The 131,289-nt window shown below is 39.6% G+C and overlaps 3 protein-coding genes across 3 annotated transcripts; all 3 read right to left on the bottom strand.

The window, feature by feature from the left end:
• Positions 1-1,595: 1,595 nt before the first annotated feature.
• On the bottom strand, positions 1,596-6,925 carry COX20 (cytochrome c oxidase assembly factor COX20). The gene is made up of 4 exons (XM_083358920.1): positions 6,728-6,925; positions 4,420-4,531; positions 3,722-3,785; positions 1,596-3,055 (listed from the first exon to the last, which is right to left on the bottom strand). The coding sequence occupies exons 1-4, from the start codon at positions 6,761-6,763 to the stop codon at positions 2,914-2,916; spliced, it is 354 nt and encodes a 117-aa protein (XP_083215046.1). The 5' UTR covers positions 6,764-6,925; the 3' UTR covers positions 1,596-2,913.
• Positions 6,926-14,076: 7,151 nt separating this feature from the next.
• Positions 14,077-37,138, bottom strand: DESI2 (desumoylating isopeptidase 2). Its single transcript, XM_083368735.1, has 5 exons — positions 36,691-37,138; positions 20,125-20,197; positions 18,405-18,498; positions 17,878-18,019; positions 14,077-17,093 (listed from the first exon to the last, which is right to left on the bottom strand). The coding sequence occupies exons 1-5, from the start codon at positions 36,727-36,729 to the stop codon at positions 16,860-16,862; spliced, it is 582 nt and encodes a 193-aa protein (XP_083224861.1). The 5' UTR covers positions 36,730-37,138; the 3' UTR covers positions 14,077-16,859.
• Positions 37,139-41,195: 4,057 nt separating this feature from the next.
• CATSPERE (catsper channel auxiliary subunit epsilon) lies at positions 41,196-125,219 on the bottom strand. The gene is made up of 19 exons (XM_083375728.1): positions 125,185-125,219; positions 123,154-123,227; positions 122,178-122,244; positions 119,738-119,817; positions 105,625-105,649; positions 104,751-104,828; positions 102,065-102,168; positions 100,531-101,017; positions 93,018-93,429; positions 91,410-91,849; positions 88,156-88,214; positions 85,474-85,549; positions 83,148-83,200; positions 69,186-69,227; positions 66,821-66,857; positions 66,652-66,731; positions 66,134-66,233; positions 55,440-55,541; positions 41,196-41,953 (listed from the first exon to the last, which is right to left on the bottom strand). Exons 1-19 carry the CDS (start codon positions 125,206-125,208, stop codon positions 41,837-41,839), a joined length of 2,457 nt encoding a protein of 818 aa, XP_083231854.1. The 5' UTR covers positions 125,209-125,219; the 3' UTR covers positions 41,196-41,836.
• Positions 125,220-131,289: the final 6,070 nt, after the last annotated feature.

The raw sequence follows: 131,289 nt of genomic DNA, 5'->3' as shown, positions 1-131,289 counted from the left end.
AGCAGGTGGCAACATGGCTAGTAGGATCTTTGCACACATCCCCTTTGCACCGTTGGTTCTATTCCCAGAACAATATATGTAATTCATGCCTTAGTTGCTTCCTAGTTGGATTACTACAATGCAGTCCCTAGGCATGCTCTTGAAAAACATTCAAAAATGGGGTAGTCCAGAAAGTAGCAATGCAGGCATTATGCTGCTGAAGTGAGCTGTATTTGTGTTCAATAAGTTTCTGAATGCAGTGGTGGTTGTCACCTTTAAACCCTGCACAGCACAAGGCCAAAATAATGGGTGGAGGGGGGGGGGGCAAAGAAACAACTGTCCTAAAACCAATGGTTTGCCAGTTCTTTCAGTGTACATTTATTTATTTATTTATTTATTTATTTATTTATTTATTAGTTTTTATAGACCGCCCTTCTCCCGAGGGACTCGGGGCGGTGTACAGAGGAAGGAAGGTCTACAGATGAACAATAAAAGTAATAAAAACAATATTGAAAACAAACTGGGACCCCAATTAACGCTATCATGCCAGGCCAGATCTCTTATATGAAACAGTATTTTCTTGTGGGACCTAAAAAAGACAACGCCTTTGTTGGAAGTCTTTCTTGTGAAAAAAGGCTCCTGATGAGTTTCAGGTAGTCCCTATTTTCTTGGCTTCCCGGAAGAGTTGAAAGCCTTGCTGCTTCTCGGGCTTTTAGAGCCAAGATGCTAGCGATTCCCTCTGTATTTTGTAGTGTTTTAGCACAGATAAATATTTTACAAATCTTTATTTTTATACATGTTAACTTTTATGCTTCATTAACTGCACAGTTACTTCAGATAGGCCATATAAATTCAGAATAAGTAACAAATGTGTTGTAGGCCAGCGATTCCCAACCTTTTTGACACCAGGGATCAGTGCGGAAGACAATTTTTCCAGATTGGGAGGGATGGTTTTGCTCGCTCAGCAGCTGCTCACTTCTAGTTGTGCAACCTGGTTCCTAATAGGTTATGGACTGAAATCCAAAATGTAGAACATAAAAGTACTATTATTCTATCAGCTTACAACTTGAAAATGGAATTAACAAGTTAGGTTCCCAAGAACTATATTTTTATAACAACAGAGCAGCCCCCTCAAAATATTCTGGAGTGTTTCATACCATGTTCCAGTGTGATATAAAAGTTAAGGTATTGGATTCGGGCTGGGAAGTTCCTGGTTCAAGTCCTATTCACTGCCAAAAGGCTTGCTGCATGACTTTGGGCCAATAACAGGCTAAACCACTTCTCAGGCTTGGGAAAATAATAAAGTAGAGTGCAAGCTGCTGCACAAAACCACCTATTAGTGATTATATTCCTTTTAATTTGGACTGAGTTTGGACATGCCTAGACTCTAGAGCAGGGGTAGGCAACCTTGGCTCTTTTATGACTCGTGAACTTCAACTCCCAGAATTCCTGAGCCAGCACATGAGTCGTGAGTCATAAAAGAGCCAAGGTTGCCAACCCCTGCTCTAGACTGATGGACATGAATACAAAAAAAAATTGCTATATTTCCAATTGACAGGTTATACAGTTGCCAACAGTCTTTCTTTACAATCCTTATCAAAAATCAGTTGAGCCTAAGATTTACCAATAAAGGAGAATATTTGCAGCTTGGTTGAAATGAGGGGTGTCCTTGGTGCTTGCTGAGCTTGTTTTCTTGCAGATCTGCTAGCACTGATGATGTTACCTAGTTTGGGTAATTAGATGCAAGAAAACAAGCTCAGAGCATCAAGGGCCGCTTAAAGATTTAATCATTACAGTTTGTGATGTAAAAAAAAGTGTTGCAACTTTATGGCTGCTAGGCAAAGAAACTCTGCAGCTTCTGTTAGATATTTACTACATGATTTCTTAGTGCACTTGAAAGCATTGGAAAAGTACTGAATTAAAAGCATACATTAATTTATTGTGTTTACAAATACTTTGCACACTAATATGCAATTAACTGAACATACCATTTTACTAGGTGTACATTTTTTCAATTAAAATTGAGACAATCATTGGCTTTTAGCAATAAGATATTCAACAAGATCAGTAGGTCATTAAGAGATCAGTAACATATATTCTAGTATACTTTGGTAAAATGTATTTTCAACTATTTGGATCCTTTATAACAAAGAATGCCAATTTTAAAAAAGTGATAGGTAGATACATGCTATACACGCATGCGTACACCTGCTTGATACAAAGCCTGCACTAATTATGACTGAAGAAATGACTGGCCCAATGTCATCTAGCTACATCTGGCGCTCATCAGTGGAAATGTTTCAAATAAAAAAATTCCACGTGCATTACTGTATATAAATCAAGCGACAATTAGAAATTAAAGGCCTCAGACACTGCACCCTTACAGATGGAAAAACACTGAAAAGGAAAAAAACTGAAATATAGTAATTTAGAAAGACAAATCTGCAGAACAGAGGTAAGGGTAACAGTAGAATCTGGTAAATATTTTGCACAATGATCAAAAATTCTAGCATCAAAATATATTTGTAGCATGAGTTCAAGCAAGCCGTGCTATTCCATTTCCCATTAAAATAGGTACAGAGAACAGGGAAATTGCGCACAGGCAGTAGCTGTGAGAAACTTAAAAAAGACTGCTGTACTTCATTAAGAGCAAAGTAACCACTACTGTCCTTTAGTTTTTGCTATTTTGTCCAATGGATAAAGCTTTCAATGTGCTCTTACTATATTTTTAATTCATCAGAAAAAAACATTGCTAGAATGCGTTGCTTTGAAAGATTTCTACCATCCTCTCAAGGCAGCATATTTACATACAGTGGTAAAATGAGAATAAAAAACTGAATTTCACAATGAAGAAACGTTTTATCAAATTACAGTAAAGTTCATACTGTAATTACACACAATCGGTACAAAATATTTTAATGGCACTGCCAAAACTTAACGGCTTTTTTCATGATTTTTTTCCCTCTTCATTGTAGGATCAAACTCAGTTCCTTCAAACAGTACCTTGTTTTTTATCGCTTCTTGAACCATGCGTCGCTGGAACCTTAGTTTCGCATTGCTGTATCTACAATAGAACCTTTAAAAAGCACATTATCACTTGCATTATATTTTGTTTCCTTTATTTCAGCAATTAAAAAAACAAGATAGAAGAAAAATAAAAGTTATGAATAAGAAAATAAGTAGCTGTTGTCAGACATACACTAAAACTTAAGAAACACATGCTACATAACATTTTTCCTCTATCCTATATGTAAAAATATTTTATGGTTATATATTTCCATTTCTGTGTTATTTCCAATGCTTTCCCCACTATTCCTACACAACAAAACAACAGATACGTCTACCCTTTTTTCATTGCAATAGCCTTTTTTAAAGTACAGCAACTAATTTGATATTTTAAGCTTGTTTACCTTGATTAAAAAAATTCTATGGTTGCCAATAAAAAAACAACAACTCTGGGTGGTTCATAACAACCAATTTCAGAATCACAATTTGATACCAATTATGAAATAAACCAACTTCTAAATGGAAATTATGTAAGAAAATTTGGTCATTGTTACCAATGAGAACTGGGTATAAATTCAGACTGATGCTTGGAAAGTACATCTGTTCCAGGTAATAAGGAAATCTTAAGTACCAAGTGTGATTATTAATAAAAGTAGAAAAAAACATGTTTGCATGATTAGAGCATGATCGATCTTAAAACAGTAAGCTTTCATAATTTTAGAATTATCATACCCACCAGCATCCCAATGTTGTCGCAAAGAAACCTCCTATTCCCAAGTTAGAGGATCGTCTCACTTTGCCTGATGATGAGAAAAGAATCTTATTCATAGTGAACATGATAAGGCAGCAATAACACAAAGAGGAAATCAACAGTAAAACATAATCCAAAATACAATTATTTCTGAAGTTTAAGGTAATAGATCACTGTTAGATCACTTATTTTAGTTGAATGGGATTTAGTGAAACTAGGCAATAAACCTGATATCATCAAGCAAAGCACTTATTTGGCAAGCATAAAGAGCATATTAAATTGATAAAGGAGGAACAAAGGAGAAACATGCAAACTCTTAAAATAAGACCGTCTAGTTAATGACTGCAACAGACTGGCTGATCACTGAATTATTCTTTTACTATTAATTTGATCACTGAATTATTCTTTTACTATTAATTTTAATTAATATTTAGAAGTTTAAAAGTTTACTGCCATATTCAGACCTTAGGGATTGTTGACAATATGTACTTTTTCTAGGAAGGAATGCAGAGTGACAGAAGGAAGCACTACTTTGAAAGATGCATCAACTATGGTTATTAAAATGGTGCATAGATGGCACATGGTAATTTGTGAGAAAGTATGATGGGAAAATGGAAAAATAAAACTTTATACACAATCTCATATAATTAATTATATGTTAACAGGTCTTTATTTTTACTTACTAGTTGCCAAAAAGTGTCCAAGCCCTATACCTAGACCACCCAATATTCCATAAAGAAATGATTGTCGAGCACAAGGAATTTTATGGATTTCCAGCATTTCCTGCAGAAAGGACTGAAAAAAAATATAATACATCATAGTTAAGATATTCTTGGGGATCAACGAATGTAGTTGAACAAGAATGAACAAGAACAATTTCTCTGAATAATAGTTTAAGATCCAATTTCAAAAAAGGCATCAACATCTGTTATAGTTAACCATAACAAAGAAATTTGGTAAAAACAGCTTTTCCACTGAGCCACAAAGACAGGGAAAAAAAACGTAAAGTCAAACAACTATTGCAACAAGTAAAACTCATTGATCTAATGTTACTTGTAGATTTTTCAGAGATTAAAACTTATACTGTTATTTTATATTTTTCTGATAGTATGGTACTTTGATAGTATTGCTTAGTTATTTATTTGTACTAATAGACCAAGAATAGTTGGATCATCTCAGTCATTTTATAAGCAATTAAAACAACCTCCACAAAGCAAAGGACTGTGAAAACCATTGCTATTCTGCAAAATGGAAACAAAGACAGAATGAACTATGCTTGAGTTTGGATACAGAAAAATATGCTTCCTTTGATTTTATTGATTTACAAGTGGTCTCTGATGTCATTAAATTGATCATGAGCTGGATAGCTCTTGTATTACTCTCCTAGTAGATAAGTTGCAGAAGGTGATGCTAGGACACCGGTGTCAAACTTGCAACATATCGTGACTTTTTCCCCATTGTCAGTAGTGGGGTGGGCATGGTTTTGGCGTGATGCATCTGGCCCAAGGGGCGGCAGTTTGACACCCCTGTGCTAGGAGATTGGTCATATTAACAGTCATATCAATATATTAAATGTATATACTTAATGTATAAATTATATACTTAATCTTATCAAGGAATATATACTTAATGTATAAATTATTCAAATGAATATATTTGGAGATTTGAGATGTAGTGTTATAAATTACTGGTAACATCAGATTTGCTAGTACTGTACAACTTAAAGAAACCCATCTGAATTAAGTTTCTGAGCAAAAGATCATGGACTTCACAGTTCTAGGAATGAATCGTAAGTGCTTTATAATCGAATTATATTCTTGTTAAGGTTTGGGAAAGGAGATTTAGAGCTTATTTCAGTTTTCATAAATTTACTACCTCAATATAGTCATAAACCACAATGCCAACTTTTGGCAATCTTATCATTGATATTCAGTGATAGTTATAGCAAGCCAAACAGTGGAGCCAAGAACTGTATTTTGGAATGTGTGAAATAAATGAAGGAAAATGGACAGAAGGAAAGAGGTTATGGAAACTGTTAGGAATACAAAAACTGCATTACAGATTGCCACAGAAGCATGGAAAGTTACACTAACAGGAAGTGTTTAAAAGAATGCTTGGTACAAGGATGAAGACAGAAGATGAATGTGTTTATTTCAAGGGAATGTTTATTAAAGGTTGAAAAATGGATGGAGAAAATTTTAAAATGCAAATGCTAGAATGGTAGCATTTGGTAGAAAATGGTAGAAAAATTAGTAGTATGAAATTTGCATTAAGGAATAAACATTTGAGTGCTTTAAGAGATCCTTTAAAAGTATAATACCATGTAACAGCTGCCAAAAATTTAAATTACCAGAATGCTGAGCATATTATATTTTATAAAAACTCTTCATAACAATTGTTTGTTCTTTGGAAAAATATCAAGTACATTTGGACATTTTTTTTAACATCATAACAGTAATTCGGATTATATCCTCCCCAAGATGTTGTTACTACTACACTTTGTATGTCTGTATCAACACATACAAATAATTCAGTTACGATTGACTATCGTTTGTTCATTTTTGCTTTTTCCTACTGCTAGCGAAAAACCCTTTAAAATAATGCTGAGTAGCAGGGATTATGACTATTATTTTGAAATAGGTTCGCCTGGGTGCAATGGCATTTCCAGAAGCAACTGTCACAAGCCCAACGTGGAAGGGGAAAAAATGGGTCTGGTGTTTTAAGGAGATTTGGCAGATTAAAATTAAATCCAGGTCTCCTACATTTAGCTTTTCAAAAGGAGGAGACGAGAGGTCACCGAAACCTTCGTGTTCAGAGCTATTGTGTATCTCTGCACTGAGAGAAGAAGATTCTCCTAGTCTTGACTCCTTAAGAAGGTGGCTATTCACAGTTGGGAAGGCGCTACGTTTCGACCAACCGAGCACCTTGGGGTGGTTTGAAGCAATCCGACGAAGAAGCAATTTTCTTTAAAGCAGCTTTCACCTCTATTACCTTCTTAGAAATCTTAGTCTCTTCTTCCGTCGCCATCACCAGATGAGCCCCGGGCTTTTCACCCTGTCCAGGCTCAGAACTACGACCAGCGAGTCAGAATGCCGCGATAGGCAAGAGAGGCCTTATGCTAAAAAAAAACAAAACAGCCGCTCTACCCACTCGCCCTTCCCGTCCGCCTTTTTTTCCTGACTCGGCCTCTCCTTTATCTCTATGGTGCTGGGAGAATGAACTGACGCCATTTTAGGTCTAGAGATTGCGAACAGGAATCCTTTGTTCAGTGAGATGGGTCACGGAGCAGCGCGCGCGCGTGGTATGCAGGCGCGCGCGCGCGTGCTTGTTGCCGCGCGCGGCTGTGTGGTATTCCCCTCTCTGAGCTGGGAGAGGGCGGGAAAACGGCATAATGGGAAATGGGAGAGAAGCGGGGAAGTTAAGCATGAGACATGCTTTTTGGGATGGGGTGGGGGGAGAGCTATATCCCCCCTAAATGCTCTTAAACGCATTGGGACGTACCGTATACTGAATGTTGTTCCCCAAGTCCTATGCATTTTCAGGAGAACGGTTTTCGCAGGATAGCGAGCGAATATATATATTTCGAAAGCTAAGCTGAGAAGAAATCTTAATAGTGCAAACGTTTGGCGACTGGTTTTTATCTTGGTTTAATCTTTTATGTACATCTTTTTAAAGTAAAAACACCTAGAACCCCCCCGTTGCGTACTCTTAATAAAATGACTAGAGTGACTTTCTGGCTTGCAAATTGGAGGTGTAGTGCAGGGAAGGCTGGATTAAAATATTGGACTAGGATGAGCCATATTCATAATTCTATAACTTGCAGTTTGGCCTACCGCAAAGAATAGTTGTGAAGACAAAATGGAGGAATACCCCATTTTGTATGGCACTTTAAAATCCTTGGGTAAAGGTTATGCTGCCTGAGAGTATAACAATATTTTTGTAAAAGTTATGTGGAGATAATTGAAGTCTTTTGCAAACCTTTTCAAAATTCATCTTCCCAAAACGTTCAGTGCTTTTCTATATCCAGTTTCCAGCTATCTATAAACGCATTACATTTTAGATTCCATAGTGTTGAAGGAAAAATTTTCACCAGAGTCCAGTCCATGCCGGGAGTAATCAAAATGGAGACTGCTTTAGAAAGACAATTGCAGTTTATTGAGGAGAAGCAGACAGAAAGATGGCTCTGGGAAAAACTGACCATGTGTAGTAAGGAGTGGTGGGTTTTTATACCTTCTTGAGCTTTTGTTTGGAAAGTTGTTCCTGTGGCGTGAAATTTGACCTGAGTCTGAATGTGCTTTTTTGGTATTCTGATGGTGGTGGGTTAATCCTATTATGTCCTAAAGGTCATATTCTGCTTCCCTGGGGTTCTGGCTGATGACTGTTGGATTTTTTTGGTGTGAGGGATTGTTGATTCTAGGGATCTTTATCTTTCTAATCCAAGCTTCCTGGCTCCAATCTTTCTGACAAGATTATCACATCTGTATTTCTGCAGACCCGTTTTCTGTTGGGCAGAGAGACTTGGGGGAAGGGGTTGGTTTCTGCCTTTAAAATCCTTTGGGGAAACATATTCTGCCTTTTTAATATTTCCTAAAATATTTCTTTCTCTGGATTCTTCCTTACAGTAGTAAGACCATTTTCATTGTGACTAACAAAAATGTCACAAAATAGCAAGTAAATGTTTGTACGTTCAAGGCACTGCAAGTAAGTTGAGAGAAGGTAAATGTTACATACCGATACTCAGAGTTAACCGGGGAATCCCTAAACGCGGCAGCCGTTGACAGTTGACAGCTGTCAAAAGGGCTGCCAGGAGCATTTACGCATGCGCCAGGACTGATCCAGCTGACAACCGGCGAGCTGTCAGAACGCCGGTTTCCAAACAGGTCCACCAGCCAGCCGGCCAGTCAGCTGGTGGATTCCCCAAACTAGCCGCGCAAGCGCAGCCACCCGGGAGCTGTCAAGCTGCCAGTAGGTCATTGGTCGCGGGAGAATACGGTTTCCTGATTGGTTAAAACATTTGACAGTTCTCTATATAAAGAGGGTTTTCTCCGCTTGTCAGCTGTCCAGAGCTGAAGCTAAATAAACCTCTGAAACCCAGCCTGCCGCCTCCCTCTCATCATTCGCCGAACAATCCAGTAGAGGAAAGAAAATGTCTTATGCTGGTAGTCCTTGACTTACAACCATTTCTTCGGTGACCATTTGAAGCTACAACAGTGCTAAAAAAATGGATTTATGGCCATTGCAGCATCCCTGTGGTCATGTGATCAAAATTTGGATCTTGGCAGCTTGCCCACACTTCCATCTGCAGGGCCATTCCAACACTCCTCACCTGCTTATCTCCTCCCATCTCCATCTTTGCCCTTTAGCTGCCTTGCACCCTACCCTGCCGGGTGGCAAGCAAGCTCTGGGGAAACTGCAGTTGCCCCAGCCCAGGCCCACCACAAATACTCTGACTACCCTGCACTCTGAGATCCCTGTCACCTGCGCTTCACTGCCCCACCTCGCCTTCACCCTTTTCTTGTTCTGTTGATGATGAGGCATGCCTGGCCTCGATGCTAGGAAGGGCTTGACTGGGCTTTGGCTGAGGGGGAAAAAAACCAAAAGCAATCTCTGAGTGGCAGTGCACCAAAATCTTGGCAAGGTTCAAGGTATGAAGAATTAAAATATGTATAGTATATTAAACATAAAGCATAAACCAAAGATCCCCTGCAAACTTGTTCTTTAGAGCAGTGCAAGCCCATCCAGAGATAACACTGGTGTTGGTAGACAAACACAATCTACATCTTGTGAGTTCAGCTTCAATCTGCCTCCAGCCTCCAAACACCAGGATAAGATGCTAAAAGCCACATCAGGAGGTGATTTGATATTGAATATAATTATTTAAAATATGTATATGATAAAATGTTATAGGCAGATACCTTAATGATAAGTTTATGCATAACTTGTACAAACTTACAGAAAATTAATGAAAATAGCTGTTTGATAAGAATTCCTGACATTTGTAGGTAGTGTGTATCATTCATTATAAGTTATAGGTCCATCTGCCATCTGGTGGTTATTGCCAGTTTATGTTACCATGATTGCAGTAGTATGAGTTCTTTTAATGCTTAAAAGTATATTTTGTATGGATAGAGCGGGGAAGGTGAAAGAGTATATAAAGCATGTTCATATTATTTGAAAAGCAAATTAAGGAAAATTTAACTCAGTGTAGTTTCACCCATCTCTTAGTTATAGTTAGTACTAGCTATATTTTAAATTAATGTACAGATAATCATTTGCAAAATAAAATATCCATAAACATAGTTTGCAAGAATGAGTAAGAAAATGTTCCTAAAATAATTCAAAGAAATAAAAAGTGCAGCAAAGTTAAAACATTTTAAAAGACATGATCCCATTAAGGGAAAAGTTCTGCAATCCTAAACAGCTTTAGTAGGGAGTAAGCCACACAGTGGAATTTACTTCTCAAAAGATTTGAATGCAGGTATACAATAGTTTCATAAAATAGCTTCAGATTTAATAAGAAGCAATTAATATAACTATAAAAGTGTTGATACTGTGTTCTTGTATTTGCGGAACCATATTCTGCATAGTGCAACCAAAAGTTTCAGTGCTTAATACTTGCTAGGGAGTATTACATTAGTACATGAATATTCAGGAATAGTACTATAAGTACATGAATGCAATGTAGATAATTCGTGCTATAAGAACTAATAAAATTATTACACATTGTGCATATGTGTGATGTATTATTTTCAAAATGTTATGTGCTGATGGATCAGTGTTATCACAATAAATTCATGGCAATTATCTAAAAGTTTATTGTTATGTTATAGGTGCTGTGTAATGATAAAGCAAGGAAGACAAATCCTGATTGTGAGCTTATAGACTTAATGAGAAAAGAGATGGAATATAAAAGGAGAAGGGAAAACAAGATTATACTGGTGTGAAGCATAGCTAGAGAACCCTTATTACAGATTTAGCCAAGTGACAATATTTTTAAAGAGAGTGGATGGCTGATTCAACTTTAAAATGTTTTGCTAGGTTAAGACTGACTAGTTCTTTCCCCAGCAATAGACACCCAATTATTTACCTTTGACAGCACACACACACACACACACACACACACACACACACACAAACAATATAGGACCCTAGTTGTATCTAATAGCTTGGTATTTAGAGATGAATGGCCTCAAATGAATACTGTACTTAAATATGATATCCGGATGGCCCCCGACCTCCGCACCTTCCGGCGCGACTTAAAAACCTTCCTGTTCCAGCAGTCCGGCCTGGCCTGATAGCTTTAATTGGGGTCCCAGTTTGTTTTTACTATTGTTTTTTATTGTTCAATCTGTATACCTTCCTTCCTCTGTACACCGCCCCGAGTCCCTCGGGAGAAGGGCGGTTTATAAAAACAAACAAATAAATAAATAAATAAATAAATAATATAAATGTACTGAATAAATTAAAGACATGCATTCAGATTAATATCTTTTTTTAAAAAAATCATTGTTTATAACATTAAATTAGAAAGAAAAACAGAATATCAGGTAATTTGTATTATCTCGTGAGAAATATCAAATAGATCTAGTGGAATCAGTTCCTGATCTTCATCAATTGTTTGTTTATGTCTGATCCTCCAGGAGCTCAGCTTCTTAAACAGTCCTAAGAAAGATGCAATTTTGCCTTTGCTTCTCTCTTTCTTAGCTTTATTGCAAGGTTTGTTTTTCACAGTATTGTATTTCCCATGCTGTTTTTTACTTCTAAATAATGTTTTCAAATTCCTGTAGCTGCAAGTATTGGTTAATTTTGTAGTTAATTTTGTAGTTTTTGCTCTTTGCATTTTTATTTCAATGTTTAGGAAAGCCATGAATCTGTTGTTCAGTTTTTTGATGTTTGCTGTTAATTGAGGTAGTTTTTCTGACAGCTCTAGTAGATTAACAAATTCAGTCATCCTTCAAAAGGCCCCTCGATGTTTATGGCATTCAAGTTCTAAGAGCAAGAAAATATTATTAATTTTAATCAATAAAAGCCTTAATATTTATACATTGTTAAAACTTACTAACCTTGTTTCTGTTAATGAGTTTGGCAGATATTCATGGATTAAAACATTGCATACACAGATACATACAGCGTGTGTGAAATTCTAAGAAGTGAGTAATATTCTGTTTCTATGGAAGCAGATGACATCACTATTGGTTGAGTTACTTCATATGTCAGCTCAGAAATACAGACTGTGCATTTCTGCAAGAAAAGAATATTAATTAAAGAGTATAGCTGAATAATTCCACATTCAATTGGATATTTGCTGGTAGGGATCCTAGCTGATGGCAGAGATATAACTTCAATAATCTTAGGTCTTTATTCTGGACATTTAACAGTTTGTTTAGCATTTCTCTTTAACTGAATAGGACAGCACCCTAAGATGTATAAAATCATGAAAATTTTGATTTCAGCAAAGTTATGAAAACTTCTGTGTCAAGTAAAAATCAAATCAAATTCATCACCTAAGCTGTTCTTTGCCATCATCTGTGAAGGCTAATTAGTATAATTTGTTTACAACATCTGTTCTTATAACAGATTTCCAAAATGTCTCTTTCTACATTGATGTTATGCATGTTATAACTATAAAAGTTGCTATACAAAAACATAGCGAATGAAATACTAATACAGACTGTCATCTGTACCTTTTATAGCAAATTTTACTCATATTGGAATGTAAAGCATGTAATGACATGTATCCTTTTTATATTTACAAAATTAAATTGTGTATTAGAGTAGGTGCCAATTCATTGCTTGATGAAATACCAAGTGCTGGTATTTAAAAAGTTTAGATATAGCCTAATCTACGCGGAGATAATGCCTTTCTGTGGGAGCCTCCATATCACTAAGACCATCTGAGGATTGCTTGTGGTTGCTCCAAACTTATGGTGATGATGGTGGATCGTGGGTGTGGAATCATTCCTTTGTGCTTTGGTTCTTTGGAATATGATCTCTTCCAAATTGAGGTATATATTGGCTATATCTCCCTTTAAAAGAGTTCATTGTTCTTTAACATATTTGGTTTTGTGTTATAAAGTACAAATAATTAGTATGGTAAACAACCTGAATACGGTAAATATACTGTCTCACAATGAGCACAAACCTATGTGTTGAAAATAAGGGAAGTTTTCTAGTCCAGCTCCCTGCTCAAGGAGAAGTCCCTATATCATTTCAGACAAATGGCTGTCCATTCAGTCTCTTCTTAAAAACCTTGAAGCACTGTCATTCGAGTCAGGGCAGTGTGGATCTGGGCTGGAGAAAATGCTATTATTCTGGGTAGGCAGAGCCACAGAGGAGATACAACTTTGGATTTCAGTGAGGGCTTTGTTGGAAGGAAGAGACCTAGTCTGCTAGATTTGGTGGCATGCGCAGAAACAATGGCGCAGGTGGTCCTGCAAATATCCTGATTGTAAACCACATAGGACTTTATAATGATAACCAGCACCTTGGACATAGGAGCCCCACAAAGCCATGCCCTTTGGTTCAACCTCTCCCCCCGCAAATGAAACCACCCCTCAAAAAACGAGTCACTGTAACATGGGGTGTTACAGTCCTAAACTAACAAGGGTACTACGATCAATGATACTGAATGCTGTGAGATCAAGGGGAGGCAGGATGGCTGCATTATTCCCATCCGGAGTCTGCCAAAGGTCATAGACAAGTGCAATCAATGCTGCCTCAGTACTATAATGAGGCTTGGAATATCAAAGGGAAGACTCACGCGTGGATGACAATGGTCCTTCTCTGTTGGATCATTGACTATATTAATTTAATAAGTTTTATTTTCTTTTTCCAGATGTTGAAAATGTCATCCACTTGAATGTAGTTTCACAGAGGTTCTTTAAGCCTCTATGCTGTCTTATTTTCATTTCTCATTGAAGCACAATAATGGCTAAAAATAACTTCTGGATTTCATGCTTTTTCCAGCTTAATGTGGGGCTCACTTGTTTCATTGATTTTCAAATGGAAGAGAAAGACCCTACATACTGAGATAGATATATGTATATGGAGAGTTTGTGTGCCTTCTTGAATGCCAAAGGATTTAATAGCATAGAATTTTTGTCATTTCTGTCAAGTCTCCATGAGATGTCTTACAACAGACCTAAGGATTCTTAATTCTATTTTCTCATTGTTTATCTGATTCAATTCTGCCACTACTGCTAAGGAAAATATTTATTTATTCTGGCATACCAATATTTTGACTTGTGTAAATGTAAAAATAAATTTAATACTACAATAGTGAAAAATGATTGAAAAGATACATTAAAATTGACAAGATCAAACCACATATTTTAATAAAAAACACCTTTTTAATAAATTAATGGATTCAAGTTTATAATAGTTAAACATGATAATGTAACAAAAGTCAACATCTTCTGCTATTTCATACAAATACTATGCATTACAGTAAACCTATCTTTAGTTTACAAAAATGTGTTGAAAACTAACCACCTAAAAGTGAACATCAGTTGTTAACAGAGTTGTATTGCATGTATTCAAGAAGAACCTCACCATATTTTTATTTTTATTAACTAGTGTGACATTTGTTGGCAATTAATTTTTGATCTTAAATATGAATGGTATCTTAAAAATGGCTTCAATAAGACAAAACACCAAACAGCTACAGTACTCTTTGATAAGAAACAAAATATAAATTGGGCAGATCAGAGAACCCAAAATGTATTTATTCTACCCGTTTTTCTTTTAAGGTTGAGATATCCAGTATTATAGGTAGAAGAGTTTTTAATGCACAGTATGGCTACTGGGAGAAGTGTATTCCCTGCTGAGAAGTAATGCTGGTGAAACATACCTTCATCTGTTGTTAGTTAGGAAAGCAGATTTTGGCAGGTTGATTTGTTCAAGGAATCAAGTGTAGAATTGATATAGCACACGTGATAAGTTGTAGAACTCCCATCATTCCCTAAGATATTATAGCAGCTTCAGAGTTCAGCTGTTAGTGGACATACAATCACTATAAAATGCCACCATATTTATAATAGAAAAGTTCAATAAAATCAGAATAAACATGTTATTAAAGAATTGCTTCTACTTAGTATGCCATGTATTTCCTTGCATTCCTTACATGATGTAGTTGTGGACAACCATAAAGACACAATGTCAGTTATGTAATTAATAATAAAGCCAGTTACTTTATAGAAATTTGATGGAGATAAAGCTAGTTCCAGCAGCTTTGGATGGGTAAAATTTCATGGCACTGGTAAATAATGTCAAGAAATATGTGTATCACCCTTCTTTGAAAGGAGTGGAAAAATTGGTACCCATCAGCATATGGATAATTAGGAGCAGAGTTTACTTTGTTAACATGTCAACTTCCTTAATGGATGGAGACCCATACTAGGAAATCTTTTTTCCATATTAGTTGAAAACCCAAATTATCCCATTGTCAATTTACAGAGAAACATTTTATGATTTTAAAAGTATATTCTCAGAAACCCAATATAGATTATTGGTTAAAGAACAGAGTGTGGGACTTAAACTTTAAATATATTTGAAATTAACCAGTAAAAGTTACTCTGGTTAACTCATAAACATAGTAAGACAATTTATTTGCTTATTAAAAGGACTGGCTACAATATGTAATATTTTAATACTCATTTTAGATGATTTTTTTTACTTCCACCAGGATGATGTTACATACCTGAGTATTGTTTGCAATAGTAAACATATCCACAAAGGAGCATAAAATGATGTTATTAGAAGAACAGCTAATAGCTTAATTGAGTTATTCTCAATTAAGACAAGTAATAATAACAAGCCTGTCAAAATAACAAACAATAATTCATGTTCTTCACTAATGCAAGCCTTGGAAAGACTTGGTCTAAACACAGCTTCCAGTTCATTCCTTTCCATACATTTGAAAAGTTCTTAGAAAAATCTGAACCCAATTTCATTTAGATGCCAGTACTATTGTTAATCTCTACCCCAGTGAAATCATGTCAACAACAGAACACATTGAATAGAAGATATTTTTGCAACTGATTTTTTTGTAGTTCACACAGTATATATTGCTATTTAATGGCACAAAAATGTAACTTAATCTAAAACACTCATTGATTCAGCAAAAACCACAGTGAGCTGGATAAAGCATTTGGTTTCTTTGAATCTGGCTGCTGAGAAAGGCAATTACAACTGTCACTTCTCTTGGAGTTTCTAAATTGGAATTCTATTTAACAATACTTTACATCTGTTAGATAATCCACATTTTTAATTTCCAAATGACCTATTATTTGCCATGTTCTAAATTAACTTGTCCACAAGTTTATATGGATCTGTAATTTATCTGTTTTACCTGCATTCATCTTATAAGTTCAGATTTTAAATTATATGTGAAACAGGCACTATTATCTGAAAATTTCAGAATGATTTTTTTATATCTACAAATCAGATAAAAGCATGAGGCAATTGAAATAAAATGACTGCAATTTATCACCCAAAAGAATGCACTTATATTTGTAATAAAATATAAATTTGTTCATTGTAAATTGAAAAAAAAATGACATAGAAGGTACATTTTAGGAACATTTCTGCTAAATAGTAAGACTCTTAGACAAAATTCTTTGTACTGATAATTCTGTACCCTGTTTACACATAGTATTCACTAGTTCCTTGTATACCAACAAGAGTTGGAAGAGGCATACTCTAACCTATTCCAAGTCAGTAGCAAGGAACGCCGACCATTACTGTACTTCCACTGATGTTGATGAAGTTATGCAGGCTGTACTGAATTTATTCATTTTCTTTTAATGGCTGATATCCCTCGGGGATTTGTAAACAGCAGCACACAATACTGTAAACAGTTTAACTTCTGCTCAATTAGTCCAAGTCATTTGATTAGATTAAAATGAAGATTGCATTTGAGTTCTTCTCGAGTTCTTTCCATTTCATCAAGACACTTTTTCTTTTTTCTTACAAATTTTTCCATTACATGTAAAATCCTGAGCAGAACACCATGGGTTTGAATTAGTTCATTAATTGCAAACCAAAGACACCATCAAATGTCTGTTTATATAAGGGAAGTCAGTTATTGAAAAAGCTTCCAAAATAACAGAACTTTGGATTAAACCTATATTTTAGCATGATGGCCAGTTCTCGCTCCTGATGCTGAACTTGGCAGAGAAGCTGATGTTGCAGCATCTTCTGCTTCTTCTAGGACTTCCTGAAGCTCTTGACTTACACTAGACTGAAGGGCAGCAGGTGTAAGCCATTCTTTTGGTAGACAACTCTGGAGAAAAGGAATACAGGAACTGAAATAGGCAAGACGATTGACCCAGCGAGGAATCTCTCTTCCACAGAGAATCTAAAAGTAATTAACAAGTTAATCGTTTTTTAAATTGTATATGGGCTCCTATCTGAAATCAATAATTTCTCTCTCTCTCTCAATTGAAATATTGAAGTATACAGCACAAGGTAAATTTCTACTAATATTGCCTGCCAGACTGATAATTTAAGTTACAAATCTAATTTTCAGACAGAAGTAACTGACAATTCTGAAATTGTATGTGTACATCCATTCCCCCCCCAAAAAAACAAATTAGAACATAAGTACAATGAAATTTCATTTATATGTATTGAGGGTAATGTGTATCATGTCATAATAATACCCCAAATGCCATAAATAGTCACTTTAGTCACTTTAACACCACTTTAGAGATATCTGGATTACATTAGGTGTGCCAGACTTTATTTTAAAGTGATGCCTAAATGGAAATTTGGTCTACTGCATCCAAATATCTGGGAAATGGAGGTCCATTAATAAAAGTTTCAGTAATACTGATAAAAAATAGTACAATAAACATATAGGTCACCAAGCTGTTTTGTTTCCATTATTATTTTCTCCTTATGCATTATTTTCAATATATAGAACAAATCCCACACTGTCCTCAGTAGTGTCTGAGAAAGCAAACTGATTATGTGTTCATGAAATAATTCTTTAATAGCTTAACTGATCTCCTCTCTAGAGATGCAAATTGAATATTTTGTCATTGCCAAGTGCAAACTGGAAACAGAGATAACTTAAGGAGTCTATAAGATATGCAAAAGTTACTTTTTAAAATAATGGCATCTATACAAACTAAACTTGCCTCTGATAAAGATGAAGAAAAGTGATTGCAATTTTTGTGCATTAAATGATAAGCATTTCCCTTAAATTCTTTTCCAAGTTCTTCTATAATTTTTTCTATATCTTCTTCCATAAAGTCAGTACTTCCAAGAACAACAGCTTCTCTGAAATAAAAGACTGAAAATTAAAGGATTCTTGCAATTCAGACAAGTGTTGTTTTATTTACATTCTCTTTTGAGAACACATACACTTCTGGAAACCAGCCTTCATTTAAAACATACTAACTTTTTGAACTTCATGTTCAATGAACATTTTACAATATTGCTTTTTTACAAGTATGCTTTTATATATAGGCACATCAGCTTACTTGTGTAGGCATATTTTTTATCTATAACAATTATGGGAACAGCTTTTTACAGGACAGCACAACAAATAGTATTTTTCTGTTCTAAACAAGGATTAAAATTGGCTCCTTTCATTAACAGGAGATAGGCAGCTACTTTTGTGTTTGATCATAAATTTGAGAACACACTAATGAAAATTGCTTACTTGAATTTAAATGTTTCTCCTAATTCAGATGCATTGCCTGGTAAAATTTCAAATATTCCAGAAAAAGGATATGGATGACCACCATAAGCAAATTCTGAAAGACAAATTCAAGATATTATCCTTAGTTATTAATAATGGTTGACTTCCCTATACCAGTGGTGGTGAACCTTTTAGAGACCGAGTGCCCAAACTGCAACCCAAAACACATTTATTGCTGGGGGCCAGGTGGGCATGGCCCACTGGGTGGGTGTGGCTGTGGTGGTCATGAAAGATTGGGTGAATGTGGCCAAGGTGGGTATGGTCACCTCCATGTTGCTCGTGTGGAGGGACACCTGTGGGGGGGTGGGCAGGGTTGGGGGAGCTCCAGGAGGTCTCTGGCAGGTGGGGCGGTAGGCAGGAGACTCATCCTGTGGGGTGAGGCGAGGCATAGGTTCTCCACTACTGCCCTATACAAATAATTTTCCAGTCATGCTTAAAACTGATGTATTATCATATACAAAATCTAGACAAACATTAAGACTTGGTAGTCATAATATGCAAGATTTATATTTTAGTTGGGAATATTAGGTTGAAAGATAGTAGGGCAAATGCTACCGTATTTATACCAAGTAAATCTCCCTCCTCCGAGGGAGACTGTTGGTTAAGAAAGATGAACTATAAACAAACAAAGTATCTTTATGTATAAACTATAAATATAAAAATCAGAATTATTACAGTTTTGGCTGTCGTAAATGTGCCATGCTCCCCTGGTCACATGAACATATTTCAGATGCTTGATCACCTGTTCACATTTTGCTAAAGCACCCTGTATCATTTGATCGCCATTTACAATCTTCTCTTCTAGCCTCTCCAGAAAATCAGTGAGGAAGCAGATAAGGAAATTGTAAACAGATGTGATGTTGGATTTGTCTGTTCTGCTCCACTGGAGGAGAAAATGCTAGCAAAAATCAGCATTCTGAGCCTTCCAGAAATATGGAATTTGTTAAGTTTTCACCAGACTTGAGGTCCATTCCTATAATGTGTCAAGGGATTTCTCCTCTGAACACCATTGTTCTCATGATCATTCAGAAGGTCCCTTCTCCAAATTGGGCTAAAAATGACGGGAATGGGGCCTGTTTGCAGGATGAATTGAGGTGGCCTCAGCTCACTAGCTGCAAAACAATGGAAAGCAATAGCAATTATACTTATAAACCACTTCATAGTACTTTACATCATTCTCTAAGTGGTTTACAGAGACAGCATATTGCCCCCAACAATCTGGGTCCTCATTTTACCAACCTTAGAAGGATGGAAGGCTGAGTCAATCTTTACTCGGTCACAATCGAACTCTTGGCAGTGGACAGCGTTAGCCTGCAATACTGAAGTCTAACCACTGTGCCACCATGGCATTTTTTCCTCTTCCATGGAAAGGTAAGTCAACCTGAGCATAGTGGAGCATGGTGTGAGCCCAAGCCTTCCAGACAGGGTGGGGAAAAGCCCAGGTCTCTTGGGTGTGGTGGAAAACCTAGGTTCCCTCCCTGCCCCACCATGCCCAGGAGGCCCAAGTCTTCTCCTGGCACTTCGCTTAACAAATCTAACTGGGAGAGCTAGATTGTGATAGATTCAAATTTAAAAATTGATGTGCTGCGCCTTCAAATCTCCCCACCAACCACACACTAGAAGTTCCATTTTTATTATTCCTTTTAGTAAAAAAAATATAAGGCTAAAGAAAGGTACATACCTCTGCCATATATCTCAATTCCTGAGTGAAATACTCCAATTCCAAGGGAGGAAGTGTATTCATTCATCCAGTACTAGAAAAGAACATGGAAGATTTAGCTAAATGTAAATAATTTTTATTTACATCCCACATGCCAAGGAAATTATCTCTGAAGGGGTACACAATTTTAATTAATTTTCCTGAAATTTTCAAAACATTGTTTGTTGAGCATTAAGATAGTCATAGATAGAGCACGGTCTAATTTAACCAGGTACTAGGAAGCTTAATAATCCAAAGCTTCTTTATTTCCTATATCAGGCATGTCGAACTGCCAGCCCACAGGCCAGATCCATCACTCCGAAACCGTGCCTACCCCCCATTGCTGGCAATGGGGAAAAAGTCATGACGTCATGAGTTTGACATGCCTGTGCTGCATCATAAAACAATCAGACAACTAAATCCAAGCAACTTTTCTAACCCATTAAAAAAACATCTTTTACAACTACAGAAAAGGAACAGCTTTTACTGCACAAAACAGACCAAAACTGATTTGAATATGGATCTGAAAGTGGACTTAAAAATGCTGACTACAAGGCTAATATGGAAAAAGATGCCATATTGGAAATACAAATGAAACTCATGAATGAAGGCAAATGAAACTGGCTATTGTTTTAATAATGAAAGGTGACATACAAATAATAAATCAGAAAAATGACTTGGATAGCTTTCTTATCTTGGATGTACAAAATAGACATGTTAAGCCAGTGAAGGAGTTTCTGAGAGGAGACAGAGAAAACGATAAGATATCAACTTGTGGGCCATTATTTGAAAAGATTAAAAATCAAGTTTTAAAATAGTAAACAGAAGGAATATAAAGTGGATTTATTTGATCAAGATTAAAATATATGTTGTAGTTTCTGATAGCTCTTAACAGACATAATTCAATAATCAAATCTCATCAGAATTAATTTCTCTTAGTTTGTTGCAAAGTCCAAATGTTAACTTCATTAACTCATTGCTGTCTCTTATAATACAAGATATTTTTTCATTCCATACCTCACTCCATTTTCTATAAACTCATTTTTAAATCTTTTGCTCTCCTTATAAATAAGCACAGATCCAATAAAATTAAAAATTAACAATAAAAATTAACAAAAATACCTAATAACACAGAGCCTCTTTTTCCATTAGCTTACATTCCTTTCACCCCTCACATTCCTGTAATGTCTAACAATTAGACATTACAAAAAAAGAAAATAAAAGCTATTAAATAATACCAAAGCACCCCTTATTTAGATGTCAAAAACTAATCTATTTCCTCATTAGATATTTTCAAAAAAATACTATCCAAGTAACCATTCAACACCACAGAAATAACTCATTATTTAACCATATTCACATAAACTTTTTTCCTTTTCCTTCCCAAGCATCCCTAACACCCATAAATAAAATTCTATTTTCTTCTTTCTTTTCCTCTTTTCTTGGAATTCAAGTCAACTTGTAGTTTCCATAAAATAACACCAATGCATCTCTTATATTTCAATTTGAAAGGGTAAGCTAAAATATCTTTTCTAAACTTTGAATCTTTCTAAATTTGCATTTTTAAAATCTAGTGAAATCATCTTAATCGTCTCCATACTGACTTTCGGTTTCAGGGAAAAGTTAAAAAATTCAAGCACTTCACAGGCCATTTTGTTCTTTGGTAATCAACCTTCAAGGTTTTGTTTTACAACTGATAAGTAAACAAGACACCTTTCCCATCCAAGAGGTTCTTTCTGTTCATTCTTTCAAAAAGAAAAGTTTCAAAACAGGAAATCCCTTGTTCATTGTTGTTGTTGTTAGTTGCGAAGTCGTGTCCGACCCATCGCGACCCTATGGACAATGTTCCTCCAGGCTTTCCTGTCCTCTACCATCTTCTGGAGTCCATTTAAGCTCACGCCTACTGCTTCAGTGACTCCATCCAGCCACCTCATTCTCTGTCGTCCCCTTCTTCTCTTGCCCTCAACCTTTCCCAGCATTAGGCTCTTCTCCAGTGAGTCCTTCCTTCTCATTAGGTGGCCAAAGTATTTGAGTTTTAGCTTCAGGATCTGGCCTTCTAAAGAGCAGTCAGGGTTGATCTCCTCTAGGACTGACCGGTTTGATCGCCTTGCAGTCCAAGGAACTCGCAGGAGTCTTCTCCAGCACCATAGTTCAAAGGCTTCAATTCTTTGGCGCTCAGCCTTTCTTATGGTCCAACTTTCACTGCCATACATTGCAACTGGGAAGACCATAGCCTTGACTATACGCACTTTTGTTGACAGGGTGATGTCTCTGCTTTTTAGTGTGCTGTCTAGATTTGCCATGGCTTTCCTCCCGAGGAGCAAGCGTCTTTTAATTTCTTGACTACAGTCCCCATCTGCAGTGATCTTGGAGCCCAGGAAAATAAAATCTGTCACTACCTCCATTTCTTCCCCATCTATTTGCCAGGAATTGAGAGGGCCAGATGCCATGATCTTGGTTTTCTTAATGTTTAGTTTCAACCCAACTTTTGCACTATCCTTCTTCACCCGCAACAAGAGGCTCTTTAGTTCTTCTTCACTTTCTGCCATTAGAGTGGTATCATCTGCATATCTTAGGTTGTTGATGTTGCTTCCGGCAATCTTAATTCCAATTTTTGATTCATCTAGCCCTGCCTTTCTCATGATGTGCTCTGCATATAAGTTAGATAGGCAAGGCGACAGTATACAGCCTTGCCGGACTCCTTTCCCAATTTTGAACCAATCAGTGGTTCCGTGTCCAGTTCTCACTGTTGCTTCTTGGCCCGCATATAGGTTTCTCAAGAGACAAATAAGATGGTCTGGTATGCCCATCTCTTTAAGAACTTGCCACAGTTTGTTATGATCCACACAATCAAAGGCTTTAGCATAGTCAATGAAGCAGAAGTAGATGTTTTTCTGGAACTCTCTAGCTTTCTCCATGATCCAGCGTATGTTAGCAATTTGATCTCTAGTTCCTCTGCCTCTTCGAAATCCTGCCTGTACTTCTGGTAGTTCTCGATCCACATACTGCTGGAGTCTAGCTTGTAGAATTTTAAGCATAACTTTACTAGCATGAGAAATGAGTGCAATGGTGCGATAGTTTGAACATTCTTTGGCACTGCCTTTCTTTGGAATTGGAATGTAAACTGATCTTTTCCAATCCTGTGGCCACTGTTGAGTTTTCCAAATTTGCTGGCAAATTGAGTGTAGCACTTTTACTGCATCGTCTTTTAAGATTTTGAATAGCTCAGCTGGAATACTGTCACCTCCACTAGCTTTGTTGTTGCTCAGCTTTTCTAAGGCCCACTTCACTTCACATTCTAGGATGTCTGGCTCGAGGTCAGTGACCACCTCATTGTGATTATCAGGGATGTTAAGCTCATTCTTGTATAGTTCTTCTGTGTAATTTTGCCACCTCTTCTTAATCTCTTCTGCCTCTGTTAGGTCCCTGCCATTTTGGTCCTTTATCATGCCCATTTTTGCATGAAACGTTCCTTTCATCTCCAATTTTCTTGAAAAGATCTCTGGTCCTCCCTATTCTATTGTTTTCTTCTATTTCTTTGCATTGTTCATTTAAGAAGGCATTCTTATCTCTTCTAGCTATTCTTTGGAATTCTGCATTTAATTGGGCATATCTTTCTTTTTCTCCCTTGCCTTTCGCTTTCCTCCTTTCCTCAGCTATTTGCAAAGCTTCCTCAGACAGCCATTTTGCTTTCTTGCATTTCTTTTTCTTTGGGATGGTTTTGGTTGCTACCTGTTGTACAATGTCGTGAACCTCTGTCCATAGTTCTTCAGGCACTCTGTCTATCAGATCTAATTCCTTAAATCTATTTGTCACCTCTACTGTATATTGAACAGGGATATGATTTAATTCATACCTGACTGGCCTAGCGCTTTTCCCTACTTTCTTTAATTTAAGCCTAAACTTTGCAACAAGAAGCTCATGGTCTGAGCCACAGTCAGCTCCTGGTCTTGTTTTTACTGACTGTATAGAGCTTCTCCATCTTTGGCTGCAGAGCATATAGTCAATCTGATTTCTGTGTTGACCGTCTGGTGATGTCCATGTGTAGAGCCGTCTCTTGGGTTGTTGGAAAAGAGTGTTTGCTATGACCATCGTATTCTCTTGACAAAATTCTATCAGCCTGTGCCCTGCTTCATTTTGTACTCCAAGGCCAAACTTGCCTGTTATTCCAGTTATCTTTTGGCTTCCTACTTTGGCATTCCAATCCCCCATGATGATAAGGACATCATTTCTGGGTGTTAGTTCTATAAGGTGCTGTAGGGCTTCATAGAACCGGTCAATTTCATCCTCTTCAGCACCGGTGGTTGGGGCATAGACTTGGACTACTGTGATATTGAATGGTTTGCCTTGGATTCGAACTGAGATCATTCTGTCATTTTGAGGATTGTATCCCAGTATTGTTTTTCCTACTCTTTTATTGACTATGAAGGCTACTCCATTTCTTCTGAGGGATTCTTGCCCGCAGTAGTATACCTGATGGTCATCTGAATTAAATTCACCCATTCCTGTCCATTTTAGTTCGCTGATACCTAAGATGTCAATGTTTAGTCTTGTCATCTCTTGTTTGACCACGTCCAGCTTTCCTTGATTCATGGATCTTACATTCCAGGTTCCTATGAAGAAAAAATCTTTACAGCATTGGACTTTCCTTTCACCACCAGACATATCCACAGCTGAGCGTCCTTTCGGCTTTGGCCCAGTCGCTTCATTCTTTCTGGCGCTACTAGTACTAGCCCTCTGCTCTTCCCCAGTAGCATATTGGACGCCTTCCTCCCTTGTTCATAAATCCAACCAATCTGTGGCAAAATAGATTAAAAAAACAACAACGCCAGTCTGAAATTTCAGGCTGTAATCACGCAACGCGGATTCATTAAAGAGTAAGTTTTCAATTTTTAATCTTTCGAAAATAAAAAAAATTAATCTCAATATTTTTAATATTTTTAATTTCCAACTTTTTGCCAGTCAGTAAAAATTTCTAATGTTTTAAGTTAAATATGGCTCCAGAAATAAAGCTACTAAAGAGAAGTATTTATCTGTTCTAAAGAAAGTCTCTCTTTAGTCGCAAAGATGACTAAATCCCCACAGTGATTTAGAAATGAGGAAGGTCAGTTCTAGTGTCCATAAATTTGGTTATGTTGCAGCCGTGAACTCAAATGAAAATCCCCATCCTTCTGTCACTCAATTCACAAGCTGATTGAGGAAACCTGTTTCTGCAATTTACTCATGAGGAGTAACAGTCCAGAGGACAGATGGGTCAATTCTTGATTTCCTCCACTGATTGGAAAAAAAAAGAAATGGCTGTGCAGAGAATAAATAAAGCACCCTATGATCTCGTCTCCGAGGGCATGAGTGAAGGCTAATCCATCGTTTTTCTGCACCGCACTACCAGTATCAGAACCCAGTGGTTTTAAACTGCTTAGGCTTGGAGCACCTAGGTATTTGAGAACTGTAAGGATCTAAAACTTTTTACTTTTTAGGCAAACTAGGTGATACAGGTATGATGAAGTACATGCATACAACTAGATTTTGGGATATCCAGTAAGAATAATTGGCAATAGTTTTAGGACCCTTATCAATGAGTTTACAAAAAACTGTAACGGGTGCTCAGAAACCTATAAATTCAATGACCTATCTCTGGGAATTTCTTAAGTTTTCAGCAAAGAGCTTCCTCCAGAATTCATCTGGTTCCAAATGAAGTTTATTCTAAACTTCCCCCAAATGGTAGAAAAGTTTAAATTTAGTTTTCTGCAATCTTTTATTTCTCAAAAGCAGAGACTGGAAATACTTGTTAAATCTGTATGTCTTGTTGTTGGTGCCCTGTTTTTCTTTGTCTAGTCTGTGTTTCCACAGAAAGCACAGTGAAGCTCTGCATATGTGTTACCTCAGCAGGTAAGGTGATGAGCATGGTGACTGAAATCACAAGAGGCTGCTGAGAGTGCAATCCAATGACTTTTCTCTAGGAAACAGACCGTCCTTCTGAAATTTCAGGTGGAATATAATTGGCACAAATCAGAATGCAGCTGCATAAGCAATACAACTCACATTTTGGGTTAACAATGAAGGCAAGAGGCCTTAGGCATATTTAAGACCAGTAAAGGAACTATGGAATTAGACATTTACTGTTCAATATCTTACAGGGTTTACACATGGACAGGTTTAAACAAGTTGTTTGCAATGTCAATTCAAAATGATTATTAACATAAAATGAATTCTAGTAATTTTATTATATATCTTATAAATCTGCTCGATTAGAATGTTCAATAATTGTACAAAGGTTTGAAGTCACTGACATTAGCAAGAACATCTTATGTTAATGAGCTGAAATTAAAGATAGGTAAGATACAAAGATCCAGACATCTTGTTTTTGTTGGTTTTGCACTTCCCCATTTCACCCCCAAAACACTTTCTAGCTTGGTATTCATAAATCTCATCCTATTCCCAGAATTATTGCAGTTAATATTTTGTCAATATAGCTGCTGCAATCTTAGCATCAACATTTAACAGAGATATGAGGTAATAACTTGGGTGAGATCCTTATCACCCCTCAAAATTATAGTGATAAAGATCTTTATAATAGGAAGCTGGCAGAGCTTTATTTTCATAAATGCCTGAAATAACATCAGAAGTATAAAAGCTACTTTCTTGTTCACTATTTTACGCACTCTCATCCAGACACCTTTCCAGATTTCATTTTATCAACATCATCATAGATATGCTGTAATGTTGAGGATGTAGCCAGCTCTTCTGGCTCTATATCTAAAACTTCTGAAAGATTTATTATATTGGAATAAGTATCAATCTGACTAGTATAGGTACATGTGTAGAATATATAGTTTCATAGAATTCAAAGCACTGAAAATTAGTCTCATTATAGCTAGTGTAATATGTTCGTGAAAAATTTCTTACTACAATTGTTACTTTACCTTCTTGTGTTTCAAATAAACTAATATTCCCAGTGTTTCCCTCCTCATCTCCAATATGTTCATTTCATTTGTTTTAAATCATATTCAGGTCATATACTGTAATTCAAGTTTTCTATTTTGTGATTCAAAATATTTTTGATCCAGAAGCATAGTTATTCTTATTATAAATAAATGCTTTAAAGTTATCTCAGACTATCCCCGTATTATTTGAACCACAATTGATTTGGGAAAAAAAATCTCTCTCTCTTTTGTTGTTCCATAAACTGCAATTCTTCCAACAAAGAATTCATAGAATCATAGGGCTGGAAGGACCTTGGAGGTCTTCTAGTACAAGCCCCTGCCCAAGGCAGGACTTGTTATACCATACTGGAAAAATGGTTGTCCAATCCTTTCTTTTTTATTTATTTTTATTACAAATTTTATTATTTAAAACTTTGGACAAGATGTTAACGGTCTGACATTCCTTCTTGTCTTACATCATTTTTGTGTTTTATATACATTTTATATACATATCATTTATATACAATTATACAATATTCAATCTTATCGACCACCTTATTCTAGTAATATGTGAAATCAGCATCTTGTATCTCTCTATTGAGACCTTCCTTTCTGTTCCCACCATAGGTAAAACTTATTCCAAATTTTGTAATAATCTGACTGATCTTTATTTTTTATTTCCATAGTTAACTTGTCCATTTCTGCGCATGCCCATATTTTATTTATCACTTCACTCTCATCAGGTATTTCACTATCTTTCCATTTCTGGGCGAATGTCATTCTCGCTGCTGTGATGATATGTATCATTATATATAACTCTTCTTTGGTATGTTTCTCTGTTGTTATGCCAAGCAGGAAAAATTCTGATCTATAATATACTCTCTGTCCTGGTATTTCTTCTAGCCATGTCCATATCCTTTGCCAAAACTTTTCCATCTTATTACAGGACCACCAAACATGAAAATAAGTGCCTAATTCTTCGGAACATTTCCAACAACTAGGGGATATTGTTTTGTACATTTTGGCTAATCGTGCCGGAGGGAGATGCCACCGGTAAAACATCTTATATAAATTTTCTTTGTAAGCTGAGGCCAGCATTATCTTTTTATTTCTGTCCCAAAGAGTTTGCCATATATCAAGATCGATACCATGTCCCAAATTTTTAGCCCATATCAACATTGTTTCTTTGACTTGTTCGTCAAACTTTTTATACTCCAATAATAATCTATACAATTTCCTTATTTGTTTCTCATCTGGCCCCAATAAGATTTTATCCAATGCAGTTTCTTGTATATTTATCCCCCCCTCTTTCTTATCTTTCCCATATCGTGTTTGTATCTGTAAGTAAGCCCACCATTCCAATTTTATTCCTTGTTGTTCTAGTTCCTGTCTGGATTTCAATTCTCCCACATCATTTCATAATATCTTTATACGTAGTGCTATTCTCCAAGTTGAACAAATTTGGGTAAACTATCGCCTCTAGGGTGGACAGCCAGACTGGTACTTTAATGTAATTTTGTTTTCTAATTTTATTCCAAATTTTGAGTAGCACTTATCTAATCCGATGGTTTTGAAAATGTTGATATAGCCCTTGTTTCTCATTCCATAGGAATGCGTGCCAGCCTAATTGCAAATCACGGCCTTCTAAAATTAATAATCTTTTATTCTTTAAAATTATCCATTCTCTAATCCAGGTTAGCACCGCTGCGTGGTAATGTTTCCCAGTCCGGTAGTCAAAAAAACCCATTTTCTTTAGCATCCTGCAAGTGTTTCATTTTAATCCTCGTTTTTTCCCCTTGCCATATAAAATTTAGTGTCAGTTTGTTCAGGTTCCCGAAAAAATTTTGATCTAGTTGTATAGGAATATTTTGGAACAGGAATAGGATAATAAAAAACTCCCCAGAAGCCAAAGCTGAGATCTGGTTGTGTTGCAGTAGAAGGGAGAGCCTGCTTCTTAAACTGGGGGCATTCTATCTTCCTAAATATAAAAGAAATTGCAAAAGCAATTTAATTAAATGTTCAGCTTACTAGCTCTCTTCAAGCAAAGTCTACAAACTTTAATTCTACACCTGTCAGGGAAAGAGAAATAAATGGCATCTTAGCACATTGCCATCTTAGTGCTCAGGAACCATTTTAAAAGGAGAAGGGAACATTAAAGATATAATATCAAGAGTATATTCAACTAATAAATGGAAACATACACATAATTAAAATTAATTCTCGGATGTACCTCTTTTTATTCGTATAGGTTTTGAATGGGGAATAAATAGAGAATAAGAATTGTATCTATATGATTGGAAACATTTGTATGACCTTTCTTTCACTGTATAGTTCAAAATTATGACACTGCTAAACGAAGGCACTTATGACACCTGGCCGAAGTTCATTCGTTGAAGTGCCCCTGTGGTCATGTGATCAAAACTTGAGCACTTTGCAGTGCACCTGCCCTTATCACTGTGAGATGGCTGCAACTCACCACCACTGCTACTGTGAGCCAGGCGGCCTTGACTAGGTAGGCCCACTGGCATCTGGAAATTTAGTACATACCGGAAGGCCTCTGCCAGTTAGGTCCAGTGACACACACACCTTCTCCCTCTCCACCCACCACTTTGCTGGCTGGCTTCATGTTCCTGGCCAGCTTTGAGAAAGATTGTCTCTCTCTGGGTCTGAGGAAAATTGTCTTCACTAGCTTTCTAGCCAAGCCTTACATTGGCTAGGTATGCCTTTCAGGCAGCTGCAGAGAAAGGAAAAGCAAAGTAGACTCAGGCATGATGGGGCTAAGTGAAGGCCAGTGGGGGTAGACGGACAAGATCTGGCATCTTGGGATGCTGGGAGTGGGAGAAGGCCAGACTTCTTGAGATGGGAGGGGGGAAGGAAACCTGTGTGCTGCTGGGCTTAGCAAATGGAGGCCATCTGGCCCATGGCACTTTTCCACGCCAGTGGGTGCTGGGCCTAATTCTTCAGGAACTAGAATACCTGGGAATTTTAGCCGAAGTTTTTTCAGGATCTCTGCTGAATGGCTGGAATGATATGCAAGGAAGAATCTAGCTTCCAATTTAATCATGATTTTGAATTTTTAAAGGTTCCCAGAATTCCTCACGATGTGATCAGTTGAAGCTGTTTTCTTTTGTTCTAGGTACCAGGACTTAAGTCTTGAAAGAACTGGGCTTTTTGTTCCTTGAATTTGAAATCTGCATTGTTTTAAAATATGTAAAGTTATTTCCTTTAGTAGGACAGTTTAAGATTATCATACCTCTGAATGATCTGTTGTTTGATTGGTTTTTTCTAAACAGCCAGAGAGTTCTTTAAATATCCTTTTTCAAAATTTTATTCAAATGGGGAAATATTGTCAAGCCCCACTGTAGAATAATTTGTACAATGTTACTTTACTGTTTAAATTCCGGAAACCTTTAAGACATAAGCTGCGGTGACACCTTTGTAATCTTCAACCTTGATCTGAGCAAAATCCTTTATTTCCTCTTTGTTAGAAAATGGTATAGCCATTTAGTTACATTTGTAATGGCTGACAATTCATGAAGTTTTGATTATCCTCTTACTTCTGTGTGAGAAAATAATCTCTCACTGGCTTTTCTCTCACATCATATTTCCTTATATTCCACTATTATGGCCAAATCCAACATAACTAGAAGAGGTGTTATCCAGCAGTTTTCTTCTGTTACTCCTTTTGGTTATTTTGATTTGCAGAGCAATTTTGTTTACACACTCAACTTCCATCTAAATCTTTGCACCGCCCTTTGGGCCATCCTTTTGCAGAAATCTGCTGCTGAACTCTTTTCTATGATTCTTCACCTTCCATCATCACGAACTGCCAGTTCAGCCACCAATCGCTTCCAGATCTTTTTCCAGCACGGCGTCTCAAAGGGAGTCATATTTGTCTGGAGTTTCATTCCCTTCAGTCACAAAACAACTTACCCAATAACAACATCTGTTCAGATAGCAAACCAGATTTATGGTTTAGTCAGATCCCTGGACATTCCTGTGTGCCAGAGAGAACTAATGAGCTATCACTCATTGGTAAAAGTAGTTTGCCATGTCACTATACACTATACTATACAAGGCACAATGGTTTTTTACACCTGGAACTACCTGACAAAGAAGTTATAAACAAACAGAAACCATCTGTGTTCCTATAATTAGTTCTATCTACTAGTTTCCATGTCATGCTAAATTATTTTTTTCAATTTTAGTTCAATGAGTTTATGGGAACCCAATGCTGTCATGTATAACCTATGGCTTACAGGTCCTCATTATGGGTGAATTCAGCTTGTGTTTCCTCATTAAGCAAGCCACTGAGTCAGCTGCTTGCCTTGAGGAATTTTTCTCTTCCCAATGATAGCAGAATATGAGTAGTTCATCCTGGCACAATCTATTCGTGTTTCTCAACCACAGCAACTTTTAAGACATGTAGACATCAATCCCCAGGATTCCCCACTGGGAGTTTAAGTCCAGACATCTTAAGGTTGCTGAGGTTGAGAAATACTATCTATTCAATCATTTGTTTAAAGTATAAAACATTATGGTGTACACTGACATACTAACATTATACCAGCTATACTTCACTTCTAATCAAAAGTCATTTACCAGGGAACAGCGTTTATCTATACTGCATTAGCTACTACGAAATACACAAGATTTGGATATTTTTACATATTTTAAATATACATTCTTTATGAAAATGATTTGATTTTTGGTTATTAATGTATTTATAGGCTATTGTAGATAATACATGTTGTTGTAAATAGACATCTGAGTATTATATTGCCTTTTTTCCTTAAACACTCATGGTGATTGACATAGTAAGCTATATCTCATGTAAAATATGGTTTAAACAGATACATTTAGAAAAAGAATTGTCACTATATATACTAAGAGAATCCTTATACATCAGTTTGGTAACTACAAATATTTTTCTGCTTACTTTACCTGTTCTAGTTTCCAATGAAGAAACATCACTGAAGTTTGTGTTTGAAACAGTCCCTTTCAGATCTCCCATTATTGTAAGAAGTCAAATATTTAAAAGCACAATACTATATATTGAGGAACAATTAAAATAATAAATTACATTTGTAAGGAAATTGAAGAACTATCCATAAAGAATATTTATAGTGCAGAAAAAATATCTTTTTTCTTCCTCATGCTCTCCCCGTTCTCTGTTCTTTTTTTTTTGTGGCTGATGCAAAAAAACTGAAGCAGGATCACAAGTGGTTAGTATTTGGATGACAGCCTCTCAGATACCTCCAGAGCTTTTGGCTAGAATGGGAAGTAGAAAAACATTCTGGAAGGATACAGTGGCAAAACCCTTCTATACTGTTGCTAAGAAAACAACATGGATGTGCCTGTGTAATAACTGGGAGCTGAGCTTGACTCAAGGGAGATTACCTTCTCCTCAGAAAGGGACTTGTTTTTATTACACTTAAAGTACCATGTTATAAATAAATAATAAGCAATGTAAACATGTTCTTGGACTGTCAGTTCCCATCATCAGTCACTCTATAATAATGATGTGCGTATCTCAGGTTTCAAGATCAAAGAATCATCAGGCCAGAATAATCGCACAAGCAACTGTACTGTACTGTACCATACCATACCATACCATACACCACACTCACTACACTATACCATACCTTCACTACACTCTACACATATATTGGACTTTAAAGAATGTACTGTTTCAGCTCTAAATCACTCTACTATTGTGGATAATAATTACAAAAATGAGTAAAAACTATTTACAAAAATGAGTAAAAATTATTTACAAAGAATCCTCCAGGAATTATTAGATTATGTTGTGGACAGTAGCATTCTTATTTCTATGTGCAAACTCCCATGAGTTTTGAATGAGCAAATATGTAATATTATGTGCTAAATAATTTTGGTAAACTATGAAAATTATTGTCTTCCTTCCAACAGACCCTTGAGGAATTAAATTCCTTTTAGATGCATAGCTATAGATAAAACACTGCATACCACCATGCACATACCTAGTACGAACTATGTGGTTGTGCTTCTGCAAGAAAGATGCTATGGAAAGAGCTTCCATAAGATTCAAGCTGCAACTACATTTGTGCACTTTCACTCTAAAAATGTATGTAGATCATAAGGTTGATATTCATCACAAGTACATGATTACATAGTTGTAGCAACAAGGCTGTTTCAGCAAACAGGTACTGGTATTCATACGTTGTGATGCAGAACAGTATTGGAAAGTGGAATAAATAGGAAAATCTGAAACTGCTTCACCACCTAATTCAGCAAAAAGCAAAGAGAAAAAAAATCCTGGTGTCAACCTGACAATCTCATAAGTATTAAAGGGACAGAAAATTACTGGAAAAAATATGTAGGCATTATTATGTTTCACACTCTACACTTTTAACTAGTATACAGAAACTCTTTCTGCTCTGCTTTCAAAATTGTGTAATTTATGTCACAACAGTTTCTGACATAAAATACTGAAACCATGTCCACAATTATAATTAAGAAGAGGAAAAGGAGAATCCATATCCATAGTTAGCATCATAGTAGTGGGAATCTAATTCCAATACTTTATTCTCTATATCAAAGATATCTTGCAGATGGTTGACAATTATCATTGTGACAATCAAATATAGAAAGATGACTGTTGAACCTGATCTGCAATTATAACATTACATTTGGCTTTGCACACACACACAAAACCCACCATTACATTAGAAAGCCATGTCCACAGCAGCTAATATAGCTGCTTTAATTTGCAGAACAAAGAAAATCTTGAAATAGTCCACCAAGTCCATAAAATGCTAATTTGATCTGACAATAGCAAACTAGAATATAACCTAATTTTATTACAACCCATCTCTGACATTGATATTTTTGTCCAGTTAAGTCTGGTTTCCTTCTGTTTATCAGGTTGGATTAATTTGCAAGTTAACCAACTCAAATAAATAAACAGGATTTGTTTTTGTTTTTTGCTGAAATGCTGTACTACAAGTCTAGGATTTACAGCTGTTCCATTATTAACTTGCTATATGAAGCAGTTAAAAGATACCAACTGTCCCCACGCTCACAATGTTGCAATCTCTTGATAACACTGCTAGACTATTGCCAAAGACATAGAATATTGTATAAAGACCAGATGTACATCCTTGTCAAGAAAATGTGTTGCTATTATTTCCCACCATTTTTTATTTTAATAATTCGTTCTACTGTATATCACTGTTTATTAACCTTGACAACTTGCAGATGTGTGGACTTCAACTTTCATGCTGCCTGGGAAATTTCTTCAAGCTGTCAAAGTTAAGAAACACTTATGTAGACTACAATGTTTTTGCAAACATTTGCAGGAAAAAAAAATGCATACAAGTATAGGTAATCCTTGACTTATGACCATTTGTATAGTGACCATTCAAAGTTACAATGGCACTGAAAGCCATGATTTATGACCGTTTTCCACACTTACAACTGTTGCAGAATCCCCATGGTCACGTCATCAAAATTTACACATTTGTCAACTGGATGTACTTATGAGTTGCAGTGTTCTTGGGTCATGTGATCACCTTTTGCAACCTTCTGACAAACAAAGTCAATGGGTAAGTTAGATTCACTTAACAACTGTGTTATTAACTGCAGTGATTCACTTAACAACTATGGCAAGAAAGGTTGAAAAATGGGGCAAAACTCACTTAACTGTGCTTAGCAATGGAAATTTTGGACTCAATTGTAATTGTAAGTTGAGGACTACCTATATACATTCATTTAAATCTTCTGTAAATTCTGTATGAATAGAACACATTAGTAACTCAAAAGGTGATGTAACTTTTATTAAAAGTACCTTAGAAGCATCAAAGTACCAAACATTTTAAAATTTTACATGTCAAAATAAATGGATGTTTACATTTTTGTTCTTCATGATTTATTTAGAACTATTTCTAAATGCAAGATGCTATATTTTTTCATCTTGTTCTATATTTTGTACATTTATATTACTCCCTATTTTCCAAGGAATTCAAGGTGATGTATACTGTTTTATTCCCATCCTATTTTTTTATTCCCATCCTATATTATACCCATGACATTTTAACAACGGAAGATTTTCTACTCCTAGCTCAACACTCTGACCCATTTGTAATGGCTTCATGCTTGTTAAGATTGGTTTTGATATTTGCTAAAACCTTGACTTTTTTCAAGCCCTATAACTAACTACCTACCACAACAAAATGCAACCAAACAGGTCAGGTGAGCAGACATGCATTAAGGATGTGATAAAGATATATTATGCTAAGGAGCATGATGGTTATAGAAGCAAACTTGTAAACCTGCTAAGCTTGTAAGCCGCCCTGAGTCTTCGGAGAAGGGCGGGATATAAATGGAATTTAAAAAAAAAACTCCAAGCCCTTTTACACACAATTGCAGCTAGATTTATCATAGCTCAAAATCTATGTTCATTCCACCTTTTATTGCTTTATATTGGTTTTTCCTGTTGGAAAACAGTGTGCAACACTAAGAAAAAATAAATGAGATTGAGATAAGTAACCTCTGACTTACTTATGGTCCACCAAATAAATTGCAAAACTTTAGCCTTAAGTAGACAAGAGTAAAATATCTCACAAATTTTCCCTGCATATATATGAAGCTAGAACCCTAATTTAAAAACACTAAAGTCATGTTATTAGACAAGAACTGACCTGCTCAAAAAGATATTTTCCAGCACGAAATATCATTTAATCTTTTTTGTTACTCTCCATCTTTTGATTCTTTCCAAGGGCAAAAAAAGGAGTGTGTGTGGGGGGGGGGAAGAGAACCAAGCCTGTAACGTTGTGATCTTTAAGGGTTTCCCACTGTGAACAATTTAAGGACTATTGTCCCAGATAACTCATTATGAAAACAATTATTCTTTAGATATATTGGGGTGGGTGGGTTTAAACAGAAATTAATTTAGTAAACTGCACGTACTGGTTGAGCATCTGATTGAATCCAGCACCTGGTAGGAGAGAAGTGAAATCATACACACCTGTTGCTAGGACTTTCGCGCTCCTGTTAATCCCACCGAACCCATTACTCGTTTCCAAACTATTACAGCATCTTTCAGTCAGGTAACCATCGGAAAATTGAGGGTGGGTCGGCGGGTTGGGGGGGGAGGGAGGGGAGAGAAGCAGGGAGGATATCTGTCCTGCATTGGCAAGAACTTCTGAAAGCGGAAGAAGCTTTCTCCGGTCCTTAACTTGAACCTCGAGAAGCTAAGCCAGGGATCTTCAAACTTGGCCCTTTTATGACTTGTGGACTTCAACTCCCAGAATTCCTCAGTCAGGCACACTGGCTGAGGAATTCTGGGAGTTGAAGTCCACAAGTCATAAAAGGGCCAAGTTTGAAGACCCCTGAGCTAAGCCGAAATTCGCCCAGGCTTGGATGGAGGGTGGGAAGGAAGGAAACAGGAAAACGCAAGAGTCGCTGTTTCGGACAGCTAAGACAAAGCCAGCTGTCCCCGGCGGAAGGTTAAAAAGAAAGGAAGGAAAGAAGGAAGGAAGGGGAAAAGGCCAGGAAGACGCGACCGGGTAGACCTTAAGGTGGGAAGTGTCTACCTAGCCGCCGCTCAGGCGGAGGAGCCCTCGCCTGTCGCCCGGTCACTCACCATGTCGTAGACGTTGAGGACTACCAGCTGGTTCGCCATCCTTTCTCCTTTCAAACGGGGGGGGGGTCCCTCTCAAGCCGAGGACGGCGGCCGCCTCAGGGCGCTCGCGGGCGGAGGCCGCCTTCTCGCCCTGCCTCTTGCGGAGGAGTGTGAGGAGGTGGAAGAGGCCGCCAGCCGCATGGAGCCGCCTCAGTGCCGGGAAGGGGAAACCGGGCCTGCACTGCCGGGAATCGCCCTCGCGCCAAGCCAGGCAGAGATGGAGAAGCCAGTCTCGAGCGGGGCCCGGCCGGCACGACTCCGCCTCTCCGCTCGCCTCTGGGACTTGGCTGGTCCGACCCGACCGGCCTGTCTTCAGGCGAGAGATCGCGGCAATACCCGAGGGTTCGCTGCGTGTTCCCCTCAACCTCGGTCCCAGCGTTGCAAGAGAAGCTCTCGAGCCAGCCGCACCTTCCACGGGGGCAAATGGACGCCGAACTACAATTCCCAGCATACACTGCGGCTGGAGCCCAAGCCCCGTTTGGAGTGCTCCTCGATAGGTGAAATACGAATTCTACTAGCCGCGTTCCACTTTGTCAGAGGAAAAGGCTTGGAACGTTTAAGGGTTCGCTGCAACTTGAACTGTTCTCATACGATGCTGCTTTGCAATCCCATATTGCCAAGATATGTAAGGATCACGACTGATAACTAGTTCAAGATTTCAAGCTTGCCTCCACTTGTTATGTCGATAACTAGGTAACGTGAGACTTGATAACTAGAGTTGCCAACTCTTTGAGAAACGAATATTTTGCCGGAACAGATTTCATTTTTTTCCATTGGCTGAGACTTCCGAGGACCAAATCGGGTACAATGGTTTAGAATTATGAAGAATACCGAGTCCAAAAACCTGAAGTGAATTCACAGTTCTTCTGCAAAATAAAGTCCTAAATGCCGAAAACTATTTTTTCTTTCAGCAGCACAATATATGAAGATAGAGGAGCCACTGCTGCAATAGCTATTGTTAATTTCAGATCAAAAGCCTTTGTCAATCTACCAATCATTCTGAAATTGATCAGTACCCATCTAGTAAACAACTGTTATTCATTCACAGACTCCTCATGCCCATTTGCTGTAGGTTGTTGTGGGGAAAATAGGAGGAAGATGTGTTAGATCAGACATGTCAAACACAAGGGGGGGGGGCGGATCCGGCCCGCGAAGCCATCCTGGAAACAGTGAGGGAACGGCCCCCACTGCCCTGGCCCAGAGACCCTCCTTCTGCCAGACACCCTCAGATCTGTCCCACTCCTGCCCGGGCCCCCATAGGCACCCTTGATGCGAATGATGTAGAGTTGGCCATGCCCACCCAGTAGGTCATATGCACTAGCCACGCCCACCCAGTAGGCCACGCCCACCCAGGCCATATCCACCTGGCCCCCTGAGGGCAACTGCAATGCTGATGCGGCCCTCAGTGAAATTGAGTTTGATACCCCTGTGTTAGATATTTTTGCCACCTTGAGTTATTTGTGAAAATAACAAAGGTGGGATATAAATAAATAAACTGTTCAAGTCCTAGTACCTAGAACAGTCAAGGTAGAAGATGCTGCTAAAAAAAGTTGCTGCCAATGTGCACTCCCACCAACTGCCTTCTCAATACTTTTTCCCTTTCTGCCTACAATTATCCCAAGCATAGATACATGGAAGAGCAAAGTCCCAATTATCAAAATAACTAGTGGAATTAATGCAGTACTCCTGCTGCTGCTGCTGCTACAAAAAAAAAACAAAACCCTTGTGTGCTTTTGAGTTTGGACATATTTGGGCTTTGCCCCCTGATTCAAAATGAAATTTTGTGTGATCATCAGCAAGTCCCTAGAATAGTGAAGATAGTCTGTAAATGAGTAAGGCTTGTTTAAATAAAATCTACACAGGTTGTGGGCTTTTGTAATAATATCATTGCCTATCTTTCATCACAGAAATAGTACCGTACAGTGGTACCTTGTGTACTCAGCTACTTTAAAACTCAACGCATTTTGACATGGAAATTTTGTCCTGATACTTATCAGTTGTTTGGTACTCAATGCATAAGATAGAACTTGTCGGTGTCAGCTGCTTTGTGATTCACTACATTATTTCTTCTGGAAAAATGTACTCATCTGTTTTTGTACTCATTTGCCTCCTGGAACCAATTACAATAAGTACTAAGGTTCCACTGTATTTCAAAGAACACTGGATGGTAAGCTCATAATCACCCAGAAATTAAAGAGAAAATATACAAAATATACAAATCTTTACTTTTATAGTGACTTTTACAAATTTCTTTAACATGCATGTCTCTCCTTAATTGCATGATTTATGACATAGATCCTTTTACCATTGATTATCTGAAGGCATGTTCTGACCTGAGGCATGATCTGACCTGGTACTCTCAGTTCTGAAGTAGAAATGTTGAATGTTTGTGTCTGAAATCCTATTTATTACTTTTTATTAAACAAATTTATATAGCCATCCAACTCACAAATAGGTAACTCCAGGTGGCCTACATTTAAAATCCACTGCATCATAAAACCCCATAAAAATCCCCACCCTATCCCTTATGGCAGCAACAACACAATCAAATCAAACACTTTATTAACTCCATCTCTACTTGTGGTCCCTGGCTTGCTGATGAAATCATGTTTTAGGGCCTTAAGTGAAAGCAACAGGGTGGAGGCTAACTGTATATCAGATGGAATATTCCACAAAGAAGGGGTCACCACTGAGAAGGCCCTTTTTGTGGTATGATGAAATACTTATAACTTTCATCCACTGAAGGACTAATAATGTGCTCTGGAGATTCTTGGTTACAAAATGTGTAATTTCTCTTTAATATTTCTATAGGCACAAGGGACCCATGTCCACCATCAATTTTGAAAGCTCCTAAAATGACTCTAGGTCAGTCATTCTCTCCCAGCCCATTCTCTCCTAGCTCATCCCACATCACAAGCTTGTTATTGGGACTAGAAGAATACTATTCTGTGTTATCTTGAAAAATATGGTACACATACCTCAAAGTAAATGCCCATTACTTGGCACATTGATTTATAATTGAAGCAGGCACAGCAGCGCCTGCATTTTTTGTGTCACATGAGAAAAGCACATCTTCCTTCCCCTGTCCTGACCACTTTCTACAGAGGGACGATCAAGAGCATCCTTTCATACAGCATCACAGTGTGATTTGGAAGCATCACTGCTTCAGACAAGAAGGTGCTGCAGAGTGTGGTGAGGATGGCTGAAAAGATTATTGGCAGTTCCCTCCCTCCCATCCAGGATATAGCACATAAGTGTTGCTTGAGCAGGGTCCGAAAGATTTCCTGGGACACCACATCTGCCTCACAACCTGTTTTCTTTTTTACCTTGTGGGAGGAGGTTTCGTGATATCCAAAGCAGAACATCCAGATTCAATCACAGCTTTGTTCTATAATATTAACCTTGTGAACTCTCAAGCTTTCTCCTGTTACGCATTCAAGATGGACAGTGATTAATATTTATATGTTACTTATATGTAAGGGTGTAGGTCTATACATAAGTGGTATATAGTATGTTGAAATGTGTGTTATGTATGTGTGCACTTTTGAGAGCAAGCAACTAATTTTCATTTTAATTATGTGCCATTGTGTCCACAGTAAAAAAAGAGGACAGATTATAATTTAAATTTCTAGGGTTGCCCAATTGTCAATACTTTCTATGTCTTTTTTTTTATTGAAAAGTTTTACAATGCATTTTATCTTTAACAATCCCTCCCCCCCTCCCTCCGCCCACCCCTTCCTAACCCTCCCTAACCCTCCCCCCCTTCCCCCCTCCCCCCCCCGACTTCCCAGAGCTAAATACAAGGTATAAAAGCAAAAAACAATCATAAACAACCATATGCTAACAAAAATAAACTATTAAGTCTATCGCACTCTAGCTCATATGAAATGACTACAAGCAATACTAATATCACATAAAAAAAGAAAAAAACTTATTCAAATGCTAAGTGAAACTTTTTAGTCCCAATACTCTCTATGTCTTGCAAAGATTAACAACTGAAAAATAATACATTAAAACCACAAATAGAGGATCATGCTGGGTGCAGGAGGGTGAATTTAGCATTTATACCATGTTCACCTTCTCAAGGAGGTATAACCCCATCGTAGCCCAGGGCTTGGCAAAGAGCCAGGTCTTCTAGAATCTTTTAAAGAACAGATCTACTGTATATAATATTCTAAATATGTATGCTTCTTTTAATTTAACATAGTGATAACTGTACAGACATGTTCATGTCATTTCCTTGGTAGCAGCAGAGAAATAGTTTTCCATTGCTTTGTAGGGAAACTTTTTCAATTTCGTAGTCTAGCATATAGCTCTGGGTTTTCCTGGCCTTCCATTCAAATACCACATGCTCTGGCTTAGATATATTACACTGCTAGTAAAATATATCTGTAAATCAATAAATGCTATGCACTTACGGTATATTTTATTTAAAATGTTGAAAACAAACAGCTGCAAATATTCAATCACTTAACTGAATTTTATTTTGACTTTTTTATGGATACTTACATATTGTAAGTGCAGACAATTTGACATATATTAAAATGAGATTAAATATTCCCTATTGCATTAAATTGGACTGCTTTTCTTATTTTAAATTGACTTGGAGCACTTCCTTTTGGCAACACGGAAAAGGTGCATAGATGTTATAACTTAATGACAATTATTTGCTGCATATAGTAATGTAATCTTTCAATTTATACTAGTTACCCTTTATGTTAGTACTTCTGTTAAAGAATGGAAAGGTATACTAAAACAAGTTAGAAAAAACGAACTATGATTGCCTTGTCCAACCTAAGTACTTTCCAAATGCATAGCCAACAATTTGGGAATTGAAACTGAAATTTTTGAAGGGTGGTCTGAAGGGTTAAAGATGACCTATGGCAGGCAAACATCATCTCAAAATAAAGTTTAAAATCCACAATAATAATGAAAGGTATTTTTAAGATTGTATTAACTCCTGGAAAAGTAAAAAATTGAACAACATTTTTCATAGTTTAACACAGTTTAACATAGAAATATTATTTCATCCAATGTGATAAATTAATCTTTCTTCTGATCATCTGGTTTTTCTGCAGTGACAACTGGCCTAAGTGACATCAGGGGATCAACAAAAGGGAATGCCCGAAATGTCTTCACATATCTGAAGTAGCTGAAGATGAGGAATCCCCAAAATAAAGTCACTACCAAGGTGGTCCAACCAGTAACATACATCCAACTTGGTCTGAAAAACAATATAATTTGTATTTTTTAAAAACTGTATATTCAACTAATTAAATTTAACAAAACTAGCATATAAATCACATAGTTTATTATTATAGTCAGAGCAATTAAAATATTAAAGTGAGAGGAGATAGCCACTTTTCTGTATATTCACAAAAGTTGTGCATTATTTACCATTTCCAGAGAGAGAACCTATTTTTTTCCAACAAGAACCGCTTGTCAAGGTAACGATTTAGAAGCTAGCCAACTTGTATAATGTGAGATGAATGACTCAGCAGCAGTCTATATCCCTTTAAGACAGGCATGTCAAACTGCCAGCCCACGGGCCGGATGTGTCATGCTGAAACCACGCGGTGCCACCCCATTGCTGGCAATGGGGAAAAAGTCGCCACAACGTCACATCACATCACGAGTTTGACATGCCTGCTTTAAGAGCTTGAGTATAAAAGGGAAGGCCTTTCTGGAGTCTTTCTCATCCGTTTTCTGCTGTAATTACTGCATATTGGAGTTTGCTGAATTATGACCATGTGTATGTATCTTGTTTCTAGCGTATATTTGTAGATAGTGTAATACAAACCACTGTTTACTGTATTTACTCCTGGGTTATCTCAGCACAATAAGACTGTGCATGCTCTGACACAGCTAGATTCTGCTTCACCTGTTACCAGCTAAACCCAGGGAAGAAAGAAGTAGCAAATCTCAGTTTAACTGGAAATGAAATATTAAACATACTTAATTGCAAGAACTTTTCAATCAATGACAATCCAACTAACTTCAAAGTACAAGTAGTCCTTCACAAACAACTGGTTGCTTAGCAATTTTTTAAGGTTACGATGGACCTTCCCAGGACTACTTACAACCTGGATTAAAAGTTCGAGTGGCTCCCCCCATCTCTGGTCAATCATATTTTGGGCTCTTGGAAACTGACCTGAATTTATAGCCATTTGAAGCGTCCTGCAGTTACACTACCATGATTTATGACTTTTTTGTGGAAACCAGCATTTACTTCCAGTTTCTGGCAAAAATCTCTGTAGTTTCTGTCTAAACTACACTAAGGCTACTTTTTGTATTATGCAATATTATATCAGAAAACTATTGACTGTACATATATGCTGCTAGATTTCACCCAGAATATTAAGAAAATATCTATAGCCAAGTTCTATAATAAAAAACATACAACATGAAAAAGTGATTATCTCCAGGCTATAATATTCAGATAAAAAAGGCCAGTTTAGTGGTTTACAGACATTGCAGAATATCACTTATCATTTCCAACTCATACCATCCCAGCATAATCCCATGTCCCTTTTAAAAGTTCTGGATTACAATCCTTTCTGGAGATATTCAGATCTAAAACACCTTCTCAACACCCCAACACAACACAAAACCTGCATATCTCCTAATATTAACTCTGTCATCATACCATACCAGGTCAGAAAATACTACTATAGGATTGAACAGAATTAACTATAACATTAAATATTCCTTGACATATCCATCTTCCAGTATTAAATAGGCAGTCATCTTCCTGCACTGCCTCTTGGATTCTACAAAAAGCAAAAAGTTGTTCTCTGCATAAAATAATAAATGATCATTAACCTGACATATGAAAAGCCAGTGTTATGAAATCAATGAGAACAATTCAGCCTTTTCAGCCATTTTGTGCCTGTCTTCAAAGAAAGACTATAAAAGGAAAATGAATTATAATTTATCAAGAAGTTCAATTTGATCTCTTGGAGCTTGAATTTGGATTTTTTAAGCCATTAAAAATGTACTACACTTAAATACTACACGTATTGTGTGAGCAAAACAGGTTGTTTCTGTTATCAAAGGGACACACTGCTTATTTTTCATGCACTTAAGTTTAATATAGTTGCTATAGTCTATGTTCTGGCAGTTTATTTGTTTCTGATATTTTTCTCATTTAAGTGAAAACTGAAGAATGAAATTTATTCTTAGAACCTGTAATATGGCATTAAAGGAGGTAGCTAAATGTCACTATCTGAAATACATTTCCCCACACCTGCTTGAAAAAGTATATATCATATATGTGTTTATTATGTATTGAATCATTAGATACTAACTCAGCTATTCTGTGTATTATATAATTTTTCAACATACAGCATATCAAAATGAGTTAATCTTACCAAACTTAATATAATACTAGTGATTTCTGTTTGTAAGTGGTGATAGTTACAACTTGAGGTGACTATTCTTATAAACTATGTAAGCTTTTGCTATACACCTAAGAAGGCATATTCATTAGTCAATGCATAAAACAACTTATTTAAGTTGTTTTATGTTTGCATACAAAGAAGTCTTATTAATTTCTTCTCATGTTTTCCACTGCAGCGGTGAAAAAATAACCAGTAAGGAGGTTTATATAAGCATGCATGCTGAAACTGCAGACGTAGATTCTATCCCAAAAGTTGTAGCTCTCGAATGTACAGAAAATTTATTGCAGGACCTCAGCTTTCCTATATCTGTACCTGTTTGGTGACAAGAGATCAAAGCTATTTCATTTTCTATTTAATTGGTAATAAAATTAGCTAAAGCTCATAGGCAATTACCTTTCAATGATGCCAACAGTCTGGACAGCAAAATATGTAGATAAATTACAAAAACTAAAACACAGAAAATAAATGTATTAATATTCTTATATTATTCTTGTGTTAAAATATAGTAAAAAATTAAAATAAATGGAGCTATAACATTTCTAAACTATGTATAACCCAGATGATAAAGAGTGTTAAAGTAAGGTTCTACAAAATTAACATCAATAAGGAATAAATTCTTGTCAATTCTCTTAAGAGATTCACTTTATATCTTATTTATTTGCTAACTCCTGTACTTCCCATATTATTGACCAATTTTCAGTTCAAATTATGTATTTAAATGTTTTTTTTAAAAAAATGTTAATTTTAAATGAAAATATGTTGCCTAATTGCATATGGAGAGAAAATACTTTACTTCAGATAGTCTCTGAAGTACTATCATACTTCAGATAGTATGTTTAGGAAGTGTTTGAAGTTAAAAGGCACTGACCGTTTTTCACACTCAAGACCGTTGCAGCATCCCCATGGTCACATAATCAACATTCGGACGTTTGGGAACTGACTCATATTTATGATGGTTGCTGTGTCCCAGGGTCATGTGACCACCTTTTGCAACTTTCTGACAAGCAAAGTCAATGGGGAAGCCAGATTCATTTAACAACTGTTACTATCTTAACTTCAGTATTTAACAACTGTGGCAAGAAAGGTTGTAAAATAGGGCACAACTCACTTAACTGTCTCACTCAGCAACAGAAATTTTGGCCTCAATTGTGGTTGTACATTGAGGACTATCTCTATACCGATATGTAGCCATTTCAAAACAAGTGTTTATGCAATAATTTGCAGTGTTTTCTCTGCAAATTAATGCAGAGATTGGATTGAGCAGCCATAATTAAATCCTGACTTAAAAATGAATTTAATTATTTCCCCTTACAGGCTGGGTAATTTTGGGAATTGAAGCCCATATATCTTAAAGTTCACAAGGTTGAGATCTAGACAGTTCACATACATTACAAAGTATGATTGGACCATAAAGTATAGTTAAAACATTGCTAAGTCTTGCAGAATAAAATATAAAATTGTATGCAAAGTATAAGAACAGTTGTCACAATATACCAAGAAGATTATGTCTAAAAAATAGAGAGCAGATAAAAAAGCTCTAAATATGGTTGTTTATTAGCATACTATTTGCTAGTATATGTTAATAATGTTGAAGGTCACCAAAATTTGATAATGGGCTGGAGGTGGGAGAACAAGCTGAAATCAAATCCAGGCAAGACAAAGTGCAATTGCAAAATAGGAACTAAATTAGCTTCGGGTTTGTGTGCGTGGTGCCGGTGGATGTTCAGGAAGAAGCCTCTCCCCGCCGTCCGGTCTTTCTTCGTCAGAGAACCCTGAAAAGGGTCAGAAGTCGCCCTGGAGGGACAACCACCGTGTGGAGGCTCTCCCTGTGATCACGGAAGGGCGGCAGTCCTCCATTTGATCCAGAGTAGCTCATCTGGCCCGAAGAAGAAGAGATCGGCCATCAACATGGCCAATCACTAAACCACTCCTTGCTGAAAGCCAAAATCACTATCAAGCACAACAAAGCAATCTGGAGGATTTGGGTGAGACCTTACCTTTCTTACTTCCCTAATTACTTTCCTGTGGGACTTTCCTGAAAATCTTCTCCCCCATTCTTGAAAGATCGGTGACTGCCTACTTGGGGAATTAAAACCTTAAAGCCTCAAAAGAAATCAAATAACTAAGCTAAATAACTAAGCAACCTTATCTGTACTTCTGGAATTTTTGGGCCACTAAAAAGTTTTTATTGCTTATTTCTGCAGAGACCTACTACCCTATTTACTGCTAAAAAATGCATTAATTGGATAAAAGCCTCATATTAGTCTGGAAAAGGATTTTACATGCTATTGAGGACATCTTGTGGTGAAACCTGGTATAACAAGTAAACCTTTTTTTTACTCTAAGATCTGGTTGTAACAGATTTGTCCTTGACATTATCTTTAAAGATAAGAATTGGGAACACCTGGCACTGAAAACAACTCCTAGGAATAGTGGAGGTGGACATTTACTGACTCTTATTAAAATAGCCTCCTCTAAAGACCTATCTGTAAATACTAAAGAAATGGAAGAATATATTCCACCACTTGACTATAAACTCATACTTGAAACAATTTTGGCAATGACTGAAGAAATGAAAGCCAGACTTAAAGACAAATCTGACAGCATAAACTCACCTAATGAGACTCTGACTTCAATTGATGAACTGACAACCCAAAAACTAACAGAGGATGAGGAAATCAACAAAATAGGGGACTCTAAAGAACAACAAGTACAATCTACTGAGAGCCTTGATACCCAAACTTTGATTTCAACTATAAAACCTACAATTCAACAAACAACAGAAGCTGAAGAAAGCAACACTAAGATGGAGGATGCCAAAGGCCTTCAAACACAGTACATTAAGACTTTAACCAACCAAACAATAACTACAACACCAGACATGACCTCTTACTTAAGCCAGATGGAACTGAAAGGAGAACAAGACCAGAATGAATTAATGACAACTATACTACGCCAAACATGGAGATTTGATTTATTAGAACGAAAATTTAATGACTATAAAGGGGTCACTCTCTTTGAAAAATTGATAACTGGATGGTCTCCCTGGATTCAAACAACATGTGTAGGAAGAAAGGGAGACACATTTGAGAAATTAAAAGCAATGATATGGAAGGCTGCCTGGCACAAGAAGAAACCTAGAGTTAGATTTAAAAAATGGGTTTGTTTTTTTAAATGTTGGGATTTGTAATAATAAAGCTTAAATTTTCTTTTAATGGGCCAAGGGGAAATGTTAAAAGATATAAACTGATTTTATATTTAGGATCTAGATTTTAAGGGAATGAAAATTAGCTATTACAGCATAACTTTGAATTATATTATAGAACTTGGAATGACACAATAAAACATGCATTGTTAATTATTGATGAATTGCAAAGGTGATAAATAGAATATATTTTTGAAATATAATAAGAATACACTTAAATGAACAATGTATGTATTTCAGATAAGCTAATTACTATATAATGAAATAGGGGAAATTGGGTTACCTGAAAATTAAGGTTTTTAGATACTACAGGCTAATTTGGAGCACTGTATTGAAATTAGATAAAACTTAAAAACAGGACATGAATACGTATGCATGAAAATGTATAGAAAATTGTTCAAATTGATTCTGCTATAACCAGAAATGTATTAATCTGATTTTGATATTGTGACTAAGGGAATTGGAGAGGGAATTTTTATTGATTTACCCAGACCTATGTACATTTTTTTTTGTTATTGGACTCTTGATTATCCAATCACCACATTGCTTCATAAATATTTGGATGTAAACTTAGAAAATTAATAAAACTTAGTTTTTAAAAAAGAAAAATAGGAACTAAATTGCAAGATCAATTAAAATAAATATCAAAATTTAGGAGTATCTTAACAAACTGGCATAATGAGTAGAAATCAACAAATTGCATATAAACTGAATAGCCTGAGCAGGGAAAATCAAAGGCATGAATATAAAACAAGGAAGATTATAGTGGGAAGTAGTCAGTGGTGGGATTCAGCCAGTTCGCACCACTTTGGCAGAACCGGTAGCTACTTTTTTGTTGCCCAGGCCCAGAATGTTCTTCTGGAGGCAGCATCCACACAGAGAACCAGTTGTTCACATATTTGAATCCCACCACTGGAAGCAGTGCCTGCAAATGTAAGCGTGTCTTGCATGCAGTATGAAAATTCTCATTTAAAAACTCAATGACAATCTTTGCTGTATCTGATATAAATGTGAATAACAAAATATTGAGTTTTGTGCAACAAGCTGAAATTTGAGCACTCTGATCTCTCTGTTCTGCATTGGTCAGACTGCACTGAAAATCCTGTGTTCAAATCTCATTAACATGTTTTAGTAAGGATATAGGCAGAGCAAACCAAGCAAGTTGCTGAACGACCAAGAAGGAATAACCCACAAGAAAAAATTGGAGACATTGGGTATGTTGGAGAAGACAAGACAACAAAGAGACACTAGCTTTCTCCAAATACTCAAAAGGCTTGTTATGTAGAATAGAGTTTTTCCAGCAGTGTTCTTTGCGAATGTGAGTGGGTTGTGCAGGATTAAGACTAGGAGAAGAAAAGAACGTTCTCTCAAATGAGTAGGTTTTTTTTCTTTAGACTCTAAGGCACGGGTGTCAAACTCGCCGCATCACATGACATGTCATGACATATCACTTTTTTCATATTGCTGGAGCAGGGGTGTGCGCGGTCTCTGCAGATGCAGCTGGTCCATGGACCAGCAGTTTGACACTCCTGCTCTAAGGGGATATTCTGTAAATGTCAGAGGATTTTTCTTCCTTCGTTTAGTGTGGAGAATGTATTTTTCTTTGCCTTTAGTGACTACAGGGGAAAAACACACCTCTTCACAGGAAAAATATGAAAACAAGGAAGAAATAAATGGCTTAAATATTTGAAAAAGAATTATAAAGAGCAGGATGAAAAGAAGGAATAAAGTTAGAGCAGGGATTTTCAACCAGTGGTACGGGTACCACCTGTGGTACATTGGCACCTGGCAGGTGGTATGCGACCATCCTAGAAAATTGGTAGCAGGAGAGGGGAATGAGCTGAATCGGTGGCAGCACCGCACAAGCCTGAGTGAGAGATGGCTGGAGCTGCAGGGCTTTCAGGACTCAGCAGAAGCACCAGGATCAGCACTTCTTCAGGGCTGTCAGGGCTCAGTGGAAGCACCAGGATCAGTGCCAGGCTCCAACTGAAGCTCGGCACTGATCCTGGCACTTCTGCTGATCCCAGAAGAAGCACCGATCAGCTAAAATGTTGCAGCATCTCCAGGGTCTTGAGACTTACATTCAGATGCTTGGCAACTGATTCATATTTATGATGGTCACAGTGTCCTAGGGTCATGTGAAGTGACCAAAACCTGCTGTAACCACCCAGCAGATGGGGGGGGAAATAAAAACCAAACTCTCCCACCCCACCCCAGTGCCAATCCTCAATAGATATGCTCACAAAAATCAAAACCTCGGACAGTAGGAAGAGCGCCGCCGGGCGGTCAGGCAGGTGTCTTGCTCAGCTGTAGCTTGGGGGGCACTTTTTTCAGTTCTATTGTAACTTCGAACAGTCACTAAGCAAACAGTTGTAAATCGAGGACTACCTCTACTTCATCACTTTTTTTCTTTTTCTTTTTTGGTCATCAAGTTTTTGACACTTTGCTAGGCGACTAGTGGTACTTGGATGTTGCCATATCCTAAAAGTGGTACAATGGGTGAAAAGGTTGAAAAGCCCTGAGTTAGAAAATAGCTTTGTATTGTGAATGAGTTTAAGTTTCCAGGACTAGATGAAGACGGTTTAAGTACAGTTTGAGAAAAGGTGGGAAAAGCACAAGGAAAGCAAATTTGATAACCGTTTGATGACAACATGTAGATACCCTGTAAAACAGACATGTCAAACACAAGGCCCGCAGGCCACAAACGGCCCGCCACATGATTGAATCCGGCCCGCACAACTCTCCCAGAAATTACAAAGGTCCGGCCCCCACCACCTTGGCGCCGGCCCGGCTGAGCACTTGCTCAGTAGGAGGCAAGTGCACGTGGGCTGGTGGAACCCAGCACCATTTGCATCTCATTAGTCTCCTGCGGCTCCAAAAAAAAAAGTGGAGGAGGAGGAGGTAGGAGGGAGTGAGGTGGGACGCGGGGGGGGGGAGGACGAACAACACCCAGCCGGTGAGGGGGAGAGATGCCCAGGCCAGCCCCAACCTCCGCAAGTGAAAGCAAGGGAGATTGCAATTGGCTCCTGCAATCTCCCTGCGGCCCGGCTTTCTCTTGCAGAAGGCAGGCTGAAGTGGAGCAAGGAATGCGAATCGGCCGATCTCGCGCTCCTAGGATCTCCTCTGCTCGGGTTCAGCTTCACTTGCTACAAGAGAAAGCAGGCTGAAACAAAGCAAGGGAGATTCCCTCGCTCCGTTTCAGCCTGCTTTGTCTTGTAGCAAAAGAAACTGAAACCGAGAAGAGGAGATCGCTGAAGCGCGAGATCGGGCGATTCGCATTCCTTGCTCCGTTTCAGTCTGCCTTCTGCAAGAGAAAGCCGGGCCGCAGGGCTGCCTCCGTAGGTACTGCTCTAACGCGGAGAGGGAAGGACAGAGAGGGAGGGAAGGAAGGAAGAAGGAAGGAAGGAAAGAAGGAAGGGACAATGGGAGAGGGAGGGAGGGAGGGAGAGAAAAATAGAGAGAGAGGGAGAGAGAGAGAAGGAGAAAGAAAGAGGGAGGGAAACAGAGGAAGAGGGAGAAATAGAGGGAAAGAGAAAAATAGAGAGGGAAAGAAAGAGGGAGAGAGAGAAGGAGAAAGGGAGGGAAATAGAGGGAGAGAGAAAGAGGGAGAGAAAGAAAGGGAGAGAGACAAGGAGAAAGAAAGAGGGAGGGAAACAGAGGAAGAGGGAGAAATAAAGGGAAAGAGAAAAATAGAGAGGGAGAGAAAGAGGGAGAGAGAGAAGAAGAAAGAAAGGGAGGGAAATAGAGGGAGAGAGGGAAAGAGGGAGAGGGAAAGAGGGAGAGAAAGAAAGGGAGAGAGAAAAGGAGAAAGAAAGGGAGGGAAATAGAGGAAGAGGGAGAAATAGAGGGAAAAAGAAAAATAGAGAGGGAAAGGGAGAGAGAGAAGCAGAAAGAAAGGGAGCGAAATAGAGGGAGAGAGAGAAAGAGGGAGAGAAAGAAAGGGAGAGAGAGACAAGGAGAAAGAAAGAGGGAGGGAAATAGAGGAAGAGGGAGAAATAGAGGGAAAGAGGGAGAGAGGGAGAGAGAGAAGGAGAAAGGGAGGGAAATAGAGGGAGAGAGAAAGAGGGAGAGAAAGAAAGAGAGAGAGACAAGGAGAAAGAAAGAGGGAGGGAAATAGAGGAAGAGGGAGAAATAGAGGGAAAGAGGGAGAGAGAGAAGGAGAAAGGGAGGGAAATAGAGGGAGAGAGAAAGAGGGAGAGAAAGAAAGGGAGAGAGAGACAAGGAGAAAGAAAGAGGGAGGGAAATAGAGGAAGAGGGAGAAATAGAGGGAAAGAGAAAAATAGAGAGGGAGAAGGAGAAAAAGGGAGGGAAACAGGGAGAGAGAGAAAGAGGGAGAAATAGAGGGAAAGAGAAAAATAGGGAAAGGAAAGGGAGAGAGAGAAAGAAGGAGAGGAGAAAGAAAGAGGGAGGGGGAGAGAGGGAGAGAAAGAGAAGGAGAGAGAGAAATTAAATTAGTAACATGATTGTTAGGTGAATCTGGTTTCCCCACTAACTTTGCTTCTCAGAAGGTTGCAAAAGGCGATCACATGACCCTGGAACAATATGACCATCATAAATATGAATCGATTGCCAAGCATCCGAATGTAAATCACATGACCCTGGGGATGCTGCAACGGTCATAAGTGTGAAAAATGGTCATAAATCACTTTTTCAGTGTCATAACTTTGAACGGTCACTAAGTGAATCATTGTAAGTCGAGGACTACCTGTACTTTATCTTTTTTTTTCCTTTTTCAGGGGGGGTTAAGTTTTTGACACGTTGCTGGGTGACACTGCCTTGTCCTAAAAGTGGTACAATGGATGAAAAGGTTGAAAAGCCCTGTTTTAGTATACTGGTACTATTTGGTTCAGAATAATTTTTTTCTTGTTTTCCTGCTCTAAAAACTGGGTGCGTCTTATGGTCAGGTGCGTCTTATGGTCCGAAAAATACGGTAGCTCGCACGCAAAACAAGCACGGCAGAGGAGCCCTTGTGTGAAAGAAGCCTGGCAGAGGAGCCGGAGCGGCTCCACTGCTGGGGGCACGTCTTGGCTGGGGCCTTCCAGGATCCAAGCCGGGCGCCTCTGCTCGCCACTCCGGCTCCTCTGCCGGGCTTGTTTCGCATGCGAGCTACTTTGCCGGGCGCTGCTGAGGGCGAGCAGAGGCGCCCAGCCCAGATCCTGCAAGGCCCGGCCAAGAGGCGCCCCCAGCAGTGGAGCCGCTCCAGCTCCTCTGCCGGGCTTCTTTCACGCATGGGCTCCTGTGCTGGGTGCTTGAAGTGCAAGGATTACATCCAGGCAAGAATGTTCAGCTCACAGAAAATGAGATTCTGGGCATATGCCTGAAGTCACGAGAGATCTTCCTGAGCCAGCCCATTTTGTTGGAACTAGAAGCCCCACTCAAGATTTGTGGTAAACAGCGGTATAACATAAAATTATGGAAGACCTTCACTGATTGCTTCAACTGCCTACCTATCACTGCCGAGGGCAGAATCCTTTAATTCCAGGCTGTGTTACGGGTAATTTTGCAGGTGCTGGGTTTCTGCTGCACAGGGTAAAGCTGTAAAATGGAAACTGAAGTGGGATCCCCTGCTGCCGGTGTGGTTTTGAAAAGCTGGCATGGGTACAGAAGTGTGATTATGTGTTGAATTGCTGTTCAAGTGTGTGTACTTCAGAGGCACTCCTAGCCTGGGGAAAGTAAGTCTCTGGTCCTTTTTAGGAAGGTTTCCTGAATTTGAAGCCCTCTACCACACCAAAAAGGACATAGAAATACAGGTAGTTCTCATTTACCGACCACAATTGGGACCAGCCACTTGGTTGTTAAGCAATGCAGTCACTCAGTGAAACTGCAACTGACTTAGGTTCTTACTTCAGCTGCCATTTGCCACACAAACCTGAAAAAGTTCTAAATGCAAGGATTGGCTGCAAAGTTACTTTGTCACCACTGTTGTAACTGTACTGTTGCTAAACGAGGACTACCTATCTTACGGCTATGCAATGCTCATCGGGGTGCCTGCAAATGAGCCAATATCCGGCCCCACCCCACTAGGCTTTTTCGGGGGGCTCGAGGATGAAGGGGGAAGTTGGCCCTCTGGGAACCAGGTTGAGTGGCACTCTGCCTGCTTCAAGTGCACCTACCTACAAGGGTAACCCTGGTGTGATTGCTTGATTTGCTGGTATAGTAGAGCTGAGCGCTAAAAACTGTTTTTGCCACCCTGCCTGCCCCTCAGGGGCACTGCTGCCAACTTTCTTTCATTGAGTAAGCTGCGCTGAGTGAGCAGCATTGAGCTGGCCACGCCCACCCGGCCACGCCCACCTGGCCACGCCCTCCCGGCCCCCCGAGGGCAACCGTAATGCTGATGTGGCCCTCAATGAAATTGAGTTTGACACCCCTGCTGTAAAAGGTTTATTAATAAAATAAAGTAATTCCATATGAAACATTGTGGAAGCATAACCTTCCTTTCAGGTTACAAATAATGAATAATATCTATCAGACTCAAATCAAATTTGAAAGCTAACCTGAAATTTGGATCCAATATTTTCAGCTTGAACATATAAATACTGCTATACTGAGGCCAAGTTATAAAGTTCAAACCAGAATTATTTAAGATCTCATATCTTTTATCCAGTTTCCTTATTTGATCTGGTCTTTTTTTAAAACAGGACTTGTAATTCTGAAAAAAAGTGGATGTGTTCATTTATTTAATAACATAACTTTAGATTATGAAATATGTATTTAGATTGTGTTGGTACTATTTCATGATACAAATAAATATATCCTCAGAATTACTTATTTTAATTATAGGGGTCCTAAGAGAATCCACAACTTTTCTTCATACACTTCCTGAATGCAATGGCTACTTGCAACAGGGAAAATCTTCTGGAAACCATCTAGAAGATCCATGAAGTTTCTGAGGTGATCATCCTAATCAGTACTTCTACAATCATGGAGCTCCCAGATGGCAACAACCCTTACCTGAACCAGGAAGTAATTTGATTATGGCAAAGTACTCACTGTCCATGTTCTCCATAGCCAGACCACCCACCAACTGCTCCAAAACAAAGATAATTCCAAAGTATCTTCATCTAAATAAGCCTAGTAACCATGTCTAAACTGCAGGTTTTTAAAAAAATCTGTAATGATTTGCCCAACATTTATCACCATATCTCTCTTTGCTTGCCACACTCTTTATCTCCACCCACTGATCTTAAAGAGGCAACATCTGGCATCTAACTATCAATCATAGAGTTTCCTGCAAAGCCATGACTCCCCTGTAACATCACTCATATCGTAACCACAATCAATACTTACAAGAAGACCCACACCTCTCCTAAGGAAGCAAACACCTAGCAAGCCACTTTAACTGACCTTTTAAAATTCCTGAAAAACAATGGTCCAAGCACCGTAAACCAAATATCAAATCCACATTCTTACTGTACAATAGGAACTTTGCACCCCTCCCTGCTGCCCAACTACACCATCTCAACTAGGTAAGTAAGAGAGGACAAGGAGTGGGAGGTGGGTTCTGCGGAGTCCATGTGCATTCCATCCTTGTGCTCACCCGTGTCAGCCAGGCTGGTGGCCTACCCGGTGCTGGACCTGCGCCACCGTCGTCTCACCCTGCGTGCCTACATGGCCGCCCTGCAGCGCCTGGCCCACACCGCCGCCACCCACACCGCACAGCCCCACTGCTCCAACAGCACCAGCTGTGCCGGCTCCGGCCCGGGGGGGCAGCCCACCGCCAACACCCCTCATGCCCGTGACTGCAGCAGCACCGTCACCCCCACCTCCTGCACCCGCCAAGATGAGAGTTTTGGCACCTTTTTTTTTAGAAAAAAAGCACTGACTGCAATGATTATTGTCCTGATTGCTCTGAAAGCATAAAACAGCATACAGATTAACAACAAAATCTCCTCCAATGTTTGCACTCTTGAATTATATCACTTGACTGACATCTAGAAAAACAGTTATAATAACAAAATAATTTCAGAAATCAATAACTGTTAGAATTAATCTATAAGTGTAGGACACTTGTTTTGTTTTAAATAAAGATTAATAGCTAAATAAAATTAGATATATATTTAAAGACTGATTTTACTTATATTTTTACTTATATGCCCGATGCTTACATGAGGTCCCCATATTTCATCTACATCTTCAATTGTTTTGATTGTTTTATTGTATATTTTAATCATCTGATTCCAACTCTGTGCAGTATTTAAACAACGGACCTGTTAAAAACAAGCACACAAAACTTAACTAAGAAAAGAATTCTCAGAATAGATAAACTCTGACATTCTGGTAACCATATATGTTTAGAATATTACTCTATTTTCTAAAGATATTTGATTTTTTGTTACAGGTAGTCCTTGTTTAACAACCATTTGTTCAACAACCATTCAAAATTATGAAGGCCCTGAAAAAATGGACTTGTAACTGGACCTTGAACTGACAACTATCAGGACATCCCCACAATCACATGAATGTGTTTCGGGCATTTGAAAACCATGCAACATTTACATAGCACATAGTTTGAGGCCTGCTGGCACTGGGCTTCAATCTAACTAGCATGGAGCTTACTGCAGTGCAGGCTTGGGACAGCATTCTTTGGCACCAATAGCCAGGAGCTGAAGAAGAGGCCTGAGAGAAGAATTGATGGGATCAGGAGAGGGGGGCCTCTTTCAGCAATGTTTTTAGTAACTGTCTTTGATTAATGTTTCTAGTTCTTTGAAGCAACAGAACATTCTCCATGTGGAATGTGGCTTCTGATAAGAACCAGTTCAAGCTGGCCAAGAAAAAAAATTGTGTAAATATTTGAACTTTAGTAACTTGTAAACTCATTATACTCATTATAATATGGGAAATGCATCTCCTGAATAACAACAATAATAATCCCTACCCCCAAAATAAGCCCTAGTTTTGGGCGAGGCGCATACCTAAAAATCAAGCTACGTTGGGGCGGGGGTGGTGGAGCTGGCCCACATGCCCCTCACTTGCCAGGCCTCCCATGCCTCAACACTTGCCTTGCCTCGCCGGCCCACATCTGAAGCCGCTTGCCCGCGTTACCCCCAGCCTCCATTTTGTAGTCAGAGGCCTTCAGGAAAGGCCTCTGAAGCCAAAAACCAAGCTCCAGATTGATGCACACAGGACCCCCTGGAGACTGGGGCACCGCACATGTCAATCCAGAGCTCGATTCTCAGCTGCAGAGGCCTTTCCTGAAAGCCTGTGACAGTGAAATGGAGGCTGGGGGCGATGAGCTCAAGCAATGGTGAGCAGCCACAGAAGAAGTGGGCCGTTTGGGCAGTGTTGTTGCTTAGGGTTAGGGTTAGGGTTAGCCTATCCAAGTTTCTTTTTATTCCATTTTATAATAAACAACCAAGAGGAGATTATTTTGAATTTCTTTTTTACACTTGCTTCAATGTCTGGACTGGGTAATGTTTTTGCAAGTCCCTCCCTGACTGTTTTTTCACACTTTTCTCAAAAATACCTTTAAATTCCTTTGCATAGCACAGAAAAAGGCAAAAGATAGGCCTAGTGCACAGGTCTGCAACCCGCAGCTCCGGAGCCACATGCGGCTCTTTCAGCCATCTTCTGCGGTTCCCAGTCCTCTGCCATGTGCAGTCCAAAAAAAAAAGTGCAACTAAAAAGGTTCAACCAATCAATTCAAATATGCAGGGTAGGTGTATATCTCGCCTTGTCTCCACTCTTCAGTCAAACCCTGTTCTGCACATGCATGCATGTACATGCATGCGCACACATTTTTTGCAGCTCCCAGTTTTTCCTTTTGTGAGGGAACCGGTTCCAAGTGGCTCTTTCAATGTTTCAGGATGCTGACCCCTGTCCTAGTGTCTATTTTTCCATTCATTTTTTTCTAAGCCAGCCAGGTGACTGGAGCTTTAGATATGGAAGAAGTGTTAGTATTTTCTCTGCCTTTCTTTCTAAGAAAGGAAACTGATCCAAATACCTCATTTCAACTTATCAATCTGTATTATACAAACAGATACAAAATAATAATAAAGTAGGCTTCCAGTTTCAGATTTCAGTGCAGCCAGAGACATGAGGGTATTGCTCCTCGTGTCGCCTGGATTTCTTCATCGGGGAGCCCCTGTAAAGGGGTTGAAAGTCACCCTGGAGGGGTGATGAGTGGGGGGAGAGGTCTCTCCAGTCGGTGGCAGAAGGGAGGCGGCCCTCCCGTTGGCTTGGAGCTACTCTCCGAACCAAAAAAGAAAGGATCGGCCATTCCTATGGCCCATCGTTTAGCTGTTTCCTGCCGAAGCCAAAAGCACAACAAAGCACTTGAAAACTGGGTGAGAATTGCCTTCTTTTCCTAATCATCTACTTTGCCTGTCAAAAGCTTTCTGAATTTGCTTCCCCTTGTGAGGAGAGAGGGAAGGGATTTCTGTTTTTTGTTCCCCACCCTCCTTAATAGCGGCCTTTGTCTACATTGGGAGAGAAAAGAAAAAGCCCTGTACTAAATGATACTGATTAATTGGACTTACTGCCTTTTTACTTTTGGCCCAAAGTTCCTATATTCACAGAAATGGACTATTCTACCAATAGTCTAAAAAAGAAAAGAAATAAACAAAGAAATAAACAAAAAGATTCTGTCTGAAAAGGATTTGAAGTACTCTGGGGAAATCTAGTGGCTAAGCCTGTTACAGCAAGTGTTTACATTTTGGACTAACCTTGGCTTTGAGATAAAAACCTGAAACAGCTGGAGATGAATCTGGCTTAGACTTGTGGAGGTGGACACTTACTGATTTTTGTTTGAAAAATAGCCTCCACTAAGGACTATTTATAAATACTACAAAATGGAGAAGGATTAGCCACAAACCTCGCTTGACTATAACCTTATACTTGAAACAATCTATAGAGTCACTGAGATGTCTATCTCCAGATTTAATAATTTACATGCCAACCTTAAGTCACAAATTGAAACCCAGACTGCAACTAAAGAACTTACACTTCAGAATATAATAAAATTGGAAGATACTACTATTGAGACAGAGGAATATAAGCAACAACAACAAAGTACTGAAAAAACTAATATCCAAAACCTGACTTTACTCAAAGAACATACAATTTTTAAAGTACAAGGAACTATTACTATGACAAACAATCTTAAAGACCAACAACAAACTAGGAAAATACTTAATACTCAACTTCTGACCCTCTCTAAGGAGCCTACAATTTCAATTTCTTGCACTACATGCAAGATAGTGATGCCAACATAGAAGACACTGAAGACCAACAAAGACAACCTGTGGAAAGCTTGGACAGTCAATTACTAACTATAAAACTGGATAAGATTTTCTACTCAAAACAGATCAACCCAGATGGAAGAAGAATCCAGATTGAACTGCAAACAGAGATGTCAGAGCAAATAAAGAGAGTGGAATTAACATGGCAACAATATAATGACTATAAATGGTTCAACAAATAATATGCATGCGAGCAAATGAAGACCTACTTGGCAATTTAAAGCCCTGGGTCTGGAAACCCAGCTGGCAAAAAAAGAAACCTAGAGTTAGATTTAAAAAATCAATTCCTAGAGAATTATGTCATTTTGTTAGTAATTAGTGACTTATTAGGACCTGAAATAGAAAATATTCGTGCGATAGAATTAAAATGTGTTTAAATATTTATTAAGCTTATAAATTTATAAATTTATATATTGATATAATGGAAATCTGATTTATGGATCCTATATTTGATTTTAAAATTTTGGTTATGTATAAGTAGCAGTAGATTGACAAGTATAGACTCTCCGACTGGTAACTTGTGATGTATTAGGATATGAAATATACAATGTTTATTAGGTAGAAGCTAGCTATTTAACTATTGGTGTATGTTAGATGATACAATCTTTGGTTAATAAGATAAGGAAACCTTGGGTTGTGAATACTACTTGGAATGTTAAAGGTTAAACTTGGATACTATAATTAACATCAAAACTAGATAAAATTTAATAATGGGATATAGATATACCCTATTGAAATTGTATTGACAAAATCTTCTCTAATTTATTTATTATTTATTTATTAATTTGGTTTATATACCGCCCTACTCCCAAAGGACTCAGGGCGATTTACAAGGCAAAATTTAAAAACAATACAATATAAAATTAAAATTAAATTAAATTAAGTCTAGCCGCAAAAAATTAAAATCACAATTTAAAAACATTAAACCCCTCAGTCCAGACTAGATAGCTCAAAAAGCCAGGTTTTTAGGTCCCGGCGAAATGAACGAAGGTCGGGGGCAGTCCAGAGTTCCGTTGGCAGTTGATTCCATAGGGCAGGCGCGCCCACAGAGAACGCCCTCCCCCTGGGGATCGCCTGTCGGCAATCCTTGACCGGCGGTACCCTGAGGAGGCCCTCCCTGTGGGACGCACAGGACGATTGGAAATTGATGCTGGCAGCAGGTGCTCCCTTAGATAATCCGGTCCCATGCCATTTAGGGCTTTATAGGTCATCACCCCCCTTCATGGATTACTGCCTTGTCGTGGCAAACGGGCTTGCGTAATTCAATGAAGCTATGAGCTATGCCGTGCAGGGCCACCCAAGACGGACAGGTCATAGCAGAGAGTTCTGACAAAACGTGATCCACTGGAGAAGGAAATGGCAACCCACTCCAGTATCTTTGCCATGAAAACCCTATGGACAGTACCAAAAGGCAAAACGATATGACGCTGGAAGATGAGCCCCTCAGGTCGGAAGGCGTCCAATATGCTACTGAGGAAGAGCAGAGGGCTAGTACTAGTAGCGCCAGAAAGAATGAAGCGACTGGGCCAAAGCCGAAAGGACGCTCAGCTGTGGATATGTCTGGTGGTGAAAGGAAAGTCCAATGCTGTAAAGAGTTTTTCTCCATAGGAACCTGGAATGTAAGATCCATGAATCAAGGCAAGCTGGACGTGGTCAAACAAGAGATGACAAGATTGAACATCGACATCTTAGGAATCAGCGAACTAAAATGGACAGGAATGGGTGAATTTAATTCAGATGACCATCAGGTATACTACTGCGGGCAAGAATCCCTCAGAAGAAATGGAGTAGCCTTCATAGTCAATAAAAGAGTAGGAAAAGCAATACTGGGATACAATCCTCAAAATGACAGAATGATCTCAGTTCGAATCCAAGGCAAACCATTCAATATCACAGTAGTCCAAGTCTATGCCCCAACCACCGGTGCTGAAGAGGATGAAATTGACCGGTTCTATGAAGCCCTACAGCACCTTATAGAACTAACACCCAAAAATGATGGGGGATTGGAATGCTAAAGTAGGAAGCCAAAAGATAACCGGAATAACAGGCAAGTTTGGCCTTGGAGCACAAAATGAAGCAGGGCACAGGCTGATAGAATTTTGTCAAGAGAATACGATGGTCATAGCAAACACTCTTTTCCAACAACCCAAGAGACGGCTCTACACATGGACATCACCAGACGGTCAACACAGAAATCAGATTGACTATATGCTCTGCAGCCAAAGATGGAGAAGCTCTATACAGTCAGTAAAAACAAGACCAGGAGCTGACTGTGGATCAGACCATGAGCTTCCTGTTGCAAAGTTTAGGCTTAAACTGAAGAAAGCAGGGAAAAGCACTAGGCCAGTCAGGTATGAATTAAATCACATCCCTGTTCAATATACAGTAGAGGTGACAAATAGATTTAAGGAATTAGATCTGATAGACAGGGTGCCTGAAGAACTATGGACAGAAGTTCACAGCATTGTACAAGAGGTAGCAACTAAAACCATCCCAAAGAAAAAGAAATGCAAGAAAGCAAAATGGCTGTCTGAGGAAGCTTTGCAAATAGCTGAGGAAAGAAGGGAAGCAAAAGGCAAGGGAGAAAAAGAAAGATACGCCCAATTGAATGCAGAATTCCAGAGAATAGCTAGAAGAGATAAGAATGCCTTCTTAAATGAACAGTGCAAAGAAATAGAAGAAAACAATAGAATAGGTAGGACCAGAGATCTTTTCAAGAAAATTGGAGAGATGAAGGGAACGTTTAATGCAAAAATGGGCATGATAAAGGACCAAAATGGCAGGGACCTAACAGAGGCAGAAGAGATTAAGAAGAGATGGCAAAATTACACAGAAGAACTATACAAGAATGAGCTTAACGTCCCTGATAATCACAATGAGGTGGTCACTGACCTTGAGCCAGACATCCTAGAATGTGAAGTGAAGTGGGCCTTAGAAAAGCTGAGCAACAACAAAGCTAGTGGAGGTTACAATATTCCAGCTGAGCTATTCAAAATCTTAAAAGACGATGCAGTAAAAGTGCTACGCTCAATTTGCCAGCAAATTTGGAAAACTCAACAGTGGCCACAGGATTGGAAAAGATCAGTTTACATTCCAATTCCAAAGAAAGGCAGTGCCAAAGAATGTTCAAACTATTGCACTCATTTCTCATGCTAGTAAAGTTATGCTTAAAATCCTACAAGCTAGACTCCAGCAGTATGTGGATCAAGAACTACCAGAAGTACAGGCAGGATTTCGAAGAGGCAGAGGAACTAGAGATCAAATTGCCAACATACGCTGGATCATGGAGAAAGCTAGAGAGTTCCAGAAAAACATCTACTTCTGCTTCATTGACTATGCTGAAGCCTTTGATTGTGTGGATCATAACAAACTGTGGCAAGTTCTTAAGGAGATGGGAGTACCAGAACATCTTATTTGTCTCTTGAGAAACCTATATGCGGGCCAAGAAGCAACAGTGAGAACTGGACACGGAACCAGTGATTGGTTCAAAATTGGGAAAGGAGTCCGGCAAGGCTGTATACTGTCGCCTTCCCTATTTAACTTATATGCAGAGCACTTCATGAGAAAGGCAGGGCTAGATGAATCAAAAGTTGGAATTAAGATTGCCGGAAGAAACATCAACAACCTAAGATATGCAGATGATACCACTCTAATGGCAGAAAGTGAAGAAGAACTAAAGAGCCTCTTGTTGCGGGTGAAGAGGGAGAGTGCAAAAGTTGGGTTGAAACTAAACATTAAGAAAACCAAGATCATGGCATCCGGCCCTCTCAATTCCTGGCAAATAGATGGGGAAGAAATGGAGGTAGTGACAGATTTTATTTTCCTGGGCTCCAAGATCACTGCAGATGGGGACTGTAGTCAAGAAATTAAAAGACGCTTGCTCCTCGGGAGGAAAGCCATGGCAAATCTAGACAGCACACTAAAAAGCAGAGACATCACCCTGTCAACAAAAGTGCATATAGTCAAGGCTATGGTCTTCCCAGTTGCAATGTATGGCAGTGAAAGTTGGACCATAAGAAAGGCTGAGCGCCAAAGAATTGAGGCCTTTGAACTCTGGTGCTGGAGAAGACTCCTGCAAGTCCCTTGGACTGCAAGGCGATCAAACCGGTCAGTCCTAGAGGAGATCAACCCTGACTGCTCTTTAGAAGGCCAGATCCTGAAGCTAAAACTCAAATACTTTGGCCACCTAATGAGGAGGAAGGACTCACTGGAGAAGAGTCTAATGCTGGGAAAGATTGAGGGCAATAGAAGAAGGGGACGACAGAGAATGAGGTGGCTGGATGGAGTTACTGAAGCAGTAGACGTGAGCTTAAATGGACTCCAGAAGATGGTAGAGGACAGGAAAGCCTGGAGGAACATTGTCCATAGGGTCGCGATGGGTCGGACACGACTTCGCAACTAACAACAACAACAACGTCATCACCAGCACCTTGAATCTCACCCAGAGGGCAACTGGAAGCCAATGCAGCTTGCAGAGAAGAGGTGTTACATGGGAGTATCGGGAGACTCCCATCACAACTCACGCGGCTGCATTTTGCACCAGCTGAAGCCTCCGAGTGGTCCTCAGGGGCAGCCCCATGTAGAGAGCATTGCAGTAGTCTAGCCGGGAGGTCACAAGCACATGGGTGACTGTGTGTAGGGCATCTTGGTCCAGATAGGGCTGTAACTGGCGCACCAGGCGAACCTGGGCAAAAGCCCCCCTGGCCACGGCTCCTATATGATCTTCAAAATTGAGCCATGAATCCAGGAGGATGCCCAAGTTGCGGGCCCTATCAATGGGGGGTAACACCTCACCTCCCATCGTTAGAGATGGAATAGTCTGGTTGACCCGAGATGCCGGTATGCACAGCCACTCAGTCTTGGCAGGATTGAGACGAAGCCTGTTTCTCCCCATCCAAACCCGGACCGCCTCCAGGCAATGGGACCTCACGTCGAGGGCATCACTGGGTTGGTTCGGGGTGGAAAGAAAAAGCTGGGTATCATCAGCATACTGATGATACCCCACCCTGAAACCATGAATGAGGTCACCCAGTGGCTTCATATAGATGTTGAACAAGAGGGGAGAGAGGACCGACCCCTGAGGAACTCCACAAATGAGAGGCCTCGGGGCGGACCTCTGCCCTCCCGTCAACACCGACTGCGAGTGGCCCAGGAGGTAGGAGGAGAACCACTGTAAAACAGTGCCCCCTACTCCCAACCCCCTGAGACGCCGCAGTAGGATACCATGGTCGATGGTATCAAAAGCCGCTGAGAGGTCTAATAGGACTAGGACAGAGGAACAACCCCTGTGCCGAGCCCAGCAGAGATCATTCACCAGCGCAACCAATGCTGTCTCCGTGCTGTACCCGGTCCTGAAGCCCGATTGGTATGGGTCCAGATAATCAATTTCCTCCAGGAACAGAGGGAGCTTAAGTGCCACCACGCTCTCAACCACCTTTACAAGAAATCAATAGTTGTTCAAAATAGCCGGGTCCAGGGCAGGCTTCTTGAGAAGGGGCCTCACCACCGCCTCCTTCAAGGCGGCAGGGAAGGTACCCTCTCTCAAAGAAGCAGTTATTACTGCCTGGAACCAGCCTCGTGTCTCCTCCCGGGCTGCATATACCAGCCAGGAGGGGCACGGGTCCAATAAACACATGGTGGAACACAGTCTCCTCATCATCCTGTCCACCTCATCTGGGGTCACAGGATCGAATTCACTCCAGGTAACATTCTCTAGACCGCTCAATTCCCCCCCGTCAGTCTCTGCCCAGTCAGAATCCAAACCGGCTCGAATCTGAGTGATTTTCTCCGTCAGATGATAGCTAAACTCCTCGGCCCGCCCCTGCAAGGGCTCCTCCCTCACCTCCTGATTAAGGAGGAAGCGAGTCACCCTAAACAGGGCGGCCAGGCGATTATCTGCGGACATGATGAGGGCAGCGAAGTAATTAAGACTTCGCTGTCCTCATCGCCGTGAGATAAGACCTCGTAAAGTTTCTTACTCGCAATCGGTCAGACTCAGACCGGCTGGATCTCCAACAGCTCTCTAAACCTCGTCTCTGACGCTTCATCTCCCGGAGCTCCACAGAAAACCATGGAGCCCACCGGGATCTGCGCCAGGTCAGGGGTCGCAAGGGTACAACACGGTCGAGCGCCTCGGTGGCAGCCCTTTCCCAGGCATCCACCAAGGTGTCGGCCGGGCTGTGAGTGAGGGGGATAGGTATAGACCCAAGCGCCGTCTGGAACCGTTCCGGATCCATTAGGCACCTGGGGTGGAACCACCTGGTTGGTTCTACAGCCCAGCAGCAGGGGGTGGCATAGCGGAAGACCAACCGCAGGAGGTGATGATCGGACCATGACAGGGGGACAATAGTTGGCGAGCCCCCTCCCAGATCATCAAACCACTGCCCAGATAAGAAAACTAGGTCGAGAGTGTGTCCTCCCCCATGAGTCAGACCCTGAATTACTTGGGTCAGGTCCATGGCTGTCATGGAGGCCATGAACTCCCGGGCCAACTCAGACGACCCTCCCAGAGAAGGCAGGTTAAAGCCGCCCAGAACTATAAGTCTGGGAAACTCAACCGTCAACCCTGAGAGGGCATTGAGAAGCTCGGGCAGGGCCATTGCTACACAGCTGGGCACCAGGTATGTTAGCAACAAGCCCAACTGAGCCCCAGGGCCACACCTCAGGAGGAGGGATTCACTCCCGCCTATCTGTACAATAGTGGTCTCCCGTGGACATAAGGTCTCCCGTATAACTACCGCCACCCCACCGCCCCTGCCCTGAGCCCATGGCCGATGTAACACACAGAAACCTGGAGGGCAAAGCTCAGTCAGAGGGATACCTCCCTCTGAGCCCAACCAGGTTTCTGTAATGCATGCCAGATCCGCGTGTTCCTCCTCGATCAAATCACGGAGAGGAGCCTTGTTCACAACAGATCTGGCATTAAAGTACACCAGCCTGAGCTCAGGGGCCTGATCCCTCTCACCCCCGGATAAATGGGTACCAACTGGAGGGTCGGAGCATGCCACCACTTGAAGACAGCGGGGGCACGATCCCAGGTGTTGATATGGCCCTCCGTGTAACCACCTGCTGCCGTTCCCAATCGTTGTGGGGATTTGAAACCCCACCCCAATGCCAGGGAAACCAGGAGACCCCAACCCCAACCCCATCTCGCCGGGAACCATTTCAGGCCTGGACTGACGACCAGTTGGTGGAGTACACCCCAATTCCCTCCCAACCCTACCATTCCCCCCCTCCCTAACCCTTTAAAACAGCCGGCTAGAAAACATATTAGGGGCCTCTTAATATATCTCCACCAGAGGCCCCTATCTATGCCCAACCACCTCTCGGGGTCCCAACAATTGGGCCCGTCCTTGACCATGCTATTCCTAGAAATTTGTTAGTTTAAATATGTTGTATTGAATGTTGAGGGAAATAGAAAAGGATGTTATGATAAGGTAACCCGAACTATGTATTGAAAACTCTGTTACTCAATTGATGACTACCCAGGTATCATGATGCTTTCTAAATATATAGGTTGATAATAATAATAGTAGTAGTACAAAAACAATCAATCAATTTACCTTTTCCATAGTTGCCCTGTAGTGAAAGTCAGTCCTCCCATTCATCTCCCACAATATATAGTTTGCCTCAACTGGTATGAGAGTCTGGGGATTCTTATATCTGTATATAAAGAAGCACAGTACAGTACTGTAGCTTTTCTAAGAGTGTAAAGCCATAGTAAGGATCCAAGCGTATTTATCATTTGCTAACTTCTCTCTACCTCCCTTCCAATACATCTTCTAATTTGGCTAGCATTTCTCCTTTGCCAAATGAAACTGAAAGTTTTGCACAGACCAGAGAGAACCCTCCACTGTTTTCAGGGGTATTTAAGGGTCAAAAAAGTCAAGATGACAGTTGTGACTATGTCATTGGAATCTTGTTCCTTTGTGCACATAAAAAAGGTGTAGGTCTACAAGGGCACACAGTTGTAGTCACCATCTTGATTTCTTTTGACACCTTCAATTCTTCTCATGAAGAGTTGGGGAAAGGGTCTATAATGCATCTTTTTCTCATTCTTCACAGTTTTAGTTTTACTTACATCTTAACGTCAGGATAAAAATCTTCAGTAAAATCGCTCTTTAATGGGCAGCCATACTTTTCTTTATCAAACATTACTTCCTATGGAAAAGACAGTTTAGTATGGTTAGAAAATAAAAACAAAAAAACCAAGTTGCATCATTTCACTAAAATAAAACAGTAATTCTTACCAGGTTTCCTTTACGGCCTTTGTCTCTGAGATACTTCCTAATGTGAGAGAAAGAGGTTCTGAACTATAAATGTAATATTCCAATATTAAACATCCAATTCAATATTCTCTATGCCACCTGCATTAGATATATGACTCGGCCTTTTGCCACTTGATATAGGATCCCTAGGTTTTTGATGGGTGGCCAGTCATAACAATATATTTCTTATATATATGAGAATTAATGTAGGAGATGGTTATGAAACAACTAATCATAATTACTATTACCAATAATTAATGATATTTCCAGGATATGTGTGAATGAAATGTCTATTAATATTGTATTCAGTTGCACAATCAGCCATGCTTAGACTGGATTTGACATATTTTATCCACTTAGAGTCCTTCTGGTGTTTAAGGTATTGTCACAGATTGCAAGTTGTTCCTAATAAAGCTACCTTTTGCAATTGACTGTGATTTTGTTCATGCTGATGGTGCTCCAGCTGTTTTGGCATTTCACATTGGCATTACTATTGGTACTATCTTTACTTTCTTTTGCCACAATTGTTCTGTCTATAGCTTTTAGTTATATTTGAGTCTAGTCCACTATTTCAGCTGGGTATCTAAGGACTGGATTTGCCCAAGTGTTAATTGTCTTGATAGTATTTTCTCCACTGAGTTTGAACTTTAAGATCTCCCTTATACTCATGTGTTCACTTCTAATCTTCTTCTTGTTTTGAAGGGTGCTCAGATATTTGTAATAATTGTTTTCATCCAGAATCTTTATGTTATCTCCACAGTACATCTAGATTTCTTTAGTTTTCACTATTTTTTCCCTGTTGATGGTGAGGGTGGCACATTTGTCCAATCCAAATTACATTGCAATGTTTTGGCTGTATGTACAGGCAGTGCTGAGCTGCAATTTTACTTTAGATAATGTTTTTTTCCATAGAGTATAAATGCATGCTCATGTAAATGAGGTCGGATAGCCTGGCAGGTGTTTTTGTTGTTTGATAGCCACGGTCTAACTTGACAGAGGAATCTGTAGAACAATAAGCAAACACTAATGGTGATAGTCTCTTTGAAAATTTCCTCTTAATAGCAATAGCAATAGCACTTAGACTTATATACCATCCCATAGTGCTTTACAGCACTCTCTGGGCAGTTTATAATGTCAGTCTATTGCCCCCAACAATCTGGGTCCTCATTTTACTGACCTCAGGATGGAAGCTGAGTCAATTTGATATTAACCTTTTCCAGTCTATCACCATTCACCAGCAACTCTGTCTTCCATTGTATCCTTCTTCTTTGCAGAAAGCTTTTGTTTCTACTGATTCATGTAGCAGGGAGTTGAATGCCTTCATGTACTTAGTCCATGCCACATTCAAGTTGATCTTCCTTCTTTTGTAGTTTTCCAAAATCATATTGTTAATTAGGAGCTGATCTTTTGTTCTTCTAATGTTTAGGCAATTTTCTTTCTGCTCAGGTGGAAAGAGTTTGTTTTCAACTAGATGCTACTGGACTGCTACCACATCAGTTACAATTTGAAAGCTGTTGATAAGCAGATAATTAGCCTGTAATTGTCTGGTGCTGGGCTCTTTGTTTGATCTTTCATTATTAGGTAGGTTTTGCTAGATATTAACCATCTGTCAATTTTACCTCTTGCAGTATGCTGTTAAATTGCTTGGCAATGAGTGGGTGCAGACTAGTCACGTTTCAACCAAAAACCATGCAATTCATCTTTATCCGGTGCTGACCAGTTCTTGATCTTTCTTAACCTTTTCTCCACCATTTTTGCTGCTATTACAAGTTCTTTCAGATCAGTTTTTATTTTTATCCATCTCTTTTGTCCAAGTTTCATTCTTCTTGCATGTAACCAAAACTGTGCTGTCTTCTTTGTCAAGTGTTGACTGGTTCATTGCAGGCTCTCCTGTGGAGGATTTGTAGAAACATTTCGAATTCGACTGAAATTGGAGATTCTGCCTGTGGTGTGCATTTCAAGCTTCATATCTGCTGATCTTCATGCGTATAGCTGCTACTACAGCTGCTGCTTTATTATTTCCAGGACTTCCTTAATCTTTCTTGTTTCAAGATGATATTTCTTGAATAAGCATTCCTTGGTCTTCTTGTTCTTTAGCTCCTTTTCTTTCATCTGCTCTAGATTGCTTGCATCTAATCTCAACTTGCTGATCTTATTTTCCAGGCTGAGCTATTTTGGTGATGCACTGTTTGGCTTTCTTTATATCAATTGTTGCTACTTTGTTTGCAGGAAGAGTATAATAAATAAAAAAGCTTTTATGGTCCATTGCTAGACTCAATATTCAGAATTAGAATGTAACCATTTTAAATGTTTAGCCTATATGTATTTAGGCTAATACACTTCTTACCGTGGTATAGTGAAGATAAAATTCTTACAAATTGTAGTTTTCCTGTGACAAAATAAAAAAAAGGTGTTTATATTTTTTTTAAAAAAGCATTGCCTGATCATGACTTTTAACCTTCTGTTTCAGTGTCCCCAAATTACCTCTTGAGGCTAGTTGGTTAAAACTGAAAAAGTGTATTTATTGATCAAATTCTTACTAGATAGATAGATAGACAGACAGACAGACAGAGGCAGACAGACAGACATAGACACAGAATTAAAGTACCTAACAAAATATTTTACACAATTCCCAACAAATGTAAAACTTTGCTAAAACTCTAAGGATTTACAATATTTTAAAAGGCTATGAGAAGGGTAGCAGGGTAGATTTCCCTTTTTATATATAATTTTTATTAAACAAGCTTTCAACAGAATAAAGGCAATACAAATTTTGAATTGAAAGTAAAAAAAATGGAAAAGTAATAAAAAGTGAAAAATAAATAGAAAAGTAAGAAAAAGAATGCAATGCACCCCAACTTTTAATAAAGGCAAGGCATTTTACATGCAAAAATGAAATAAAATGCAATATAAATTACACAGATAGGTGCACTATTTACTTTTAAAAGCATGTAAGAATAAGATTTTTTTACAGCTTACAGAGGGCAAACAAGCTAGAAGCTCCCCTTACTGATGAAAGAATTCTGAATTTTTAACTCTGATTTTCACTTTTTTTTACGCTGTAGTTTCAGTCAAATGTTTGTTTTATTACGTTGTTGTAAACAGTCCAGAGTCAGTTAAGTGAGATAGGCAGTGTAGAAATTTAATAAATAAATAATAAACAAACAACAATTTCCACAATGTGAGAGGCTGACATCAAGAAGTCACAACTCCAGCCTTCTTCCCTCCTCATTTGGATCTGCTTCCTGAGGATGAATCTATGAATATTGAGACAGGCTAATTCTGGTCAAGGGAAATAATCCTACCAGTACTTGGCACTAAAGAATGTCAACAACCTCTTGAAATGGGCCCAGAGACTTATTGGTAATCAATGTAGCAATCTAAGTACAGATGTCACACTCCTTAAAACACCTCCTCCTGTCAGCAGTCAGACCGCTACATTTTGAATCAGTTGAGGTTTCAGATTCTTCTTTTAAAGGCACACCAAATAAAGTATATTATAACAGTTTAGCCATTGGGTGATAGAATCACTGCTGCAAGGACATTCCAGTCCAAATGCTTGAGAGTATGGATGTGAGTGATTGGAGGGGGATGGCAGAGCCCTTGGCTCTTTGAGGAAGGGATTGGTGAGAAGAGGGAATGATCATCTTGGGGGATGTAGGGCAGGATAATGTATCACAGTAGTGATGGGCATGGGATGCTACAGGAGCCAGAGGGTTGGCCATTACAGATGCCCTGATGTGTAATATTGGTGATGTGTTCTGGCTCCATGAGCTCTTCCCCAGTTCTTGGATAGCGTACCCTTGGAAGCCCTGAAGTTCAACTGTAGCTGCTAAATCCCAGGCCAGTTAATAACAAGAAATTATTCAAGATCTCATTGAAGAGGAGCGAGCCGACTTGGCATGCATCACCAAGACCTGGCTGACCCTGGAAGGAGAGGGGAATCTCCTCTTGGAAATTTGTCCATCTGGATTTCAGATTTGGCACTAGCCAAGAGCCCAGGGCAGGGGAAGTCGGGTAGTAGTGGTTATGAGAAAGTCTCTTTTGGCTTTCAGGGGGCTTGCTCTGCAAGTTTCTGATTGCAAGACCCTTTTTCTGAAGCTGGGCTCTTGGGATCAGTTGGGATTGTTACTAGCATACTGGCCTCCCTGCTGTGTAGCAACCTCCCTGCCTAAGCTCTTGGAGGGCTGGTGGTGGAGTTTCCCAGACTAATGGTTCTGTGAACTACAACCTACCATCCTGGGTGTGGCCTCAGAAGCAGCTCAGAAATTCATGGCCACCATGACAGCCATGGCCTATCCCAGATTATTTCAGGGCTGACTGAGGATAGTGATCATGTGCCAGATTTGATTTTCTTGTCAGAATAACAAGAGCTGGTGGGGGATTTAAGATTATCCCTCTTTTTCATGATCAAATCATACCCTAGTACAGGGGTAGGCAACCTCGGCTGTTTTATGACTCATGGACTTCAACTCCCAGAATTCCTGAGTCAGCATAGCTGACTCAGGAATTCTGGGAGTTGAAGTCCATGAGTCATAAAACAGCTGAGGTTGCCTACCCCTGCCCTAGTATCCTTGAGACTTTCATACACCACCTCCTCCACAGGGAGGCCGGACCCATTTGGTTGTTCCACCCCCGGTGATTGATGGACTCTGATTGGTTCCAGAGGGAACTGGGGGATATCCTGGAGGTGTTGCCACACAGTCCTGCCGAAGCCATGGTGGTAGCCTGGAATATAAGGGCAGCTTTGGACAAGATCACTCTTATTGAGCCCTGAAAGTGTTGCCTGGTAACCCTGTTCCAGGTTGCTGGATCCCTCCTCGATCAGGGGGTTCAGGTGATCACCTGCAGGGCTGTCCAGAGGAGTTTGTTCAGTACCTGATGGACAAAGTAGCACAGTTTCATTCTCAATTGGATCCCATGTGTGGAGACCATCCATGTGGGATGCCCGGAAAGAAGCCTTGCCAATTATCTGGGAATGGTTTGACCCTGTTGACCTGATGAAGTGGACAGAGTTCTTGATGCTGTCAGTGCTATCACCTATCAGTTAGATCCTTGTCCCTCCTGGCTGGTGAAAGCCTCCAGCATCGTGACTAGCAGGTGGGTCCAGGCAGTGATTAATATGTCACTAGAGGAGGGAACATTTCCGGAGGCTTTTAAGGAAGCCATGATTTGCCCCCTCCTTAAAAAAACATCATTGGATCCCACTTTCCTGGACAACTTTCATCCAGTTTCGAACTTTCCCTTTTCGGGGAAGATTGTGGAAAACGTGGTGGCCTGGCAGTTTCAGAAGTCCTAGATGAAATGGATTATCTGGACTCCTTTCAATAAGGAAACAGCAGTGGTCATATTTGTCGATGATCTTTAACTAAATTGAAGCAAGAATGGCTTCCTTGTATATTACATGTCACACAACAAGGAAAACTAGTTTTATACCATTTTTCTCTTAAAGTTTAGCGTGGAATAAATTTTACTCTTTTTTTAACTGTAATTTGTTTTTATAAAAGTTTGCATTCACTTTATCATAACTCATTTACTTGTTTTGCCTCTGTGTCATATCTTTATTTATATTTATATATATATATATATATATATATATATATATATATATATATATATATATATATATATATATATATATATATATATATATATATATGGATCCTTGGTTTTTCGGGTTTTCCCCCGCGTAGAACTAGAGGTGTAGGCGCAACGTTTCGACGGAATCCCATCCGTCATCATCAGGCTTTAGCTTCCTTCTTCTGGGAGAAGCATGTGGCTGTTTGTTCCTCTTTTTTAAACTGCCAGAGGGGGTGTGTTCTGTGGAGGTGTGCTCTGATTGGGTAGGGGACCAAGTGTGTTCTGATTGGGTGGGAGTGTGTTTTGAATGGTGGGTGTGTTCTGATTGGGTGGGGGGGTGTTCTGAGTGGATGGGCTGGTCTCAGCTGCCAGCTCCAGACCTGAGCTGGTGAGTTGTGCTGCTTTTGTTCGGCTTCGTGTTTGTGGTGGTGCCATGTTTTTATAGTGGGTGTCAGTTTGCTTATTGTGTGGTTTGGAGGGGTTTAAAGTGGCTGATGTTGCAGCTGTAGTTAGGTTTCTGTTTTGTGGTTGTGTGTCTTTATCGTTGTGGGTTCGGATTTGCTTTTTGAATGGTTGTGTGGTGGTGATGTCATGTGATGTTATCATGAGTTTGGGTCTGGTATCATTCTTGGTGGTTGGGCCTCGTCTGTCAATCAAGGCGGGTTTCCAAATGGCTGGTAGACGAGAGGTATCATCTCGTTTATTCATGCTGTGGGGGCGTTTTTCTATCTCAATGGCTTCTCTGATTATTCTGTTGTTAAAATGTTCAATTTTGGCGATAGTTTTGGTTTTTTTAAAATCAATTTCATGTCCCGTGGCTTCAAAGTGTTGGACCAGGGATGAAGTTTGTTCTCCCTTTCTGAGTGAGTTTTTGTGCTCTTCAATGCGTGCACTTATTCTTCTGTTGGTCTGTCCGATGTATGTGGTGGTGCAGGTGGTGCATGGGATTTCGTATACTCCTTGGTTTTCTAACCCAATTATGTCCTTGGGGTTTCTTAGGATGGTGGATATTTTTCTGTCTGTGTAGAATGCTGTTTTGATGTTGTGTTTTTGGAGGACCTTGCTGATTCTGTCTGTGGTCCCTTTTAAGTATGGGAGGAGGGCTTTGCCATTTTCTTGTTCTCTGTCTTGGGTTTTTGTGGGTGTCTCTCTTCGGATTAAGTTAGTAATCGTGTTTCTTTGGAATCCATTGGCTGTTAGTACATTAGTGAGAGTGTGTAGTTCGGTTTTTAGGTGTTGTTCGTCAGCTAGGTGTTTTGTTCTGGAGATGAGTGTCTTGGCTACGGAGTTGATCTGTGCTGGGTGGTGGTGTGAGAGTGCGTTCAGATAGCGGTTTGTGTGTGTTTTTTTATGGTAGATAGTGTGTCCTAGGGAGCCATTGGATTTCTTGTAGACTAAGACATCAAGGAAGGGAAGTTGATTGTTAGCTTCTGTTTCCATGGTGAATTGTATTTTGGGGTGTAGGCTATTGAGGTGTATGAGGAAGTCATCCAGTTTTTCTTTGCCGTGTGGCCAGATTACGAAGGTGTCATCTACGTATCTGAGCCAGAGTTTGGGTTTGTGGTTGGATTTTTCTAGAGCGAGGGTTTCAAAGTGTTCCATGTAGAGGTTTGCAATGACAGGTGAGAGGGGTGATCCCATGGGTGCTCCTTCCATTTGTTTGTATCTTTGTCCATTGTAGATGAAGTATGTGTTAGATAGGCAGTGGTTGGTCAGATCTAGGATGTGTTTTGGGGGGTTGTATTTATTTAGGATAGCTGTCAAGGCTTCTTTGATTGGCACTTGGGTGAAGAGGGATACAACATCGAAGCTCACAAGTAGGTCACAGGGCTGTAAGTTTAGTTTACTTACGATCTCTATGAATTGGAATGAGTTTTGTACGTGTGAGGTGATGGAATTTGCATAAGGCTGTAGTTGTTTGGCAAGAAATTTGGCTAGATTTTGTAGAGGTGAGCCTATGGAGCTGACTATGGGTCTGAGTGGAGTTCCTTCTTTGTGTATCTTGGGCAGACCATAGAGCTTAGGACATCTGGATGATTTTTCTCTGGGAATGATTGTTTTCTGGATCTCTTCACTGATGGGGGTGGCTTTTATTTTTGATTTTGTGGTTTTTTCCAGGTAGGTGGTGGGATCTGTCTTGAGGAGTTTGTATGTGGAGTCTCGGAGTAGGTTGGATAATTTGGTATGGTAGTCAGATGAGTTCATTACCACCGTGGCGTTGCCTTTGTCTGCTGGCAGAATGATTATGCTGGTGTCATTTTTTAGGTTAAGTAGTGCTGTCTGTTCCTCTTTGGGTAAGTTGCTTTTGGGTGGTTTGCTGGTGCAGAGGATGTTGGTAACTTCGAGTCTGATTTTGTTGGCGTCATCAGGGTTAATTTTGGTCAGGCTGGATTCGACTCCGCATATAATGGTTTCCGTGGGAATGTGTTTGGGAGCGACTGCAAAATTAAATCCTTTAGACAGGACGTTGGTTTCGGCTTTGGTGAGAATCCTATCTGAGATGTTGTGCACAGTTTGTTTCATGTGTTGCTGTGGGAGAGGAGGGGTTTGTTTCTGGCGTTCCTTTAGTCTTCGGAGTTTATTGGTGTGTGTGTCTGTTTTGTAGGCAGTCTCTGTTTCAGCTCTCCAGACGGCGATTTGTTTGAATTTGTCCCAAAGTGTGGGGTGGATCTTGTTGCTGAGTTTGAGGTGAAGTGTGAGGAGGTCTCTGTTGATTCGGTCCAGGAGGAATCTTTTTGTGTGGAGTTCGTTTCTGATTAGGGCCAGTTCTGTTCTTATCAGGATGCGTTTGATGGCTGCAGAGTTGGAGTGGAATTTCAATTGGAAGGATGTGGGGATTAAATTTTGATCTCGGCAGTTGCGTAGGAATGTGAGGTCACACAGAATGGAAGCTCTTCGTACTTCGAGTTTTTCGTAGGTCTTGGTTAGCTGGTAGATTTCCTCCCCGTAGAGGTAAGATATTTGTTTTCTGAGGTTTTCGCGGGTGCCTGTATGTGGATCCTTGGTTTTTCGGGTTTTCCCCCGCGTAGAACTAGAGGTGTAGGCGCAACGTTTCGACGGAATCCCATCCGTCATCATCAGGCTTTAGCTTCCTTCTTCTGGGAGAAGCATGTGGCTGTTTGTTCCTCTTTTTTAAACTGCCAGAGGGGGTGTGTTCTGTGGAGGTGTGCTCTGATTGGGTAGGGGACCAAGTGTGTTCTGATTGGGTGGGAGTGTGTTTTGAATGGTGGGTGTGTTCTGATTGGGTGGGGGGGTGTTCTGAGTGGATGGGCTGGTCTCAGCTGCCAGCTCCAGACCTGAGCTGGTGAGTTGTGCTGCTTTTGTTCGGCTTCGTGTTTGTGGTGGTGCCATGTTTTTATAGTGGGTGTCAGTTTGCTTATTGTGTGGTTTGGAGGGGTTTAAAGTGGCTGATGTTGCAGCTGTAGTTAGGTTTCTGTTTTGTGGTTGTGTGTCTTTATCGTTGTGGGTTCGGATTTGCTTTTTGAATGGTTGTGTGGTGGTGATGTCATGTGATGTTATCATGAGTTTGGGTCTGGTATCATTCTTGGTGGTTGGGCCTCGTCTGTCAATCAAGGCGGGTTTCCAAATGGCTGGTAGACGAGAGGTATCATCTCGTTTATTCATGCTGTGGGGGCGTTTTTCTATCTCAATGGCTTCTCTGATTATTCTGTTGTTAAAATGTTCAATTTTGGCGATAGTTTTGGTTTTTTTAAAATCAATTTCATGTCCCGTGGCTTCAAAGTGTTGGACCAGGGATGAAGTTTGTTCTCCCTTTCTGAGTGAGTTTTTGTGCTCTTCAATGCGTGCACTTATTCTTCTGTTGGTCTGTCCGATGTATGTGGTGGTGCAGGTGGTGCATGGGATTTCGTATACTCCTTGGTTTTCTAACCCAATTATGTCCTTGGGGTTTCTTAGGATGGTGGATATTTTTCTGTCTGTGTAGAATGCTGTTTTGATGTTGTGTTTTTGGAGGACCTTGCTGATTCTGTCTGTGGTCCCTTTTAAGTATGGGAGGAGGGCTTTGCCATTTTCTTGTTCTCTGTCTTGGGTTTTTGTGGGTGTCTCTCTTCGGATTAAGTTAGTAATCGTGTTTCTTTGGAATCCATTGGCTGTTAGTACATTAGTGAGAGTGTGTAGTTCGGTTTTTAGGTGTTGTTCGTCAGCTAGGTGTTTTGTTCTGGAGATGAGTGTCTTGGCTACGGAGTTGATCTGTGCTGGGTGGTGGTGTGAGAGTGCGTTCAGATAGCGGTTTGTGTGTGTTTTTTTATGGTAGATAGTGTGTCCTAGGGAGCCATTGGATTTCTTGTAGACTAAGACATCAAGGAAGGGAAGTTGATTGTTAGCTTCTGTTTCCATGGTGAATTGTATTTTGGGGTGTAGGCTATTGAGGTGTATGAGGAAGTCATCCAGTTTTTCTTTGCCGTGTGGCCAGATTACGAAGGTGTCATCTACGTATCTGAGCCAGAGTTTGGGTTTGTGGTTGGATTTTTCTAGAGCGAGGGTTTCAAAGTGTTCCATGTAGAGGTTTGCAATGACAGGTGAGAGGGGTGATCCCATGGGTGCTCCTTCCATTTGTTTGTATCTTTGTCCATTGTAGATGAAGTATGTGTTAGATAGGCAGTGGTTGGTCAGATCTAGGATGTGTTTTGGGGGGTTGTATTTATTTAGGATAGCTGTCAAGGCTTCTTTGATTGGCACTTGGGTGAAGAGGGATACAACATCGAAGCTCACAAGTAGGTCACAGGGCTGTAAGTTTAGTTTACTTACGATCTCTATGAATTGGAATGAGTTTTGTACGTGTGAGGTGATGGAATTTGCATAAGGCTGTAGTTGTTTGGCAAGAAATTTGGCTAGATTTTGTAGAGGTGAGCCTATGGAGCTGACTATGGGTCTGAGTGGAGTTCCTTCTTTGTGTATCTTGGGCAGACCATAGAGCTTAGGACATCTGGATGATTTTTCTCTGGGAATGATTGTTTTCTGGATCTCTTCACTGATGGGGGTGGCTTTTATTTTTGATTTTGTGGTTTTTTCCAGGTAGGTGGTGGGATCTGTCTTGAGGAGTTTGTATGTGGAGTCTCGGAGTAGGTTGGATAATTTGGTATGGTAGTCAGATGAGTTCATTACCACCGTGGCGTTGCCTTTGTCTGCTGGCAGAATGATTATGCTGGTGTCATTTTTTAGGTTAAGTAGTGCTGTCTGTTCCTCTTTGGGTAAGTTGCTTTTGGGTGGTTTGCTGGTGCAGAGGATGTTGGTAACTTCGAGTCTGATTTTGTTGGCGTCATCAGGGTTAATTTTGGTCAGGCTGGATTCGACTCCGCATATAATGGTTTCCGTGGGAATGTGTTTGGGAGCGACTGCAAAATTAAATCCTTTAGACAGGACGTTGGTTTCGGCTTTGGTGAGAATCCTATCTGAGATGTTGTGCACAGTTTGTTTCATGTGTTGCTGTGGGAGAGGAGGGGTTTGTTTCTGGCGTTCCTTTAGTCTTCGGAGTTTATTGGTGTGTGTGTCTGTTTTGTAGGCAGTCTCTGTTTCAGCTCTCCAGACGGCGATTTGTTTGAATTTGTCCCAAAGTGTGGGGTGGATCTTGTTGCTGAGTTTGAGGTGAAGTGTGAGGAGGTCTCTGTTGATTCGGTCCAGGAGGAATCTTTTTGTGTGGAGTTCGTTTCTGATTAGGGCCAGTTCTGTTCTTATCAGGATGCGTTTGATGGCTGCAGAGTTGGAGTGGAATTTCAATTGGAAGGATGTGGGGATTAAATTTTGATCTCGGCAGTTGCGTAGGAATGTGAGGTCACACAGAATGGAAGCTCTTCGTACTTCGAGTTTTTCGTAGGTCTTGGTTAGCTGGTAGATTTCCTCCCCGTAGAGGTAAGATATTTGTTTTCTGAGGTTTTCGCGGGTGCCTGTATGTGGATCCTTGGTTTTTCGGGTTTTCCCCCGCGTAGAACTAGAGGTGTAGGCGCAACGTTTCGACGGAATCCCATCCGTCATCATCAGGCTTTAGCTTCCTTCTTCTGGGAGAAGCATGTGGCTGTTTGTTCCTCTTTTTTAAACTGCCAGAGGGGGTGTGTTCTGTGGAGGTGTGCTCTGATTGGGTAGGGGACCAAGTGTGTTCTGATTGGGTGGGAGTGTGTTTTGAATGGTGGGTGTGTTCTGATTGGGTGGGGGGGTGTTCTGAGTGGATGGGCTGGTCTCAGCTGCCAGCTCCAGACCTGAGCTGGTGAGTTGTGCTGCTTTTGTTCGGCTTCGTGTTTGTGGTGGTGCCATGTTTTTATAGTGGGTGTCAGTTTGCTTATTGTGTGGTTTGGAGGGGTTTAAAGTGGCTGATGTTGCAGCTGTAGTTAGGTTTCTGTTTTGTGGTTGTGTGTCTTTATCGTTGTGGGTTCGGATTTGCTTTTTGAATGGTTGTGTGGTGGTGATGTCATGTGATGTTATCATGAGTTTGGGTCTGGTATCATTCTTGGTGGTTGGGCCTCGTCTGTCAATCAAGGCGGGTTTCCAAATGGCTGGTAGACGAGAGGTATCATCTCGTTTATTCATGCTGTGGGGGCGTTTTTCTATCTCAATGGCTTCTCTGATTATTCTGTTGTTAAAATGTTCAATTTTGGCGATAGTTTTGGTTTTTTTAAAATCAATTTCATGTCCCGTGGCTTCAAAGTGTTGGACCAGGGATGAAGTTTGTTCTCCCTTTCTGAGTGAGTTTTTGTGCTCTTCAATGCGTGCACTTATTCTTCTGTTGGTCTGTCCGATGTATGTGGTGGTGCAGGTGGTGCATGGGATTTCGTATACTCCTTGGTTTTCTAACCCAATTATGTCCTTGGGGTTTCTTAGGATGGTGGATATTTTTCTGTCTGTGTAGAATGCTGTTTTGATGTTGTGTTTTTGGAGGACCTTGCTGATTCTGTCTGTGGTCCCTTTTAAGTATGGGAGGAGGGCTTTGCCATTTTCTTGTTCTCTGTCTTGGGTTTTTGTGGGTGTCTCTCTTCGGATTAAGTTAGTAATCGTGTTTCTTTGGAATCCATTGGCTGTTAGTACATTAGTGAGAGTGTGTAGTTCGGTTTTTAGGTGTTGTTCGTCAGCTAGGTGTTTTGTTCTGGAGATGAGTGTCTTGGCTACGGAGTTGATCTGTGCTGGGTGGTGGTGTGAGAGTGCGTTCAGAAAACAATCATTCCCAGAGAAAAATCATCCAGATGTCCTAAGCTCTATGGTCTGCCCAAGATACACAAAGAAGGAACTCCACTCAGACCCATAGTCAGCTCCATAGGCTCACCTCTACAAAATCTAGCCAAATTTCTTGCCAAACAACTACAGCCTTATGCAAATTCCATCACCTCACACGTACAAAACTCATTCCAATTCATAGAGATCGTAAGTAAACTAAACTTACAGCCCTGTGACCTACTTGTGAGCTTCGATGTTGTATCCCTCTTCACCCAAGTGCCAATCAAAGAAGCCTTGACAGCTATCCTAAATAAATACAACCCCCCAAAACACATCCTAGATCTGACCAACCACTGCCTATCTAACACATACTTCATCTACAATGGACAAAGATACAAACAAATGGAAGGAGCACCCATGGGATCACCCCTCTCACCTGTCATTGCAAACCTCTACATGGAACACTTTGAAACCCTCGCTCTAGAAAAATCCAACCACAAACCCAAACTCTGGCTCAGATACGTAGATGACACCTTCGTAATCTGGCCACACGGCAAAGAAAAACTGGATGACTTCCTCATACACCTCAATAGCCTACACCCCAAAATACAATTCACCATGGAAACAGAAGCTAACAATCAACTTCCCTTCCTTGATGTCTTAGTCTACAAGAAATCCAATGGCTCCCTAGGACACACTATCTACCATAAAAAAACACACACAAACCGCTATCTGAACGCACTCTCACACCACCACCCAGCACAGATCAACTCCGTAGCCAAGACACTCATCTCCAGAACAAAACACCTAGCTGACGAACAACACCTAAAAACCGAACTACACACTCTCACTAATGTACTAACAGCCAATGGATTCCAAAGAAACACGATTACTAACTTAATCCGTAGAGAGACACCCACAAAAACCCAAGACAGAGAACAAGAAAATGGCAAAGCCCTCCTCCCATACTTAAAAGGGACCACAGACAGAATCAGCAAGGTCCTCCAAAAACACAACATCAAAACAGCATTCTACACAGACAGAAAAATATCCACCATCCTAAGAAACCCCAAGGACATAATTGGGTTAGAAAACCAAGGAGTATACGAAATCCCATGCACCACCTGCACCACCACATACATCGGACAGACCAACAGAAGAATAAGTGCACGCATTGAAGAGCACAAAAACTCACTCAGAAAGGGAGAACAAACTTCATCCCTGGTCCAACACTTTGAAGCCACGGGACATGAAATTGATTTTAAAAAAACCAAAACTATCGCCAAAATTGAACATTTTAACAACAGAATAATCAGAGAAGCCATTGAGATAGAAAAACGCCCCCACAGCATGAATAAACGAGATGATACCTCTCGTCTACCAGCCATTTGGAAACCCGCCTTGATTGACAGACGAGGCCCAACCACCAAGAATGATACCAGACCCAAACTCATGATAACATCACATGACATCACCACCACACAACCATTCAAAAAGCAAATCCGAACCCACAACGATAAAGACACACAACCACAAAACAGAAACCTAACTACAGCTGCAACATCAGCCACTTTAAACCCCTCCAAACCACACAATAAGCAAACTGACACCCACTATAAAAACATGGCACCACCACAAACACGAAGCCGAACAAAAGCAGCACAACTCACCAGCTCAGGTCTGGAGCTGGCAGCTGAGACCAGCCCATCCACTCAGAACACCCCCCCACCCAATCAGAACACACCCACCATTCAAAACACACTCCCACCCAATCAGAACACACTTGGTCCCCTACCCAATCAGAGCACACCTCCACAGAACACACCCCCTCTGGCAGTTTAAAAAAGAGGAACAAACAGCCACATGCTTCTCCCAGAAGAAGGAAGCTAAAGCCTGATGATGACGGATGGGATTCCGTCGAAACGTTGCGCCTACACCTCTAGTTCTACGCGGGGGAAAACCCGAAAAACCAAGGATCCACATACAGGCACCCGCGAAAACCTCAGAAAACAAATATATATATATATATATATATATATATATATATATATATATATATATATATATATATATATATATATATATATATATATATATATATATATATATACTGTTGTTGTTAGTTGCGAAGTCGTGTCCGACCCATCGCGACCCTATGGACAACGTTCCTCCAGGCCTTCCTGTCCTCTACCATCTTCTGGAGTCCATTTAAGCTCACGCCTACTGCTTCAGTGACTCCATCCAGCCACCTCATTCTCTGTCGTCCCCTTCTTCTACTGCCCTCAATCTTTCCCAGCATTAGGCTCTTCTCCAGTGAGTCCTTCCTTCTCATTAGGTGGCCAAAGTATTTGAGTTTTAGCTTCAGGATCTGGCCTTCTAAAGAGCAGTCAGGGTTGATCTCCTCTAGGACTGACCGGTTTGATCGCCTTGCAGTCCAAGGGACTCGCAGGAGTCTTCTCCAGCACCATAGTTCAAAGGCTTCAATTCTTTGGCGCTCAACCTTTCTTATGGTCCAGCTTTCACTGCCATACATTGCAACTGGGAAGACCATAGCCTTGACTATACGCACTTTTGCTGACAGGGTGATGTCTCTGCTTTTTAGTGTGCTGTCTAGATTTGCCATGGCTTTCCTCCCAAGGAGCAAGCGTCTTTTAATTTCTTGGCTACAGTCCCCATCTGCAGTGATCTTGGAGCCCAGGAAAATAAAATCTGTCACTACCTCCATTTCTTCCCCATCTATTTGCCAGGAATTGAGAGGGCCAGATGCCATGATCTTGGTTTTCTTAATGTTTAGTTTCAACCCAACATTTGCACTCTCCTTCTTCACTCGCAACAAGAGGCTCTTTAGTTCCTCTTCACTTTCTGCCATTAGAGTGGTATCATCTGCATATCTTAGGTTGTTGATGTTTCTTCCGGCAATCTTAATTCCAACTTTTGATTCATCTAGCCCTGCCTTTCTCATGATGTGCTCTGCATATAAGTTAAATAGGCAAGGCGACAGTATACAGCCTTGCCGGACTCCTTTCCCAATTTTGAACCAATCAGTGGTTCCGTGTCCAGTTCTCACTGTTGCTTCTTGGCCTGCATATAGGTTTCTCAAGAGACAAATAAGATGGTCTGGTATGCCCATCTCTTTAAGGACTTGCCACAGTTTGTTATGATCCACACAGTCAAAGGCTTTAGCATAGTCAATGAAGCAGAAGTAGATGTTTTTCTGGAACTCTCTAGCTTTCTCCATGATCCAGCGTATGTTAGCAATTTGATCTCTAGTTCCTCATGGATAGAGGGGATATATATATATATATATCCCCTCTATCCATGAAGGGGATATATATATATATATATATATATATATATATATATATATATATATATATATATATATATATATATATATATTCTAATTAGTAGTCTTGTTTCTGTATGCTGTAAATGTTTCAAATTCTGTCATTTATCTCAAAAGTTATTTTTTCTTCAGATTGCCTTTTATTTTTCCAGCAATCTTGAAAAATCCTCGCTATATTTGTGTGCTTAGTTTATTTTTAGAGTAGAAAAACAAACAACTTACTTGCTTACAATTATTTTTTTCCATGAAGGACAACCAACACGTATGTGAGAAAGCTAGGAAAAAACACAGTTAAAACATCCACATATTTAAAAAAACTCTCTCAAAGTAGTTGCCTTATGCCCAAATGTTGTCTGTTTTCCTTTTTAAGTCACGCTATGTCTTGTTTTTATTTCAAAAAGTGGCCAATCTATTCTTTATAACTATGGGGTTTAATATGTGTAAGCAGTAATTTGAGAGCAAAAAATGGTGTTCAAAGAGAATCTCTCCATATTTTATCCTCACAATATTAAGAATTAAGTTGGGTTGGTAGGGAATGATAGCCCAAGATTGAGTTTCTTGATTACATGGCTAATATAATTAATATTTTAATTATCATATTTCACTGCCTCTTTGGTTTTGTGAGATATTGAAGCCACTTCCACATTTTATTATTGTTATGAAATAATGAGGATGTAGCTATCAACATTTATGACACTATTTATTAGAGCTAAGAGACAATATGACCAGTTGCTTACCTCTATAATTCAAATGACATTTGGATTTGAGATGTGCATATGCCCAGAGTTTTTCATTCAGAATACTTCTATAGCTAAGAAAAAGTTCTATTTTTCAAACACACCACCAAAGGTACTGCTTCCCACTTCTTGTGCAATTCAATCTTTCAAATGATAATAAAACTAAACGTGAAGCAGAATTGCAAATACCCTAACACCTATAGAGGAAAAGGAAAATGGATAGCATGACTGCATAGGTGGCCATCCGAACAGTTACAATTACAGGTCTGGCTCTGATCATTCCTACATAAAGGCTGAATAGCAAGCTCATTTTTATTTTATTTTTATTTATTTTAATTCCATTTATATCCCGCCCTTCTCCGAAGACTCAGGGCGGCTTACAAGCTTAGCAGTAAATTCAACTGTAATTTGCAGGAGACATGATAAAAAGCCAAAGAACTAAACATAGACCTTTCAAAGAAGGAGTTGGTCACCTTGTAGTGATGTTTATTCAATTCTGGCAGACAAATATTGGAGGCTGTATCTATATAGCTACTTAGCACAGGCTACTACAATTGCATAAAGGAGGGATGGAAGCCACTACTAATTTTTATTGCAGACATTAATAATTCTTATTTTAAGGGAAATAAAATATATAAAACTGAGAAGAATGAACTGTTATCTTCATCATTCTCAATGATTATCACAAATGCAAGTTTATTGTATTACTCCGCTGAGATAGGAGCCAGTATTTCTATAACATAGCTTGTTCACACACAAACACATAATCCAGTTGAAGATAAGCACCAAAACAAGGGGATATAAAAATCTTCTTGAAAAAAAAATCTCTTTGAAGAGATACCTAAAGATGGAAATAATAAGCTCCTAAAATATTGTTTAGCATTGAAGGTTTAATGTGATGGCCTCCGATGATCTAGAAACAGCCACAAAGAATGTCTATTTATTTGACGGTTGTACTGACAGATGGGGCTTAGAACATCAACAAGGAAACTGGAAAGCTTTCTATCTAGATGAGGACTATTGTTAAGTGTGTGCCTGATGGTAGTGCTGACTTTTAAGAGTAGCTCAAGTTTATGAAGACAGATAAACTGAATTGGTAGAACATCAAAAACATCGACAATATTCAGCCTAAAATGGATTCTGATTTGTAACAAGAGAGTATGAGGCTTCTAGTGGGAATTCAATGTTTTCCCACTCTAGTGCTGACATATTTGTCAACAGGCTGGTGAAATCCGAGTAATAAAATCAGATATAAGGCTTTAATTTTTTAGGACCCATGTATAAAAAGATAAAAATATTCTGATATATATAATCTCTGAGAAAAAGATAAAAGACACCCATCACAAAAAATCATTTTCTAGAATAATAACATTTTTTGGAAGAAAAATCCCCACAAACTGCTAACACGAAGTTTTCAAAAACAAAGGGGGGAAAGGATGAGTGGAGAAAAATTATGAGGGTTGTGCACATACTTTATTTTTATTTATTTAACAAATTCATATGCTGTTTATTTTGCTTTCCTTCTAGCATAAACCTAGGTAACTATTAATTGGAAGCAAAAATATGAAAGTCATAATTATTGAACGTGTGGTGGGTTTTTTGTCATTTCTAAAACATTAGCCCAGCTATAGAAGTTAATTAACTGAAGCTTTATGCACAAGGATAATTATTTATGCACAAATGCTTGCACAAAAATAATAAAACAGAAAGTCAGTAAAATACTGTAACAAATAGTATTGAATTCCTCCAGCCTCTTCCTATTACGTTACATGGGATTTTAAATTCAACTGTAATTTTGTTGGTTAACATACCTTGCTTTTTGTTACACATGTTTTTCCAGATTCTGAAGGCTGAAATTCAAATGACATGATGCCCTGAGATAATGCTCTGCATATAAAAGAACACATTTGAAAAAAAGAAATCAAATATTATAATTATTCTATTATATATTTGATACAAATATGTGAGAGAAAATATTCTCAGTTGATACCTAACAATACTCCACAACCTTTTAAATTTAACTAGCTAATTTCTACACAAGATAATAAACCGATAAAATCTTAGTATCAAAACTGACAATTTCAAAAAACCAGGAGAGAAACATTTCAGTTATTTCTCTGACCTCAGGGTGGCTATCTTAAAAAAAATAAAGAAATGATAAAAATCAATTTCATGGTGAAATAATAGGGGTAGAATTCATTATAAATTTAACACAATTTCTTATGGATTAAACAAAGGACTATAATGCCTTTCTCTCTGAGCTACTTGTTGAACTTTTGTCACTCTAGCTAACTTTCACCTTTCATTTTACTGTTTCTCCCTTTCCCCGCCCCTACCAATAAGAGGTATGTGTATGTACATTACTAAGCTAGTTGTTTTTACGAACGGTTGTTTTTATTGTTTTATTGCTTTGTTTTAACAATAAACAGCTGTTTTTATTTATCCCACAGTTCGAGGATTTTATATCTTTAACATACATTAGTTTCTTTTCTCAGATCTTAAATTCACTTATTTGATGAACATAATCCACAAAAGCTTAAGTAACAATGTGCCTGCTAGTCCTTAATGTATCATAAAATACTTTTTCCCCACAACAAGACTAAACATGACCATCGCCTTGGCTCCTATCTGATGACACTATTTTATTGGAGATCCTGATTCTAAATACATTTTCTTTAATTTCTATATACCTTCTTTTATGTCTCACTCACTTTTTAAAAATTATTTTATTGTTATTAAATATGCATACTGGATTACAGTGACAATAGTAACTGAGACCAGAATTTCTGTCACTAAACAATGTAGTCATAAAGCTTGACATCACATGACTATATCACTTAGTGATAGTAATTCTGGCAATCTCTTGTTACTGTCATTAAGTGAATCTGGTGAATCAAGTGGTCATCAGGTGACAATACACCCCAATCTATGCTAATCCCAGCTTTGTTACTCCCAGTCCCAAGCTTCGGTAAGGTAAGGAACTATCTCCTTTGCCTCCTCTTCAATTCCCCCACCTAGTTATTTACACACACACCCCTCCATATCTGCCTTTCTGGCCAGCCTGCACAGTGACAGTCCTCAGTTGTAGCTACACTGAAGTAGAGTGAAGCAGAGACCCAGGTCCTTCAGTAGGCTCAGCCCCACCCCAGCACATTTGCATTTTCTTTTTCTCCAAGTTCCAATAATGCCAAATTGTCCAGTTTATCATTTCTGGCTCTTCTGCTGGGATTCAATATGTGGTTGTTGACTTAAGCACCTAAATTTGATATTTATTTCATTCTTCTTGCTGCCTTAAAGAGCAAACAAGTAACATAACTAGATGTGTAGGAAAAATATATGCAATATTCAGATCTCCATTTTACTTCCAAATATCCTCCCTAAATATAAAGCAGTGCTGAATAATAATCAATACAAAGTGAGTAACAGTATCTCTAAGTAATGAATTACAAATGGATATCGTCTTTATGTACATCAGTGTGCAAATCTATTCAAGCTGGAGCCAAAATTAAAACAAGTTCTAAAAATTTATGATTAGTAACTAACGTGAGACCTATAAAGATTGGAATTAAATCGAGCAGCTCATGGCAAACTTCAGAAATTCTTATTTTGTCTGGGAATACCTCTGGTTGAAGATAAGGCTCTATTTACCCTTGGGAATAAAATATATCCAGGAGGGCAAGGGGGAACATGTTGTCCTGTTGGTGGACTTGGGGAAACATGTTACTCAAAATCCTTGAGTAGTAAGGCTTGAAATATTTGTTAGGAGCTGCCTTCACTTTGTTGTACTTAGAATTCATTTATTTATTTAGCAAATTTGCAGTATATAATTTATTTACTTAGTAAATTGGTTGGCAAAGTTTTTAAAATCTTCTCAAAATAAGGCAAGCCAATTTGCATCTTCATAAAATTATAATCTCCCGTCATTACAGATTGACAGCTCTTACATCCAGTATCTACCAGTATCTACCACATGCTCTGGTAGCTGAAAATGTGTCGTAAAACTCTGAATTCAGAATGAGTTGGCCCATTGAAATCTGTACACAAGAGTAGTATCTCTAAATTTTTTGAGATATGCAGGCCTGTTTCTTGCACAAAAAGAGATAAAAATATAAAATAATAAAATAAAGTAGACTTAACAAGTAGATAGGCAATCTTTGCAGGAAACTGGGTCCATCTGTACTTTTTATCCCCTATAGATTTTTTCCAGCATCAGCAATAATCAAAAGCCCATAATGTTTAGTAAATCATTAATGGAATTCTCCACAAGCTAGCTGTAAGCTTTTAACTTTCTTGCTTTTTCCTGTCCCTCCTTTTGGTATCCCAATAATCAACAAGAATAAGCTTAACGCTGGTCTGGATTCTATGAGCCTAAAATATAACACTATAATACTGCAATATGCACCGACACCCTTGAATGTGAATAGTGTATTGATTCTGAATTCTGAATTATTCTTTATATTATTTTATATTTATATTAATAAATTCTAACTTACATCTGAGTTCGATAATCAGACAGTTCCGAATAATCCCTTTCATGATAAAATGTTACAGTCTGTGAGGAACAATGGATAAATGGATAAGTAAACTAGACTATAATACCTTCTTCTGAATTTTTAATCAACATATATTAGGAGAAAATTGCATAAAGCATATATGAATTCTTTATTTTATTTTATTTTATTTTATTTACTTACTTACTTATTTAATTTATATGCCACTCATCTCACTATTCTTGTTGGTTTAAGGCAAGCAAAATATAAAATTTGATTAATAAAATATAGATGTTACATGAGCTATATCAAATATATAATTTATATGTGCTTCAACTCAGTATGTCTTCTCCAACAGATATAGAATTGTATCTTATCTGACTATTATTTTAAAATTAAATATTGATTTTTGAAATGAGTCATAGCAGAACAGACCTTTCTGATCTTGAAAAGGCTAGGACAGATTCTTGTGCAAGCGTGCAAATAGCGTTCTGTAACACGTATTGTCTGAATGCATCACTAAGTACAGGATTCAAAGGCTGCACTTGAGTTTTATTTTTTTTTTAAAAAATGCATTGTTGGTCTCATAGAATGATCTGCAAATATTGTTAAAATATTTTATTGTTTTAATCGGTGGGCTTTTGACCACTGACTTTTGTATTGAGGTATGATTAGCTATAGATGGAAAATATTTTATGGACTTATTTTGCAATCTTGAAGTGTAGGTTATCTTTTCCATGTCTGATATATCCTGCAAGTTTTTCTCCACCTGGGTTAAGTCATAATTCCTTCCGTTGTTGGGTTCCATCTTTAAATCTCTTTCCTCTGGTTTATTTTCAGTTGTCTGCTTTATCTGATTGCCCTCTATTTTTATTTTCTGAGTTTTTTGTTGTAAGGTTAAATTGAAGATAGGTTCATTTTTATTTTCAAAGTTTTTTTTTAATTTCCTCATGGTTTAAAATCATTGTAGTTTGAATTAGTTGCAACATAGCATATATTTCCTCCTGGAAAGTATTTGTTTTTTTCTTGATATGTTCTTTCTGCAGATCTCTGATGTTCCATGATAGCCAAAAATCAAAGTTTCCCTTTCTCTGCAAACAGCTTTAGAGTCACAGTTCAATAGGTATTTATAATCCAGGAAGGCCATTTTTTTTCCTAAGGTTTATAGTTCTTGTCTTGTGGATAGCCCAAAATGTTTTCTTTTCTTTGTTGCAGCTGTTCTCTGTTTAGTTAAGACATTGAAAGTCACAAAAACAGGTTATCTTTTTCTGGGCTTTTTGTCAATAACTGTATTAAAGCAACTACAGTTGTATATTTTCATCCACCACTAGATGTCAGCACCAGTTCATTTTTCAGTTTTCAAAACAAGCAATTACTTTCTTCTGTTTTCATCAATAATCTTTTGAAAAGAAAATCTTTAACAAATTCCACCAATTTCAAACTTATCCAGATTTAAGTCTTATATTCATTTCATTTCAATATATTTCTGTCCCCATAAAAGTTTAATTTGCTGCTTCCTTCTGTGGAAGAATGGGGCAAGAGTTTCCCTCCTTCTCATTTTTGGGGAATTTTTGCTTCTTGGGTTTTTTACCCCAGGAAATCAATTATGAAGTAGAAGAGAGAGAATCAATATTCTTTCCCAGTTCCAAACATGTTGTTTACAATCAAGCTTAAATTAGTGGTTTTTGGCTTTGCCTGCTTGTAGCTTGGGTTAGACTCTGTAGTAAAGGCTATTTCTTCTGCTGGTTTCTACAGGGCTTTTCCCGAACAACTGGATTGACTGCCTTCTCTCTGCATTCAGCGGGGCTCCCCTCCTTGTCGCCTCTCCAGGGCAACTTTAGGCCCATTTAGGGTCCCCTAACAGGAAAAAATAGGCTGCAGGGTGCAAAGCCCCGCAATCCCTCGGCTGCTGCGTTACTGTGCAAAACCGGAAGCGGAAAACATATGTGACAAAATGTATGATAGAGCTGTTATGAGAACTATAAGAACTTGAGAGACAAAAAATGATAGGAGAAATTAAAAAAGAAAAAGATTTTCAATGAATACGAAGGGGTGAATCCCTCCCACAAAAACATCTTATTGGATTTGTCTCTTGTACTTACAACATCTACATTCTACAGGACTATGGGAAGACTTTTTGGTCCAGCGAAGCATACAGATTAAGAAAGATGTTTTTTGAGGGAAAAAGGCTAAAGCTAGAATTTAAAAAGTAGATGATGGGATTTATCAGATAGAATAGCTAAAGATTAAACACCTGTTTGAATATGGTTTAAAAAATAGAAAAAGTCTGGATATAAATGTATTTTAGTTTAAGAGGGATAGGCCCCTCAAGTAACATAGTATTTTTTTATCATATAATAATTATAAAACTGTTTGGATAGTTTGTATGAGGGAAATGTTTTATATACTTAAGTGTAATTGATCTTGAGAAAATCTCAATTGATAACAATATTCTGAATAGACACAAAAATTTAGATGATTGGATTTATTAGATGGAATATTTACAGATTAAACATTTGTTTGAATAAGGTTTAAAAAATAGAAAAATTCTGGATATAAATGTATCTTAACTTAAGAGGGACATGTTTCTCACGTTGTATACTATTTCCTTCATTTTTTCTTTTTTTTGTTGCATTTTTAAGATATGAGAAATGTAAAATTGTTGGAATGGCTTGTATGATGAAAAAGACTTGAATACTTAAGTGTAATTAACTCTGAGAAAATCTTAACTGGAAGAATGTTTTGAACATTACAGGGAAAACAATCTAAATAAGAACTTTGAAAACAGGATCTATGATGAGGTAATTAAGATGATCAATTACAAAATAAGCTTTATATTGATGTGGTTAAATATTAGAAAAATATTTATATTCAATTGTTATCTATCAAAATACTTGGTAAAAGAAAATTATTGGAAGAAGAGAAAATCAAAGAAAGCTATTATGTGGATTATGGAATTATAGAAATTAATTGTTATTGTTTTTAAATATAAACCTTTACAGAGTTCCTTATTTGTATTTTTTCTAAATTCTAATGTCTGGCTTTCTTTCTAGTTTACTGTATTTCTGATTGCATACTGTGATCTGTGCAAAATTTTCTAATAAAGTTAAACAAAATATTAAATTTAAATGGAAAATGGGAATTTCAGGAAAAAATATAGGAAACATAAATGCCCCTTTAGTTAGTCTGGTTCATATAAGAACAGTAAGAAAAAGTAGAAAATAATGATACTGTGTATAGAAAGAAAGCTGACTCACCTTATTTTTAGTGCAGATTCCACGAGCTATTTCATAATGGATAAGGTCTTTAGTTTTCAACAGTTCTGGCCTGTGAATTTCAACATCTACTGATAAACCCATATTTTCTAAAAATACTATCTGACCCCAAAATGTCACTTTGTCTCCCATGTCTACATAATGAATACTGAGACTCGAATTGTGCTCAAATGATATATATGGGCAAATGTCGTTCAATTTTGATGCAACACTAAGCACTTCTAATTTCAAAGGATATACCTGGCTGTTTATATTTGTGCCATTGATTGTCAGCAAATATACATCTCCAGAAGGATTAAAATAAAATATAAACTTTTTAAGATTACTTTCCCAAGGAGCAAGTTTTATAACATCTATCACTTCAAATTTGAAGAAAAACAGAGCATTATTTTTCAGCTTTATTATGACATTTCCATTGTAATCTGGAAAAGAAAAAGAATACCATATTAAGTACATTTCTAGAGAAATAAAATTATTTCATATAAAATATTAATGTCTTGATACTGTAATTTCAAATATATTCAAAGTAGAATAAGCATTACTGTGTAGGAACTTACTGTTCAGTAAATATTCATGGTTTTGATAAACATAATGTCGTTTAGTCTATCTACAGTTACTCCAAATAAATCTCATTATTCTTACTTATTTCAGTTTCCACTTTCTTTTTTTAAAAAACTCATGGTAACATATTTAATTATTTTGATTATAAGTCTTGGAGGCGTGCTAAGTTGACAAAAGTCCAATTGGCCACTATACACAATAATTTTCTCAGCTGAAAATAGGATCATTTTGTTTTTTTAGCTTTAAGTACTTCACAGATTTATTTTTAATATAAAGATAATAACTATTTTATTCAGAGATACTATCAGAATATAGTTCTCATTTGAATGCCAGATAGTCACAAAAAAATTGCTGTCTGAAGCTAAACTCATAGTGTCTCTCTACTCTGACAAAAGTCTGATACCATTCCAGAATAAATCTGTCTTTAACCTGTCTCACTTTACCTAAATTACATCACTTTACTCTGCTAATTGAAAGACCAGATTTAGTATCCCCAGTGAATTCTAGGAGACTAATGTTCCATAGAAGATCACCCCCACTCTCCTTCCCTTCTGTCACAGTTGCTGAAACATCTGGAATTCTGGAAGCCAACGGTTAAATAGGGGCTTACATTCTTCATCACCCAGCCAGATTTCAATTCAGTTCTCTTCATTCTTCCAGGCCAGGCCAAGCCAACCAAAGGTTCCCCTTTTGGTCCCCTTATTCACCATACAGCTGCAGCAGCCCCCACTCTCTCACAATCACCTTCTCAGCTCTCTTTTCATTAGGGCCATACAACTCTCTTATTGACTAAGTACCGTACTTCAAACAATCTCTGCACTAAGTACTTCAAAACTGCACTGCACTTTTCACACAATTTAAAATTTTGTTATTACAGTAATCATTACCTCTCTAAAAGGTTTGAGACTTTGCTGTTTGAAGGGTGATCAGTTCCATTTTATATTTTTATTAAAACATAGAATACTTAACCAATAATAATTTGATGAATTGCAGATCCTTCAGACACTGCTGAAAATTTGGTTTTTGTACCAGATGCATGAAGATAACCATAGTGTCTATGCTCTTTGTAAGTATAGAAAATTGTGTCATCATCCCACAACACCATGGATGTTAATGCTGAAAGTATGACTTCCATATGTATGGCACCAACAGTGGGCAAATCTAGGATAAAGTCTCTTAGGGTCCATTCAACTGTATCTTCGTTATAGGCAGCCATGTATAATATCTTTTTGCTTATACAGCCAGTGCATTCTAGCAATATTGCAATTGAAGCAGTAAGTGAGTCATAGCAAGCAGATACTATTAATAGATTAACAGTTCTTTGTAATTTTAATTTTTCTCTTAACAGTCTTACAGCTATTAATGGATGAAATTCATTCTCAGAATATCCAAGAAAAATTTCTTCTTCTGACCATATAATTATTTCGCTTAATTTTCTCTCCTGAAAGAAAACAAAATTATGAAAATAATATTCCAAACTCTACAAAATAACAATAAAATCAAAGATTACAATGTTTATAAAATATTCATTAAAATTAAGTTAGTATCATGAATTAATATATTTGCAACTTATACAAGGACAGTCAAAACCAGAGAAAAACATTTTGTGCTTACATACAATTGCTACAATATACTTCCAGCAGCCATAACGTATTTGTAATTTGACAAACATGAAATTATAGTACATTGATATTTGGAACTGATAAAGAGTATAGAGTACAACCTCACCTAACTCAAACATCCATGACAATGAATTACTGTTCTAATAAGAAAAGGCATTTCCCTAATCGAGACAATGTAGTCACATTATCTTCATTATAACACATTTGTTTAGATTTTTGTTCTATGTATCTTTAGTTCTATATATCTGCATTTTGGTTCTATGTAACTATGTATCTTGTTCTCTTTTATCTTCAATTTACGTTGTTATATAACAATCTGTGTTATTATATAGATTAATTATTTCATACTAGAACAGGTGCATCAAGCAATGAGAACATTTTAATAAAAACAACCAATATGTAATAGCATATAAACTCTTATACAGATGGAGAACCATAAATGTGAACCAAGCAGACAATGAGAAGAAAAGCAATTTTATATTAGCATAATTGTAATTTTCCTTTTTTAAAAATTCTGGCACCAGTACATTCACAAGTCTGGCCAGCTGTATATTCAGAAGGTAATGAAACCGAGATTTTAGTAGAACATCACTTTTACAAATATGAATTGTTTTGAACTAAATTTCAATAGCTTCAGTTAATAACTTTTCATATACCGGTAAGTAAATTTGAACTCCAGCCTATCATGGATGAACCATGGCCATCTACAGTAAACTGTATATTTTTTTTGCATTAAATACAGGTACTAAAACAGATTCCTTTCCAAATACTTATCAAGATTTCAATATATTATTTTATTATTATTCAAAGTACTGATCAGACCACTCAAATCTATACTACTACACTCTGGGTAGTATACCTACAGTAAGCACTTTCACTAGGGACTAAAAATAATTCTCAAATCATTCACTAAATAATAATTCTCAAGAAGGACTAAATATTACTATATTCTAGCTATTGACCAAAGCTAGAATAAGTGCCTGAACAAATAGAAAACTAAATCTACTTTTCCTGATTGGTAATTATAACTTGCAAAATGAAAATCTCACAGGTTGCCCTTGCCAGAGAAATCTGTTCAATATCCTGTACATTTGTTTCAATTTAGTACATTATGATGTAATAAATGTAGGAATGCTGCACATTCAGCCTAATCTCATTTACTTTAGTCATTAGAATATTTATTTAATTTATTTAATTAGATTTGTATACTGCCCTTTCCCGAAGGACTAATATGTAACTCTCTCTCCTCACTCTCATGCATTTCCTTTCCATTAAATCTTTTCTGTGGTTCTATATAGAAGTATGCCTGATATAGCGAGCTTTCCCTTGAAGACCTGAAAGCTAATATATACATGAAAGATAAGGCTGAAAGCGGCATAAGACAGTTGACTTATATCATAAAGGGTTGATGTAACATTCTTGAAGTTCCTATGTGAAAAGATGCTGGGGAGAATGCAAGAGACTCAAAGAAGCCAATGCTAGATCCCATATCAGAAATCAGATGATTGCCAGACTATTGTATAAGTAAAGGTATGAGAGTGTAAGCCAGTTTGGATCAAATGAGATTGGACTTTGAAAAGATAAAACACTTGGACTATGGGCATCAAGCCAGACAATTTTGCTGCCAGTGAAATCCTAAACTATGGTAGGAGGGGTAGAATTGAGATTATATGAACTATTAGTACCGCTGTATAATAACTTGGTAAGACCACGCTTGGAATTTTGCATCTAGTTTTGGTCATCCTAATATAAAAAAGATGTTGAGATTCTAGAAAGACTGCAGAGAAGAATAACAAAGATAATTAGACATCTGGAGGCTAGAACATATGAAGAACAGTTGCAGGAAATGGGTATGTCTAGTCTAATGAAAAGAAAAACTTGGGAAGACAGGATAACAGTGTTCCAATATTTGAGGGGCTGCCAGAAAAAGAGCCAATCTACTCTCCAAACCACCAGAAGGCAGGACAAGAAACAATGGAGGGAAACTAATCAAGAAGAGAGGTAACCTAGAACTAAGAAGAAATTTCCTAATGGTGAAATTATTCTGTTATTTAGATTTTCAGACTGGCCATCTGACAATCTACCTGCATGTTTGTAACATTGTTGGGACTTAAATATCTGAATTCCTTGTATTTTTTGTCTAAATGCCTCTCTTTTAAATTTCTGAATACATACTGTAGTAGGGTTTTTTCTGCTTATTTAGAATTGTCTGCATGATGCTAACTTAACATAAACTAATTAAAGTAGCGTCTCATATGTTAATTGTCTGGATATGCCATTACTACAGAGATTATATAAATTGGGGACATCTTTTTTACTGCCTATGCATGTTAAGAAGATGCATATGAGACTCATGTTTAAGATGAATACCACATTAATCCACAGTGGAGATAAATCCTTAATCAATCTATGGTCTGTTGAGATGGTGTCTTGTTGCAGCTTCTAATTCCTTTCCATAGAGCAGGGGTCCCTAATCTGTGCGCCATGGTCCAGTACTGGGCTGTGGGCTCTTGGCCAGAGGGCCATGGAAATCGCTGGCCAGGGCACACACACATGGGCATGCATTTTTCCCCACTCATAGTGCCCGCGGCCTTGTTAGCGCATGCACATGGGCGCAAATGGGGACGCTAGCATGGGGGGTTGTGTAGCCCATTCATGCATGTGCGAACGTGTGCTAGCCGCCGCAGGAGTGGACGGCCATTCACCCATGTATACGGTGCCAGAGCATGCCACATGCATAAACACGTTCGCTAGTACTGCACCAGTGTGCATGGCCCCATTGGCATATATGCATGCGTGCGTGCAGTAATTTGGAAGCTGCTCTCCCCTCTGGGCTGTGAGCCCGGAAAGGTTGGAGAACTCTGCCATAGATAATGAACTCATATGGCGCCTTCACAACATGAAAGACTTCACTGTGGCAAACCAAAGCTGTTTCAAACAGACCTATTCATCACACATACAAAGTTGTAGGTTCCCCACCCTCTGCTGAAACATCCGTTTCTAGTTGTTGCTGCTATCTGATGAAAAGAAATAATGTATAATTGTTCCCAAAATGACACAGCCAGACTATTGTATTCATATGACTATTGTATGCAGTCATATGTATTCAGTTGTATCTATTTCCCAGTTTTCTGTTAAAGGTATCAAACATGGAACCATCTAATCCAGGGGTGTCAAACTCAATTTCATTGAGGGCCGCATCAGCATTGCGGTTGCCCTCAAGGGGCCGGGTGGGTATGGCCAGGGTGGGCGTGGCCTACTGGGTGGGCGTGGCTAGAGTGCATATGGCCTATGGGGTGGGCGTGGCCAGCTCTACATCGTTCGCATCAAGGGTGCCTATGGGGGCCTGGGCAGGAGTGGGACAGATCTGAGGGTCTCTGGCAGAAGCAGGGTCTCTGGGCCAGGGCCAAGGCAGTGGGGGTCATTCCCTCACTGTTTCCAGGATGGCTTTGCGGGCTGCATGAAACCACTTCGTGGGCCGGATCCGGCCCCCGGGCCTTGTGTTTGACATGTCTGATCTAATCTTATACTAGGTAAAAACAAGCCTACGAGGTAAGGTGGGCTGAAATAAAGTAACTGACCCAAACTCAATGAATGATTTTTTTTTGTGGACATTTGAACCTGAGTGTCTCAGTCCTGGTCTAACACACCACTATAGCAGCATTCCCCAATCCCCAGACTGCTGATCAATACCTGTCCGTGGCCTGTTAGAAACTGGACTGTGCAAGCAATTGGCAAGCAAAGCTTCATCTGCACGTGCATGGGATCTAGGTTGAATGGGAATTCCCCCCCCCCCAGTCCGTGGAAAAATTGTCTTCCACAAAACTGGTCCCTGGTGCCAGAAAGTCTAGGGACCACTGCACTATAGTACAGTTACTGCATAATCACATGATTCTAGTGTAGCTCAAAATACTTTTTAACTGAAAATGCCAATTAGATATCATATAAAGGTCAAAAGAAAAATATAATATCAATGTTATAATCCCAACTTCTGGCATCCTGAAGAGAGAAATGTCTCAAAACACAGATGTTTCTCTGTTGCTTAAATATGTCCAGGTCTTTTCCAGATATTTACTTATAGTATTTAAAGATCAGATCTAAAGTAATACATGTTAAAAGATTGTAGAGCTAGGTAATCTGCACCCTGCTGCCTTTCTACCTAGCTTGCTTGCTGGCTGTCACATAAGCATCACTTCTTCCATATTCATTTCCTGGCCCAATAATTCACTTTGCAAGAATGAAGTATTTATAGCTAAAAACAATACCAGGAGGGTTTTATTGCCACAGCAGGCAGCTAAATGAGTCAGTAGGTGGGGCAGGGAAGGGAGGGCACCCAAATCAGGGACTCTGCCTCCTTCAAACAATGGTTCCTCTAGGACAGCCTTATATATTTCAAAACATATTTTAAATCTGAAAAGGGGAAAAAATCTAGATAGAGGACAGTAATAAAGAGTGCAGAGAAGAGCAACAAGAACGATTAGAGGTGTGGAGGCTAAAACATATGAAGAATGGTTGCAGGAGTTTTGAATGTATAGTCTAACAAAAAAAGAATAGGGAGAGACATGATAGCAGTATTCCAATATTTGAAGGGCTGTCACAAAGATGAGGGTGTCAAATTATTTTCCAAAGCACCTAAGGCAAGACAAGAAACAATGGATGAAAATTAATCAAGAAGGTAAAGGTAAAGGTTCCCCCTCACATGCGTGCTAATAGTTTCCAACTCTAGGGGCCGGTGCTCATCTCTGTTTCAAAGCCGAAGAGCCAGCGCTTGTCCGAGGACGTCTCTGTGGTCATGTGGCCGGCATGACTAGACGCCAAAGGCACACGGAACGCTGTTACCTTCCCACCGTAGTGGTCCCTATTTTTCTACTTGCATTTTTACGTGCTTTCGAACTGCTAGGTTGGCAGATGCTGGGACGAGTAACAGGTGCTCACTCTGTTACGCGGCACTCAGGATTCGACCTGCCAAACTGCAGGTCGACAAGCTCAGTGTCCTAACCCACTGAGCCACCATGTCCCAAGAAGAGAAGTTACCTAAAACTAAAGAGAAGTAAGAAAAATCAACCAGTGGAATGGCATGCCTACAGAAGTTGTAAGTGACCGATCACTGGAGGCTCTTAAAATGAGTCTGGACATCCATTTGTCTGAAATAGTAGAGGGTCTCCTGCTCAAGCAGGGGGTTGGACTAAATGACCTCCGTGGTCCCTTCCAACTCTGTTATTCTACATTCTAAAGAGCACCCATAGTTGATACAACAAGGTAGGGGCTTCATTGTGAAGTTCTAGTTGCTGCTGACAAGAATTCAAATAAAAAGAACCTCCTCAGCATAATCAAATTTTAATACCAGCACCAAACATTTATTGCTCTCAAGATCAAATATATACAGAGTGGCTTTCACATGACTGATCGATTTTAAATCCATTAAAATTTTTGGATTGTCTTCAATGTCAGAACCATGAAGAGTACACTGGAATACAGGTAGCCGTCAACTTACAACCACAACTGAGCCCAACATTTCTTTTACTAAGTGAGACATTTGTTAAGTGAATTTTATTACCTTTCTTGCCACAGTTGTTAAGTGAATCACTGCAATTGTTAAATTAGTAATGCAGTTGTTAAACGAACGTGGCTTCTCCATTGACTTTTCTTGTCAGAAGGTTGCAAAATGTGGTCAAATGACCCCAGGACACTGCAACCATCATAAATATGAGTCAGTTGCCAAGCATCTGAATTTTGATCACAGGACCGTGGGGATGCTGCAATGGTCATAAGTGTGAAAAATGATCGTAAGTCATTTTTTTCTGTGCTGTTGTAACTTTGGTCACTAAATGAACTGTTGTAAGTTGAGGACTACCTGTATTCTAATATAAGCATTATTGTAACATAAACATCAGCAGCCATGTGCTTTTTTTCCCCAGTATCCGATAAGGCAGATGAAATTATTACCAAGTACACGGACTAAGCCACTAGTATTTAGACATTGAGAAAAATCGACAAACTGCCAATTTGATCCTTAAAGGAAAGTATTTCCCTAAGAAAGAAAGCAACTCCATCTCTACATGGGGCTGCCCTTGAGGACCACCCGGAGGCTCCAACTGGTACAGAATGCAGCCGCGAGAGTTGTGTTGGGAGTCTCCCGATACTCCCATGTCACACCTCTGCTCCGTGAGCTGCATTGGTTGCCAGTTGTCTTCCGGGTGAGATTCAAGGTACTAGTAATGGTGTTTAAGGCCCTACATGGCAGGGGTCCGGAGTACCTTAGGGAACACCTGCTGCCGGCATCAACTTCCCTTCGTCCTGTGCGTTCCCACAGAGAGGGCCTCCTCAGGGTGCCACCGATCAGAGAATGTCGATTGGTGGCCCCCAGGGGGAGATCCTTCTCTGTGGGCGCCCCGGAGCTATGGAATCAGTTACCGGTTGAGCTCCGGACGGCGCCCGATCTTCGCTCCTTCCGTCGCGATCTAAAGACATTCTTATTTGAACAAGCCGGCCTGGCCTGATGGGGGATTGGTGGGGTTTTTTATTGTTATTTTAATATTTGTATTTACTGTTTTTAGTGGGCATATATTTAATTCTTTTTTAACTTTTGTAACTTTGTATTTTTTATTCTTGCCCTGTTCACCGCCCTGAGTCCTTCGGGAGAAGGGCGGTATATAAATAAAATTAAATAAATAAATAAATAAATAAATAAATAAATAAATAAATAACTATGTCATATAAACTAAACTCCAATTTACTCATTCTGACACAATCTATCACTTCATGTAATTCATGTAGTCTATAACAGCTGTCAAACATTTCACCTGGATCTGATGTCAGAGATTAGTTGCACATTACATGAAGCACTTGTGTATTTATTTTAAGGATGAGTACAGTTTCCTTTATAATTACATGTAAACCAACATTTTATAAATACTCACAGTCAAAGGATATTCATCAGAACACCAAGTTTTGCTTCGTATTCCAATAAATTTTACATGTGGAAAATAAAACTCTCCAAAGTTGATAACCTCGCCTATTCTTGCCTCATAAAGCATGTTTCCAATCAGAATGAAGACATTTGGAAAAAGAATAGCTACTTCTTTGACTTGGTGAATCATGCCAGATGGTATGAGGTCTGGAGGAAATTTTATTTCTGCTACTTTTAAAAATCCATTGCTAGTGTGGAAGATACCATCAACTGTCACTAGGACAGCTGTTCTTGTATAACAGGCACACCATTCTATTATGGCATCACTACCAGCTGGAAGAGTGACAGAAACTCCTGTTTTGGGGCCTAATATATATATAGGCTGGGCAATAGTAAAAGGAGTATCATGAACAAAACAATCCTGAAAAGTCACTGTTTTGTCCCTGATGATTGCCATGTTATCATTTGTTTGGCTAGGCAGTTGAAACATCCATACTCTGAAAACAAACAAAAATATAATACAATTAGCTATTATATTTTTATAAACAAAGTATTTGAATATGCTTTTCATCAAAATGATTTATTCCCTAATTCTTCTTAATAATGTTTACCTATAAGCTTCAATTACTTCCCAATTAAATGCTGAAATTAAGTTCTAAAAAGCAAATTTTGCTGAAAAATTCATTGAAAATAATAAATTGATTAAATAGCAATTTAATTTAACATTTCAATATATATTTATATTTCAATACCTACAAGCAGATCTATGTAAACATATTCTGTCAATGTTAAAGCTTTAGCTATGAAGTACATTGTGCTTATATTCTCAGTAGCACAGTCCTTGTGCTTATCAAATAGTTACTGAGCATTAATTCATTTTAGATTAGAATCATCACCAATCTAATCTCACATGTACAAATAGGATTTCAGAGGAGCTCTTGTCAAAATTATCAACAAATATATATATTTGAGGAAATACACTCCTTGACAACCAAATGTCACTTAAATTCAAATTTGTCACAGTATTTTCACAATTTTTATCACTATGCAACAATGTAAATATATCTAGACTGCTTTTGATATAGTGCACTTATTTAATGTTTTGGGTTTAAAGTCCAGATGCAAAGTTTGCATATTGTATGTAGAACCTGTTAAATGGATGTCTATTAAACTGAAGTGTTAGTGTATCAGTTCTATAACTGTAGCTATGTAGACATAGCTGGCTACCGGTAATTGAAAAAAGGGCATATTTATCAGAAGACAAAGAAAACAACAATATTATAACTTCTTTTTGTGAGCATTGTCGTATCACAATTCATCTAACCATCAATCATGAACCTTGCTAAATGGGAAGGAAATATGAATTTTCAGATACTATTTAATTGTAATATTGTTATTGAGCAACAACCCTCACTATTTTTCAGGCAAACCAAGGCTGTTGCTGATCGTCAGTTAGCATCATCTGGAGGGCTACATGTTTGCTACCCCTTTGTCATTTCAAAAGCATTGCATTACTCTATAAAATGTAATTGAAAGAACAGTACCCATTATCAAATAAGATGTTGAGATATTCCGTTCCTTTAAATAATGTTCTAATGGAAGGTTCCTGTCCCAAATTCCAGAACTGCCTGCTAAGGGTCTTAGAATACTATGAAATAAAAACAGTTATATTTAAGAGAAAATTTTAAAAAAATCTTTTTTATTAAATAGAATTTCATTTGCATGAAGTTCTACTTCTTAGCAAAGATAAATTAACAATACAAAAATAATAATTATTAGTATGAAATATGTATATTTTTATTGTGAGTTGACCAACCATAAGACTTATCATAAAACCATAAAATGCAGTGTCACAGTCTAGAAAGTGAAAAAGAATTCTAATATAATGGCTCAAAATGGTTCAGAGAATGATCCTTTATGGAAGAGAATTTTTTTAAAGATTATTTCTTAATAAAATTATTTTTCTACAATATTTAAATATTGTACAATATTTAAACTGAAGGCTATAGAAAAAGAACAAATTACAAGCTCAAGAACAAGCCAAATATAAATAGAAATTGGGTTTTTGAGTTCTTTCAAAAATAGCTTACGTGGATGGTGTGGAAAAGAAAAAAAGGCTATTTCTTGAAGAGGAAAAAAGTGAGTTTATGATATTTATTTATTAATGAAATTTACATAGCCTCCTATCTCATAGAAAGTGGCTTTGGGCAGTATATAACAAGTATTCCAACTATGGCAGTATGTCACAAAAACTCCAAAATGCAAGAGAGTATGGAGTGGCTGGGAAGATAAGAAACTCATTTAATGATATAAGATTTACAAATTAATAAGTTGCAAGCTTAACATGGAGAGTAGACTTTCTGGAAAACTCTGATTAGATGTACATCAATTCAGGGAGAGGTAGTCCTGTAGATTAGGGTTCCCCAAACTTTGGGGCTTGGAGGCCTGGCTAGGCGGGAGAGGGGAACTGGGTTATATGAGTAGCAGAAGGGCACTCACGTGCATGCACACGCAGCTCAACTGCAAGTTGAGCTGTGCACCCATGTGTGTGCATGCCAGCCCATGGCCAAGTAGCAAATAGACCATGGCCACGGCTTGGGGGTTAAGGACCCTTGTTATAAATAACCTGGTCCCATGCCATGTAGGGGTTTTCAAGATGATAACTAGCACCTTGAATTCTACCCAGAAGAAAACTGGGAAGCACTGCAGCTTGTACAATAGAAATGTAATGTACACACCAGTGTGTTTCGGATTATTTATAGCTTCGGAATGATCTTCAAGAACAGCCTAATGTAAAGTGTATTGCAGTAACCCAAAGCTGAACTGACAAGGCTTGAATGACTGTGAGGAAAGCTCCCTATCTAGAAAAGGTTGCAATTGATGAGCAAGTAAAATCTGTACAAAGGCCAACTGAGCCCTCCCCTTGTCCCAACTCTCCCCTGGGCAGAGGAGAAGCTACATATTCCAAATGGCTAGGTGGCCGCACTCCAGGTCAACTCCTGTCTCTCATATGAGGTAAGCAGAAAAGATCCAGTTACACTCAGCCCCCAGAATATGTAAAGGAGCCCAGATCATGCAAATGTCCTTAATCCAGGTGCTTGCCAGCCACGAAGATAACCATCCTGCATCTCTGACTTGGAATCTCCACTACCACATTAATCACAGGAAGTTTCAGTCCAGCATTGTCCAAGATAGGCAACAGAGCCCATCAAAATGGCTGCTATATCTTATGGCTGCTTGAGTAGCAGCTGCCAAATACAAGGCACCTGCCCTTCTCCCCAGGTATGCTGCCTTTCCATGCACCCAGTACAGCAAACAGCCTGACCACTGAAGGCTCCAATGGCCAGGATCCTGTAACCACTGCCAGTTCCTTGTTCTGTGCCAGCCCAATGTCTCCATTTTCTCTGTAACAGCAAACTCAAGGTGGAGGATAGGAGTCCAAGCTACTAGTCCACTGCCACTTATTCCACTCACCCTCTGAAGCCCATTCCATGTCACTCATCAGCTGAACAGACAGATGATTGGTAGCATCACCAAGCTCTGCTGACTTCCAACCACTCTCCAAGGAACCCCCACAATAAAAGGCTACCAGCCAACGTAGTTTTACTTAGCTCCCACCAGGGGGGATGCTGATGGAGGCTCCACTGGGCCTTTCCAGCCAATTGGTACACTGCCACTTCACTAGTTAACTGCGTTGCTGCTATTCTCGTTTGTCCTGCCAGCCCAAATAACTGACACTATCATTGCTGGCCATCCATTGATCTGACTGGGACAACTAGAGACCTCTGTACACCATACACAACAATAAGGTGAGCCTACCAACAGGCATCCACCATGGTGCTATGCTGGAAAAAAACAAGAACACATAAAACCGTCTTTCATTGATAACTTTTCTCATCTTTTTTCCTTCTTTTCTCTTTTACTTGAATTCTCCCTTTGATTTTGTTTCTCTCCCTTAAATTTATAAAATCTAGTTCACGGCGTGTTTTTCAAAAAAATCAATTGAATTACCATTCAATGGGACTGAAGTTATCTGTTTTCTCTTCAGCTGCCATCCCTTGAAAATATTTTTGTGCAACAATTAAGGAAAAAAGATTTTTTAATGTGTTTAATTGCCAGATAGTGCCATATTAATGAAACAGACAAAATAAGCAATTTGACCTTGCTTCTGAAAATCTGATAGCATTATATGTATACCATGTAAATTATAAGGCAAAATAAAATACCTACTATTGGGGGTGAACTGGCAATGTTTAGCTTTTCCTTCTCGTCTGCATTTTCTGGATCAAATAACCATACTTTTATAGTCTGACAAAAAATAAAAAAAATGTATTACAGAAGAAGAGCTTCTCATTTTCATGAAAAATGCTTTTTAAAAATTTCTGTAAAAGATACATAATTATTAAAACATGTAATTGTATTTGTTTAGTTAACAAGTTGAAATAATGTTATTACTATTAGAAAATAGATTAATTTTCCCAGAGTTAATGAGAAAGGGAGTGGGGTTGCTCTGCTTATATACTAACGTTCACAGTGTTCATGGATTTCACAATACAAAACACTTCATCACCAACAATCAACACCCAGATAATCAAAGATTAATATCAAGATTAATAGTAGCGCAATAATCAAGAAGTAAACAATATCCCAATCAAGAAACTATCAACTCAGACAAACAAGCTAACAGAAGACAACAGCCTAATCAAGGAACCATCAACAACACTCTCACCAACCCTGATGGCAAGCCTCTGGTATATAAACAAAGAACAAATCCCACTCCCTTGTACCATTGATGATATTACCTAGCTGGGCAATAAAACATCTGCAACAAAACAACCAAGGATCACACAACTTTAACACTATCAACCACATATTTAAATAATTTAAACAGGGGCTTAAGCTGGAATGGGAGAAGTCTTTTACTTCAGTAAAAGATTTATGAGGTATATGCATGTAGTCCTTTACCAACTCTGAAAGTACAAATGATGATAGGCAATGAGAATTAACAAGGTCATGCCAAAACACATGCTAATATTATCCAGAAACAGAGAGTGATTAATATTCTCTTTACATTTATTGACTAATTTATAATGAACATATTTACCTGAGTTGGACCAGTATCCCATAACCTTGAAAAAAAATACACAGTTTACAAAAATGAAAACTTCCTACTGAAAATAGACAGTATCATTTTCAATTCAGGAAAATAGATAACAAAGCCCTTGTTCTGAACACTTGTATTCATAGATTTGGAGCTTGAAACAAATTATTTGCAGATATAACTTGTATCAGTTTGTTCAAGTTTCCCAACTTAATTCTATTAGTAAAATGATGTATTTCAACTCAGGAATTTATTATGACTCCTTTATTTTATGATTTACAAATAAAGATGCTTCTATCTCCTCTGGTGGATACATTGATTAGGATATTCTTGGCTGCATGCAACACAGATCATTTGTTGGATTGTTATGGGCATCCTTTTAAATTTATATAGTCTGAAGATACCCTGCTGCATAACTTCCCCAAAAAGATGGCTGTTGAACGCAAGCCTGATATTTTCCTGATATTCTCAGCAAGTAATGGTATGCTTCTCAAGAGTGTTACAATTATTCCATTCATTTATGGAAGGAATTTTCAAAAAGGAAATTGAGATTTTTGTTCTACTCCTTGTCTATAGTGTTTGGGATATTTGTCTCCCTGCAATTCAATATCTATAGTATCTAAAATCCCTGGGAGAAATCATTTGGAAATCTGGACTGAGATATTGTTCGTATGGGATATTAGACTATTCTGCCTCTACATATTTCTAAGCAAAGAAAATGATATATCTCTTACAACAGAGTCAATCAGATCATGAATGAATATTTACTTAAAAAAATCTCCTAGTATCTGCCAGCTGCACCAGAAAAAGGCATACAAAAAGTCTCTGTTGTGGAAGTATGCAGAATATATATGCTAAGCAAGGTAACATATGTTACCATTTTCTTTTCTTTATTGAGTAAACCTAAGAGTACAAAAGAGAGAGAAATAAAGATACAAAAGGTAGAATGAAAAATAGAACATAAATAAAAACCATTATGAAGGAGAATTTGATACATATGCTCCCATTTCGTTCCATTTCTGCCCCAACCATAACCATTACAGGTAGTCCTTGACTTACAGTCACATAGCGATTGTTCAAAGTTACGACATAGCTGAAAAAGGTGATTTATGATCCAGATCAGAAATTCTTATGGTTGTCCCCCCCATCATGTGACTGCACTTCAGACGCATGGCAACACAGAAAAGTGAGGCTTTGCCTGCCTTTTCTGAAATCGACAATGATCTCTTAGGCTTTTCCAGTATTTAAAAATAGGCTGTTTTCCTTACACCAGTTCATCAACCCCTGGATGGTAATCATTGAGGCCTGCAATTGTGGACTTTTGGGGCACTGGCAAGATGATGGCCATCTTAAACACGATGGGACCACTGCCTGCTGCAATGAGAGATTGAAAATATCTGTGAGAACACAAGCCAGCTCATCTGCACACTAAGATAACATCCAGGGATGTTATCTGGGCCTGCTGCTTTCCGAATGTTAACTTTCTTCAGTGTTTTCCAGACAGAAGTGACATCAAAGCTTAGCACTTGCTCATTAGGATGGGGCACCAGCTTTCCTAGCAAGAGTGCTACTTGATGTCTCAAGTCTACCAAAAAATGCATTCAGTTTGTTTAGGAAGTCTGTGTCTTTGCATCTCGATGGATTCACTTTGTAATCCGTAATGGCCTGGATACCTTTCCACATTCGCCTGGTGTTTGTAGGGTCTTGGAAAAAGTTCTGAATTTTCTGGCAATGGGCTTGCTTTGTACCTTATATGGCACTTTTCAGATTTGCTCTGGCTGTTCTAAGTGCCAGCATGTCGCCAGATTTAAAAGCCACATTCCGTGCTTTCAGCATCTTGTGGACCTCATAAGTCAGCCACAGTTTATCATTTGCCCTCACAACAATGCTTCTCAGGACACAGACATCATCTATGCACTTTTGGATATATGCAGACACCGTGGTGGCATACTCCTCAACATTTGTATGTTGGTTATCAGTAGTTGCATCTTTAAACATGCCCCAATCTGTGCACTCAAAGCAATCTTGTAATGCTTCTATAGCTCCCTCTGTCCAAACCCTCTGTCCAAACCATTTACTATAGGTTTCACTCTGACTAATAAAGGTTTATATGCTGAAATAAGCAGCATTGAGAGATGGTCAGAGGAGCCCAGGTGAGGGCGGGGGATAGCTTTGAAAGCCTTCTTGATGTTGGAATAAGCAAGATCTAGTGCAGGGGTGTCAAACTCAATTTCATTGAGGGCCACATCAGCATTGCGGTTGCCCTCAAGGGGCCGGGTGGGTATGGCCAGAGTGGGCGTGGCCTACTGGGTGGGCGTGGCTAGAGTGCATATGGCCTACTGGGTAGGCGTGGCCAGCTCTACATCGTTTGCATCAAGGGTGCCTATGGGGGCCCGGGCAGGAGTGGGACAGATCTGAGGGTCTCTGGCAGAAGGAGGGTCTCTGGGCCAGGGCCAAGGCAGTGGGGGCCGTTCCCTCACTGTTTCCAGGATGGCTTCACAGGCCACATGAAACCACTTTGCGGGCCTTTGCGGGCCGGATCCGGCCCCCGGGCCTTGTGTTTGACATGTCTGATCTAGTGTATTCCCCTCTGGTTGCAAAGTCCACATATTGATGGAAATGTGGCAGGATAGCTTTCAAATCCACTTGGTTAAAGTCTCCCACTGCATTGGGGCGGGGATATACACAGCTGTGATAATGGTAACAGAGAATTCTCTAGACAGATAGAAGAGTCTGCATTTGATGGTCAGAAACTCCACATCTGGGGAGCATAGACTTGAAACCATCTTGGCATTATTACAACATCTGTCATTTATACGTCATCTTATTATGTCATCTTGAGTGAACCAAATGCATATTAAAAAGGTAGAAAAATATAATAACAATAAACTGGTAAATAATAACAATGAATCATACCCTACACCCTCACAGCAATGTTGAGATTCTACTTTCCAAAGAAAATAGGTGGGTGTGGATTGAAGAAGAAAAAACAGCTTTGGAAGAATATCTGGAGATGCACTGAAGCTAGTATACCAGGAAGGCTTACTGAATGCTGGAGAGACCAAAATGGCCTACAAGAAGTACCAAACGAAGAACAGAAAGTTGGCACGGGAAGATAAGGCATTACATGGCCAATATATTAAAAAAATAACCAGTAAAGCAGATAGTATCAAGACCTGACAAGGGCTAAGAGCAGGAGTACAGAAGAAAGAGACAGAGAGCTGCACAAGATCAAGCCTTAAGAACAATGGCATACAAAACCAGAATTGAGAAGACAGCAACAGACAGTAAATAGTCCCTCTGCAAGGAAGCTAAAGAAACAGTGGCTCACTTAGTTAATTGCTGCAAGAAGATCATACAGATCTTGTTGCGGACTACACACAAGCTCACAAAGATCTTGATGTTGACTACAAACAACAGCATGATAAAATAGCAAAATGGTGCTGGAAGATCTGCCTGCAACTAAGAACTAGTGGGACCACAAAATAGACTAAGTAATAAAAAAATGAAGAAGCTAAAGTGTTCTGGGACTTTAGAATTCAAACAGACAAGAACTTGCCACAAAACACCCCAGATTAAACCATTATTGATAAGAAAGACAACAAAGTCAGGATAGTGGGAAAGTCTGGATAGAGGAACAGCAGAACAAAAGAGAAAGAAGTGGAGAAAATAAATACAAAATACAAAGACCTACAAATAAAAAAAAGCAGAACTGTGCAAAGAAAGCAAAGATAGTACCAGTAGTGCTAAGATGCATAGGTGCAATCTCAAAACTTCTGGAGCACCACTTGAATACCATTGGTATTGACAAAATCTATCAGTCAATTGCAAAAGACAGCTTTTCTTGGAATAGCTTACATACTACAATGATACCTTAAATATTTTTAAACAATATCATCTGCCTATCCCAGGTCCTTGGCAAGTACTCAATACGTGGACAAAAATGCCAAATCCAATCTAAACATCTAGCTGGTCATGTGACAAACCATAATGATAATGCCATAATAAAGAAGGAAGATTGTATCACGTATGGCAATGATGCAATCCTCCCCTCAAAATCAGGACCTCCATGGGAATTTCTATGGAGTTTCTCAGTCCTCCAGGTCATGGTTGTCTCAAAGGTGCTTTTTCAAAAGGCAACTGGACTTTGCTTTTTCCTTGAAGAGGTTTCACTTCTCATCCAAGAAAGTGGATTAGAAAGTGAGGTTTGCAGGTTTATTATCCTTTAAAGGGGTCCACCACAGTGGGAGGGGGAGGGCCTTCTCTGTGGGTGCCCCGGCACTATGGAACCAACTGCCGGTTGAGCTCCGGATGGCATCGGACCTCCGATCCTTCCGTCGCGGGTTGAAGACCCACTTGTTCGAGTTAGCTGGTCTGGCCTGAAGGGGAATATGGGTTTTTTAATTGGCTTTATTATCTTACTTTTGCTGTATTTTAATTGGGCATGGTTTAATTTTCTTTTAATTTTTGTATACCTATTTATATATGCCCTGTGAACCGCCCTGAGTCCCTAGGGAGAAGGGCGGTATAGAAATCCAATAAAATAAATAAATAAATAAATAAATAATGATAATGCTATAATAAAGGAAGACAGATAGCATCAATTGACTGATAAGTAGCAGCCATCGAGAGCACATGGTGATTATGGTGATTCCCCATCCTTACCGTATCCGGAAAGATTCCAAGTAACCAGTCTACTCACCAGTTCCTTGGTCTTTCCTATGGTTGTTGGCTCTGTTTTCACAGAGCCATATTCCATTCACCATACCTCCCTTGGAGGTCATCCCAAAAATGCTGTTTCAAAAGGCCTTTTGAAAAAACGGTCTTTTTTGGGGGGGGGGGAGATTAGATGAAGACCCAGTTTGTATAGCCAAAAATTCTGAGGGCTTCCTTGATCTGTTTTAATTTTTTTTGTTTTCCATCTTTACTGGTAGACAAACCTTCAGCCTGGTGGTATAGGGTTCTGATCACTCCCATTTTATGTTCCAGTGAGTGGTGAGAATCAAAATGTAAATACTGATCTCTGTGTGGGGGTTTTCTGTAAACTTCAGTGAAGGCTTCTTTCTTCCTTAATGTGTACTGCACTGTCCAGGAAGGCCAGACTATTTTTCTTAACATCTTCCTGAGTGAATTCAATTTATCTGTCTACAGAGTTGATGTGTTTGGTTAAAGCTTCCAAGTATCATCCATTCCAGTGATGGGTGGAAATCCTGTGAAGTTGTTTAGGTTTTAGTTCCTACCTCCCCATGTAGAGATTGGCCACAATGCGGAACACAGTTGAACACAGTCATTTTTTCACTACTGTGACAGCTTCAGTTATTGGAATGTAGGTGAAGAGTGAAGTCACATCATAAGAAACCATAGTCTTGTCCAGATCCAGGTCTTGAACTATAAATTAATTCTATTAGAAGTAACATGAAAGAATATAAAGCTGATTTACTTGATCAAGGTTAAAATAAAATTTTTTTTGCAATGTTCTGGCAACACTTTTGGACTTTTTGCTGATACCAGGTATGAAAACTTGATGTTTTATAAATTTGCTTACAGATGAAGAAATATCTGTTTAATCTTACAAGAGTGGAGAGTTATTACATTTATTTGTATTTGTTGTGATGAAGATTGGAAGTAATTTCTTTATGTATTTTTGTTCTTTTTCTTTATTTTCTTTCTTTTCCTTTTTTCCCTGCAGTTTTTTCTATTCTTTGCTCTTTTTCTAAGTTTAGTTTATATTAATTTTTATTACTATAGTTAAAAGTTTTAATAAAATATATTTTAAAAACTCAAAAGCATTGAAAACAAATATATCGCAATATTCAGAAAATAAATAAAAATTTGAACTGAAAATAGTTGTAAATATTTTGATGCTTTTGCCATCTGCAAAAAATTTGATAGCATAGACCAGGGGTGTCAAACTGCTGGCCCACGGACCAGATGCATCACTCCAAAACTGCACCCACCCCATTGCTGGCAATGGGAAAAAAGTCAGAATATGTCACGACACGTAACGTGTTATCGCAAGTTTGATACCCGTGGCATAGACTAATAAATGAATGCCAACTGACTTGGCCTGCATGTGCTATGTTCATTAATGAGGGATGCAAGACAAATCTTTATACTGAAGTGCATATAAAAGCATGTGTTGTTTTTAATCTACACATGCTTTTTACCATCCAACAGATTTTTATAAATAACATAAAGCATACAAACAAGATATTGTTGAATTTCTTTCTAAAAGCAAACATAATTAAATATTTAAGAAATTATACATTACTAAATTGTTTCTTAAGTGGTAGGAAGATTCTAATTATGGATCTATGTGTGTGTGTCCATATATAAATTTTATTTAATAAATATCTAATGCAAATATCTAAGAAGAGTTTAAAGTCCACATTTGAAAATGCATTTAATTTACTGTATATGTTTATTGAATTTCTTACTATTAAAGTTGTTTTTGTAATATTTTGAGATTTGTTCTACAATAATTTATGTTTTCATATTCCATTTTATAATTTAAAAATTGGATTAATAATGTGTTGTTGATGGAGTTCACCTCTGCAGAGAGAGGGACTGGTTTCCTGGGATAGCATTAAGATCACAGGAAGTGATAGCATCACTTTATACTCTATTTGTGAGACCACACTTGGAATATTGTGACCAGTTCTGGTCATCAAGATTAAAAGAAAGATGCTGACGCTCTAGAATAGCAGTGTCAAACTTGCAACATCACGTGACGTGTTGCGACATATCACGACTTTTTTTTCCATTGCCAGCAATGGGGTGGGCGCAATTTTGGCATGATGCATCTGGCCCATGGACCAGTCAGTTTGACATTGTCTGGCCGACGGCACCCTGAGGAGGCCCTCTCTGTGTGAGTGCACAGGGCGATGGGAAAACGTTCCTGGTAGCAGACGGTCCTGCAAATATCCCGGGCCTAAGCCATGTAGGGCTTTATAGGTAAGAACCAGCACCTTGAATCTCATCCAGAGGGCAACCGGTAGCCAATGCAGCTCATGCAGGAGGGGTGTAATATGGGAGTATCGGGATGCTCCCATCACAACCCACGCAGCCGCATTCTGCACCAGCTGAAGCCTCCAGGTGGTCTTCAAGGGCAGCCCCATGTAGAGAGCATTGCAGTAATCTACCCGGGAGGTTGGTCGCTGAAAATTTATTATGGAAAAAGAACAAACAGATGATTCCAGAATTCATTGAAGGGGACTCCCAAAGCACCAAGACTTTGGAAAGAAACTAAAGACCCAGTAGAAAATTGGTTGGTTCCAGAGGAACTGAAGCAACTGAAGACTCCATGAAGAGGAACAGTGGCTGAGTGCCAAATAACATTGGGACAAGATATCAAGAGACATTGGCTTGTTTAACCAATGATAAATGGAATTACCAGCAGAGGTACCAATTCTCCTGCCAACAGCAGAGAAACTATAGCAAACAGAGAGAGAAGAGACCAAATAACAATCCTGTTGGGCAGTAAACTCCTAACAAGCGAGTCCACCAGCTGAGATGTTGCAATGGTAACTAAACTAACCAGAGCTATGAGTAGCTAAGTCAGGGGTGTCAAACTGCTGACCTGTGGGCCAGATGCGTCATGTCGAAGCTGCGCCCACCCCATTGCCGGCAAAGGCCAAACTGTCCCAATACGTTGAGCGATGTCACGTGATGTCACGAGTTTGACATGTCTGAGCTAAGCGGCAATAAAGCAAAGACAGAGAGAAATCCTCTATTGCAGACATGTCAAACACAAGGCCCGGGGGCCAGATCCGGCCCGTGAAGTGGTTTCATGCGGCCCGCGAAGCCATCCTGGAAACAGTGAGGAAACGGCCCCCACTGCCTTGGCCCTGGCCCAGAGACCCTCCTTCTGCCAGAGACCCTCAGATCTGTCCCACTCCTGCCCAGGCCCCCATAGGCACCCTTGAGGCAAACGATGTAGAGCTGGCCACGTCCACCCAGTAGGCCATATGCACTTTGGCCACGCCCACCCAGGCCACACCCACCCAGCCCCCTGAGGGCAACCGCAATGCTGATGCGGCCCTCAATGAAATTGAGTTTGACACCCCTGCTCTATTGGGTGTCTCTACATGTATCCCATACACCAGCACCCTGTTAGTGATGTTCATTGCAAGAGGAGATGAGCAAGAAAGAGGAAGAAAGCTAATTAGTATATCCCATGGTAAGATGACCAAGAAGAGGGACAAGTCTGCAATCTCATTTCAATTCATTGAATCCAGATGGCGGACGTGCGGGCGGCCGTGTGAGGTTGAGCTCTGCAGGTCCGAGAAGATAGGCGTCTTAGGAGCCCCTCAGGGCTTTTTTCTTTATGCCCTGGGCTGGGGGAAGGGTGGCAGCGATGAATTTTGCAATTGTCTAGGTCTTTTTACCAGCTTGACCGGCGTTTCGCTGGGCTGCCGGTTTGCTCTCTGCTCAGCTGCTCAGCTGGTCGTCGGGAGTTTCCGGCTATGTCGGGCGGTCTTGGCTTCTTCGGCGGCGTTTGGAGTTCCCGGCGGCTGGCGGCGGCGGTGCTGCGGCGGCGGCGACGGAGCTGTTTGCCATCTGCGTGGCCTGCCTTTTCTACCGTTTTCCTTTCGACCGGCCTGCCTCTGCTTTCTGCCTGCTTTCTGCCTGCATCAGCCTAATGGCGACGACGGCGGCGGCGGCGGCGGCGGCGTTGTTCCCGGGCCGTTTTCGGGCCACTTTACCATCGACTATTGTGGTCTGGCCTGCTTTTACCGAACCGTTTGTCCCTCTGCCCCCTGGGCCTTTTTGGCCCGTTTCTCATCGGCGGTGGCGGTGGCTCTCCCCGGATTGTTTGCGGCCTTGGCGGCGTTCTGATGGCTACGGTGGCTACGGTGATGGCGGTGGCTGTGTCCATAGCGGCTCAGCGGCAGCGGCTTCGATGACTCAGCGATGGCGTTATGCCCGGTTTGCCGGCCCCCCGGTTGGTTTTGCATATCCCAGATGGGTTGGCACCCCCACTGCTTCTGATGGCCCTGAAGGTTCCTGGGCTAGCCGGTTGATCCCGGTGGAGCCCAGTGGGGCCTTGTGGACTTGGGCCATTTTGAAGGACTTTGGAAGATGGGCGGGGAATTTAATGGACCTGGGGGAGCCAATCTTTGTTGACCACAGTCTGGAAGGCCCCAATAATTATCGAACTGAGGGCCTATGGACTGGTGGTCAGTTACAACCTCTAGGAATGACGAGACAATGGGGGACTTGGCTGTTATCAGAATTGACTATGATGGCTTGTTTTTGCTTTTACAATCGACTGCGCATTGCCCCTTATACCCCAAAGGACAGAGAATTCTGGGTATTGGCCATTGTGAGAGGATGGGGCAGGCCATACCCAGTGGGGTTGCTCCAGACTTCCATCCCCCCCCCGAGAATTGGCTCTGTAGCCGTAGTGAGAGGACGGTGGTAGGCCTGCCCGGAGGGCTTATCCAGCTGAGTGGCAGCGGCTGGACGGAGGCCTGGGACTCCCTCTCCGAATAGATCCTCCTCATGGACTATCATCTATGGACTGCCTGCGATTCGGACTGCTATTTATGCCTTCCTTTAAATATTCGTCCACGGACTTGTGCGCCCTCAGGGGTGCTCCCCCCTCCTGGGGCCGACCCGCCTTGCCAGCCGATTATAACCTCGAGGAAGGGCCCATTTATTGGGACCCTGAGAGTTGGCTGGGCACGGGTAAGGGCCTTCGACGTAGACCTAATAAGAGGCCCCTGATTATTTTTCTTTCAAAATTTTTTAGGGGGTTAGGGAGGCGGGAGGGTTCTTTTGGTTGTTTGGATAAGGGGGGCTATCCAACTACCGCTGTTCTGGCTAGGGCCGATGGAGATCGCAGGGGGGAGGAGCGGGGGTCGGTCACCTCCGGGGCTCCAGGGCTGGTCGTGGGGCTACCTATTCCCACGACATCAGGGAATGGCAGCAGATGGAGGAGCAGAGGGCCGTATCGATCTCAGGGAAGGCCTCTCCGCTACTTACAAGCGGTGAGGCACTCCGACCCTCTGGCTCTACCCCAAGGTCCCGGGAGTGAGGGTGTGCAGCCCCCTGAGCTCCGGCTGGTGTATTTGAACGCCAGGTCCGTCTCTAATAAGGCTCCTCTCGTTCGTGATCTGGTCGAGGGTGAGCAGGCGGACCTGGCTTGCATCACGGAGACTTGGTTGGGCCCAGAGGGCGGGATTCCTCTGGTTGATCTTTGCCCACCAGGTTTCCGGGTGCTGCACCGGCCTCGGGCTCAGGGTAGGGGTGGGGGTGTGGCTGTTGTTATGAGGGAGACCTTGTGTCCGCGGGAGGCCACTGTTCCTCAGATAGTCGGGTGTGAGTCTCTCTTTTTGAGATGCGGCCCTGGTGCGCAGTTGGGCTTGCTGCTGGTGTACCTTTCGCCTAGTCACGCAGCAGCAGCCCTGCCTGAGCTGCTCGATGTCCTCTCTGGGCTGGTGGTTGAGTTCCCGAAACTTATAGTTTTGGGGGACTTCAACCTACCATCACTGGGAGGATCATCTGAGTTGGCCCGGGAGTTCATGGCTTCCATGACGGCCATGGACCTGACGCAGGTAATTTCGGGACCGACTCATGAGGGAGGCCACACCCTTGACCTAGTTTTCTTATCTGGACGGTGGTTAGATGATCTTGGTGGGGGCTCTCCAATTATTATGCCCCTGTCATGGACCGATCATCATCTCCTGCGGCTGGTCTTCCGTTTTGCCACCCCCCGCCGTGGGTGTTTGGAACCAATTAAATGGTACCGCCCCAGACGCTTAATGGATCCCCAGAGGTTCCAGGCAGCTCTGGGGTCCCCACCTGCCTCCCTTGCTCACAGCTCGGCAGATGCCTTAGTGGAAGCCTGGGAAAGGACGGCCACTGAGGCTCTTGACCGAGTTGTACCCCTGCGGCCCCTGACCCGGTGCAGATCCCGTCGAGCTCCATGGTTCTCTGCGGAGCTTCGGGAGATAAAGCGTTGGAGACGGGGCCTAGAGAGCGGTTGGAGGTCCAGCCGATCCGAATCCGACCGATTGCGACTAAGAGCCTACATTAGGTCTTATCTCGCTGCGATAAGGGAGGCGAGGTCTAACCACTTCGCCACCCTTATCGCGTCCGCAGATAATCGCCCGGCCGCCCTGTTTAGGGTGACTCGCTCCCTCCTAAATCAGGAGGTGAGGGAGGATCCCTTGCAGGGCCGTGCCGAGGAGTTTAACCAACATCTGTCGGACAAAATCGCTCGGATTCGGACCGGTCTGGACTCTGACTGGGCAGAGTCTGACGATCAGGACACGGGTGGTCTTGTCGATATCACCTGGGAGGAGTTTGATTCTGTGACTCCGGAGGAAGAAGACAGGATCATGGGGAGGCTGAGCACCACATGTTTATTGGACCCGTGCCCTTCCTGGCTGGTCTATGCAGCCCGGGAGAGGACACGCAGCTGGTTCCAGGCAGTTATATCGGCTTCTTTGAGTGAGGGTATCTTCCCCGCCGTCTTGAAGGAGGCGGTGGTGAGGCCTCTCCTCAAGAAGCCTGCCCTGGACCCAGCTGTATTGAACAACTTTCGTCCTGTCTCCAACCTCCGCTTTCTTGCGAAGGTTGTTGAGAGTGTGGTGGCGCATCAGCTCCCTCTGGTCCTGGATGAAGCGGATTATCTAGACCCTTACCAATCGGGTTTCAGGCCCGGGCACAGCACGGAGACGGCATTGGTCGCGCTGGTGAATGATCTCTGGAGGGCTCGGGACAGAGGGCATTCCTCTGTTCTAGTCCTATTAGACCTCTCGGCGGCTTTCGATACCATCGACCATGGTATCTTGCTGCGGCGTCTCAGGGGATTGGGAGTGGGAGGCACAGTTTTACAGTGGTTCTCCTCCTATCTCTTGGGACGTTCGCAGTCGGTGTTGGCAGGGGGGCAGAGGTCGACCGCGAGGTCTCTCATTTGTGGAGTTCCTCAGGGGTCGGTCCTCTCGCCTCTCCTGTTGAACATCTACATGAAGCCGCTGGGTGAGATCATTCGTGGCTTTGGAGTTGGGTATCATCAGTACGCTGATGATACCCAACTTTTCTTTTCGACCCCAAACCACCCCAGTGATGCCCTCAACGTGATGTCCCGTTGCCTGGAGGCGGTTCGGGTCTGGATGGGGAGGAACAGACTTCAACTCAACCCCGACAAGACTGAGTGGCTTTGCATACCTTCATCCCGGGTCTATTCGGACATTCCACCTCTGGCTATGGGGGGTGAACTATTACCCCCCGTAGATAGGGCTCGCAACTTGGGAGTCCTCCTAGATTCACGGCTCACCTTAGAAGACCACATAGGAGCTGTGACTAGGGGGGCCTTCGCCCAGGTTCGCCTGGTGCGCCAGTTGCGGCCCTATCTTAGCCGGGATGATTTGTGCACGGTCACTCATGCGCTCGTGTCCTCTCGTCTGGACTACTGCAACGCTCTCTACATGGGGCTGCCCTTGAGGACCACCCGGAAGCTCCAACTGGTACAGAATGCAGCCGCGAGAGTGGTGTTGGGAGTCTCCCGATACTCCCACGTTACACCTCTGCTCCGTGAGCTGCATTGGTTGCCAGTTGTCTTCCGGGTGAGATTCAAGGTACTGGTAACGGTGTTTAAAGCCCTCCATGGCATGGGGCCGGAGTACCTTGGGGAACATCTGCTGCCGGCATCAAGCTCCCTGCGCCCTGTGCGTTCCCACAGAGAGGGCCTCCTCAGGGTGCCACCGATCAGAGAATGTCGATTGGTGGCCCCCAGGGGGAGATCCTTCTCTGTGGGCGCTCCGGAGCTATGGAATCAGCTACCGGTAGAGCTCCGGATGGCGCCCGATCTTCGCTCCTTTCGTCGCGATCTCAAGACATTTTTGTTTGTACAAGCTGGCCTAGCCTGATGGGGATCGGTGGGGTTGTTTTATTTTTGGTCTTTTAATTTTATCTCGGGGTTTTTTAGAACTGTACTTCTATTGTTTTTAATTAGGGCAATTGTTTAATCACCTTTTAATGTTTGTATTGGCTATTTTATTCTGCCCTGTGAACCGCCCTGAGTCCTCAGGGAGAAGGGCGGTATATAAATGTTATTAAATTAAATTAAATTAAATTTAGCTTTCTGCAAGAAAAAAAAGACAGAAATTCTCATTTTGAATATCTTGTCAGCTCTCTATAGAAAAATGGCTTCTAATGGAGGGAGAGAGGGAGGGAGGGTTAGAGAAGTTTCTGCTTCTCATAGAAAAGTTCTGAGAAGACATCCAAGGTCAAACCACCTGGTTTAACAAAATGCCAGGTGCTGTGTTGGAATGATGCCCAGAGGGTAAAACTGAAAACTGGAGATCTAGTTAGAAAAGAAAGGAGCGTGAAAGAAGGTAATATCTTTCCTTTGTCACATTTTTTGTTAAGCCTACAAAGGCACTTCTACATATTTGAAATAAATACATGAAAATGAAAAATGTAGGTAAAATATATATTCAATGGTAGTTAGCAGCACTAATTCAATTCTCCTAGTGACAGAAATAACATTCAACTAAAATGTAATTAAAAATAACAATAAGTAGTTTTTATATTGGACCATTATGGGAATGGTTAAGATTTCTTACAATGGTTTCAGTTAGTCCTAAATATCAAATTTATATTCTCACTCATCTCACTCATAAGTATGGTTTTTTTCCTCTATTCAATCATGCCTGATTTTTGGGAGACTGCTTGGAGATGTCCCTCAGTTTTGTTGGTAAGATTTTTCAGAATTGGTTTGCCATTGCCTTCTTTCTGGGAATGGGAGAAAGTGACTGGCCCAAATCACCCAGCTGGCTTTGGGCCCAAAGCAGAAACCCAACCCAGCCTGATATCATGGACCATTAAGGAGAGATTTCTTTCAATGTTTTCAGTTAGTCCTAAATACCAAATTTATATTCCCACTCATAAGTACTACTATATGACATTTATAAATCTGATTTAGGCTGCAAAGAAAAAGTATTAAGTATGTCATCTTGAAATGATTGATTTTTAAGCAGTCTGTTGAAGTCAGCATAATTGCTGATGGGTAAAAAATACAGTTGCAGAACTCTAGCTTCAAAACAGCAGTCATAATTGAAGATATATAAATAGAAAGAAGTGCAATTGTGTGGGTGGTTTTTACCTGTTTTCATCTTGATAAATGTACCATGCGAAACAATTCACATCTGCATTGATAGATAAGTAGCGTTCCTCATCAGATGGCTATAAAAGGAAAAATACAAATTATTTCTTTTTTTCATAGTATCACAGTTATTCAATAAGTTTCTTATGCACAGCTATCGATATAGTTTTACATATTTGTAAAAATAACTGGCTTGGATGAAGGTATAAAATACAAAATAATACTTGCAAAACCTGAAGAAGTGACCAATCACAAGAAAAATTCAGAAAGTCTTAACAGGCTAGAATATAAAACCAAAACAAATCAGAGAACAATAGGTTTTATAATAAATATGGGGATGAGTTACGTTGGCAGCAAAACATCTGAAAATATTCTAAATTCTGCTTCATTTTTCCCCCCCTCAGGGATCAAATTTAATTATTTTAACTGTTTTTAACTCTTGTATTATATTGATGTTTTTAAATACTTTATAAACCGCCCTGAGTCCTATGGGAAAAGGGCGGTATATAAATTCAATAAACTTAAACTTAAACTTCTTATGGTCATAATCAGAGGGATGGCTGGTGGCTTGAGGGCACTCCCTTCCCCTTGCTAATCTTTTAGCATCTTCAGATGCTAAATCTTTAGAATTTTTAATTTGATTCTTACTTTTAACTTGTAAATTTTAACCTTATTTTTATTTTGTTTTTAACAGTGCTTTTAGTCATGATTTTATGTTATCACAAAGTCTAGTCAAAAGCTAGTACTACTGATTCCATCTTGGGAGAGTGGAGAAATTTGTATGTATGGTCATAACTGGTGAAAAATAGTGGGGAGTTTCTAGAGAACGCTGCACTTCATCTCTGGGCTACCAGCAGATCTTACCTAATCCTAAATTCCAGGGTTGTTTTGATCAAAAACTAATCCCTTTTATTGTCAATGCTGACTGGATTTACTAGAACGCCTACGTTTCTTTCACAGTTGCTACTGTTGAGCCAAGTACCATCCATTCTATTCCTGAACATTTGGTTTTTCTTGCCTATGTGTAGCTTACTTTTCTTACTTTTCTCACCACTGAATACTACTTTTTATTTATTACAACTGAAATGGTGGAACAAGGCAGTAGATTTTTTTTGTTTGAAATCTAGAGTTCACAGAAAATTGTTACTTGTAAGTAATGCAGCTGACATTCACAAATCCAGCCCAATGCTTTCAATGTATTTTCCCATCCTGAGTGACCATGTAACTCCAGCTAACCCAGCTAACCAGTCATCTACCATTTGATTAATTGCTACCCTGACTCCAATGCCAGATAGAATTTGTCTATAATCTTTAGGCGGAGAACTTATATTCTTCTGTACCTGCTCCCCAAACCTTGTATCTCCACCATGATCCTCCAAATATTGGAGGTGATATGCATCATCTGCAGTTCTGCTTTCTGCAGCTGAGCCATTATTTTTATTTTTCATTTTATTTCTTAATACGTTACATACAGTATGAGATTACCAGTTGAATCAGGTGTGAAAATCTACTTGATTAATTCATACTGAACACCTGACTGTCCAAAGCAAACATCTCAACCCTGTAAAAGTTAGTGGATGTTGGCAAGCTGTTTGTAATTGACAACCTTTAGATCCAACTCTATATCATGCCATTCATGAAATCTGTCTACATTTCTGATTATTGAGTGGAAGGGGGAAAGTGGGGTAGGTAAGACTGGGAGAAGAACAGTATTCTGCTATTTGAGTTTTCTCTATCTGCTCTTAAAAGATGAAAGTTGGGGTTACCTTTTCAAGTGCATCAGCCATGATGTGTTTTCTTGCTTACTCAGACATTTTCTGCATGAGTGCATAACTTGATCTGCTGCCATTTCAAAATGATCCCACTTAATGCTGCTTGGCTTTGTTGCAACTTATTCAAAAATGTTGCTTGACCTGGGTTATCTCCTCTTTCACTGGAATAAGGGAACATAGGTGGGAACACTGGATGTTTCCACTTCTGTTTCCTTGTGTTAAGAGTGGAAATGTTGCAGTTCACTCTTCAGATAGAACTATTACCATTGTTGTTTCCAAAAAGATGCCTATCATCCATCACTAGTTTTGTCGTGTCAGTAAAAAGAACTTCAAGCTCAAATAATAAAGATGTAAAATTGTCCTTCCCTTCTTTTGGAGCATGAATCTGTGACTGCCAATTCTGTAGCACTGAAATGGTGAGATTCATAACCTACTACTGCCTGCTTTCTCTGAATAAAGCAGAGATCTTTTAGTAAGATACTCAGGACTATCTCAATCACCAAACATTTAGTTTTGGGGACAGCAGAACTTTGTTAGCCATTACAATAAATATAGCTCTATACCTTCTTCTGATTTCTTTCATTCCAGAGCCTGGTTCATCACAAAACACAATACAGTTATATAGTCATATATGTGTTAATAGTATTTTTAAATAATTGAGAACTTACCGGATCTGTAATTGGTTGAATCCTATGAGTACCAGGAACTGAACAAAACAATGTTGTTGTTTTTTTCCTAAAGCAATGGGGAGGAATCATAATTAAGTGATTAGCACATAATTACTTATAAGAAGATATTTGCCTGATATTTTGCTAAATTCCAATATTGTAACTAATGTAATTACAGAGTTCCTCCATCTGTCCTGGAAGTAAGGCTATTTTATAGCATTCTGCAATTTTGTGGAATTACAGTATAAAATACATATATAGAACTAACTATTGTTTCTTTTATACTATGGTTTAAATGGATTATGTTGTTTATTCAGTAAAGTATATTTTAAAAAATCATCAGCCCTCTGTAACTGCAAAAACACAGACTAGATATATTAGGCATTTTTGCCTAATATAATCACCCACTGTTTTAAATATTTCTGAGTATTTAAAAACACAGCTAATATGGAAATAGTGGGAAAATTAATGAAAAATATTGGGGAATGTTCTCACTTATCTCGAAAATAAACAAAAACGTGCTTCTAGTTTATGGAAGAAAGGCTCCAATGCCATGATCTGCATACTGATTCACACAATTAGTTTAAGCACATAATCATCTAATTTGTTTATTATAAAAAGTAGGGTAACTTATATCTCCCTTATATTGTTTTCTTAGAGCTGCTTTGTTTAGAATTATATGTTTAAAAAAGAAATGATAGCTGTCATATGACTTTTATAATCTTTGTTATACTATAGTTAGTAAATTATTAGGTGGAATTAATACAAAAGTAAAAAAGAACTACTGCACAAAATATTCCTCCATTCTATAAAGCTCTGAGGTTTCTTACTACTGGTAAAGGACCAATATGTTGTCCTCTCTATGCCTCAACAAACAGTTAGTTATAACAACTTATTACATTTTCAAAGATCAAACAGTATTCTCTCTATAACCTGTTTCTTTGTAGTTAGTTTTTACATATTCTGTAATACTTACGTTGCATCACCTACTGTACAAAATGATGGAACCTCCCATCTTGAAAATGTGGTTCCTTCATATTCTAAATATATCTAGATTAAAAAAAGAGAACATAGAAATACCCAGTAAAACATATAATTGATATAAAAATATAACAATCATATCAATAATGGAGATTTATGCATTTAAAACTAAAAAATGATGGTTTTAGAGCGGAGAGGTGGTGGCGGTGGCGGCTTCTTTGTTACTACACTAGCCACCTGCAGTCAAAACATTCTCCTTTAGTGCCCTATGCCAACCGTATAGCCAAGTTTTAAGGCATTTCCTGATAACCAGAAAGGTGGAGGCAGATCTTATCTCCTGCGGCAATATGTTCTAAGGACAAGGGCCATCCAAAAAGAAGGCTCTTCCCTTGAACCCCACCTGTTGCAATTCCTTGGTTGATGGGGTCTCAGTTGGACTTTTCTGCCAGCACAATTGGGCAGCCAATTCCACTGGGGCAAGACAGCTCCTTTGATATACTGGACCTATGCCACAAAGGTTTTAAAGCTAATGACCAACACCTTGAATTGGGCCCGGAAGCAAATCAGGAACCAATGCAGCAGTGTAACAGCAGTGTTGCATGTGCTACTCAACAGACATCCAGAACTGTCCGTGTTCTGCATTCTGTACCACTGTAGCTTCAAATATTTTTCAAGAGTAACCCCATGTAGAGCACATTGCAGTAATCCAACTGAGGGATGATCAGTGCCCCATGGTTCAGGAACAGGTGCAGCTCACACACAACCCACAAAATTGCGCAGAGGCTCTCCTAGTCACAACTGGCACCTGCTCTTCGAGCAGGAGGCACAAATCTAGGAGAACCCCCAAGTTGCAGACCTGGGATAGTGCCACCCCATTCAGAAGTAAAAAAGTTAAACCTCCAGATTCTGAGGCTCCACCGATCCACAGCCCACTCCATATTATCAGGGTTCAGTTGAAGCCTGTTTTCCCCTATCCGAGCCCCTACAACCTTCAGGCACTGTGACCAGGCAGTCACAGTATCCCTTGGATAACCAGGGATAGAGACATAAAGCTCAATGTCATCAGCATAGTGATGATATTTTATCCAATAGTGACAGCCAATCCAAAAGGATACCATGGTCAATGGTATTAAAGGCTTCTGAGAGGTCAAGGAGGTGAGAATGGGGTACACTACCCCACTCTTTTCTTCTTTACCAATGTGGCAAAGATGTAAGATTTCCAGTATTATCTGAAAAATTATTGCAGAAGAATGATGGGATGTATTTTAAAAATACTTTCTGCATATTTGAAGTTTCACTGAAATCAAAGGGAGGTAGTTGCTTAATTGCACATTAATAAAACATGGCTGATTTGCATAGCTTTTCACACAGAGGTTTACTAAGATCCTATCCATTAGTGAACCCACAGTGGGTGCATTTCACATATTTAATAGCATAAAACTGTATACAAGATTAAATATACAATATATCAGAAAATAATTAATTCATTCTACAGTTTAGTATCTGGCATTATGAAAGCATTTACTATCCACAGTATCGTAATGATGTAACATTAAAACAAGTCACAAATTCTGTTTATACTCTGGTCTCTAAATTGTGAAATGAAGGTTTAGCCTTTAAACTGATAACGTGATGGATATATTCCAGAAAAAATATTTATAAACATGTGAAATCATTAATATACTCTCATATATTAGTACAGTAAGCTGCAAATGAATAAGTTTGGTCTTTGTTACTAATACTATAGCAGTTATCTCACAAACACCCAGTTTGTGCAAATATAAAATTGGTGTCTTAATACAAATTATGTACAATATATTTATTACACTGTAATTATTGTTCAGTGAAATTTACAAAGCCTTAACTAAAGATGGCAAAATATTTTAGAAAATTACAGATACTAACTCAATACATAACACAATATATTTTGAACGAGTTACAAAAATATATATATTTCCATGAGGTAACCCAGGTAGAAACAGCTTATGATATATATTTTATATGGATTTTGACAATAAACACTTACAGTAGTTCTTGTAGAAAATATCATGTATATTTCAGTGCTTGTTTTATACCTGGAAGTAAAATAAAGAAATGTTTTCCAATAACTGCTAATACTTGCATCTTGCATTCTATTGCCATTCATATATATGTTAGTTATGAATTATTCAGATTATTCGTTATTTGGCTACCTAATTTTCTTAAATACAAAACAGAGACAAATTTATCAGGTTAATATTGGAGAAAGTGGTATTTCATTCTTTCTAAGCCAGTTCTTTGATCAAATTACTTTTGGATTCTGCTTTTTAGACTTTGGAAAATGGTAATTTGTAGTATTGGTCTTTCTCCACTCCAGGTCTAAACAAGTGCCATGAAAAATCACTTGAAAAAGTAGTTGAATGGTCCCACTCAGGCAGTCACATCTTCAGTTCAATTTTGCCGTGCTCCAGTAGATAAGTTTAAATTTTAAAGAAGTCAAAATATTTCGTTCATGAGCTTCCATAGAACGAATAACTGGGCCTCAGCTGCATTCATCAACCCCCCCTCTAATAATTATTTTTTCACTTCAGAAAAATGTATCTCATACAGAAATGAAGCATGGAGCCAAAAAGGACACACACGTTGACAACTAAAATAACTACAGTACCTCATGTCTGCAATCAGTCAAGGGGAATAATGCCACTCTAGGGGAAAGGACTGGGAAAGGTTGAGGGCAAGAGAAGAAAGGGACGACAGAGAATGAGGTGGCTGGATGGAGTCACTGAAGCAGTAGGCGTGAGCCTAAATGGACTCCAGAAGATGGTAGAGGACAGGAAGGCCTGGAGGAATGTTGTCCATGGGGTCGCGATGGGTCAGACACGACTTCGCAGCTAAAAACAAGGGGAAAGGAAGGGAATACAAGCATCAACAGAGGAGAATATATGTAGCTCAGTGTTGAAATGAGGGGTCCTTGTTGCTCTCGGTTTGCTCTCATTTTATATTCTAGTGACTGCCCTGTTAGTGTTGGTGGAAGTGGTTTTGTGGTACTTTGGTTGGGCTGTTTACTGTTAGCTTGCTTGGCAGTTCCTTGTTTGGGTATTGTTTACTTCTTGATAGTTGGTCTAATCTTAATCTTGGTGTTAATTTCTGCTCATATGGGTGTTGATGGCAGGTGGGAATTACTTTAGGCAACACAGAAAGCCTTTATTAAAGGGCTGTCAAGTTTGTAAATAGGGTACAGGAACAAATTATACATGTGATATGTCATAAAGCAGCAAATGATACAATCAGACACCCTTACAATATGTTACATCTCTTCTTTTTCCACCAGTTTGTTTCTTTAACACTTGCAATACTCAAGGATTTCAGAATTTTGTTTGATTGAAGTTCCTGAAAGGCTAGTTTTTGCACATCAAAAGAAGTGGCTTTGGTTCAAAGAAAACCATGGTTTGTTTCCTAAACTTCAAAAGGAGACATGGGTGCCATGTTAAAAATACTACCATCCCCTTTATTAAAATGCTAATAATGGTCTAAAATTTTACATAAAAGATAGTGGGAATATTTTCTTGGAAAAAGAACAAAGGACAAATCTGAAAGAAGTTCATAAAGATAAAAAATATATAATTTTCTTTTACAAAGGAAAATTCAAGAGCAAAACCAAAGAAAATAATTAAATTCCATAAATACAAACAGGCATATATAGAATAAAAATGAAATATAAAGGACTGCCCTTGAAAATAAGGTCACTGTAGACCTAAAGCCAAAAAAAAAAAAAATTACTAGTCAGCAGTGAGGGGAGCCTTTTTGTCCTGAGATATGAAAAAAATGTAAATTCTTCGGGTTTTATTCGCCACACCGGGACGAAATAATTTGCCAGGTGTACCGAAAGCAATTTTTTTTAAAAGAGAGAGAGAGAAAGAGAGGAATTAACCCTCTTTAATGTGCAGTCTTTCACTGCACATTACAATTTTGCCTAGAAAAAAAATTCAATATGTTCCGTGTTTTTTTTGTGTTTTGTTTTCAGAGCAGAGTCGCATTTCTTGGAACACAACGTCGGTTCTGGAAGGTTGATGCTCGCCTTGCTTTCCCTTATGACCCCCTTCTCTCACCTTCCCCCTGAGTCTCCCACAAGCCCCACCTCCACAGAGCCCCGCAGCCGCTCCACCACAGGCAACCCAGCAGCAAGGGCAGGATCAAAAAGGCGGCCATCGGCGCAGCGCAAGAAACATCTCAGCCGCCGCCACCACCACCAACCACCGCCGCGCGCTCTCCCCCTCGCGGCTCAGTTAACGCTTCCACTCAGCAGCGTTCGGAAGAAACTAACAGCAACTACGCTTCCCAGGATGCCCAGCGCCTCTAAGCCGCGGCGTACTTCGCCGAGTAGCTTCCTGGGAAGTGTAGTCCCTTCTATGGAGGCGCTCGAAGCGGCACGTTTTCCAGGCTAATGCAGATGAGGAGGCAAGTCTTCACATCGGCTCACTCGGGGCTATCCAAGGATGACCAATAGGCGGCGGGCAGCGCAGAAGCCAGATGCTCTGTGTGAAAAGGCGGGGAAGAAGGCGCCTTCACCGGCCAGGATGGGGGGGGGGGGTCACCTTGACTCTTTTCTGCGGCAAGTGCAGAAAATGGGTGGAGGAAGAATAATTAAAGCGCCTTCGTGGGCGTGGTCTTTCGCCCCCAGAATTTCCTATCCTAATTGTAGCGCTTTGTAAACACGTACTAATCTGGTCTCGCTTATAATGTACTTCTAAGCAGCAACCAGTTGACTTATGGGGCTTTCTTCACTGATGAATTCCAATGCGATCAGCCCCTTCGCTTGCTGGGAAGCGCAGCTGGCATTAAGCAGGCTGTCCTCGTACCTTATCCATATTTTGCCTTCCTTTTTCTGTGACCCGCCTGCCTAATGGGGCTCCGCTGATTTTACAGCTGTGGAAGCTGTGATAAGCAAAGTGGTTACAGTTGTCGATTCTTCTAGCTTTGCTGCACCTCATTGGACACATTACCAGCCCCAGGGAAACATTTGCCAGTCGCTGTGGCTCGAAAAAGATGGGCCCCTTCTTCTACTCTTGTCGTGGTCAGAATTAAATGAAATAATATACTGGAGTCAGGAAAGCAGCTTGCTTCTTTCCTCTCATTTTCTATAGATAAACAACAAATGCTAACTTCCAGATTCCTCCCTGTTCTGGTCAAGGGCTGGGACTGATCCCATCATTTCAGAGTCAATGCTGTTTCAGCTTGTAATGACATTTCGTTACTGTAGTGTTCAATCTGTTGCACTATTTCAACTCCTGGCAAGCAGTTTTCTTGCATGTTTCACATGCCCCTATGCCCATCTCCTTGATGGGACAGCAGCAGAAGAACATGAAATGAGGCTGTCTGGGCTAGAGAAGCCTGCACCAGCCTGGAAGGGTCAGTAAAAGTCTCTGTTTCCACCTGGCAACCCATACAATTTTGAACATCCTACAATTGTTGGATATTGGCATTTTAAAGGGGAAAACTAGTTTGGATGAAATGAAGACAATGGCAGGCAAATATGGCAAGATCTTACCAGGGCATGTTTATACTGTGGTTAGATGCAAATAGGAGACACTCATTCTTCCTTCACTTTCTCTATAGCATGTCTTTCTCATAATTTCATGATGTTCTGTCACTGTGGCCTTTTAAAACTACCCTATACTGTAACATTTAGTGGGCCCAGAAATGCTGATAAGCTGGGGAAATATACTGGGAGATGAACCTTGGCTCTGGGAAACAAGGACAGGATAAGATAAAGTAACATTTTAGAAAGAAATTTCCTAGAACACTGCCCCTTTTGTTTTGTCAGAAGTGCCACTGCCTTAGTAACATTTCCCTTTTACCTCATAATTCTATCCTAACTACTTCCCTGACTTCACTATCCACAGGATGTGCTGCATTTAATCCAGTGTTTCTCAAGCTCTTTGAGATGTGTGGATGCACGCTAGCTAGGGAATTCTGGGAGTTGAAATCCATATGTCTTAAAGTTGACAGGGTTGCAAAACACTGAAATTCTAATTGAAAACCTTGCTCCTGTGTCCAATCCCATATATACGTATTTAGAGGGAATGTTTGCATCCACACCAGATTTATCTTTTGCTTCTGTATTGAACTGAAATAAACAAATTTGTGCTTCAATGGAATTGTACATATGGTCTCCAATCCCTACAATTCAGTGTCAGAAGTGTGTGAAGATCGGGAACAAGAAGGCTGAGATTTTGCCTCTGGCTACCATCAGGCATTCTCCCATTGAAGTGCTATACAAATTGGTGAATTTGTGAACCCCAAAGCAAGTCATTCTGAGAACAACTGCAATCATACAAATAGTGTACGTGGAAAGTTTTTCATATTTTTTATGTAGATTTCAAGATTTCCCCAATGCAGGCCTTTAAGCCCCTTTCCTCCCACTGTCCTGTGTTAGTAGAGTTATTCTGGATAGGGTTAATTTTACCATCTCAATTACAATTAGCCAACTAGATCAGATAAACACACCCTTGACCTTTGGTTTACTTACAGTAATCTTTTCTGGCTTTTTAAATGTTAATGTGAGGCCCAACTGTTGCCAGGTTACTTGGTTTAGTGGTTATCTTCAAGCAGAGTTCCTGCTGAGCTCCAAGCTGAGTACTAAGCAAGTTTTTAAGTAAGCTTGCTGTTGCTTTACCATGCTCTTGTCTTCTAGGGTAGCTGCTGCTCACATCCTGATAACCCTTGTCAACTTATAGCGGTGGTAGCTGTTGCTGCTGAAACAAGGGTGTCTTTACACTCTTGAAATGCTCCTTATTGAATTGAATACTTTATTTGACACACAAGGGGTCTCCTGTGCAGAAGCTCTCAGTGTACATGCAAAGCAACAGAGTAATGATAGTCATCATCATCATCATCATCATCATCATCATCATCATCATCCCAATAAAAGGGAGGAGTAAAAAAGATTGTAAGGATAAATAATACTACAGCCATACTACGTGGGTAAATACACATAGACATTAGGCAACACTTGAGAATTAGGTGTTCAGCAGAGAGATGGCATGAGGGGAATAAAAACCTGTCCCTGTCTCTTTGGCTCCTGTTTTCAAATCAGGATCTCAGCCTAAGTAGAATAATTCAGTACAAACTGGCTGTAATATGCAGTTCATGTAGAAAATAGCTTACTTTGGGAGAGAGGAATGTTGGATGGCATTCAGCTTCTCAGATTCAGATTTAATCTTCCATTTCCCATTACAGTTTCTAGGTAGTACAATTTTCAGTACTACAGATGACCCTTAGTTAGGTTGATTCTGGGTACAGTTTTATGCATTTTTCTGCATATGTTCCCTAAATGTCTTACCTGTTTTTCCCATTCTGGGCTATAACCACAATTTAGAATAAGTAGACCTTGTACCACTTTGCTTTGCTAGACAGTGTATTCTGGATAAGCCTGTGAAATGTACTAGGAGCTTCATGTAGTTTAGAAGAAAATAGCACAGTGTGCAAGCACAGTGTGTAAAAGTATTGCAAAAGTCATGAAACTGGGGACGAGGGAATTCTGGGAGTTGAAGCCAAGCTGTGTTAAAGTTATCAAGGTTGGGAACCTCTGTTGTGAAATCTGAAGGAGCAGGGCTTAAGCCTTTGTGAATTTAGGCAAATGGGAGAAACCCACACCCACTTCAAACAATGAAGAACAAATAACAGATCACAAACGACAGAAACTTCTTAACTTTATTTTAATGGGCTCTCAACTAACCCAAATCACAGTGCACAAAGTGCACGCAACACTTATACACACGCAGAAATGAACGGTGGATGCTGGTGTGACCAGAGTTTGCATTCACTTTTTCAAACATTTTATTACTACGAAAATAAATAGAAATATATTAATTACATAAAATATAATTATATTATATTAAATACATTATATTAATAAATAGGAAGTAGGCTATACAAATTATAAATAAAAAACAAAGGAGGTGTTGAATAGCTATCTCATTTAGTAACTAACTTGATTTTGTTACATTCGCATCCATCACATTTCAACAAAAATTAAATTTTGTTGTGTTGGGAGTAATTCTCCTGTCCGGGCTCTTCCAGCTGGAATTCTCACAAGCAGCGCAGAGGAGAACAAATAGAACGTGAAGCCAGCTACCGGAAAGATAGGTTT

The sequence above is a fragment of the Vipera ursinii genome (assembly GCF_947247035.1).
Source record: "Vipera ursinii genome assembly, chromosome: 1".
In the NCBI taxonomy this organism is placed as follows: Eukaryota; Metazoa; Chordata; class Lepidosauria; order Squamata; family Viperidae; genus Vipera; species Vipera ursinii.
Note: the sequence above shows the minus strand (reverse complement) of the source record. Positions and strands in the feature narration are given on the sequence as shown.

Bases quoted from the DNA above. Each gene is read 5' to 3' on its own strand.
- COX20 (XM_083358920.1), bottom strand. From the start codon at position 6,763: ATGGCGACGGAAGAAGAGACTAAGATTTCTAAGAAG. The intron at 4,532-6,727 runs GTAATAGAGGTG...ATTTTTTTTCAG, and splicing joins AGACTAAGATTTCTAAGAAG to TCCTTTCTGCAGGAAATGCT. The intron at 3,056-3,721 runs GTGGGTATGATA...TGCTTTTTAAAG, and splicing joins GCGACAACATTGGGATGCTG to GTTCTATTGTAGATACAGCA.
- DESI2 (XM_083368735.1), bottom strand. From the start codon at position 36,729: ATGGCGAACCAGCTGGTAGTCCTCAACGTCTACGACATG. The intron at 18,499-20,124 runs GTATGTACCTTT...TTTGTCTTTCAG, and splicing joins AATTGAGATATATGGCAGAG to AATTTGCTTATGGTGGTCAT. The intron at 18,020-18,404 runs GTAAGCAATTTT...CTTTTATTTCAG, and splicing joins GGAGAAACATTTAAATTCAA to AGAAGCTGTTGTTCTTGGAA.
- CATSPERE (XM_083375728.1), bottom strand. From the start codon at position 125,208: ATGATATTTTCTACAAGAACTACT. The intron at 105,650-119,737 runs GTAAAAACCACC...TTTTTTTTCAAG, and splicing joins ATTTATCAAGATGAAAACAG to GTTATGGGATACTGGTCCAA. The intron at 101,018-102,064 runs GTACTGTTCTTT...GTTTGTTTTCAG, and splicing joins AACATCTTATTTGATAATGG to AGTATGGATGTTTCAACTGC.